The following is a 141,491-nucleotide window of genomic DNA, read 5'->3' as shown; positions in this document are numbered from 1 at the left end:
TGAAAACAGAGTGACGCTAAGTTCTCCTTGGGACACACCACAGTTCTTTGATTACTGATGAAGTCACAGGTTCCATTAAAAGATATAGTAATCATTTTAAAGTGGGCATGTGATGCTATCTGAAGCTCCTCCTAAAATCCTCTCTCTAGGAGTTCCTGTACTGACACAACAGGATTGGCGGCTGCTCTGCAGTGCCAGGATGCAGGTTTGATCCCCGGCCCAGGACATTGGGTTAAAGGATCCAGTATTGCTGCAGCTGCAGTGTAGGTTGCAACTTTGGCTTGGATCTGATCCCTGCCCTGTGAACTCCATATGCCTCAGAGTGGCCAAAAAAGAAAAGGGGGGGAAAAAACCTCTCTCCAAATGTAGGCTAGGCCAGTAAAACAAAGCTTTGTAAGTAGTGAGCTACCACTGCCACCTTGTGTTGAACAGTCTTCATCACACTCACGGTATTGCAAAAGATTACACTTGAGATTGGACAGTTACAGAATATAGCTTTATTTAATAGAATCTTAAATAAAAACATTTACAGTCCACATAACTTATTTTCTCTTCTAATTTATCCTCATAACACCTGAGTCATTTTAAAAAAATACTGTGATGGAATTACAGAACCATAGAAGGAAATTTGAATGATAAAAACCTAACCTCCCTCTTCAAAAATCAGACAACTTTTTGTTTTTTTAAGCAGACTTCCAACATATTACCATTTCCATATGACTATGTGGAAGAGGACTTAACTAAAAACATCAGAAGAGAGAAGCCTTCTTTTTTAAAACCCAGGGTGAAGGACCAGTGAAGGAAAGACCCAAGCTAACACTAGACACAAAAATACCTTTGGGGCAGGAACAACCTGCAAGCCAGGGTGAGGGTGAGAAGCAGCAGAATCCCTGCCCCTGCACCTGACACATCATTCCTCGTTATCCTTAATAGGGGCCAGGGCCAGGTCAACGTGGGCAAGAGAAGTTGAAGATGCTAATGCCGGGGGTGAAAAGGTCCCCAGAACTCGCTACTCCTCAGACTTCTCATATGTATGTACAAATGCTTAAAACAGCAAATCCAACACTTAAAAGTCAAAAAAGAAACTGCCACACTTTCAATCCATGGCCAAGGTCAGCACATAATCACCCCTCCTCAGCTCCAACTAGGACTGGCCCCTGGACCTACTGCAGTTTGAAGAGAACTTCCCTCAAGGCAGCTGTCTCTGAAAGGAAAGGGGTTAATGTAGATGGGAAAGCACCCTACTACTTCATATTTTATTTTTTAATGTGTTAAAGACTACATTTTTTAGCTCTTCGTCTAAACCTAGAACCCACTAACTCTTCCTTAGGATTCTACTCCAAGAATAACGGCATTTGGAAGGAATGACAGATCTATAGGCGATGCTAAAATTAGAAATTTAATACATCGATGTGAATGAAGGGAAGCAAAATCTTCTCAAGTCTTTATAAAACGTTATTTCCAGCTAGCTCCTGAAAGCAATTTGAAAAAAGTACAACAGAAAAGACAAAGACTCGCTTTTAACACAGTAATGATATCATAATGGTAATATAAAAAAAAAAAAAAAGTTAGGTTCCAACATTCACGGAATTGGTTCTTTGGTAAAAACTGGACCAGCATCCTACTTAGGGAGTCCGTCCTGATAGTTCATCTAGAATCTTGAGAACTGAGTTTGCCTTCATCCGCCCATTCTCAAATCTATCAAAGACATCAGGCAAGATGAGAAATACTAATAAAGCATCACTGGCAGTTTTCCCACTCATGTTCTTTTGAAGAATATTCCTGGTTTGGGGGACATTTCCCACAGGAGAGTGGGGATGGGGGTGGGGGGAGTAGATGCTGCTTTTAATTATTGTAGGGTGGAAAGTGTGCCTGGCAAGAACTGAAAAACGAATGGGTGGTGGCGACGACCCGGCCGGTCAGTCATGTGTAGGGTCAGTTTGTGAACACAGCCCCTGGGCTGCAACTGTGGGCACCACTGAGGAAGGCTTCTGGAGAGGTCGGCTCCCCAGAGTGGCCACGGAATCTCACATTATCAATATGATAATAATAAAGCAATTCACCTAGTGAACCTGGAGGTTAGCTCCCCTTGCAGCCAGAGCCCTGAGGAGAGGGCTCCACAGTGCTGGCGGCGGGCCGACCGTCTCACACACACACAAGTCTGTCGATCAGTTTTCTGAAGAGAGTTTGAGCAATTCGTATTCAACTCAATACAGGACTCACCCTTCCTTGTTTAGGGGGAGGGAGGGGGTGTCGCCTAAGGCAGTGAAGCATAACCAGTAGGGCCTCTGGTCCTTCAACACTGGGGGTGCCCCCCATCCAGGCCGAAGACTTCGAGCTCTAGGACTCACACTGCTGTGCACGGAATGAACAAATCCTACGTGTTGCTTGCACTGACTCGGTTTTTTGAAGACCCTGGTTTAGAAGAGCATCAGGCTCAGTGCAATTCTAAAGCAAGTGTCAACTCGCCACTTGGCGGCAGAAGAGTTGACGAGGGGAGGTAAATGTGTGCGGGCTCCCCTCTATCAAGAGCATCGTGACTGTGCTTTAGAATGTGCTTCCAGGGAGGCCGCAGCAAAGGCTCTCAGGAGCTGGGGGTGGGGGCCATCACAACAAAACCCACTGACTGCTCACAAGTCAGTCCTCTGTCCCCCAGCCTGTCAGGTCCACCTGAAAGAAGAACCTCCATGCCGGCTCATCTGGAGGGTCACCAAACACCAGGTAGGGTCACAGAGTCAACACCCCGCGTCCTGGTAGGGACAAGCCTTGCCTCTCCTCCGGCCATTTCCAACTTTCAGGTCTCTTCGACAGAATAGGGAACTGAGCAGACTTTGGAAAAACGAGAGATTCCTGTCTTTTCGTACCTTTTCTGTAAAAATAGGCAAATTCACTTAAAACCAGGTCATCAGGAGACCCGCGATACACATTTAGATTGATGGGCCCCAAATGATTGGTTCACCTCCTGATCTTTCTAACCTAGTTATGACCCTCGGTTATCTTTTGCATTGTGGGGCAAAGGATTCAAATGTCTCTGTGCTGGCTGGAAGAGAAAGAGGCCAGGGGGACCAGAGAAAAAAGTTAGGCTTGTCGTTGAGGCTGCATTCGGTTCCAGAATCACTCTGAGAAAGAAGAGGGAAAGGACAGAGGCACTACCTAGAGGCCGGTTACCAGGGCAGCTTACTCTTAGGAGAGAGCATTTTCAAGACAGCCGACGTTCGAATGCAGGAATACAGTCCGTGTCACAGTTTTTAAGAGAACTGCCTCTTCCGAGGTGCTTCACGGATGAGGAGTCCTCAGGCAGGGATCAGGCAGCCAAGGGCCAGACTTCCAATCCTGCCAGCTCCTGGCCGGGCCCTACCCGATCTGGATCTGTCCTGAATACATAGTGAGGACCACCATGATGGTGAAACCAGTCAAGAGGCCCAGGTTCTGGATGACAAAGGGGACCAAGATACTGCCCTTCCTTTCATCCTCTTGGCAGACCTCGTTCATCTCAGGGAACTGAGGAGAGAAAAAACACGACAGCTGCAGTTCCTTTCTTAACCTTTAAGTGCAGGTCAGTTCGGTAGTATAGGTTATCAAATAACTGTTATCATATGTATTGTTATAGTACTATCGTAATAGCAATACAACAATTAGTTATTACTACTAGTTATTATTGGTTATTGTTTCATTTATTTCATTATTTTTAACTTTATTTTTCATTATTTTATTAGTTATTGGTCATAAGTTACAACTAATATTAGTTATTAGTTTTAAGTTATTATTTTTAATACATAAGATATATATATATATATATAAAATATAGCATTGGTTTACAAAGAAAATCAACAGCAATGATCTCTACTGCTTAAATGGAGTAGTCTTTCTCCAAGGTGGTACCCTCTAGTTTACAACTAGGGAGGTAAGACCAAGTATATACGCCTGTAGCCCAGGATGTGTTTAGACGCTGGCTAAAAATAATCACTTTGATTAAAATTATTATGGTGATCTTATGTATTTATTTAGGCCAGGGCATGCAGTGGCTTGATGCAGGATCTCGGTGCCCAGACCAGGGGTTGACCTTGAGCAGCAGCAGTGAAAGCACCAGTGTCTGAACCACTAGGCCACCAGGGAACTCCCTATTGTTATATTCCCACCACCCTGCTTTTTTCTTTTTTGGCTGCCCTGCAGCATGGCACTGGCCAGGGATCAGGTCTGAGCCACATTTGCAACCAACGCTGCAGCAATTTCTGGATCCTTTAACCCACTGTGCCAGACCAAGGATCGAACCTGTGTCCCAGTGCTCCAGAGACGCTGCCTATCCTGCGGTGCCATAGCAGAAACTCCTGTGATCTTTTTTTAAGGGGTGCCACACACGTGGCATATGGAGGTTTCTGGGAGAGGGATCAAACCTGCGCCACAGCAGTGACAATGCAGGAAACTTAACCTGCTGTGCCATCAGAGAACTCCTACTGTGATCTTTGAAAACACTTGAAAGGTCTTTTTGCTACCAGAATGCTGTCACTTGTCTGGGAAAGTGAGCAAATGTGTAAGGGGCCAGACAACGGAGCTACAACACTACAATGACTCAAGGCTTCCTGCTGTTGGCTAAGAAGGCAGGTGGCAAAAAATACCCTAACCCTGGGGAGAGCCACCCATAGGAGGAAAGAATCTAAGATGTTTCTATCGGCTGAAGATAAGGCATTGTGGTCAGCACTCTTATCATCTCATCAAAAATACTACTTTCCAAAGTTGCCTTGGGGCTTGGCAAGTTAAGGAAATGGCCTTGTCACTGCTGTGGTTCTGGTTACAGCTGTGGCTTGGGTTCGATCCCTGGCCCAGGAACTTCCACAGGCTGCAGGCTTGGCAAAAACAAACAAACCCACAAAACTGCTTTCCAGGGATATGGGAAATAATACATGTAAATATGCCAAAGAACATGTCATACCAACAAACAAGGAAGGAAACCAACCTTATCCAAGTGTAACAGATCAGGTATTTCACTAACAAACTCAAAACTAATTAAATGGCTATACCAAACATTAGAGAATACAGAACAACACACCTGCTAATAATGTAAAGAGGGGAAAAAAAAAGAAAAAAAGAAAAGACGTTCCCATCATGGCTCAGCAGAAATGAATCTATCTGACTAGCATCCAAGAGGACACAGGTTCAATCCCTGGCCTTCCTCAGTGGATTAAATATCAAGTGTAGGCCAGCATCTGCAGCTCCAATTCAACCCCTAGCCTGGGAACCTCCATATGCTGCAAGTGTGGCCCTAAAAAGTAAAAAAAAAAAAAAAAGATAAGTCCTTCTAGAAAGCAATTAGGCAATACATATTAAAAATCTCAAACCAGGAGTTCCCGTCGTGGCGCAGTGGTTAACGAATCCGACTAGGAACCATGAGGTTGCGGGTTCGGTCCCTGCCCTTGCTCAGTGGGTTAATGATCCGGCGATGCCGTGAGCTGTGGTGTAGGCTGCAGATGCGGTTCGGATCTCACATTGCTGTGGCTCTGGCATAGGCCAGTAGCTACAGCTCCGATTAGACCCCTAGCCTGGGAACCTCCATATGCCGCGGGAGCGGCCCAAAGAAATAGCAAAAAGACAAATAAATAAATAAATAAATAAAATAAAAATCTCAAACCACACTCCCATCTGAGCTAGCAATTCTTGTTGTGGATAAGGTAAATCCTCTCACCAAATAATACTACCAGTCAAAGGATGCTTTTAAAGAGTATGCAACATGAAAGAAAGTAAAACGCAAAATAAAACCAAAAAATTTATATATTTCATGTGATTAGATTTAAAAACAAATACAATGTACTGAGAGGAAAAAGAACAAACCCCAGTGTTGTTGTTTTAGGGAAGAGTAATTACAGGTAATTTTCTTTCCTTCTTTCCCTCCCTGCCTCCTTCTATTCAATATTAAAGGATCCTGGAGTTAAGTTATTTTCTTTAATGACATGTGAAAACATGTGGTTTAGTGGGCTATGGATCTGGCACTGTCACTGCAGTGGCTCAGGTCACTACAGTGGCAAGGGTTTGATCCCCGACCTGAGAACTTCCCTATGCCATGGGTGTGGCCAAAAACAAACAAACAAACACCCCACTAATGTTCCCTTAAAAAGCATTGAACACTTTCAGGAGGTAAACTGTGTGGTATATAAATGGATTCCTCCATAAAGCTGGTATTTAAAGTTCTCATCATGGCTCAGTGGAAATGAATCTGACTAGCATCCATGAGGACGTAGGTTCAATCCCTAGCCTCGCTCAGTGGGTTCAGGATTCAGTGTCTCTGTGAGCTGTGGTTTAGGGCACAGACCTGGCTTAGATCTGGCGTTGCTGTGGCTCTGGCGTAGGCTGGCAGCGACAGCTCTGATTAGACCCCTAGCCTGGGAACTTCCATATGCCGTGGGTGCAGCCCTGAAAAGACATAAAATAATATAAAATAAAATAAGCTGGTATTAAAAACAAACTAATAAGCAATAAGGTCCTGCTGCACAGCACAGAGAACTATATTCAATATCCTGTAATGAATCATAAGGAAAAGAATATGAAGAATATACACATGTATAACTGAATCACTTTGCTATACAGCAGGAACTAACATAACACTGTAAATCAATCATATTTCATTCAATAAAACAAACGAAATTAACTAATGGCTCATTCTCTGTCCTACCAGCCAATGAATTCAATAACCTGATCCAGTTTTGCCGAGGCATAAACCATGGAAGACTTACCATATCAGCCAGAGAAATATACAGGAACATTCCTCCAGCCAGTGCAAAGATCCAGTTGGCAGAGAAGTGGCTGCCGGCTAAGATGCCGAAGGCCAGACCCACGTAACAGCAGCAGGCAGAGAGGAAGTTGAAGAAGAGAGCCTGCTGGATACTCATGCCAGCGTTGAGCAGGATGACAAAGTCTCCTAGGGCGGGGAGAACCAGAGGGGAGGGAGTGGATGGAAGAGTCATGCTAGGCCCCGGGACACAGAACTGGATGAGAACAGCATGCTTAAACCACGGGTGGAGACTGGATGAAAAACCCAGCCAGCCCCAGAGTGGAGGTCATAGCAACAAGACAAGGCCCCGTTTGCCTCCACCCTCAAGGCTGAAGACACCTGCAGGGGAGTCTCAGAAGAGAAAACCATACTGTGTTGGCCTCATTTCTCTTTTGACAGAAGGTGAAACAGAAAGCTTCCTTCCTTAAAACCACAATGAGTGACACTTTTAGGAAAGCTATAAATGGCAAAACCGGGACATGACCTCCCCAAACCCCTGGCTGTTGTACACTCTCCCTCTGATAAAACCAAGGACATTCCAACTCCTGGCCATTCCACATCTTCTGGCCACAAGATTTCAAACTTTGGAGGATTAATAGGATATATGAGGAATTCCCGTCGTGGCGCAGTGGTTAACAAATCTGACTAGGAACCATGAGGTTTCGGGTTCGATCCCTGGCCTTGCTCAGTGGGTTAAGAATCTGCCGTTGCCGTGAGCTGTGGTGTAGGTTGCAGACGTGTCTCGGATCCCGCGTTGCTGTGACTCTGGCGTAGGCCGGCGGCTACAGCTCCGATTCGACCCCTAGCCTGGGAACCTCCACCTTCATGACAAATCAGTGGGGTGGATACCGCTAATTAACCCCATGGTAGAGGTAAGGAAACCGAGCTACAGGATACAGGGCGCAGTGGAACAAATGGAACAAATCTCTGTAAAAACTCCGTCATTTCCAATGATCAATTGTAAATTCAATAATTATTGAACATATTAATTATAATAAGTGTGTTGCAGTTGGGGGAGGAGTCAGCCACATGAAGGGTGTCCATGCCCGTATCGGAGGCAGCACAAGAAGTGGGCTGGGCGCCGGGAGGGGGGACGGCGGGCACACACCCACTTACCTAGCTCGTGCGGGAACTCCTCGCAGAGGATGGCCACCGAGGTGCTGATGCCTTGGAAGACAGACACAGTGAAGGAGGCACCAATGGCCAGGCCGTCAATGAAGTTGTGGAGGCCGTCGCTCAGGGTGATCATCCAGGCCAGCGTGCCGATGTCAGAGTAGCGGATACCCTTCAGCCAGTAGCAGGCGCTCTGGGAAGCCTGCAGATCCTGCAAGAAAGCCCGGCCCCCGGCCTTTTTAAGTCAAAGGATGGACCTTCAGAGTATGGCCCAGAGTCATCAAGGCCAGGACCGCTGAAAGATGCCTGGCAGCCAAGCCAGAGATGGCCCACTGACCTGGACAGACAGGGAGCCCACGATGACCTTCTCGTCTAGCACAGGGGCCTTCCTGTCCAGCTCGCTGCTGCAGTGCTGAGGAATCATATGGTCCAGATCCCCGTTCTGTAGCTTCTCCGTCACCCCCTCCTCCTGGTCCTTCTGGGAAGGGAGCGTCTCAGAGGTGTAATGGCTGTGTCCATGATGGTGCTGGGGGGGCGGCAGGATGGGGCCAGGTCAGCACCATGCTCGCCCAAACCACTCACTGAACAGGAAGACCTCACTCCCACCATCACAGAAAACACAGGCAGGCACCAGGACAGAAACCCAGGCCAAGCTGTTGGAGAAAGCTAAGCCAAGGGGACTGGGGGGCGGGCGCAGCACGGATGTCAGAGCTGTGACCTCAGGGCCAACGCTCATTCCCACCAGGAGGCAGAGTGCTGAAGTTGCTCCTTGCAATGGCTAACAGCATTCCATCTAGCAATTGTTTCGGGGAAAACTACAGGGCAAGCTCCAAAGATAACTTGGAACTACACTGCGATACTCAGACCTATTTCAGGGTTCCCTGGTAGCCTAGTGGTTAAGGATCACTGCTGCAGCGTGGGTTCCACACCTGGCCTAGGAACTTACATGCCCCAGGTGCAGCCAAAAAAAAAAGAAAAGAAAAGAAGAAGAAGAAAAAAAAGAATCAGTCCTATTTCTTTGTGGTCATATATCATACCCAGTTACCCAGTGAACCCCCATCTATGAAAGGTATAAAATTCTATGAAGGGAATAACCTATACTAACACAAAAGCGGTATACTGCCTCGTAAAAGGCACAAAGGCCAGATCTAGTTTCTGGTTCGCCCTCAGCCCCTGCTAATCCCCTCCTGAGGTGAAGTGGAGTATCTCCTCAGGAAATAACCTGGGGGTGTGAATCCAGGCAGGCTCACTGGAGTGGTATTGAGGTAACACCACCACCAAGATACATCGACGTGTCTGATGTGGATGCTCACCTCATTTTTCTGCTTAAGAAGCATCTTCAAGATCTTCTCTGTGAAAAAGAAAAGATAAAAGCCCCCGAACACCACTGCAGACTTGGAGACATAATCACGTTCCGTTGGGTTGAAACCAAAAGCCTGTGGACCCGGGAAAACAAAATGAATTTAAGAATATAGAAAACCTTCACTGGTCCCTTCTCATCTCTTTAACCACTTCCTTGGATCTAGGAGAGGAAGAGGTTGGGACCACTCTGCCCAATCGCTTTCCAGCATAATCTAACTCCTGATGGTTCCCTAATGTCACATCACCAGTCCTGCTTGGTTCTCTCTAGCTCACTTTCTGATGCAGATAGACAGCTGTCTTTGGAATTTTACTCTCAGGAAGAACAGTCCCGGATTTGGTTTTCTACTTTTAACAAGGACTCTGTCTTCATTTTTCCTGGTGCTTTGTTTTGCTACAAGGGCAGACTTGGCCGGCAGATCCCATCTTTAAGGAGAAGACACGTGTGCTTATTTCCATCGTTATCTAGTATCCCTGGCTGATCTGCCTGTAAACACAGAGGGAGATGGTGTAATTACACCATCTAAAATGGGAAATCCTTTCCCCAGTTAAACAGTACAATTGCAGCATCTTCCTGACCGCAGACCTCCCAGTGACCACAAAGCCGAGAAAGCAGACAGTGTTCCTGCATGTGTCAATTTGGGGGGTTTTGTTTTGAGCTCTGGGAACTTCACTTATTAGGGAGGGAAAAAAAAAAAAAAGAAATTGGAAAGCAACAGGAGTGGAAATCAGGAGAACTCCATTCTCAGTTATGCTCCTGACTCATGGGGGAGGGGGTGCCTTGAGAGAGTGTCTGGTGATCTGCTCCTCAGCTTCCTGACAGGAAATGGGCCTCTTGAATGACCACCGGTGCTCTCATGAACGGGTCACAGATAAAAGTGACCACCAGTGCCAGGAACTCTAGGCTGCTCTGTGTTTTTCTTTTCTATTTTAAAAGGACAAAACACAATCTCGACCCTGAGTATAGTTTTCTAAGACATTAAAGGTCAAGTTCTAGAATAGAAATGACACATTCAGGCTGGCTTTCCCTGCAAGTCAAATCATGCTAGGGAAAAGTGGAGCAGGAAGAGGCAACCATCAGTTCTCCACGCAAAGCCCTGGGATATGAGCTCCTGTGCAGGTTGGATTCTGCATCCATTAAATGGGTAAAACATTCCTTTTTTCTAGACATCACAGAGTTGATCTAAGGATCAACTCAAAACCCAAAACCATATCTTGGAAAACAAACTGCTCTAAGGAGTGCTGGGCGCCATCTTTCTGCTTCACCTCCCACTAGTCTGGGCCCACCCACAGGTAGTCAGGCCACCCACAGCGAGGGTCGGAAACTCCTCCAAAGCCCTGCCAAACCTTGTGAGCACTGCTCCGCCCCCACCCTTAGGGAGGGCTTCCTGGTGAGCCCAGGAGACAGGGCAAAGGTGCTGTCAATGTGTGAGGCTGGCCTGAGAAGAAGGGATCTTTTTAATTGAGACCTATGGGCTCTGCTGATGTGGCGTTTTTTGGTGTGCCAAAAGCCCAGAACTGGGAGCCAAACCACGATCTAACTACACGACCTCTCTTCACCCAACAGTAAGCGTTTACTAGGTACCCATCTTGTTACCAACATTGACCCACGGAACCCTCAGGACATCATCTGTCCCATTTTGCGTGTGAGGGCTGGACCTCAAGCAGAGAGAATTTAGGCGACTTGCCCAAGGTCAGAGAACTTATGGCTGGTGGAGCTGGGAGGTGAACCTGCTCTCAAACCCACTCTCTGCTGCCTCTCCCAGCTCGTGCCTATGCCTTAGCCTCGCTTTCCAGGAAGGGAGGACCTCCCCCCAGGAGACGGCGTGCTCCTGTGTGAGGGCCCTGGCTCGCCATACCTCAGGGATGAGCTGGAAGAGGGCGTTGGAGTAGAGGGTTCCAATCGCCAGAGCTATGAAGTAGAGCAGCAGCCTCTTGTAAAAAGTCTTCTTCATGAAGGGCACCACGCTGGCCCCCATGAGGGAGCAGAGGGAGATGACGGTCACGCAGAGGAGACCGTACCCCCACACTGCCGTTGGGGGAGAGCCAGCCCCACCCGGGACAGGGGGAAGGGCCAATGCCCCGCGGGACAGCAGCCACCATTTAGGGAGAGGATGGGGGGGGGTGGGAAAAACGGGGAAGGTTTGGGTGGATATTAACAAAGGAGACAAAAAGGAAAAATCAGAGACAAGCAGGGAGGGAGAGAGAAACAGAACATTTGTTAGTGATTCAAGTCTGATGCAATTTCCATCAATCGGTTCAGGAGAAATGGGGAGGAACTCGAGGTGGGCGTGGAACCCTGTGTCTCCTGCCCCTGCTGCCTGGTGTGGAGTCCTCATTGCCAGCTGCTGTGACCAGCAGGGCGGTTGCTGTGGGGTGCCCGGCCAGAGGCTAGCGGACAGACTTTGGACTCGCAGGCTCTCTGGAGGAAACGAGAGTGAGGCAAGAACTGGTCTGTTGTGCCGTCCTGTCTGCACCTCCGACCTGAGCCACGCAGGCACTCGGGACACTCCCTGCACCTGGGCTGCTCTGTGCAAGACACAACAGTCACACGTGCAGGGCAGAGACAGAGGACAAGCAAGGTCTGCTGCCACAGAAGTCATTCTTTTTTTAAAGATTCATGGGTTTTTGGGTTTTCTTTTCCTATGGCATATGGAAGTTCCCAGTGCTAGGGGTAGAGTCAGCTGCAGCCTGCTGGCCTACACCACAGCCATAGCAACACAGTATCTGGGCTGCATCTGTGACCTACACCACAGTGTGTGGCAATGCCGAATCCTTAACCCACTGAGTGAGGCCAGAGATTGAACCCGCATCCTCATGGATACTAGTCAGGTTGTTAACCCGCTGAGCCACAATGGGAACTCCCCAGAATTCATTCTCTTGATGATAGCTCAGGTTTTGTTTATTTCCATTTGCTTTGAGAGGGCTCCAGTGTAGAGAACAGAGTTCCAAGACCACTCCATCAAAAAAATACGTCCTCTGCCATTTCCCAGAGTCACACACTCTAGGCAGGATCAAAGTGAGCCAGGCCTGGGCCTCTCCTGGAAGCCCGGGAGCAGAGTGGGGACTGTCATTATATTCCCATTCAACAGGCAACACAGCATTTCATTTCCATTTCTTGGGAAAAAAAAAATTAACAAATTTAATTTCTGGAGCTGAAAAAAATAGCCCAAGATGAGGTCTGCCCTGAGAAGTGCTTGCTAGATTCACACCTTACACCAGACTCATCTCTCCTTATGAAGAGGGAGCAGGCCAGGCGTGGGAAGCTGCCAACACAGGCTCTTTATGGAAGGTGGCTGCTGTCATTCCCAAAAGAGGCCCACACGTCACCCACCTGAGCTGACAGGTGGGCAGACTGTCACTTTGGGTCTTTTTTTTTTTAGCTCCTCATTGGTTACAATTAAAAAAACAAAATTAACCAACATTTCATAACAGTCAAGGAAGGGCACCAGGAAGTCAGTCTCATCAGGTCAAAGTCAAGATGCAAGGTCTTTAGAACCATGGGTCCCTTTCCTTTATTTTGCAATTTTAATTTTGCTTTTTTTGGTTCAGCAGTCTTTTTTTCTTTTTCTTTCTCTCTTTTTTTTTTTTTTGCTATTTTAGGGCCGCACCTGCAGCATATGGAAGTTCCCAGGCTAGGGGTCAAATTGGAGTTATAGCTGCCCCCCTACACCACAGCCACACAGGATTTCGAGCTGCACCTGCAACCTATTCCACAGCACACGGCAAGGCCGGATCCTTAACCCCGACTGAGGCCAGATATCGAATCCACAACCTCATGGATACTAGTCAGGTTCGTTAACTGCTGAGCTATGAAGGGAACTCCCTTGTTCAGCAGTCTTCATTCTGTGTTTGGCTCCTCCACTATGGATTATGTCCTGCTTAAAAAAAAGGAGTACGTACTTCTCAGGCCAATTCAGCTTTGCAGTTGGTAACCTCTTTCCTTTCACCTCACTGGAGGTGGACAATCTCCTGGTGGCCACACCTGAGTACTGCCACAGCGGCTTCTTAGAACAGAGAGGGGTCCATAGGACCAAGGGCAGGGACAGCCACCACCATGCAGCTTTCCCTCTGAACCCTGCCACTGGGGCTTAGAACAGGCATTGACGGAGGAAGGAGGCTGAGGTCCCCGAGACAGGGGGCAAATGCTAAGCACCTTGCACCTGACATCCCCTGAAGAGGCCAGAGGCAAACCTGGTGCCCCAGGAACAAAAGGAGCCCTTGAGATCCAGAGGCAGAAGTCATTGGCGTCCCTTGACATGAGGGAAAGGTTAATGTTTCAGGTGGCAGCTGTCAGGTGCCTTTGAGCACAGGGTGGGGGCGGGGGCGCCCCGGGGAGAGAGGACGCGCAGGGTTCTATTCTACTGCACCTCTGGGATGAGCTGGAAGAGCGCATTAGAGAGCAGCGTTCCAATGGACAGGGCGATGAAGTAAGTGAGCACACGGCTGAAAAATGCTTTCTCTGTGCACGGCAGGACGAGGACTCCCAGGAGAGAGGCCAGGTTAATCAGTGAGACACTGAGGAAACCAAAGCCCCACACTGTGGAGGAACAAGAAGAGACGAGGGCCTCCATTACTAGGGGTGAGGGTGTGCCTGCTGCCGGGGGCAGCTTACTGTGAACTCAGGGTGATCGGGGCAGACAGAGATCCGTCACCCATTGGTAAAGGTGTGTCAAGTCCGTCTCTTGCTAGGTGCTGTGAAGCCTAAAAAAACACGCCAAAGACGCCATCCAAAAGGAGCTTACCTTTTCGATGGAGAGGCAGGTGACAAGGTGAAAGGCTAAAGACCATAGGAGTTAAATAACGATAGCGGGAAATGATGAGGGGGCATGACATAGGTGCCACATGCAAGGTACCCAGTGTTGGGACAGCTCGCAGCAGCAGGACAGGATTTCACAAGGGTGATCCAGGCCCGAGGGAACCGGGTGCATGCAGATCCCAGGAGTCCACTGTGGCTGGAGCAGCAGGCAGGGGAGAAGGATGAAGTGGGCAGACTGTCAAAGGCCTTAAATGCTAAATTGAGAAGCCAAGGTGTTGGCCCCCTTGTAGATCTTTTTTTTTTAATTTTTATTTTTCTTTGCAGGCTGCATCTGTGGCATATGGAGGCTCCCAGGCTAGGGGTCCAAATCAGAGCTTCAGCTGCTGGCCTACACCACAGCCACAGCCACAGTCAAGCAGGACTGAGCCTCGAATGCAACCTACACCACAGCTCACGGCAACGCCGGATCCTTAAGCCACCGAGTGGGGCCAGGGATCAAACCTGCATCCTCATGGATGGATACTAGTTGGGTTTGAGCCACAAGGAGAACTCTGGTCCCCTTGTGTTTTAATGAAAACCCAAATGGAAGAGGGGTGAGAAAGAGCACCTCCAGGCTGTTCCAAAAGCACCAGCCACGCTGCCCAGTTTGGCAACGCGCTGACTGGTCTTGTAAGCGCGAGATACCGGCACATTCATTATTCCAACTCACCCTTCCTGATGATGATAAGACGAAGGTAACCAGTTAAACATTCAGCGGGCAGCTCTATCTGATCAGCCCAGCGGTCCTCGTGCAGATAGGCACGGACGCCAGGCCCTGCCTTCCCATCCCCGGCTCACCTTCAACTGAGCTGGGCCTCCCCTCTTCCGTCTTCTTGTTCTCCTCGTTCTCTTGGTTCTTAGAGGAGCAGGCCTGGGAATCGAGCTGCTGGAGGATGGTGGGGCAGAACTCCTGGAACTCAGGTCCTCTAATTCGAGAATGGTCGCTGAGGTTGTGGGCAGCGAAGAGGTCTCCAGAACTGAAGCACTGAAACCAATTGGGGGACAGGGGGCAAAAAGTCTCTTAGGACCCAAGTCACATGCCTGGCCCCTGACGAGCCTTCCAAGAGGGAAAACAAGACGGAACTGTCCCAATTTCATGGACTCTGCAAACTAATTTCCAAGGTTGAGAGCAAAGTGGTCCCTACCTAAACTTGAAAAACTGATAAGTAATCTTTGGGACCAGCCATCCACACATACCTTTCACACGGCCATCTGTAAATGGCTACCCAGAAGTTCTGGGAACAACTGAATTCCAATCATTATGACCAGGGTGTGGCTGCTGGAAAACATGCCTCTATTTGCATACCTGAAGATACAGCCTCATCCAGATACCAAATCTGGCTCCGCATCGCACAGCCCAGGGAGCTATTATTGTAAAATGCAGATTTCAGATACTTCTCTTTAGTAATTGAGCACAGGCGTCTAAGGGGAACAGTAGTCTCCTTGACCGACACACAGTGCTGTCCCCAGGCTGCAGAATGTGCTGGCACAGATTAGGGAAGGAAGGAGGGGAGATCGCAAGACTCAAGACCTGCCACGGAGCAAGTGTGGGCTGGCCCGCGGACGAGAGCCCTGGGTCCACTTGGGAGGCATCAGCTAAGTGGAGCTCACATACTGGTCCTGTGAAACACTGCCATTTCACTTGTAATTATATGCTTAACACATCAGTCTAGCCGAGTGAGGGTTTATGTGGGTCTGTCTCTAAGAGAGCCAGCCCTTTGGGAGTGCTGACCAGTGAGAGTTTCTGGCCCTACAAAGCTGGAGGCTGGACTCAGTGACCCCAAGATCCTGCTGCTGCACCAGGTGTCCTGAGGTCTGGCTGACCAGCCCCGCCCCCAACTCACACCCCTGTGGTTCTGTATCCATGGCACACGGTCCCTCACTCCTGGCCATTCCGAACTCTGCTCTCCTTCAAGGCGAAGCTCCAGGGCACCTCACCTGCAAAGGTTCCATGACCACCTAGAGCACACTCACCCTCTTCTCTCATTTCTGAATCCTACAATGACTGTCCAACCCACGGCAGCTAACTTTGTTTTTGGTGGTTGAGCTCCCCATCTTGATGGTCAACTCCCCAAACATGACTCATTTTTCTCTATTTCTCACAACACTCAGCCCAGGGAGCAAAGCAGAGATATATATAAAGACGTTCCTCCTGGATGACTTCTGTTTGGCTGTCACAAACAGGGCCTCTGACTCTGACTAGCCAAGGTAACTGGAATGAAGAACAAAGAACCAGATGCCAAAAGCCCCAAGTCCTTTTTTTTTTTTTTTGGGTCTTTTTAGGTCCTCACCTGCGGCATATGGAGGTTCCCAGGCTAGGGGTCCAATCAGAGCTGTTGCCACTGGCCTATACCACAGCTCACAGCAACGCCGGATCCTTAACCCGCTAAGCAAGGGTAGGGATTTAACCCGCAACCTCATGGTTCCTAGTTAGATTCGTTAACCACTGAGCCACAACAGGAACTCCTAAAAGCCCCAAGTCTTAATCCTGGGTCCCTCCAGGGCTTGCTGTGGGACACTCAGAATCTCAGTATACACAGGACATGGTGATTTTTCCATCTGCGCCTCCAGGCTCACCTGGGAGAGTAGGCAAAGGGCTTTGTAGAAACTCCCCCAGAAACACTAGCTGGCCTGGGAGCCCCTGCTGACTGGCTGTTCCAGGAGATCTCCGTATAGCTCTGAGGAAGGGTCTAGAGGGCTGAGAACCTCTACTTCGTGGCTGCCCTTTGCCAAGGACTTCAGTACACCCACGGAAGAGGCTGGAGGTGCTGGTGGAGACTCACACCAGCTGATCCAGGCAACGGGGAGAGAGTGGCCTCTCTGCTCTGTCATCAAGGCCTGCCTGTCCCCACCTAGACTGTGAACCTCAAGAATGCAGAGACAAGGCTGGGAGCCTTACCGTTGAGAGGTTCCTCTGTTCTTGCACAGACTGGGAGACGTTGGCCCGGCTCACTCCCACATTGAGGCGGTTGAGCAGGGTCTTGAGCTGCTGCAGGCTGAGGCTGTCACCTTCCCCGTAACGGTGCATGAGGTCCTGCAGGAAAGAGGCTGCGCTGATGGCAGGCATCCCGGTGGACACAGCGCGCGCCTCGGGAACAGCTATGCATATGCTGAGTAGAGTCAGCAGGAAGAGGTGAGGGAGAGCTGGGTGCAGCGGCTTCATGGTGACAGGTGAACCTGGAAGAGCAAAAAGCCAGATGAGGGCAAGGTTTAGAGACCCACCCTTGTGTCCACAGGCAACCAGGCCAGGCCCAGTCACATTCCAAACAGGAGCAGTCCCTCCTTAGACTTGGAACCCAGTCAGTATGGGAGCGGACTCTTCACCCCTTCTCTAATGCCTCTGCTTAGCTTCTGAGAAACATTCTTCGTTTGAAACAGAATTTAAAAAGATAAAAGGACAAATTTAGCAGGTTTGACTAAATTTATAAAGAAAAAAAAGCAGAAAAACCATGTGCTTACACTTTTCAAGTCCTTACTTATCTTTTTAGAGATGTTGAAATCATCATGGATGAAACAGCTTACTTGGGATTTACTTCAAAATAACAAAGGAGAGGGTATTTGCATTAGAGTACAGACGAGACAAGATTGGGCAGGAGGTGGTAACTGGTGGAACCAAGTAGATGGAAATTAATTATACTAATCTATCTACTTTCATATGTTTGAAATTCTCCAAACAAAAATTTTAAAAAATAAACCACAACTAGAAGAAGGTGGGAAAAATACATGGGAAAAATCAGACGCCGTCAAATTTGCCAAAGAGTTATTTCTATCTTGCCTAAATGGGTAGGGAAAAATACTTAGTCTCTCTGATTTGTTAAGAATGCAAATTTAGGAGTTCCTTGGTGGTACAGTGGGTTAAGGATCAGGCAATTGTCGATGCTGTGGTGCAGGTTTGATCCCTAGCCTGGGAAGCTCTGCATACAAAACACTTTTTTTTGGGCCACAGTCTCAGCATATGCAAATTCCCAAGCCAGGGATCAAATCGAGCTCCAGATGTGACAACGCCAGATCCTTAAGCCACAGCGGGAACTTACAAAAACCAAATTTTTAAAAAAGACATAAAATCAAATGTTGCTGAGATTAAACAACAGGATAAGATACTTCCATAAATAATATGACTCTTAAAAAATTATATGATAATATATTTAAATCCTTTAGTAATCCTACTTCCAGAATCTACACCAATAGCGGCAATCCAAAAATAAAAAGGCTATGTACAGGCAGAAAGATGTGTTGCAGTCAAGTGAATTCTATCAATTTGATAAATCATATGCAGATATAAAAAGGAAAACCGTGAGTTTAATGTTAAATAAAGAAGCAGAACAATTGCATAAAACAGTTAAGAACTGAGAAGGAACAGAGAAAAATGAAAGCTTATAGTAGCAGTCCTGGGTGATTTTTCTTTTGTTAATCATTTCCCTTGGTATGGTTATAATTTAATTTGTGAAATAAACAACCTGGGCGCAGCACCGATTCCCAGGTCTCCCCAGGCCCCCAGGGCTCTGGCTCAAGGCCCCGTGTGGCTCACTCCACCTTCCCACCTTTGCTGGGAACAGAGGAACCAGAGCAGAGGGGTCAGGAGTAGGCTTGTTGACATCCGGACTCTGACATTTACCAGCTGTGTGATCTTGGGCAAGTTATTTAACCAGAGTCAACATTCTAGAATCACCCAGAGCTGTGATGTAGCATACCATGGCCTTCATGTCAGAAAGACCTGGCTTGCATTTCCACACCGCTGCTTCCCAGAAGTGACCGTGGCCAACTTACGTAGTCTTCCCTCCATACCTCAGTTTTCTAATCTGTGAAACCAGTACCCACCTCACTGGACTATTGTGAATGTTTAATGACATGGGCTTTGGCAAGGGACTTAGACACAAGAAAAAACTCGAGGAGTTCCTGTTGTGGCGCAGCAGAAGTGAATCCAACTAGTAACCATGAAGATGCAGGTTCGATCCCTGGCCTTGCTCAGTGGGTTAAGGGTTCAGCACTGCCATGAGCTGTGTTGTAGATCAGCAGCTGCAGCTCCAATTAGACCCCTATTCTGGGAACCTCCATATGCTGCGGGTATAGCCCTAAAAAGACATGAGACATATTAAAAAAAAAAAAAAGTGGCTATGATTATTTTAAGACCTAATTAATTGCCAGGGCCCCTCCACTTTGACTCCCTCTCAGTCCAGATATTAAGCTGCCAGTGAAACCAGCAGGAATACCCAGTGGCCGGCTTTACTTTACTCCAGGCCTGCAGCACATACAGCACACAGGTTCCCAACCACAAGCAAACCTGGGATATCCCAGGCTTTAGGTTCCACACATGGAACACACACAGAATCCGGGGACAGGAACCAGCATTCTTCAATGAATCCACACAAATGGATGGAATAGGCATCAGCCAAAACGATAGTTTATAGAAGCGTTACTTTGAGACTATTAACTCTCAAAGCTCCACCCGGCATCAAACAAGTTAAATTACAGTGAGCAGGGTGGATCTTGGTCCACGACAACTAAACCCCACTGTACAAAGAAAGCTGTTCTTTGCCGGACCACACCGAAATGTATCTAAGGCGTGTGCTGCACTGTCAAAACGAAGGGGAGGAGGGTTGTTATCGTATGGGTTTAGAAAAGGGGAGCCAAAGAGATGATGATGATAGCAGCCAGCAGCCCGGACTTTGCTGAATGAAGCACTTGACGTTCACCGATTTCCTTTAAGAGCAGGTGGGATGCTTAGCCTTACTTAACAGATGAGGAAACCCACGGTCAGCAAGCAGAGCAGTGAAGCCAGAAATCCAGCTCTTCATGAACAGAAGCCAGGTCTGAATAAAGTCAGGGCACTCCTTTTTTTTTTTTTTTGTCTTTTTTTAGGGCTGCACCTGTGGCATATGGAGGTTCCCAGGCAAGGGGTCTAATCAGAGCTGTAGCTGCCGGCCTATGCCAGAGCCTCAGCAACACCAGATCCGAGCCGCATCTGCGACCTACACCCCAGCTCACGGCAACGCCGGATCCTTAACCCACTAAGCGAGGCCAGGAATCGAACCCACAACCCTATGGTTCCTAGTCAGATTCATTAACCACTGAGCCATGACAGGAACTCCAAAAGTCAGGGCAATCTTAACCACTGTCCCCACTGTGTGGGGAAACAAACATACACATCCTGGGTCCCTGGGAGAGGCACCTGTCTTTGGGCGGATCTTCCCCAATTTCTAGCAACCCCACAAGCACCTCAATCTGTCAAGGCTTAAGATACTCTGAGGACCTGTGCAGGGGAAAACCCAGGTCTGCCTCTACAGACTTCAACAGTTGTCCCCACTCCTTCTCATTTACACTGAGAAACAGACACACAAAAACATTTCAAGGGGGAGACACCCACGGTACCTAGAGCTTCACATGGATGGGCATTCACATCAAGATAAGTACCTACTAGTGCTGGTTCTTCTCTGATCCGGGGCGGGGGCCCCTGGCCCCTCTGCCAGGGAAGGGCCCTCCTGCCAGGCCCACCCTCCAGTCACGAACACCCCCCCACCCCCAAGACAAAGGAAAGTCTAGAAACAACTGGAAGGTGGTTTAAGTTCTGGTTCAGGGATCCTGGAGTCACTAAAGACACTTCAAATCCAAGTGACCCCGGCCTTCTGGCAGATAAGAAAGGGGAGCTTTCTGCTCCGATGGAGATTTAAGTTATTCTTAGAGGAAAAAAAGTTTCAAAGAGAGTCTTTGGAGGAAAAAAAAAAAGAGAGGAAGCAAACACATACAGCTCCTGGGTGCAGCCGGATGGTGAGGCTGGACAGGGTCCTTGCGGCAAGGCCCCAGCTGCATGGAGGAAGCCGTGGAAATGGGGCCCTGGGTGGGCTGTTCCCCTGGGGAGCTGAGCCGGTGGCCCTCAAGGCTACCTTCCTTCTAGGAGGAGTAAGAGGAGTGTGGGGCCGGGCACTAAAGACAAGCCAGAGCAAGACAAAGGCTCGAGTGTGCTGCTAGCTCCAAGGACCAGGCTCCCTCACTGAAGAGACACTGGAGTCTCTCCACCCTTTTGTTCACTTGGCTCAGGTTCAAAGAAGTAAATTATTTTAGTGCCTTAGGTCTGTCTTCCAGGCGCCAGACCCAACCCTCTCCGGGGCATGAGAGGTGGCTGGAGAGAGAGGCCTGCTCTGGTACCCTCCTGGGGCCCAGCAGACCCAGGTCCTTCCCACCCGTTGTCCCTTCGCTTGGTCCAAAAGCACCTCATCCTGCAAGTGACCCTTCTGTCCCGTGGACACACTCAGCTACTGTACTTACTGTGCCACAGTTTTTCCATGGCCACCCCCTGTCTCAGAGAGAAGCGAACATTTACTTCTTTGGGATGACAGAGCAGTGACCCTGCTGTGGTGCGGGGTCCAGAGGCTGGACGCACAGAGCAGTGACCCTGCTGTGGTGCGGGGTCCAGAGGCTGGACGCACAGAGCAGTGACCCTGCTGTGGTGCGGGGTCCAGAGGCTGGACGCCGACGTGAGCAGTATAGGCAACAGACCCGAGGGGCCTGGGAGTTGCTGCACCTCCAAACACCCACCCCTTCCCTGAGTGCAAGCTGTCCGGGGAGCCCACCTCGCTTCCTCTCAGATTCCTCTGGGCTGAGGAATGGAACACGGGAGATAAGATCAAATGCCCTAGAGTCAAACTTGGCTAAAGCACAGCCGTCTCCAAGGCCAACTGGAAGCCACAGGAAATGGGTAAAGGCTGTGCTTGTAACCAGACCTACTCCAGCCCACCCCGCGCCCCCTCGAGGCTGGGCCGTGTGGGAGCACAGTGGACTGTAAGCCTCCACCTCTTCGGGTGGGATCCTGGGTCAGCAGCAGGCCGACAGGCAGCAGTCCCTGCGAGGGCGGTCAGAACAGGGTTTCTGTAAAGCACTTTAGTTAAAACCGAGAAGGTGGTGGTGGTCCACACCAAAGAAAGACCGGGACGGGGGGCAGGAGAAAAGAGGGAGGCTACAGTGACGGGAGTGATGGCTCCCAGAGTCCCTGGCCCCACCACTGACCAGCCTTAGTAAATCATCTTAAGCTTTTCCCCTCAACCGTCTCCTCCCCACCTGAAATCCAAAGGATATAAAAACAGGCATCACAATCTTTAATATTTCTCTTGGGGACAGACAGCAGGGGGTCTCTGAGGTACCTGTGGCCTCAGGTCATCCCCTGAGATGGAGGAGCTGAGCATTAATGACCCAACTAACCTCAAGGCGGCCGCCACCCCCTGGGGGCGCTCTCGAGGTCGACAGCGCACTTTTTCTGCCCCCCCGCCCCCCCCGCCCCACCCATTCTTAGGCTGTGATCCATCAGCCTAATAATAGGAGTGTCTCCCCTATGGACACTCCCCACGGAGAGGTAACTATTGGGGGAGGGGTAAACAAACGCAGATGGTGAGCCAAGGGCGCCACATGCCTGAGCCTGCCATCAGGAGGGGCATATAAAAAGCTTAGAAACTTGCAGACCTGGGAGTTCCCGTCGTGGCGCAGTGGTTAACGAATCCGACTAGGAACCATGAGGTTGCGGGTTCGGTCCCTGCCCTTGCTCAGTGGGTTGACGATCTGGCGTTGCCGTGAGCTGTGGTGTAGGTTGCAGACGCGGCTCGGATCATGCGTTGCTGTGCCTCTGGTGTAGGCCGGTGGCTACAGCTCCTATTCAACCCCTAGCCTGGGAACCTCCATATGCCGCGGGAGCGGCCCAAGAAATAGCAACAACAACAACAACAACAAAAGACAAAAAGACAAAAAAAAAAAAAAAAAAAAAGAAAGAAACTTGCAGACCGAAGACAAAGCCAGGCCTCAGGGAGGACGTGGAGGTCCTGAGGACTCAAAAAGCCTGGCATGTCTTCCGGGACTTGGGTCTGTAACTAGGAGAAGCCTAACCGGTAGGGACACGCAGTACCTCACTGGTCTCACTTGGTCTGCTCCCTTATTTTGGAAAGAGGAAAACAAACCCACGGAGCGTTGAGCATTAAGAAAAGTATGTTGGAGTTCCCTGGCTCAGCAGAAACGAATCTGACTAGCATCCATGAGGACGCAGGTTTGATTCCTGGCCTTGCTCAGTGGATTAAGGATCTGGCATTGCTGTGAGCTGTGGTGTAGGTCAAAGACCAATGTGGGCTCGAATCCTAGGTTGCTGTGGCTGTGGTATAGGCCAGCAGCTACAGCTCTGATTTGACCCCTAGCCTGGGAACCTCCAGATGGTGTGGGTGTGGGCCTAAAAAGAAAAATAGAAAGAAAGAAAGGAAGGAAGGAAGGAAGGAAGGAAGGAAGAAAGGGAGGGAAGTATGTTGAAACATGAGATAAAAATAAAGATTTCCAAATTAAGATGGAAAACTGAAATGGCATCATGATTTTTCCCTCCCGTATTTAACTAACTTTGGAGGTTTTTTTTTTTTTTTTAAAGGGGGGGGGGCGGGAGTTCCCATCGTGGTGCAGTGGTTAGCGAACCTGACTAGGAACCATGAGGTTGCGGGTTCGATCCCTGCCCTTGCTCAGTGGGTTAAGGATCTGGCGTTGCCGTGAGTTATGGTGTAGGTTGCAGAGGCGGCTCAGATCCCGCATTGCTGTGGCTCTGGCATAGGCTGGTGGCTACAGCTCCAATTCAACCCCTAGCCTGGGAACCTCCATATGCTGCGGGAGTAGCCCTAGAAAAGGCAAAAAGACAAAAAAAAAAAGGTAAAAAGCACGCCAAAAAGTCACCAACAGCAGGCCATCAAGGCAACAGGCATAACTGGACATGCTAACTTCCAAACCAGAGCCAAGGAAGGGAATGTAGGTGGCACCACTGGTAGCTTCCCTCCCTCTCAGCCCTGGTGATGAGAACAGAACCGGGAGGGTTCTGGTTACACCCGCCCCAGGTTTGGAGAGAGGCAAACTGCCACTAAGCCTTCTTCCTCCTCAACCGGGAAGTAGTGGGAAAAGGTGCTGGAAAACAAACAGGTGGAAGGGGAACAAGAGCAATGGGCAGACTCTCTCTGAGGGAAATACGGGCTCCAAGGCCACCTATTCAGTCAGGGAAAGCTTCCAATTGCAGAGAGCTTCCCCATCTCCGACGGCATGGAGCATCTCCCCAGTCCGCAGGCTGAACCACACCACAGGGGCCGCCGCCACCGAAGTCCCAGAGCAGAGGGCAGACCCCCGTCTCACCCCTGTCTCCACATTCCCCACTCATTCAGGCTCCAGGGAACACGCCATCAATACCCAGCCCTCATCAGCTTTGCTACTGTTGGTGTGCGGACAAGAAAGCCCCAATGTGGTGGGAAGAAAGTCACTGTCTTATTTTAGAGCCAACAGGGCTGAACAGCACCAGCATGAACACGATGAGAAGAAACAGCAGGCCAACCACACGAGACACAGAGAGGTCGACCCAAAGGAATACCTCACTCCAGAGAAAGCACTTCCTCTGTGGAATAACCCAATCAGAATATTCTGGCAATAAACTCAGGGCGCAAGGATGGGACTGAAAAACCAAAGGACACTGCAAAAAAAAAAAAAAAAAAAAAAAAAAGAAAGAAAGAAAGAAAGAAAAGGAGAGAGATGCAGGGGAGTTCCCATTGTGGCGCAGCAGAAACGAATCTGTCTAGTATCCATGAGGATACGGGTTTGATCCCTGGCCTCGCTCAGTGGGTCAGGGATCCAGCGTTGCTGTGAGCTGTGGTGTAGGCTGGCAGTTGCAGCTCTGATTAGACCCCCTAGCCTGGAAACTTCCATATACTGTAGATGCAGCTCTAAAAAGAAAGAAAAAAAAAAAAAAAAAAGAGAGAGAGAGACTCACGCTTATCAGAAAAAGAACAGAACATCACTGAAGAGCCAACACATAGATTACAATGAACAGAACAAAATCTTGCCAGTAATTTCATACAGAAATACTGACAAGGGGTTCCCATGGTGGCTCAGCAGGTCAAGGACCCAACGCCATCTCTGTGAGGATGCAGGTTCTATCCCCAGCCTCACTTAGTGGCCAGGATCTGGCATTGCAGGTTGCAGCTGCAGCTGCAGCTCCAATTCAAGCCCTGACCCAGGAACTTCCATTTACCCAAGGTACAGCTGTAAAAAGAAAAGAAAAAAAGAAATACGGACAAAACAAAGTTTGAGATAACCATAGTGACTGCAGATGGAAAAGACACAATACCAACATCAGGATAATCGGTGCTGCTGCAGGAGAGAACCGAGACTAGAACAGAAGATTTGTTCCAAGATTAAAAGCACACGATTTCCCTGAAATGAAAGGAAAAACAGAACCTGATGATTGAAATAATACACTGTACTCCACAAACATTTCATGCAGAAGGCTCAATGCTGAGACATTGCCCAGTTAACTGAACTTAAGACTTTTCCAGGCATTCAGAAGAAATTTTTCCCCAAAAAATTTTTCTTAAAAAAAAAAAAAAAATTGTGAAACATACTAAAACTTCTTTCAAGTGGCAGAAAATTCATACTGCCCTCATCTTTTCCATAGTGAGATTTAGTATCAGAAGAAATGCAACAACATTTACATAATTCTGCAAGAAAGAAAACAGGAGCCAATGAATATTATTTCTGGCCATAACGTCCTATGAATGTGGTCAAAACAGGCATGAAAAAAGTCAAGACTTCAGTCCCCTTGAGGGCGGCGGGGGAATGACATGATAATAAAATGCGGCTAATGAGTAGAAAAATAAAAACGGAAGAGCTCAGGAATGCAGAAATGAGGTAAGCATTAAAATGCTTCAAATATGAAATAAAAACTATGTGGATTATGATTATAGGACAGAATCTAAATGCTATAATCATGGGCCGTTTAATAACATAATTAACACAATCAAGACAAGGGAAGAAAGGGGAAAATGTGGAAATGCTAATGGCCTCATTTTTCATAGCAGAGTCAATAAATACTGTCTAAAATGAAATAAGTAATTACAGATGTGACTCACAAGTCTTTTTTTAAGCCTTTTTGGGGTCTCTTGGGAAATCATCTCTCTTGTGAAACACACAGCTTAATAAATATTAGCCTTTACAGCTCAATAATTCCTTTACTTTTACTAGTTTCTTCTTCTCCTGTTACACCCAGGCAAGTTTTAATACCTTTTTTTTTATAGCAGTATTTATATGTATTTCTCTGTATCCATTCATCTGTGAGCATGCCTGCAAGAGTGCCTGGAATAATGCTCACCATTTCTGAATGGTGGGATTTCGAGTGTTTTGACTTTTTGTTTTAACCTTAACTCACTGATGCACACCAATGGGTGGTATAGGCATGGCAACATAAGCAAACATGGGTGGAAGTTCCCGTCGTGGCTCAGTGGAAAAGAATCTGACTAGCATCTATGAGGACGCAGGTTCCAGCCCTGGCCTCGCTCAGTGGGTTAAGGATCTGGCGTTGCTGTGAGCTGTGGTGTAGGTCACAGACAGGGCTCAGATCTGACATTGCTGTGGCTGTGGTGTAGTCCAGCAGCTATAGCTCCAGTTGACCCCTAGCCTGGGAACCTCCATGTACCATGGGTGCAGCCCTAAAAAGACACAAAACAAAAACTATGGGTGATTATTTTTATTTTTATTATTTTAATATTTATTATTATTATTTTTGTCTTTTTGCCTTGTCTAGGGCCACTCCTGCGGCATATGGAGGTTCCCAGGCTAGAGGTCGAATCGGAGCTGTAGCCGCTGGCCTACGCCAGAGCCACAGCAACGTGAGATCTGAGCTATGTCTTCGACCTACACCACAGCTCATGGCAACGCCACATCCTTAACGCACTGAGCAGGCCAGGGATCAAACCCGCAACCTCATGGTTCTTAGTAGGATTCATTAACCACTGAGCCACGACGGGAACTCCTGAGTGATTATTTTTATAATCAAGAAGTCAATACTGGAGTTCCCGTCGTGGCGCAGTGGTTAAGCATTCCGACTAGGAACCATGAGGTTGCGGGTTCAATCCCTGGCCTTGCTCAGTGGGTTAACGATCCGGCGTTGCCGTGAGCTGTGGTGTAGGTTGCAGACGCGGCTCGGATCCCGTGTTGCTGTGGCTCTGGCGTAGGCTGGTGGCTACAGCTCCGATTGGACCCCTAGCCTGGGAACCTCCATATGCCGCGGGAGCGGCCCAAGAAATAGCAACAAAGACAAAAAGACAAAAAAAAAAAAGAAGTCAATACAGCAGAAATTGGCACAACACCATAAATTAAATATACTTTTAAAAAATCTGAAAAAAAAAAAAAAAAAGTCAGAGGAGTTTAGACCCCTAGCCTGGGAATCTCCATATGCTGCAGAAGCGGCCCTAGAAATGGCAGAAAGACAAAAAAAAAAAAAAGTCAGGAAGAACTTTTTCTGCATGGAACAAAAGCTAGAACCTGTAAAATTAATAATCTGACCACAAAAACTGCCAAGTGTTCTATAAACAATTAGTGTACACCGGGTATTCATGGTGAAACTAATAACGATACAGTCCTCTGTGTAAATCCCAATAGACCCAGTTAGAAAACCAGGAGTCTCACAGCTTGGTACTCAAGTACATACTCTCTGGGGCCCAAAAGGTTCTGGAAAAAAAAAAAAACAACCCCAAACTGCCTAGCCTGTGGTCCTCGCTACCCACCGAAGGAACACCATTCAGAGGCTACTCTCCTCTCAACAAGCTGAAACCCCCTCCCAAAGAGGGTGCAAATCAGAGCTTGAAAGCCAGTCCTGGATTCAACAGGCCCATTATTCTGCCTCCCTCACATCTCTCCCCCACCCCCAACCACTCTCCTATATACCCTAAAAGGATGTGCTCTCCTTTTCCTGCTCAACTCCCAGAAACCTAGCCTCAAGCTTTGGCTCAGCCAAAGGCCCTGGGGGTGGGGAGGGGTGGGGGGCTCTGGAAACAGTGAGGAAGGACTGTGGGAGGGGCCGGGGGTACCTCGAGTTCGCGGGTTCGCAGGCCCTGTGCTGTCCCTGTGAAACCTCACGTTGCATGGTGAGATGAGAAAACTTTCAAAAAAAAAGCAGTGACCCAGAAGCAGGGAACAAAATTAGAACCAGGAGCCTGCCGCTCATCGACCAATATTTACTGAGCCCCCACTGTGCGTGTCAGTGCCCACGAAGGGAGCCAGGAAGGGCCCTGGGCGGCACTGTAGACCACAGACGACGGCAGGGGGTGGCTGATTTAGCCACACACTGAGCCCTGAATGAGGTTAAAGACAGCCAGGCCCAGAGGGCTGGACCAGCAGGGGAGAGGAGAGCATTTGTCAGGCTCCACCATGCCTGTGGAGCCTGGGCCTGACCAGGCAGAGAACAGAGAAATCTTCCAAAATCAACTGAGTTAGCACCCCTGTAAGGGGCAGCCGGCAGGACTTCCCCAGTAGAGGCCGGGACGAGTCATCCCTATTCTCATCATTCATCCATCAACATTTCCCAGACACTCCATTGCAAAATTCTGACCTATTGTCCCTCTAAGTCCACTTCTGTTTGCCAGGCCATGGGGTGCGGTGTGTGGCTTAGGAAACAAGGTCCTCACATCCACCACTGACATCATCCACTTGAAGCAAAACTCCCCAATTTGTTATGTGGGGTCAAATAAATAAGTAAAATATATGATCTAGTGGCTAAATCATAAGACAGCATGACAAGCTGGGCTGGGTTCAAATTTGGGGCCAATTACTCTATGAAATATCCAGCCTCTCAGGGGGATTCTGATAAATGAGAAAGAGCTTAAAGGTGACGGCACAGTATGTACTTAGGTCTGTTCCTTCTGTTCCCTGTCCTCCAAGCTTTCAGGCCAATACCCACAGCTAGACCTGAATCTGCCTATTCTCAGAATACTTCTTCCAGGAAGCCTTCCTGGACCACTCTGAGCACTAATCTCCAACTGCTTTGGACTCCTAATGACCTGGTCTCCGGGGAGCCTTCTCAACAGTTTTTTGTTCCTTGAAGGCAAAGAGGTCCTCCTCTTATGCTTCCCCGTAGCATAGCGCCTGGGTGGTTTCTGTCGTGGCTCAGTGGAAACGAATCTGCCTAGGATCCATGAAGAAACGGGTTCGATCCCTGGCCTCGCTCAGTGGGTTAAGGACCTGGCATTGCTGTGAGCTGTGATGTAGGTAAAAACAACAACAAAACCCCCAGTGCCTGGACCAGTGCTGGGCAGACAAGGGGGGAGAAGCAGAGAATTTTCTGCTGGAAGATGCCGAGTCCAGCCTCCCATCTAACTGATGTCTGCCCACATCACCCCTACAGCTCGATAAGGAACAGGAGCCCAGCATCTCCTTCTACAGACATCCTACTCCCACCATCTACCACCCTGGGGCCTTCAGACATCATCTGAAGTCAGATGTCCGGAACACTTATTACTCTAGACTAAACAATCCCCATTCCTTCAATTTTGTTCATATTCATTGAACAAAAGGCTAGCTACCTACCCCTGCCGGACTTTAAAAAACACAGTCCGAGAGTTCATTCATTCAACAAATATGCATTGCCGACTGGTTTCATACCAGGAATAAGGATGTGAGGGCCTAGTGCCTGCCCTCACAGAGCAGGGAAAGCAAACAATTCAACAAGCAACTTACAAGAACAGTGATGACAAGGTTGTGTACGGACAGGAACTTCATATAGGTACATGAAATGGCCTAGGGAATTGGGAGTTCCTGTTGTGGCCGAGCAGATTACACTTCAACTAGTATCCATGAGGATGTGGGTTCCATCCCTGGCCTTGCTTGGTGGGTTAAGGATCCAGCACTGCTGTGAGCTGCGGTATAGATTGCAGACACCAACATTGGATCCCATGTTGCTAGGGCTGTGGTGACCCCTAGCCTGGGAACTTCCAAATGCCAAGGGTGCCGTCCTAAAAAGCGCGCGCGCGCGCACACACGCGCACACACACACACACACGCATGCACAAAGCCTAGGTAATCATGGGAATCCCCAAGAAGCTCCCCCTACCCTTACCCCCACTATCAGGTAGCTATGGCACAGGGAAGCTGCCTGCTCCAGGATCCTGCTGGCCCTGCCATGACCCATACCAGTAAAATGCATGTCCTAGAGGGCATCCTGAGCAAGAGGGTGTCCACACGTTGAACACTGGACTGAGTGTGGCGAATTGGCAGAATGCAAGTCACACTAGGAATTCCAGGGAAAGGATGTTTGGCAAGTGTCATGTTTTTGATTCTCTACTTTCATTAGCTTAGACTCTAACTTTTTGCCCAAAGAAAAGCGCTCGATAGCGAAAGGAGGCGCTATTAGTGAACACACCAGACAAGAGGAGCAAATGACAGGACTGCCTTGGTGTGGATGCCTGGTAAACAAGCCAATCTACATCATCAGCTTGGAGAACACAGTAGGGCAGTCAGGTCTAGTGTCAGGGAACAGGGGAGACCTCCAAGCGGAGAGATTATTTTACCTGAGACCTGAAAGAGGGTGTGTAAAAGTGAGCCACGTCAAGGTGAAGGAGTGAGATGGGGTGGGGTGTTCCAGGAAGATGCAGCTTCATTTGGAATGCCTCAGCCAAGACGCCGCATCTAAGAAGGTAGATGCCAGAGTTTTCAGTATACTGGTCTGGCTACACTGTGGAGAATGGACCGGAGGTGGCCAAGAATGGTCAGGAGACCAGGTAGGAGGTCCTCTGGGTTCCAGGTGGGAGAACACAGCACCCAGTCTGGTCTGAAAAGCAAGGCTTCCTTCTCCCAGCTTCAATGCAGCCAGGGGTGCTTCCCTGCCCCTTGGGTCCATTGACCTCACAGTTTTCAATGCATTAAAATGCTGAACAGACTCCCCTTTAATGGCTACAAGGAGAGAAACACCACTGTCCTGGTAACCAACAGTACTGGAATCAGTTTGAAAAGACCAACTCTCCCCCCATCATTTCCTCAGTCAGGGTGAGACAAGCCCCCTCAACTCTCTGGCTGTAGCAGGAGGGTCCTTTATAAATGTCAACCGCAACTCCTGGGCAGCAACACCCTGCAGGCAGAATTTGCCACCGAGGGCCTCTGACAAGGAGTCTCTTAGGTTCCCTTCTTCCCAAAAATGGGTAAGAAGGGCTTCTGAGCTGCAGGCTCCCTCTGGGCAATGAGGTGGGCTCTTCCCAGACAGTGAGCCTTTACAAGACCGTGGGCTGCAGCAGGCAGAGGCACGCTTGGTTTCCCTGCTTCAGGGAACCCCAGGACGGCTCCACTGCCCTGCCTGCAGCAAAGACTGTGCTTCGGCCAGCCCGCCCGGCGTCCCTCCCTCCACATCCTGCTCACCTCTACCTCCCCCCTTTCCAACCCTCCCATCCTGCAGCCAGCGCAAGCCCCCCACTCAAAGACCCTGACCATGCCATTCTCTACAGCTGAGATGCTGAACGGGGGTGGGAGTACGTTCTCTAGGAAAGCAGTTCTCAGAGTGTGGTCCCTGGGCCAGCCGCATCCATCACCTGGGAACCTGAGCCAAGTATAAGTTCTCGGCTCCACCCAAATCTGCAGAATCAGAAACTCTGGGTGGGGCCCGGCAGTCCAGGTTTTAGGAAGCTCTCTGGGCACTTATGATGCAAAGGGAGGTTTGAGGAGGACAGCTATTTTCAGAGGATGATGGCTAGATTTCCAGATTTCTTCACCAAAAGCCGCTGCTGTCCCGTGGTGGCCCCTCCTCACAGTTACTGTTCATGAGCATTTGGCCAGGGCCCCAGAAGGAAGGCACAGGCTGCGTCTCAGGCCTTAGGTTTCTGTGACTATAAATAGTGATGAGCAGAATTGTGAATGAGCCTCACTCTCCAGAGAAAGATGTTTAGGGGGAAAAAGAGAAAAAAGCCCCTATTTCCAAATCAGAGAAAGGTGGCAAAAAGGGGAAGGAGATTGAGAAATTACATTCCTGACTCATTCCTCCCTTTTCCCTCCCATTTCCCAAACCTCCCACATGGTTCATTCCCGGCCCGAGGTCACTGAGGTCAAAGGCCTTCCCTCATCCTCTGTTTCCTCACCCTGTGCCTCACTGGGACCAGGGCACCCCTCTTCTTAGGACTCAGGAGAGAAACCACTGCCCTTACACTCTCCTGCTAAAATACCTACCTTCCGTCACTCCCCTCCACCCAACAGCAAAGTTTAGTCCCTCTGCCTGGCTGTCATGGGTCCTCCAATGAGGCTCCCATCATCCTTCATCCTTAGCTGCCCTGACTCTGGCTGAGACCCTGGGCTGCACTCAGAATGCCTGCCCCCAGCCTGGGCTGTCTCTACACCGCCCACAGGACCAAGACTGGAAAGTCTGATTAACATCTGGTAGAAACATCAGTCAGAAAGCTGAACACAGCCCACATGTGTTCCAAGCATTCTCTCCACAAGTGTGTTGTTTAAAACAAAACAAAACAGAAATCCATGAATTGAAGGAAAAAGCACCATCTCTGCTTCCCCTCAAATCCCCCCTCCCCCCCAGCCTAAGTCCCACCCTGTCAGGAAAGCCTTGGCATCCTCCCCTGAACCTACCACTCCATCTCAATGGTGCAGTGTCTCAGAGCGACTGTTCTAACACCTTCAGTTACTTTTCCTGGTTGTTTCTTAACAATCCTAGGAGGTTGGAAGGATCTAAATAAGTTCTTTCAGCACGAATGGATATGTAACCACAAATGCCTATGTAAACAGACATACCCTCACTTTCTCCAGCAATCACAGGATGGCTGGGATACAGTGCACTGAAGATGCAGTTATTTAGGGCCACAGGGTCAAGGGCAGGAGCTGACAAGTGTCTCCTCAAAGCTCTTTCTTTGTCAAAGGTGCAAAGGGGAGCATAAGGACCCCAACACTTCTGCCCTGCTGACTCCCCATCTCTAACCAGCCAGAGCCCTGGAGAGGGGCTGTCCAGAGCAAGATGGGATTCCAGAGCCAAGGCAACCTCGTTTCTGGCTCCTATCATCGTCAGATCCAGATCGGGGCCAGTAAAAGACCCAGAGAAGTTCCCCTTTCTCAGGATAACACACCCCTCAAGGCCATGGGTACGGCAGCAGTCCCCAGGTAATATGGTGCCAATAAGGGACCTCCCTGACAACACGACCCTCACACATGTATTTCCACTTGCCCTCCCCGCCGACCTCCTGCAAACTGCTTGCTTATTAAAAAGGGATTAACATTCTAACCAGACTTAAAGGCTTACCCTCTCCTGCCAACACAAACCCCAAGGAGCAACTGGACTGCCCCCTGGAAAGGGCTTCTGATTTCAGCTTGCAACTCAGACATCCTCTAGTTTAGGTGACTTTCAACCCCAAACAGAGAGGGGGAAAAAAAAGGAGTTAGAGATAAAAAATTCTTGCGGCAACACTATTCACAAAAAAACCTTGGAAGCAACCCAGAAGCCCATCAGCAGGAGAGTGCACAAATAAACTAGCCACCTCTCACAGCGGAAGAGCAAATAGAGCGAATCGACTACAGCAACATGAACACCCATGTACAGTACAAGGTTTCGGTAACAACCTCCTTTTGAATGCTAAAATTTGTCAAGACCTCACTCAAGAGCAATTCATTCTTGAAGACTTCTCCAGAAGATGCACAAGGACCGTCTGAAACTGCAGGCAGGGAATTTGAGTGAATTTGAGATGCTAGTTGAAATAATGTAAAATCTCTTAACCAATCCCTTCCAGCTTCCACTGGGCACTCACCCTAACCTACCTGAGTCCTCTCTCTCTTTCTCTCAGATCTGAGCTGCAGTTGGGACCTACACCACAGCTACAGCAATGCTGGATCCTTACTCTGCTGTGCTGGGGTAGGGATGGAACCTTCATCCCAGCACTCCAGAGATGCCAGCTGGCAAGCCCGTTGTGCCACAGCAGGAACTCTTTTTAAAGTGTAACATATACACACGTGAAGAGCCCAAGTCTTAAGCGTACAGCTCAATTAAAGGGTCACCCTTATTTTTTTTTTTTCTTTTTTCTTTCTAGGGCCACATCTGCGGCATATGGAGGTTCCCAGGCTAGGGATCTAATCAGAGCTACAGCTGCTGGCCTATGCCACAGCCACAGCCACGCCAGATCCAAGCCACGTCTGCGACCCATACCACAGCCAGATCCTTAACCCACTCAGCAAGGCCAGGAATCAAACCTGCAACCTCATGGCTCCTAGTTGGTTTTGTTTCCACTGCACCACGATGGGAATTCCTATAGTCATCCTTTTAGAGTACACAGCTGACTATAGCACTTTCTTTGGTTTGAACCCAGTACAGGTGGAATCAAATCTAAAACCCTTTCCCTGGAGTTCTCTTGTGGCACAGTGGCTTAAGGATGGTGTGGTCACTGCAGCAGCTTGGGTCATTGCTATGGCGTGTGTTCAATCCCTAACCCGGGAAATGCCACAGGTGCGGCCAAAAAATAAAAAATAAAGCCCTTTTCCTGGCATCTCAGTCACTATAACATCTGGACCTTGCTCACCCCACAGACCTCACAAGGATCCTGCCACCCGGCCTTCTTTCTGTCCCTTTAGCACATCCAGTGCCTTTGCACTGGCTGCCTCTCTGCTGAAAAAGCGCTTCCCCTACATCTTCACATCAAGTTTCACTTCCAATGTCACTTCTTCAAAGTGGAGAGCCACCTAGTTTAGGGGTTAAAAAAAAAAAAAACCTACTCCTGAGTTATTGAGAATCCCAACACTTTTATTTCTTTCTTATCATATATCATTTATATATATATGTACATATTCTTGTTTTGTTTATGTATTTACTATCTCTCTCCTCCTACTGACTATAAACTGCACAACGGTGAGACTCAGGCCTATTTTCTTCCCTGAGCCTGGAAGAGTGAGTGTCTGGCATTGATACAGCCCCCAAAGAACATCTGCTGAGTGATGTGTTCACTTCCCGCTGGCCCCTTGTGGCTGTGCCTAAGTTTAGAACCTTACTGTTCTTTGGTCTTGAACCCCAGTTGAACCATTAGCAACTTTCAGGGCGAGGACACACCCCCCCTGCAGCTCCCATAGAGCTGAAGACCCCAGAGAGCCAGAAGTTCATCTGGAGTTGGAATATAAAACATAAGGTAAAAAAATAAAGAGGACAGGCACCAGCTGACAGCCCTGCTGGAAATACCATGTTAACTGTTCCCCGTGGCAGGGAGAGAAAAGAAAAGGAAACCTCACAAGTACAGGCTGTTTCGAGAATTTCTCAGCTGCTCATGGAAACCCTGAGTCTTAGTGCTGCTGCTTACAACCTCTTTCTGTGCCAACTGCACACATCCTGAGTGCGGGGGGAGGGGCTCGTGGCCACTGCCAAGAATAGGGAGAGTTCTGAGGAGCCAAGGTCACCGGCCCAATCTGGTCAGCAGAGCCACGGTCAAGGCCTCTGCCATGGGAGGCACCTCCACGGCATCTGCTGGATGTCGGGGTGGTGGCTGAGGCAGGAGGAGCAGGAACCAAGGAAGAATCTCTGTTCCTAGGGCTGGTCAGGCTGTCCCAGACAGCACTCTGGCTAGTGGCCTGGGCTGGGGGAGCAGGTGACTTTGTACTTTTTTGTGTCTTTCTGGGAAAGGTGATGAGAACAACCCTGGCTTGCTACCCCTGGAAACTTCCCCCTGGTATCCTGAGAACTTGCCCAGCCCCTACGTCGGGAAATGGTCAGCACTGAAATCTACAGAGGCTAATCAAAGTCAGGGAGCAGAGGCCAGGAGGGAGTGGTCAGGCCCTTCTGCCTCTGGTTGGCGAAGCAGGGCCAGTTTCCCCGCAGGCCAGCATGGCTGCACCTCGCCCCAAGCCTCACGTACTCTGTGCTCTGAGAAAAGCAAGCCCTGGGGCTGGCTGGGAGCCCTCTGGTTTCCAGGAAAGGAGGACACTGGCCAGCAGTTTGGCCTGCTCCCTGTGATTTACAGGGCACTCTTGACTAGCAGGACACCCCCCCCACCTCACTTTCTCCCACACAAACCAACCTTTCAGGCTTCCCTGGGAACTTCCATTTGCCACGGGTGCAACCCTAAAAAAAAAAAAAAAGAAAAGAAAAGAAAAAACTCACTATGCAGTATGTTCAACTATCCTTCTGAAGATTTAACTAATTTAATACTCCTACTGTCTGTGGATAAGGATGCCTGCTTCATAAGATTCTCACCAACACTGAGTATTAAAACAGGATTCTATCTTTGCCAAATAGTGTTAAAAACAATTCTTACAATTTGGGGGGGGGGGGTCTTTTTAGGGCCACACCCATGACATATGGAAGTACTCAGGCTAGGGGTCGATTCAGAGCTATAGCCACTGGCCTACACCACAGCCACAGCAACACCAGATCTGAGCTACGTCTGTGACCTACACCACAGCTCAAAGCACACAGGATCCTTAACCCACTGAGAGAGGCCAGGGATCAAACCTGCGTCCTCAAGGACACTAGTCAGATTCAGTCAGATTCGTTTCTGAGCCATGATGGTTACTCCCAAACTATTTTTACAATTCTTTTAATTTGCATTTCTTTGATCATCAGTGTGGCTAAACACACTTTCAGGTTTTAACATAATTCCTTCTTTTAAAAATTGCCCATCACTCTCCTCTGCCCATTTTTGCCATTCACTTACTGATGAGTTTACAGTATGGTACAAATATTAACCTTTGTCACATATTACAAATACTCTTCCTGCTTAGTCATTCTGCCTTTTAATTCTGTTAACTGGTCCTATTGACAAAATTTTTAAGTAGAGAGCATTCCTGGAAACCCTTTCTCACCCTCAAGTTATAAAAATATAGTCGTATATGTTCTTGCATTTAAAAAATTTAAATCCCTAATTCATCTAGAATTTGACACAGTGTGAGAAAGAGGTTCTAATAACTTTTTTTTAAAAAAAGTTTTAGCCAGTTATCCCAATGCTGTTTAATGAACAGTCTCTTTTCCTTGTAAATCTCAACTATAGAGTCTATAAAAGGTAAGAAACCCAGGTGAAGACAGCTACATCCTTTGTGCTGAGGAAGGAGACAGCTGGCTACTCTACCAATGGAATGTAACTGCATGGCTGGGATCCCATCCCTCTCTTCTTCCTTCCTGCTCAGAGGTACAGGCTCCACCACCTTGAGAAGGTGTCTTAAGTGCCAAGGATGGCGGAGCAGAAATATCCCTTGAAGAGAGCCTGGGTCCCTGCAGGCACCACTGGGCAGGAACACACTGGCCTCCCACAGCTAATCGCCAGATGCTTTATATGCTATTTGCCCAAACCAGCCTTGACTGGACTCTGGCATTTGCATCTGAACATTCCTGTAACTCATCCACAATAAGCAAGGATTTTCTGTTGTCTGCCAGGTACTATGTAAGGCAGTTTGTTTTCATTATTTCATTTCATCTTCTCAACAACCTTATTAAGATGGAGTCTATAGTGCCTCCTTAATTATAAGTATCAATGACAGTTTTTCAGAGTAGAAAAAGATACTCTGTTAAATGCATGTGTCAATAAGACTCCTCCCTATTTCAGAAACATGGAAACAAAACGAGAAACCTTTTTAAAACTGAAGAAATGGCATCATTCTCATTTTACAAATGAGGATGGTGAGGCTAAGAAAACGTGTTCAAAATCACACAAGCAGTAAGAAATAATACGACTACTGTTTACTACGTGCCTACATGGGCTGAGGACTGTTTCTTTGGACATTTCTCTTCTGTTCCATTTATCTATCCTACGTCCATGTCACGTTTAAGTTTTTTTTTTAACTTTTTTTTTTTTTATTTAAGAGCCGTAACCGCAGCATATGGAGGTTACCAGGCTAGAGGTCTAATCGGAGCTGTAGCTGCCATCCTACACGACAGCCAGACAGCCACAGCAACGCCAGAGCCAAGCAGTGTCTGTGACCTACACCACAGCTCATGGCAATGCTGGATCCTTAACCCACTGAACGAGGCCAGGCAGGGATCAAACCTACCTCCTCATGGATCCTAGTCAGGTTCGTTAACCACTGAACCATGCTGGGAACTCCCCACATTTAATTTTTAATTTTTTCTGGTAAAGCAAGTCCACCTTCACTACTTTCTTTTTTTCTTTTCTTTTTTTTTTTTTTTTGGTCTTTTTGCGTTTTTCTTGAGCCACTCCTGCTGCATATGGAGGTTCCCAGGCTAGGGGTCTAATCAGAGCTGTAGCCACCAGCCTACGCCAGAGCCACAGCAACAGGGGATCCGAGCCATGTCTGCGACCCACACCACACAACGCCGGATCCTTAACCCACTGAGCAAGGCCAGGGATCGAACCTGAAACCGCATGGTTCCTAGTCGGATTCGTTAACCACCACGCCACGACGGGAACTCTACTACTTTCTCTTTAAGACTATTCTTAGCTAGTCTTAAACATTCTGTTTTGTTTTGTTTTGTTTTGTTTTTTTCAGGAAAAAAAAAACTTTAAAGTCGTCTTGTCTAGTCTCAATGCTCTACTTTGGGAACTCATGACATCTTGAATGGGGGCATTCAGCTTTAAGGAATTTCATAGAAGTATACATTCAAAAGCAAATACCCATCAAGTACCAACTGGTGTGGGCACAGTGAATATGGCAATGACCCAAAGACAAAAGTCCCTACCCTTGTGGAGCTTGAGCTTCTGCAGGGCTCGTAATAGTGAAAAACGGCAAGCAACCGAAATGTACAATAGAAGGGGGCTGCTAAAGTAAGGGAATCCAAGTAATAAACAGAGTTCAAACACAGAGATTAAGAAGAGCTTAGGCTCTGAGTGCAACAGACTTTGGTGTGGATCCTGAATCTGCACTTACTAGCTTCAAGGCTTTGAGTCAAGTCACAACTTCAAGGAGACTTATCGTCCTTATACAGGAAAACAAAGCTACTAACCGTCTCTCTCTCTCGGAGCAACTGAGAAAATTAAGTGATATATTGAGTATAAATACAGCGCCTGGTGCTCGATTCAGCAGCACACATAACTAAAATTGGAATGATACAGAGAAGATTAGCACGACCCTGAGCAAGTCTGACACGCAAATTCGTGAAGCATTCCAAAATTTAAAAACAAACAAACAAATACAGTACCTGATACATGTAATAGGTCAACAAAGGTTAGTATCTGAGGGAAGGACATGGAAAGATGTTCTTATGTGAAGTGGGCCGGGGGGGGGGGGGGGGGGGAGCCTGCAAAAGTAGGTACAGCAGACCAGTTTTGCTTAAAATGTATGCATTCAAGGGAAAAGTTTAAAAATATTTAACTGTTATTTCTTGGTGGTGGGTTTAATGATACCTTCTGTTATCTTTTCACTCATCAGTATTTCCTATAATGAATCTGCATGACTTTATGAAGTTAATTTTAGAGTTCAATTAGGAAATGAGAAAGGCTTAAAGATGACTGACCAAGTAGAAGGCTTCTCTCCCCTTTTCTCTCCCTCTTTTTTTTTTTTTTTTTTGGTCTTTTTAGGACTGCACCTGAGGAATATGGAGGTTCCCAGGCTAGGGGTCCAATCGGAGCTGTAGCTGTGGGCCTACACCACAGCCACAGCAACACTAGATCTAAGCCAAGTCTTTGACCTACACCACAGCTGACACCAACACCAGATCCTTAACCCACTGAGTGTCTCTTCTCTGGAGTCTGGAGTCTGGAGGTAGATTCCAGGCCTAATCGGTCATGGGCTGGACTACATGCGTGCCTCTCCTCAACCTGGCAGCCCCAGTGGGCAAGGCCTCACCTCATCTCTCCTCAGTCAGAGTCTCCTGGGTGAGATCCAGGTGTCTTATCTGTACAGAGAGTTCTGACACATCAACCTGGTTCTTGTCAGGGACACTGGTCTGACACTTCAGTCTGGTCAGGTTGCTGGACTAGTCACAGATCAGCTTGACATTCTGCAATGTATTTAAACTCTTCAAGTCAGTTCCGCCCTCTACCAAATGGGTCCCACAGAATCTGCCCTGCCCACCCTACAGGGAAACGAACATTCAAGGAGAACCCCACGCACAGAAACAAGCGGCTGGAATTCCAGTGTCCGGAATGTAGGGATTCTGAGGCCACCTTTATAATTTATACCCACCCAGTTCTCAGATCTGTCTCAACATGAGGGGAGCAGGCAGCCTGAGGGTGGGTCCTTGCCTCCACGGCAGCCAGGCCTACTTTCTGTCCAAGGCTTAAAAAGAAACCTCCCAGAGTTCCCATTGTGGCTCAGTGGAAATGAATTTGACTAGCATCCATGAAGACACAGGTTTGCTCCCTGGCCTCACTCAGTGGGTTAAGGATCCAGCATTGTCATTGAGTTGTGGTGTAGGTCATAGACCCAGCTCAGATCCTGCATTGCAACTGTGGTATAGGCCAGTAGCTACAGCTCTGATTCGACCTCTAACCTGGGAACCGCCATGTGCCATGGGTGGTGGCCCTAAAAAGACAATAACTACATAAAAAAATAACAAGAGACTCCCTTTTCTACTGCAGCTCTATAACCGGAGTTTACAGAGGACAACTGCCCCATTCTGAGGGTGATGGGTTGAATACCTCCCCAAATCCCTGTCTACCCCAAACCTCAGAATGTGACCTTATTGATTAATAAGGTCTTTGCAGGCATAATTATTTAAGGATCTGGAGATGAAATCATCTCGGGCTTCAGGGTGGTCCTCAAGGCTGGGTAATGTTTATGAGATAAAGAAGAGGGAGATCTGGACACAGACACACCTGGAGAAGACCATGTGGGGAGACGAGTCAGAGACAGAAGTGATGCTGCCACAAGCCAGGGACACCTGGAGCCAGAAGAGGTGGGAAGAGGCAGGAAGGACTGCATCCCCCCGCTCCAAGTCATCGGAGAGAACATGGCCGGGCTAACACCTTGATTTTGAACGTCTAGCCTCCAGAATTGAGAATAAATCCCTGCCATTTTAAGCCACAGAGTTTGCGGTAATTTTTCCAGGCAACCAGAGGAACAGTGGGTTAAGGGTTAGGAAAAGACCCTGGCTTGGATCTGACCCCTGGCCTGGGAACTCCATATGTCATGGGATGACCAAAAATGGAAGTAAAAAAAAAAAAGAATTTGAAACATGAGAAGGTTCCAGTATTTGAGTAACCAGCCATGTACTTGCTCTTCCCTCTTCCAGCTACTCTGGCCTCTAGTGACCACTCCCACCCCAGAAATATATCTCTTTGTGCCATTATTCACACAACTCTTCCATCAAAACTTGGCTCAAGGGAGTTCCTGTTGTGGCTCAGTGGTTAACGAACCACTGATATACGAGGAATTCCCGTCGTGGTGCAATGGTTAACAAATCTGACTAGGAACCATGAGGTTGTGGGTTCAATCCCTGGCCTTGCCCAGTGGATTAAGGATCCCGTATTGTGTGAGCTGTGGTGTAGGTCTCGACGAGGCTTGGATCTGGTGTTGCTGTGGCTGTGGTGGAGGCTGCAGGCTACAGCTCCAATTTGACCCCTAGTCTGGGAACCTCCATATGCCGAGGATGCGGCCCTAAAAAGGCAAAAAGACCAAAAAAAAAAAAGAGGTGGAATTGAGCTTTTTTTTTTTTTTGGTCTTTTTGCCTTTTCTAGGGCCACTCCTGCGGCATACGGAGTTTCCCAGGCTAGGGGTCTAATTGGAGCTGTAGCCACTGGCCTACACCAGAGCCACAGCAACTCAGGATCCAAGCCTCATCTGCAACCTACACCACAGGTCATGGCAATGCCAGATCCTTAATCCACTGAGCAAGGCCAGGGATTGAACCCGCAACCTCATGGTTCCTAGTCGGATTTGTTAACCACTGCGCCACAACGGGAACTCCTCAATTCCACCTCTTGGTAGCCTTTCCACACCACTCCTGCCCCCAGTCACTTGCCTTCCATTAGCCTCTTTATGGGTCTCTTATCTGTTCCACTTAGTGGAGCTTAAAGAACACCATGCCATAGCATGTAATTTCCACAAGTACTCAGCTCATCTCCACACGTATTTTACAAGCATCTCTGGAACACAGACAGTGTTTGCCTGGCTTCATGGAGTGGGAGAGTGGGAGCTCTTAGCTGAGCTCTGCTGGCTAGGCCTATCCCTTCCATTTCTCCTGTGTATCCTTGTAGCAAAGAGGCCCCCTCAGCTGGTACCAGCCCAGGATTCATTTACCAAGGGTCTGCAGTGCCTGTTCCCAAACTTCTTTATGCTAGTTCTGTCTGTTTTTAATTGGGTAGTAATTTAATTAGGTAGTAACTGAAAAATATAAACGCAGAAAAAGGTTTTATCTCTACAAAAATGAAACTAAGTGATTGACAACAGTAATTCTGAAACTGGGGTCTTAGATGACACTGGGGTCCCTGAGACTGTTTAGAGGGACTGTGAAATAAAAACAAGTTTTATTATAAAGTTAAGGTGTTAGAAGCTTTTTCACTTTCATTTCTCAGAGCCTGCGTGAAGTGGGACGAATGTGTGCCTGTGCTGTCTTAAGTTTTCTGAAAATTTCTCAGGTAGAAGTTTAAGATGTAAATGCGTGTGTTTTCAGACATTAACTCAGCTTGTTCTTGGGACTTCAGCTTGTTCTTGTTCTTGGTATTAACCAGCAAATCTATGTACACTTATTACAATCTATTCTCTCATTATTATCTAATCATTATTCTGAAATCCTGAAGATGTGCAAAAATGTAAAGATGCCACTTTTTCCCTTTGCTTTTATTAACTTTGAAAAACATAATTTTTTGCTAAAAACATGCTTTTATGTTAACACATAATGACCTCATTTTTATAATTTTAAATGAATAAGCAACTTTTTATATTTAATTTTAACATTATAAATGTCATTAGATATAGCCAATAAACAAAAGACAACATTAAGGAATCCTAGGATCAAAGTTTAAGATCCACTCATCTAGAAAGATATGCTACAAATGGGGGGAAAAAAAGATTAAATTAGGTGTGTGGATTTAAAAAGTAGGATTCTGGGGAGTTCCCTTGCAGTGCAGCAGGTTAAGGATCTAGTGTTGTCACTGCAGAGGCTTGGGTTCAATCCCTGCCCTGGGAACTTCCACAAACATGGCTGGGGGGGGGCGGTGAGGAAGATTCTCCACATGGACTGTTTTGCAAAGATCTTAAATTCTGACTCTATTATTGTTTCCCCAAGGCGGCACCTGTGGCATATGTAGGTTCCCAGGCTAGGGGTCAAATCGGAGCCGTAGCCACTGGCCTCGGATCCGAGCTGCGTCTTTAACCTACATCACAGCTCACAAAAGGCAATACCAGATCCTTAACCCACTGAGCAAGGCCAGGGATCGAACCCGCAACCTCATGGTTCCTAGTCAGGTTTGTTAACCACTGAGCCACAATTGGAACTCCTATTATTGTTGATTTATTTTTACTTTTTGCTTTTTAGGGCCAAAGGTGAGCCATATGGAAGTTCCCAGGCTACGGGTCGAATTGGAGCTACAGCTACGAGCCTATGCCACAGCCCCAGCAACGTGGAATCCAAGCCACGTCTTCGACCTATTATCTAAACCACAGCTCATGGCAACACCAGATCCCGGACTACACTGAGCAAGGCCAGGGATTGAACCGAATCCTCATGGATAGTAGTAGGATTCATTTCCGATGCACCACAATGGGAACTCTTATTTATTATTTTTTTTAATTGAAGTATAGTTGATTTATAATGTTGTTAGCTTCTGCTGTACAGTAAAGAGATTCAGTTTTAAATATATATATTTTTTCTCTTTACATTCTTTTCCATTATGGTTTATCTCAAGACATTGAATACAGTTCCCAGCACTATACAGTAGGACCTTACTGTTTATATAGTCTACATCTAATAGTTTGCATCTGCTAACCCCAATCCATCCCTCCCCAACCCCACTTGGTATTATTTTTTTCTTTCCTTTTTAACATGGTTGCACCTGCAGCATATGGAATTTCCTGGCCAGAGGTTGAATCAGAGCCACATTTGCAACTACAGTAACATGGGATCCTTAACCCACTAAGTGAGGACAGGCATCGAATCTGCATGCTCACAGAGACAATGTCAGATCCTTAACCCTGAGCCACAAGTGGAACATTTATTTTTTTATGGAGAGGAATTAATAGATGTACATATCCTGTCACCCAGCAACCCCATTTCTGAGAATTTCTTCTGTAGTTGTATTTGTACACATAATGCCATTTGTATAAAGTTATTCATTGCAGCATTGTATCTAACAAAATACTGGAAACAATGCAAGTTGGGAAGAGGGAAGAGAGGGAAGCAACATATTGGTTAAAAAATTACCTTGCTTCCCTATTCTGGGATATGCAATTAGGGTAAAATAATAAAAGTATGCCATAAGTGGATATGGAAAGATCTAGTATAGTTGCTAGGTGAAAAAAGCAAGACACTAAACAACGTCTAAAATGCTAACTTGTACACTTGTAGAAATGGGGTGGGGTGAGTAGAAGGAAGACTTTTCACTGTTTAAGAGTGTGTGGGTGTGTTGATCTTTGAACTAGGCTAGTGAAAAAACTTTTTTTCTTCCAGGTTTACTGAGATATAATTCACATACGGTGAAAATATTTTCATAAAAGATAAGAAACAAGAAAGCACAGGTGATACATGCAGGTGTGATTTTTATATACAAACAAATCCCAAGTCTATTTAGGGGACCTAGAGACCCAAAGAAAAGGCCTCAGACCCAAACCAAATTTTGGTAATAAAAATACATGCACCTGGGGGAGGGAGGGGAATTGGATGAAGGCATTCAAAAGTTACAAACATCCAGTTATAATTAAGTACTACGTAAATAAATAAATAAAATAAAGTGGAATTCCCATCGTGGCTCAGTGGTTAATGAATCCGACTAGGAACCATGAGGTTGTGGGTTCGATCCCTGGCCTTGCTCAGTGGGTTAAGGATCCAGCACTGCTGTGAGCTGTGGTGTAGGTCGCAGACATGGCTCTGATCTGGTGTTGCTGTGGCTCTGGCATAGGCTGGGCATAGGCTGCCGGCTACAGCTCCAATTAGACCGCTAGCCTGGGAACCTCCAAATGCCCTGGGGGCAGCCCTAGAAAATACATTAAAAAAAAAATTAAGTACTAAGTAAGTAATGTACAACATGATCAATATAATTAGCACTGCTATAGGTTATACATGAAAGTTAAGAATGTAAATCCTGGAGTTCCCGTCGTGGCACAGCAGAAATGAATCAGACTAGGAACCATGAGGTTGCAGGTTTGTTCTCTGCAGGGCCTTGCTCAGTGGGTTAAGGATCTGGCGTTGCCATGAGCTGTGGTCTAGGTTGCAGATGTGGCTCAGATCCTTTGCTGCTATGGTTCTGGTGTAGGCCAGCGGCAACAGCTCTGATTAGACCCCTAGCCTGGGAACCTCCATATGGCTTGGGAAGCGGCCCTAGAAAAGGCAAAAAGACCAAAAAAAAAAAAAAAAAAGAGTGTAAATCCTAACAGTTCTTATCACAAGGAAAAACTTTTTTTCTATTTCTTTAATCTCGTATCTCTGTGAGTTGATGTACCTTCATTAATCTGACTGTGGTACTCATTTCACAATTGAACACTGATACAGTGTTGTCAGTTACATCTGAATAAAACTGGAAGAAAAAAATTCATGGACATGTTTTTAAGGAAAATGAATTGTTTAAAACATGAATGTTTTTTAAAAAAAGAATTCCCAACGTTTAGCTAACCATTTTTTTATTAATTACTAATTTTGTAATAAAAGCCTCTAGGGATCCAGTGGTAACTAACAAATTTAGGACAGTCACACTCAGTTTCCTTCTACCAAACCCCAGGACTTTCCTGGGCCTGAGGCTGTTGGAAGGTTAGGAGGCCTGAGGATGCAGTCAGATCCCAGGCAGGAAATTTGGTTTCCCACAAATGGGCATGCAATGTGCTTGCTCCAGGCTGGTTCTGTGGTCACTTTCCCTCCCTCTTTGTGGGAGTCCCAGAGGGCCCACAGGGGGCTCTGTCTCCAGATCTCACCCAGGCCCAATAAGAGGGGATGGCCACAAGTACGGGTGAGAACAAGGCAGCTGGGCCTCAGAGACCTTGTGGTGAGGCCGCCCTGCTTGCCTTGGGAAGGGCAGAAGGCCCCTTGGCTGGCAGCAGACTCTGGACTCCTTATCTGCCGGCATTCTGCCAGCCCGCCAGCCTTGAGGTCAGAGTAGTCCTTCTGCAGACAGGGGTCCCAGCAGCATGACCCTTCCTCATCCACCCCCTACCCTCCTATGTCACCAGGGAGTCTGGAAAGAGAAGGCTCCTCCAGAAGGAATTTCTATCCACACAAGCAAAGAACCCCCTCTTCCTAAATAAGCACAGGGACAACTGGCTCTTTCTTCTTCATGTTTTCAAGAAAAAGTCTAAGATTATCAACAATTTTATCATCACACTTAGGAATAAAATTTGAACCTTTGGTCCTCTCTAACAAGCCTCGTGGCCTCTGGCAAGCAATGTGACTTGGGAACACCAATTAACCTGTCTAGATCCAGTTTCTTTAGTTGTAAAACAAAAGGCCTAGACTCAAGATTCCTAAAGTCCCTCCTGGTCAATGTCCTATCGTCTGTGGTTCTACAAAATGCTTAAGTTGTTACTTTCTTCAAGCCTCAAGTGCGAAAAGGCTGAATTATTTTGGAGGAGGTCCCGATTTCCAGACATATACATCTATTCATGGCACTACCACTTACATCCTAAGATCTTGTAAATACTGGACATGGACTGAGGGTCCTCCAGGAATAAACAGAGTGAAGTGTGAACAGGTAAGGAAAGTGGAAGGCTGCAGAAAGTGTTTGAGAAAAGAACCAGTCCAGTGACTTGATATGTATATATTGTGCACACGCACACATGAATACTTCCAAACATGCCCACATGCACACACAGACAGCTACACACTGTTTGTCCTTCCTACCTATTATCAGCCCAGAAAAGGGACATTTCCTTTACCTGAAGAAATCAAAGTAGCTCCCCAAACTAAAGGTGGAAGAAAAGTCTCCGTGGGACAGTGAATCTGTGGGACAGTCCCTCGCAGGCCACAGAAAAAAGGCCTACCCAGAAAGGCAGGGAAATTGCACCCATGTTCCTAAGGGGGGACTGGGCTCATACCATTCTTACAATCCAATCTACCCATCAGCCCCTGGGACCCCTAAATAAGCCAGCCTGTCCCACCGAGATGATGCTGATAACAAGACCTCAACTATGTTCCAGGCACAATCACAACATGCTGCGCCATATGAGAACATCAAGAAGTGTCTCCTGCTGCAGAGTGATGGGGCCAGGATCTGAACAGATTTACCTGGCTCAAAAGCCTGAAATTCTCCTGCTACCTTATACCATCTCTAAGGGAGTGCTGTCTTCTCTGAACTTGACCAAACACATCAATGGGAACTTTCTTGTGTTGCTACCTTATTCTCCATCTATGACCCTAATAAGGGTCTCCTGGAGCCAGGCCCCATCCTCTCTTTGCACCTTCCAGTGGCCAGTGCAGAGCCAAGCAAAGACCAGGCGCTGTGTATTTTACATACTGAAGGGATGAATTACTGAGAGTGGGGGTTTGGTAGATCAAGGTAGTATTCTCACCTAAATGATAGGGTCAATAATTCTGTTTGGTGCCCTCTAATCAAACCTGCAAATCAGGCAGAGTACCACTAGTCTGTGCAGTGGCTATCACACAATTAATGAAAACCTTACCTACTAGCCTCCAACAGAAAATGGAATATATAGTTTTTAATTCCAGCTGTTAAAAGTTACGATTCTCAACATTCTTTCTCTGGCTTCATCAAGTTTCTCTCAGTTTTTATGGCTCTGGTTTTAAGAGTTAAAGAGTAATCATAAATCATAGACGCTGTGGGTGAACCCACAGATTTAACCTGACCTTAGCACTGGTCCCCTTCTTCAGGCCATAGCACAAATTAGGGGCAAAGCTGGGACTGAGGCAAGGTGGCCAGGCCAGTACCCACTACATGTTCCCCTCACCACTTCCCACCAGCCGACCTAGGTGGCCTGGGGTTCCTACGAAAGAGTAACTCCAGTCAAATCCAAGCCTAGGAGGCTCCAGGATGAAGGGTCAGGTCAAAGCTGTTCCTGCCCCCTAACCCCTTTCTTAGGCCCCAGCAGAGTACTCAGCCCCTCACCAAATCACAATCACAGGTCCTCTTGGCCACCCAGCCCTGGTAGATTTTAGATCCTCAAAATTGAAGCCACAACTGAGAGTTGAGGAAAATTCCTTAACTCAGCTGGACCTCAGGAACATAGGGTAAAACGGCTTGGATGGCATTTTGACCCATTGCGTTAACCCACCAAGAGAGGGCAGCCTCCGCCAGACCACCTAATTCAGTCGGTAGGGACCAAAAATAGCTAAAAAAGCCGTGCCCACGGGACAAGCCGGGTCAGAGTTTAGTTAGTCCCTCCTTTGCCATTCTCCAGCTCCTGCTCCGGCCAGCCGGAAGATGCCGGGCATTTGCCTTCAGCTGGAACGTGGTCTGACCAGTGTTGGGTGGGGGACTCAGCTCCTGAAAAGCTAGGTCCAGAACCAGTGCCTCATTGGAGCTGCCCCTCAGTTGTGCCCGTCTACTCTCCGCTTTTTCTGTCTTCGACACTAAGGAAACCTCTCTCAGCCTTTCAGCGCGGCTATAGACATCCTGCTCTTGTTCCTACATCCCCCGCTCTCCAGCCAAAGGGACCGCAACTGCGCTTTCCCTCCCCTGGCCCCCAAGTAACCCCGTCGTGGCACCGCGGCCAGGTGTCGCCTCCTTCCAGCGGACGGGGCCGTGTGCCGGCCCTCCAGAGCGGCTTTCGAAACCGCGGCCAGGCTCCGGGTCCTCGGCGCAACCGTGCCCGTGCCCCCACCCCCACCCGGTGACCCGGAGCCCTGGAGGCGCACTGCTCCTCCGCGCGATGCCTCATCTCCCGGGCACCGCGCCGCCCCGCCCGCGCGCCCTCCACCCCTCACCTGAAGCTGGGCGGACACACCTGGCCCCGAGCACCCTCACAAGCCAGGCCCTCGAGCAGCCCGCAACGGCAGTGGCTGCAGCAGCGGCAGAGACAGCGTAGCTAGGTCGGCGCGCCAGCGCAGGCAGCCCGCGTGCCCTGACCCCCCCTGCCTGCGTCCGTCCCCCGCGCGGCGCGCATGCCCCGCTATATACCCTGCGCGTCACGGCCAGGCCCGCCCCCGCCCTCGCCCCGCCCCCCTGTCCCCAGGGCCTGCCACGTGGGGCCCCGGCCGGCTGTAGGGCGACGTGTGTGAGCTGCCAGCCAGCTGCCCGATAGACCCAACCAGCGCTTGGCTTGCCCAGGCTTGCGGGGCGAGCTAGGCCCATCCGCGCCTCGCGGCCTGGGCCCGAGACCCTAGATCGCCATCATCCTAGCTCACCTAGCATTATCGGCTTCATCTTCTAACCCAGCCGCGAATTCCATTCATCTTCCACTGAAGCCCCACGGGCTCCTCCTTCCGGTGGAAACCTTCCATTAAAGACCTTTCCCTCCTTACGTGAGAGGCTCAACCAACCTGGCCTCCATCCCCTCGGAGTTAACACTGCTACTCACCTGAAATGTATGTATATGTGTGTGTGTGTCCCCACACACACACACATACACATACCTCTTAACACTTCTGATTAATGTAAAAATCTCACCTTCCTCCCCAACTCAATTCTGAAATACTCCTTGGAAGAGGATGCACCCGTAAACAGTGTTTCTTCTGCATTTTTCCACCAGATGAAAGAACAAAAAATTCCCGTTCAAGTTCCAAATAAGCCCTATTATACTCGCTTTTCGAATTAGATGTTGCACCACTCCCCCAAACGATCCGACTCCCTAAGAAGCCGTATTGCTTAACCAAAAGCTGGAAGAAATGTTAATTTTTTGGGTGAGAAGTGTCTTAGGAGTCTTTTCTGATGTGGAGTGGTTCTATTGAGATGGATATCAAGTCTCGGAAATGCAAATTTCTTGAGAAAATAAGATGACCATTAAACTCCCATTGTTCTATTCTGCTGAAAGTCAAGATTATTTCCTCTGCAACTAAACCAGCTGCCACCTGGATCTAGGGGACCCCAAGGAAGGGCCTCCTGAACTGTCACCTGTTAGTACCCCCATTCCAGCTCAGTGACTGTGCTCAGCAAGAGCACTAAGTGTCTATGTGGATTTGCACAGGGCAGAGGGGCCACATCTCACTCTGCAAGTCCTGGGAAGAGGAAGGCCCGTGCATGACAGTGCTTGCAATAAAAGGAAAGCAGACAATCCCTGGAGCGGGTGACAGGAAGAATCTGGGCTCAGTGGCAGCCTGTTCCTCCTTAGGAGGAGGGGAGAGAGGGAAAGAGAGAAAGCACTGAAGCAAAGCCAGAGTAGGCCAGATTGTTTATGCCACTTTAAGAGCCTAGCTGGGCCATGGGTTTTTCTAAAATTTAATTATCCTCACCCTGCAATTACAGTGCTCCAGCTGAGTAAGGGGTGGGGTGATATCTCTCATTTTCCAAGAGATTTCAGAGTAATGGTATCTCTTGCAAAATCTCTCTCAAAGCCCCTTCGTCTCTGTAATAACCCTTTATATTTGTCTTTCTTGGTTAAACTAAGTATTTTTCAGACATTATGTCATCCATTTGGGACTCTCAACCCCATCTCCAATGGGCTGTCTAAAATGGCCCAGTCTCTACCACACCTTCCCTTTCTTGAAGTCCTGGAAAAGGAATGGGAAACTCACCCAGTGATTAAGCAAAACAAGCATGCTTTTAACACATAGAGCTCTGAAAAGTATGAAGTCCATAAATACATATTACACAGAGATATTAAACTCTTCTTAGAATTGAGGTCTAAAAGCAAGCCCAGAGGCTCTTCAGGCAATGTGTCAATACTACCAACAGGGGGAAAAGGTCCCTGTCAGAGAGGGGAGGCAGGACAAGACACCCCACCACAGGGCCTATCACAGCATTCTCACTTGTTTGCAATCGGTGAAGGGTAGAGCTGCCGAAGTCCACCAGAGCTGATAAGCTATCAGTAATCCATTAGAGAATTTAATTAATTATTAACACAGCTCAAAATCAAAAGGTCTTAACACTCCATTTCCACCCACACACAAAATTCTTCAGGTACACCCAAAGTCCTGCCTTGTCACTCAGTCTTTCTTGCCTAATGCCAGGCTTGGAGCCCCAATTCTGTTTTTCTATCTAATCTGCCCCTTTTTCCTCTTATTACTCCATTTCCACCTGTTAAAAATTCTAACTCTTCAAAGCCACCTCTCTTCAAAAAGATTCTTTATTCTTCTGAAGTTAATTTACCCTGTCAATTTTTTACTCTCACAGAAAAAAATATTTTACATTGTATCTCCAGTACAAATAACAATACAGCAAATAAAAATCTTACCAAACTGCCTTAGTGTATATGCAATCTACTATTTTATATTCTATTTCAATTTTTTAAAAACCCACTGATTTCATTACCCATGAATGAATAGGCCAGCTCACTAAAAGTTTGATGTTGGGCAATATTTAAGGTACTAAACACAGAAACAGGACATTTTTGTTACTGCTACTTCCCGTCTTATGAGATACCACAGCTGCCTGCCAAAAGACAGGCAGCCAGGAGTTCCTGTCATGGCCCAGAGGAAACTAGGAACCATGAGGTTGTGGGTTCGATCCCTGGCCTCACTCAGTGGGTTAAGGATCCAGATTTGCCACAAACTGTAGTATATGTCACAGTTTCAGCTCAGATCCAGTGTTGCCCTGGCTGTGGCATAGGCCTGTAGCTGCAGCTCTGATTCAACCCCTAGCCCAGAGAACTTCCATATGCTGCAGGAATGGCTATAAAAAGAAAAAAAAAGAAAATGTTATTTTTGTCCTCACCTTTGAATGAATGTTTAGTTGGGTACAGAATTCCAAGTTGACATTATGTTAAAGCTATTATTCCTTTTGTTTTAAGCATCTGCTGTGGCTGATGACAAATCTGCTGCCAGTCTAACTTTCTTTGCAAGCAATCTCTCTGGTTGTTTTTAAGATTCCCTGTCTTTGATGCTCTAGAGTTTCACTACAGTACATCTAGGAGTGGTTGTGCTTTTCTTTATCCTCAGTGAGTTTCTTCAGGGGGATAATTCATACTTGTCTCTAATTCTAGAAAATTCTGTCTTCATATCTTCCACATTGTGCAGCTGATTCTATTTTAACCTGCAGGAACTATGAGACCTTCCCATTCCCTCCTATGTCTTCTATAGCTCACTTTTATATCTCTTTGTGCTACAATCCAATTAACTGAAAATTTGTTTCTGCAGGGCTTGGGGCTCTCACCAGTCTGGGCCAATCTTCATGGTAAGGTGTCAGCATGGGGTCCTTCCACGTGCTAATAATAGTAATATAAATTCAGGCTGTGGCCCAGGCTTGGGGATTTGTCATGAATGACTTTTGCCCCTAAGCTTCTTGCTGCTGCCCCAGGATGGTTGGCATAGACACCCTACGCCCTTTCCAGACTCTAGCTCTCTTCACCTCAGAGAATTCACTCCAGCAATCCTGCACCTCATGAGGTCTAAGGATGCATCTTCTACCCTTACCTGGAATGAGAAACCTCATTGCTCCTGTCCCTGCATTTTGTCCAGAACCCATAATCCTGGGAGCTGTGTTAGCAACAACTGTAACCACTCTGGCTTCCATTTCTTTTTCTTTTTATGGCTGCAACCTTGGCATGCACCCAAAGGACTATGGAAGCTCCCAGGCCAGGGAATGAATCCAAATTGCAGTTGCAACCTACACTGCAGCTGGAGCACTGCCAGATCCTTTAACCCACTGTGCCAGGCTGGGGATTGAACCTGTGCCTCCACAGAGACCAGAGCCTCTGCAATCTGAATCCCCCCAACACAATTTTTTAGAGCTGCCCAAATTTAGGGCCAAATTGGAGCTGGGGCTACCGACCTGCACAACAGCCACAGCAACACCAGATCCTTAAACCTGCTGAGCAAGGCCAGGGATCAAACCCACATCCTCATGGATACTAGTCAGGTTCCTTACTGTTGAGCCACATGGGGAACCCCTCACATACTCATTCTTAAAAACAAACAAACAAACAAGCAATATATAGAGGATAGAGATTTATCGTATGCACACAGCCTCCCCCACTATCAACATCCCCCACAAGGATAGTACGTGTGTTACAATTAGTGAACCTACATCAATGTGTCACAATCACAGTCCATAGTTTACATCAGGGTTCATACTCAGTGTCTTACATTCTAAACGTCTGGACAAAAATCTAATGACGTGTATCCACCGTTACAATACAGAATAGTTTTTCTTTCATTTTTTTTTTTTTTTTATGGCCTCATCAGAAGCATATGGAAGTTGCCAGGCTAGGGGCTGAATCTGAGTTGCAGCTGCCAGCATATGCCACAGTCACAGCAAGGCCGGATCCAGGCTGCATCTGCAACCTACACCACAGCTCACACCCTATACCACATCTTGCAGCAATGCCGGATCCTTAACCTGCTGAGTGAGGCCAGGGATCAAACCTCCATCCTCATGGGCAGTAGTTGGGTTATTAACCTGCTGAGCCATAGCAGGAATTCCCGGATTAGTTTCTTTGCCCTAAAAATCTTGGGTTCTGCCTATTCCTCCCTCCCTCTTCCCTAACCACTGACCCTTTCACTGTCTATAGTTTTAGTTTTTTCCCAGAACACTACATACTATATCATATATATATCATATAGTATGTAACCTTTTCAGACTGGCTTCTTTCACTTGGCACTGTCCATTTAAGTTTCCTCTGGTCTTTTCATGGCTTATAGCTCATTTCTTTTAGCACTGAATAATATCCCATTGTCTTGTTGTACCATAGTTTATTTGTCCGTTCACCTACTGATGGATATCTTGGTTGCTTACAAGTTTTGGCAATTATGGATAAAGCTGCTATGAACATCCATGTGAGTGGTTTTCTGTCAAAATAAGTTGTAAAGTCACTTGGGCAAACATCAAGTAGAATGATTACTAGATCATATGATAATAGTATATTTTGTAAGAGAGTACCAAACTTTCTTCCAAAGTAGCTGTACTATTTCACATTTCCTCGGGCAATGATGAATCAGAGTTCCTGTTGTTCCACATCCTCACCAGCACCTGGGCTTGTCAGTGTTTTGGATTTCGGCCATTCTAATAGATGTGCAGTGGTATCTCATTTTAATTTGTAATTCTCTAATGTATGTGATGTTGAGCATATTTCCATATGCTTATTTGCCATCTGTATATCTGAAATGTCTCTTCAAATCTGTTTGTCCACCTTTTTTTTTTTTTTTTTTTTGGTCTTTTTTGCCATTTCTTGGGCCGCTCCCGCAGCATATGGAGGTTCCCAGGCTAGGGGTCGAATCGCAGCTGTAGCCACTGACCTACGCCAGAGCCACAGCAATTCGGGATCTGAGCCACGTCTGCAACCTACACCACAGCTCACGGCAATGCCAGATCCTTAACCACTGAGCAAGGCCAGGGAATCGAACCCCCAACCTCATGGTTCCTAGTCGGATTCATTAACCACTGTGCCACGCCAGGAACTCCTGTCCAATTTTTAATAAAGTTTTTTTTTTCTTTTTCTTTTTTGGCTTCCCCACAGCATATGGGACTCCCAGGCCAAGGGATCAGATCTGAGCCACAGTTGCCAACCTATGCTGCACCTGCAACAATGCCAGATCCTTAACCCACTGTGCCAGGCTGGGGATAGAACCTGTGTCCCATCAGTCCAGACACACCACTGATCCTGTTGCATCACTGGTAACTCCAGGTTGTTTTTCTTCTTGTTGAGTTTTAAGACTTCTTTGTATATTTTGGATAACAGCCCTTTATTGGATGTATCTTCTGCAAATATTCTCTCCCAATCTATGGCTTTTTTCTCTCATTCTCCTGATTTTCCCTTTTTTTTTTGGTCTTTTTGTCTTTTGAGGGAAGCACCCATGGAATATGGAGGTTCCCAGGCCAGGGGATCCAGTTGGAGCTGCATCTGCGACCTACACCACAGCCCACGACAACGCTGGATTCTCAACTCACTGAGGAGGCAAGCGATCGAACCCGAAACCTCATGGTTCCTAGTTGGATTCGTTTCTGCTGCACCATGATGAGAACTCCTTTCCTCATTTTTTAAAGAAAGAAAATAGGTCAAAACAGGAAAAGTTACTAAGAAAGACAGAAAAAGCTAAGTATATAACCACAAAGAGAAAGCAGTGTTTTCTCCAATAATCCCAAATCACTGAGAAATTTCAGGCACAAATTTTAACATTTTAAACATAAAAAGCTTGTTGGAGTTCCTGTGTGGCTCAGCAGTAACGAACCTGACTAGTATCCATGGGGATGCAGGATGCAGGTCCAATCCCTGGCCCTGCTCAGTGGGTTAAAGACCCAGTGTTGCTATGAGCTGTGGTGTAGGTTGAAGACCTGGCTCGGATCTTGCATGGCTGTGGCTGTGGCTGTGGCTCAGGCCAGCAGCTGCAGCTCCAATTCAACCCCTAGCCTGGGAGCTTCCATATGCCACAGGTGTGGTCCTAAAAAAAAAAAAAGAAAAAAAACCATAAAGAGATTGTCATTTATAAAACCACTCCCTTTTTCACACAATTCAATAAAATGCTGCCCAAATAAAAAGGGCTCTATAATGCTGTATAGAAATTAGGTTCTTTCTAGAATGAGTTCATGAAGCACTGCATCATTTAAGATGGAGTTCCTAGATAAACAGAAAAGGTTGTAGTGGTGAAGGAGGAAGCCAGGGTGCTTTGGAAAGGTATTTTTAAAGGGTACAGACACCCCATGAAGTGTATGCAAAGAAGTGCAAGCACTAGAAAAAGGTGGAGAGAGGAGAGGGCCACTCTTAGGAGCTGGCTCTCATTTAGGCTGACAGAAATTTTCTGATGGGGAAAGAGGTTTTTAAAAACAAGACAAAACACACATCCTTGTGCCTCATTTGTCCCTGTTAGTATCTTTTCCAAGAAATCTTACTGCCCAGCTCACAGTAAAATTGCCTGGATAGTAATTCTGGAGCTGAACCAAGCATGCCCAGTAACAAATTATTAATTCTAACAAGTACTACAGCTCTGTGAAGGGAAAGAACTGTATCAATATGTCAATGATATTGTTTCAAACACAACTACACATTTATACAAATTTGTTTTATTTCCTACCCCATGACCCAGTCATTTCACGTTAAGACTGAAAAAACAAGCCAAGAAAACTAGGAATAAAAGAGAAGAAATGTTTATATTATATTCAAGTATTTGTCTTTTCTAATTAATATAACAGAAAACGAGTATTAGGAAATCTAACTTCAAAGGAGAAATTCAAAACACTTCCAAAGAAAACCAGAAAACTCTTAAGCTAAACCCCAGTGATCTGATGCGGTGTTGAAATCCCAGGTCTCAGCCTTCCCCGTCCCGCACTGTGAGTGGCTTCGGGAGTGCACTATGCTAACTCTGCTTCCTTCTTAAAAGGAGTTTTTAGCTAAAGTTTCTCTTCTCACATACTGTCATATAAAATGGGGATTTCTGCCTCATTCCCTCCCTGCTATCACACCAAAAAATAAATACAAATTTGAAAAGGTTAAATAAAACTGGTTTTTAAAACTTGGGTAAAGCACGATAAGACTGAATTAGCCCTGAAGGGACTGGAAGATTTTAAAATGGGGAAAAATAAACACACAAAAAAATAGTTCTTCCCCAAAGTACTGAAATCCACAGGCATAGTGACAACTTTCTAAATTGAAATGTCTGGTCTTTAGCATGTGTGTCATATTTTCCAAAGCCAACTTCTGGAAACCTTAATGTGTATTCATAAAATTTTCTTTTTTTTTTTTTCTCTTTTTTCAGGGCCGCACCCGAGGTATACGGAAGTTCCCAGGCTAGGGGTTGAATCAGAGCTACAGCTGCCGGCCTACACCACAGCCACAGCAATGATGGATCTGAGCCTCGTCTTTTGATCTACACTACAGCTCACAGCAACACCAGATCCTTAACCCACTGAGCAAGGCCCAGGATCAAACCCGCACCCTCATGGTTACTAGTCGGATTCGTTTCTGCTGTACCACAAGAACTCCCAGAAAAATTATAATAAAAAGAGCCAACAGCTGGGAAGAGAATATTGAGCAAGGGAAATGAGTGATTCTATTTGGAAACATATCAACAGAAAAAGTGACACACTGGGAAGAAGGGGTCAGGAATAGCTCACACCCCATCATGAACTTTCCTAGCTGTTGAATTTCACATGTTCTGATTCTTAATTTGTGTGTGTGTGTGTGTGTGTGTGTGTGTGTGTGTGTGTGTGTCTTTTTGCCTTTTCTAGGGCCGCTCCTGCAGCATATGGAGGTTCCCAGGCTTGGGTTGAATCGGAGCTGCAGCCGCCAGCCTACGCCAGAGACGCAGCAAAGCGGGATCTGAGCCGCAAATGCGACCTACACCACAACTCATGGCAGTGCCAGATCCTTGACCCACTGAGCAAGGCCAGGGATCGAACCTGCAACCTCATGGTTCCTAGTCAGATTCATTAACCACTGAGCCACGACGGGAACTCCTCTGATTCTTAATTTAAAAAAAATGAAACTTACTAAAGATCAGTAACAAGGAGCAAAGCTATGTGTGTGTATGTGCCTGGCAGGGATAGGGGCTGTGGAGGTAGGAAAAAAATCAACATGGCATACTATAGGAGTTCCCTGGTGGCTCAGTGGGTTAAGGATCCAGCATTGCCACTGCCATGGCTATGGGAACTTGCACATACCATGGGCATAGCCAAAACAGAACAAAACAAGACATACTATAAAGCAACTGAAATATGCAGAAAAAACTGCATCTGGCCTCTCTCAAGAGGCCAAGGAATAGCTAAACATCCTCTTTCAAAGCTAGCTCAAGTCATAGGTATCATCAGTTCTATCCCTAGAGAAGATGAAGTCAGTGAGGCACTGACTCCCCACCAGGTGGTTTTACGACATGCCTTACACACTTGCCAGCGAGAGCTGTATCTTAAACTTTGCCTTTTTATTACCTTTCCCAGTTGCCTAAATAAAGTAGCTCTGTACTTTAAGATACTTGCAGTGACTTCATTCATCACCACCTTTGGCACCAGAAATGGGAACGGCTTAGTAAGCAGAGTTTAATAGGTGTAATTGCTGCTTCTGCAGGTTTCTATAGCTCATGTTGGCTTTGGAGGCTCTTAAATGGTCCCATCTTCACCCACCCCATCTATGCAGTTGGAGCACTATCCCCATTTGCTCTACAAAGGTAACAGGAAGATTTCTAGCTGATACTTAGAATGGAACTTGCTTCTTGGTGATATCAGGTTTAAAAGAGAAAGAAAAAGAAAAAGGTATCTTATTCTACTGTGTTGGTAAAAGGGAAATCACCAATACAAAACCCCTTTCGGTCGCTGTTGATCCTACACAGCTGAGTTCAGAAGTCTGACTGCTCTGACCAGCCCATGTACTGACTGTCCAGTCACAGAAAGAACAGGTTCTCACACAGCTGGATGGCTGGTTCACGATGCAAGATTTGTCCTGACAGGAAGGCCAGTTTGTGGGCGTACTTGCAAGGAGCTGGAACTCTGATGGTACCAGGCCAATTCCAGTACATGTGGCACAGTTTGAAAGTCAACCTGTAAGGCCAAGAAGAAAACATAATCCTTATGATTCTCCAACTTCCGTTTGGGGCACAATCATGTACTTACGGGTGCAGGACACAGAGCATAATTACCAGCAAATTGGGGAGCTAAGGAATGTAAGATAAAATTTTGGGGAATCATTATTTTTAAGTGGAATTGTTTCTATTTCCAATGTTTGTAAGAGGACATGGAGGAATTCCCTCATTTTAGGTGCTCCTGTTTTTATATCGAAACAAGGAAAATAACAAGGAGAGCACTGTTTTGGTTTTTTTGCCTCAAGAAAAAGCTGCAGAAAGGTAAGTACACCAGCAAAGTTTTGAAATAACTTGAGCTCAAGAGCAACAGGGGAATTCCCATTGTGGCGCAGCAGATACAAATCCGACTAGTATCCACGAGGATGTGGGTTCAATCCCTGGCCTCTCCCTGTGGGTTGGGGAGCCAGCGCTGCTGTGAGCTATGGTGTAGGTCACAGATACAGCTCAGATCCCACGCTGCTGTTGCTGTGGCTGTGGTGTAGGCTGGCAGCCGTAGCTCCAATTCGACCCTAGCCTGGGAACTTAACATGTGCCATGGGTGTGGCCCTAAAAAGCAAAAAAAAAAAAAAAAAAAAAAAAAAAAAATTGGGTATCAAACTTGGCTGTGTCATACTCACTGAAACACTTTCTAAAAATACAAATGCCTCAGTATGCTTGGAGGAGAAGCCTGGGTGTTAGTATTCCTGAATGCTCTCCAAAGTAATTTTAGGGTACAACAAGGATTATCAATCACTCCTCAAAAAGATACCAAAATCATGAATGACATGAAGAAACTCAAGGAACACATATTCTTGGGCAGTATCTGTCTTTTCTGATTATGTAAGAGAAAATAAATATTAGGAAATCCAACTTCAAAAGATAAATTCAAAATGCTTATGAAAAGAAACAGAAACCTATATGAAGCCAAAACCAGTGATCCACTTTGTTTGATTTAGTGGTTTTAAAATTTTAGGTCTTAGCCTTAGCTCATTGGCCAGAATTATTTACAAGTGAGGATTAAGTTACTGGTCAGCTCACCTCTGCATATGATCAGGGCTCAGGTTTGCAGTGTTGAGAACGCAAACATAATGGGTAGGAATGCCACACCCCTGCCGTACATGATGGGCAAGAAGGTAGAAGTCCACCCTGGGAAGAAAAAAGTACAAAGTAATGATATGGTTGGATTTGGCCAAAGAGAGCTGGAAAAGATCTTAGAGATCATTCTAGCTCCTTCATCTAGGGCTCAGAGAGGTCAAATGACTGGGTCAAGGATATACAAGGACCAAACCAGGATGAGAATTCAGGTCTCCTTACTCAACAGGCTATTTAAGAATGGTGTTAGGCTCAGTGGTTAATGAACCCAACTGGTATCCATGGGGATTTGGGTTCGATCCCTGGCCTTGCTCAGTGGGCTGGGATCCAGCACTGCCATGAGCTGTGGTGAGGGTCACAAATGTGGCTCAGATCTGGCATTGTTGTGGCTCTGGCATAGGTCAGCAGGTACAGCTCCTCAGATTCGACACCTAGTCTGGGAACCTCCATATGCTTCGGGTGCGGCCCTAAATAAGACAAAAGACCAAAAGACCAAAAAAAAAAAAAAAAAAAAAAAAAAAAAGAATGGTATCAGAGGAGTTGCTGCTATGTTGCAATAGGTTAAAAATCCAACTGCAGTGGCTTGGCTGTCTGCAGAGGTTCGCTCCCCAGTCCAGCACAGTAGGTTAAAGGATCTGGCATTGCTGCACCTGCAGCTGGGACTCAATTCCTGGCCCCGGAATTTCCACACACCGAGGATAAGGCCAAAAAAAAAAAAAAGAATAGTGGTAGAAACAACCATATCTGTGTGCAGAGGGCTAGGAGTGCATGTTCTTAGGAAAAGAATATATGTTCAATATTTTACATTTAAGAGATAAAAGCTTTATTGTTGGTTAGCTTTTATTTATTTATTTTTGGCCACACTCACAGCATATGGAAGTTCCTGGGCCAGGGATTGAACCCAAGCTATACCAGCAACCTGAGCCACAGCAGTGATAATGCCAGATCCTTAACTGCTAGGACACCAGGGAACTCCACATTTTTTTTTTTTTTTTTTGGTCTTTTTGCCATTTCTTGGGCCACTCCTGTGGCATATGGAGGTTCCCGGGCTAGGGGTCCAATCGTAGCTGTTGATGCCAGCCTACGCCAGAGCCACAGCAATGAGGGATCTGAGCCGCATCTGCAACCTACACCACAGCTCACGGCAACGCCGGATCCTTTAACCCACTGAGCAAGGCCAGGGATAGAACCCTGAAACCTCATGGTTCCTAGTTGGATTCATTAACCACTGAGCCATGATGGGAACTCCCACAACTTTAATTTTTAACAGTAAAATCCCTGAGGCTTCCATTCCACATCTCTGCAGGCAACCTCCCCATGCCAGTACCCAAGGGACAGATAATTTCTCCAACCTTTTCTTGCTGAAATATCACAACTCACCCACTTACCACTCACAGCTTGTTATTGTATGATCTACCACAGTCCCAGGGGAGGGAGTCACAAAGTGCTGGGCAGCAGCCAGGTACAGATTGGTGCTGATCTTCTTCTGAACTACAAATACCACCATCTTGGGCTGATAATTCTGAAAAGCTTCAAAACACTGCTGGAGCTGAGGAATCTCAAAGCCGGCTACTGTCTTTAGTTGGCCATCAGACACTCCGTCACGGTACACCACAATCTTCTCTGGGAGACAGTGGTTCACCTGAAACGACACCTTACTGAGGTGAACTGTGTGGCCCTGGGGCTACTGACCATAGGCAGAGGAAGGCTCATTCAGCCAACAACCTGGAATCGCAGCAACAGTTCCCTTTGATAGGTGGGCCCAAAGCCATCGTATCAGAAGGGCAGAGAGAAGTAGCTTCTAGTAATTTCTGGACTTTCTCAGGGTAGTAAGACAGATCTAGCACAACAAAGGTATTATAAAATATGAGACCAAAAACCCTATAAAATATGAAACCAAATAACCAAGGTATTATAAAAATGAAACCAAAACAGGTTTAACACAACAAAGGTATTATAAAATATGAAACCAAATAAGTATTTATATAATACTGTACACTACATCAACTGTATAAACACTTGTTTATACTGAAACAGGGTGAACAAAGTTAAAAGGAAGGAAAATTATATATGCTGAATCAATCTTCCTTCTACTTGGATTTAACAGTAATCACTGTCTAAGCAAAGAACAAGGTGAACTGTTAGAAATTTTAACATATGACCACACATTCCACAGATCCACCATCATCACATTTTTGTGTACTAGCAACATCCAAAGTTGCTAAGAAATGAAAGAGTCCCTTACTAAATACTATCCTACCATCAGGTATAGTGTGAAAGTCTTTTTATAACCAAGTAAACAGCAGTTGTGGTAAATTGTCCATGGATCAAAATCAAATTAAATGCCAGCCTAAATCAGTCTGAAGAGTAATTTTTCCCCAATTAAAGAATTAAATTACATTTTAGTTGTTTTTGACATCAATATTTCAAAAAAAATTAAGCTGTTTCATTTTAAACTAGCCATTTCTTTTAAAGTGTGTTGGTTTAATTCAGTTGGTTAAGTGACAGTTTGTTTCTAATTGAGTGTGGGTCATTGTAGGTTTTTGTTCACAATCTCCCTCAAACACCTAAATTATCACTGAATCAGACAGACTTATACTGTGTATTCTTGATAGATTATTCTACAAGACAATTTATGTTTCACTTCAAAGAACCCTTTTAAAAAAATAAATAATCTGGAGGTCCTGTCATGGCTCAGTGGTTAACAAACTCTACTAGTATCCATGAGGACACGAATTCGATCCCTGGCCTTGCTCATTGGGTTAAGCATCTGACATTGCTGTGAGCTGTGGTGTAGGTTGCAGATGAGGCTGGGATCCCATGGTGCTGGGGCTGTGGCATAGGCCTTTGGCCGCAGCTCCAATTCAACCCCTAGCCTGGGAACTTCCATATGCTGCAGGTGTGGCCCTAAAAAGACAAAATAATAATAATAATAATAATAATAATTGCTTAGAATCTTTCTGGAGTTTAAGCTCAAAATTCAAATTTTAAAAAAACGTATGTTATTTTTATGGCCACACCTATGGAATATGGAAGTTCCCATGTGAGAGGTCGAATCAGCCCTGCAACTGCTGGCTACAGCCACAGCAACGAGGGATCCAAGCTGCATCTGTGACCTATGCCGCAGCTTGAGGCAATGCCAGATCCTTAACCCACTGAGCGAGGCCAGGGATTGAACCTGCTTCTTCAGAGACACTATGTGGGTTCTTAACCCACTGAGTCACAGTGGGAACGCCTCAAATATTTGATAATCATTCCTTTTTTCTGAGATCCCTTTGGTACTATATTTACAAACATGCAATTCATCTCCACATTTCAAGACTGGAATTATTGCCCCAGTTTGTAGTACTTTTTTGTTTTTATGTTGGTTTTAGCTGTCTAGCATCTATTTCTCTATTTATGCTAAGAGTATTTTAGTGTCCAACATGATATGGTCTGATGGGATTGTTAATTGAGGTGCCTTCCCCTAAGCCAGGGTTTCTCGATTCCAACACTACTGACATGGGGCCAGTTAATTCTTTGCTATTGGGGGCTGACATGAGAAGATGTTTGGCAGCATCCTGGTCTCTATTCACTAGATGCCAGTAGCAATCTCTCCCAGTTATACCCAAAATGTCTCTAGGATGCCCACAGGGAAGATAAAACTGCCCCCAACTGAGAACCACTGCAGTAACCAAAGGACACAGACATGACACCAGCAGAATATTCCTCCCTCACTTGGACACTTTGGCAGAGGATGAGAAACACTTGGACTCAGGCGCCTTTGTGGTGGTGCTTCTTCCAGTCCCTGCTCCTGGAACTCCTGTCCATTTCCCAGCTTAATGCTCAACCTTCTCACCAATCCTCTGAGACTCTCCATGATCTTCCCAATTAATCTCCATTTTGCTAAAGACAGCACATTTTAGTGACTTCCTGATATTCTGCATTAAAGGGTAGATCATACAGGCACTGAAATCTGAAAAAAACCCTTTATTTCACAGATGAGACAACAAGGAATTACACTGGATCTGGGGTCATTAGACCTGGGACTGAGTCTGAATGTTCTGCTCCTCAGCTATGATCCTCACGACTTGGTTTCCTTACTTAAAAAATGGAGGTAAATGATGACCTTAACTTCTTCTTAAGGTTAACAGGGATAAAGTGTGTATATATGTATATAATTTTTCTTTGGCTGCATCTGTGGCATGAGGAAGTTCCTAGGACAGGGAATGAACCCACACCACAGCAATGACCTGAGCCAATGCAGTGACAATGCCCAATCCTTAACCTACTGAGCCATGAGGGAATTCCTATATGTAATTTTTTCAAGCTACACAGAGAAGTTGAGAATGAACTAGATCAAGGAAATACAGTATTCTGAAGCAATAGGGAAGGGATCTAACAAGATCAATGGAGTGAAAAATAGAATTGAATTTGTCTCAAGTCTTCACTGAAATTACTTTAAAATTGGCCGTACCACTGACTGTGAGACAGTATACCTGACCCTATGTAAGCTTCCAGTAGAAGGGAAAGGCATGATTCCTGCTATTAAGGAGCTTTAAAATCCAATAATATAATTGTAGTCAACAACGGTAACTTTTCCAGATCACCTAGTCGATTCTCATTTCATAAATGATAAAGATTATGATCTAGGGCGAGATCAAAATAGGAGATAAATCACAATACTGAAACATAAATGTTAAATATACATTATTAAATCACTTCAGTATTAGGTAAATACATGAAACAATAAATTATTGAGTACTAGAAGCAGGACTGCGCTCACTGGCTTGTATCCCTGGCACTAGTACAAAGGTGAGGGTTAAGTAGAAAATAAATATCTGCTGAGAGTTTGAGATGTTCGTTTATGTGTGATTCTGCTCATTCACTGAATACCTAATGCTCCCTAGATATGAGCCACTGTGCCAGTCTCAGAAATATAAAAAATTGCTCTCTTCCAAATGTTAGCGCAACTCAAAACTAGGGAGACAGACACATAACCAAATGCTCTCAATACATAAATAACATAATAAAGGTATGAGTAAAATACTATGAGAACAGAGACAAATACAACATATGTTCTCTGGAGGAAGAAATCAGCATTATGCCTCAGTGAAAAAATTGGCAGGCAATTCAGTCAGCAAAGACGGATAAAAGGATTCCAGGTAGAACGTGAGCAAAGTCTAGATCATAGCTGGACAAAGGGCAAGTAAACAACTGGAGACCTACCCATATGAGGAAAGTAATATAAATGTCCATCAACACATGAATGGATAAGCAAAATGCAGTATCACATTCAAGAGAATATTAGCTTTACAAAGGAAGGAAATTCTGCAATATACTTTAGACATGGACGAACCTTGAAGACACTATGCTAAGTGAAATAAGCCAGTCACAAGAAGACAAATACAGTATGATCCACTTACATGAGGTACTTAGAGCAGTCAAAATCAGAGACAAAAAGTAGAATGGTGGTGGCAAGGAGCTGGGGGGAGGGGAGCATGGGAATTACTGTTTAATGGGTATAAAGTTTCAGTTTTTTTCTCTGTCTTTTTAGGGCACCCACAGCATGTGGAGGTTCTCAGGCTAGGGGTTTATTGGAGCTGCAGCTTCCAGCCTATGACCCACTGATAGTCTAGGGATAGAACCCTCAACCTCATGGATACTAGTCAGATTTGTTTCTGCTATGCCACAACAGGAACTCCCTATTTTAAGTAATTTAAAAATATTAACAATGTTTTCAGTTGTAACTTCTCATATGGTAACTATTGACAGATAATACCCATTAATTACTGACAGAATATACCCATACAAACAAAAGACTGTGTAATATTCAAGAAGGTAAAGAGTTCCTTAGACCATAAAACTTGGTAACTGCTAGACTAGAAATACAAGTACAGATATTAAATGAAACCATAGATGAGATTAAGCTTGCCATCAAGGCTTCTATTAACCCCAAGCTCCCCAACCCCCCCACCCCCGCCCCTCCCCCTTGGCAACCACAAGTCAGTTCTCCAAGTCTGTGATTTTCTTTTCTGTGGAGAGGTTCATTTGTGCTGTATATTAGATTACAGATATAAGTGATATCATATGGTATTTGCCTTTCTCTTTCTGACTTACTTCACTCAGTATGAGAGTCTCTAGTTCCATCCATGTTGCTGCAAATGGCATTATTTTGTTCCTTTTTATGGCTGAGTAGTATTCCATTGTGTATATATACCACACCTTCCTAATCCAGTTGTCTGTTGATGGACATTTGGGTTGTTTCCATGTCAACTTCCCTCTTCTTATAATCATTGGCTTAGGGTCCATTCCTATTCAGTCTCACTTCATCTTTACCTGATTAAATCTGCAAAGACCCTATTTCCAAATGAGGTTACATTCACAGGTTCCAAGAGGACATGAATTTAAAGCAGCAATATTCAATTCAATACAGTCCAGTGTATAATTCATTTTATTCACTGTTAGATTTGCCTTGCTAATATTTTGTTAAGAATTTTTACATCAATAATCATGAGAAATATTGGTCTGTAGCTTCCTTTATTATAATGCCTTGACCTGGATTTGGAGTGAAGTGGTATCTCATTGTGATTTTGATTTACACTTCCCTAATGACTAATGATATTAAGTTCTTGTGGGTTTTTTTTTTGTTTTGTTTTGTTTTTTTGCTTTTTAGGGCCCCGCCCACAGCACATGGACCTTCCCAGGCTAAGGGTCAAATTGGAGCTGTAGCTGCTGACCTATGCCACAGCCACAGCAATGCCAGATCCAAGCCGCATCTGCGACCTACACTGCAGCTCAAGGCAACGCCAGATCCTTAACCCACTAAGTGAGGCCAGGGACTGAACCTGAGTCCTCGCGGATGCCAGTCAGATTCGTTTCTGCTGAGCCAATCAGGAACTCCCCACCTGATTTTTGTATACTGCATGAGGCAAAGAACCAACTTAATTCTTTGGCATGTGGATATCCAGTAGGCCCTACACCATTTCTTGAAGACTATGCTTTCCCACTGCTGAATGTCACCCTAGTAGAAAATCAGTTTACCACACACAGGTTTACTTTTGGACTCTAAGTAGATCTCTACCTCCATTTCCATTTGAGAACCAGATCATCTTGCTTCTTCTTTTTTCAGGTTGCTCTGTGACATATGCAAGTTCCTGGGCCAGGAATGGAATCCAAGCTATGCCACTACTACGGCAATGCCGGATCCTTAACCTACTGCCAGAGACCAAAGCCACACCACCTCGGAAACATGCCAGATCTTTAACCTGCTGTACCACGGCAGGAACTCCCAGACTGTTTTGCTTATTCTGGCTTCGTTGGTAAGTTCGGTATTCAGAAAGTGTTTCTTTCCATCTTTTTTCAAAATTGTTTTGCCAATTCTGGAATTTTTTACATTTCCATATGAATCTGAAAATCAACTTGTCCATTGCTACAAAAAAAATTAGACTTCTAATATTTATTTCCCTGAATCTCTAAATTTATTTGAGGAGTATTACCATTTTAACATTATTAAGTATTGAACATATATGTCTTTCCTTTTATCTAGGTCTTCTTCAATTTTATTCAACGATGTTCTACAGTATTCAGTACATGGCATTTCTCTTAGAAATCTCCTACATAGTTGTTTTTATGCTGATATAAATGGAATTGTTTTAAGTTCATTTTTGGACTGATCATTGCTAGTGTACAGAAATAGTTGCTTATTGTATACCAATCTTGTATTCTCAATCTTACTGAACTCTTTTTACTTGCTACCATGGGGTGTGTGTGTCTGTGTGTGTGTGTATTCTTTAGGGTTTCCTATATACAGGATAATGCCAAATAGAAATAGGTATAGTTTAATTCTTCCTTTCCAGTCTTGATGTCTCCTGAAGTTTTCTTGTGATATTTCCATTTAGCTTTAGTATGAGGTAACTGGCCTTATGGTATGAACTGGGAAGTGTTCCCTCCCTTCCTATTTTTGGGAATTATTTGTGAATGATTATCAATTCTTTAAATGTTTGTTGTAACTAAGAAGTTTTGGTAGTTTGTGTCTTTCTTGGAGTTTGTCCATTTCATTTAGGTAATCTAATTCCTTGACATAGAAATATTCAAAGTATTTTCTTTCTTTCTTTCCTTTTTTTTTTTTTTTTTTTTTGTCTTTTTGCCATTTCTTGGGCCGCTCCCGTGCATATGGAGGTTCCCAGGCTAGGGGTCGAATCGGAGCTGTAGCCACCGGCCTACGCCAGAGCCACAGCAACTCGGGATCCGAGCCGCGTCTGCAACCTACACCACAGCTCACGGCAACGCCGGATCGTTAACCCACTGAGCAAGGGCAGGGACCGAACCCGCAACCTCATGGTTCCTAGTTGGATTCGTTAACCACTGCGCCACGACGGGAACTCCCCAAAGTATTTTCTTATAATTGTTTTCATTTCTGTGAAGTCATCAGTGACTTTTTTTCATCTCGAATTTTAGTAATCTGATTCTCCTCTTTTTTGCGGATAGTCTAGCTAAAGGCTTATCAAATTTGTTGATCTTTCCAAATAATTTCTGGTTTCACTGATCTTCTCTATTGTTTTTCCTTTCTTTACTTCTTTCTCCTCCTTCCTCCTTCTCCCCCTTCTTTCTTCCTTTCCTTTTTCCTTTCCTTCCTTCATTCTTGCCATACCACAGCATGTGGAAGTTCCTGGGCCAGGGACTAAATCTGTGCTGCAGTTGCAATCTGTGCCACAACTGTGGCAACACAGGATCCTTAACTCACTGTGATTCCAGGGAACTTCCTCTCAATTGTGTTTAATTCTCCATTTCATTTACCTATGCTCTAATCTCTATCAATCCCTTCCTTTTTGCTTTAAGTTTGCTCATCTTTTTCTACTTTCTTAAAGTGCAACTTGGAAATTTTTCCTCTTTTTTAAATAGGTATTTATAGGTATTTCCCTCTGAGCACTGCTTTGCATACATCCACAAATTTTGGTATGTTTTGTTTTGTCTTTATTTTCATTTATCTCAAAGCATTTTCTAATTTCCCTTTTGATTTCTTCTTTGACCCCCTGGTAACTTGAAAGTATTGTTTAACTTCCATATAGTTGTATAGGTATTAATTTAAGTTTATCCCCATATTTCCTCTTTTATTCCTTATTTATTCCTTTAACGATTTCTAAGTTTCTTTCTGGGATATTTTTCCTTCTAGGTGAAAAACATTCTTTAGTATTTTCCTTCAGTGCAAATGAGTTTCTCAATTTTTTATTTGCCATGGAATGTCTTTGTTAATCTTATTAAAAGTTATTTTTAGTTCCCATTGTGGCTCAGAGGAAAAGAATCTGACTAGTTTCCATGAGGACATAGGTTCAATCCCTGGCCTCATTCAGTGGGCTAGGGATCCGGCGTTGCCATGAACCGTGCTGTAGGTTGCAGAGGCAGTTCGGATCCTGAGTTGCTGTGGCTGTAGCGTAGGCCAGCAGCTGTAGCTCCAATTTGACCCCTAGCCTGGTAACTACCATATGCCGTGAGTGCAGCACTTAAAAAAAAAAATTGTAAGAAAGAACAAAATCAGAAAGTATAAGTGAAATAAAAAATTCACTATAAGGGGCTTAAGAGCAGATTTAGTCAGGCAGAAGAAATAATAAGTGAACCAAGAGATACATCAATCAAGACTATCCAGTGTGAGAAAAGGAAAGAAAAAAAAAAAAAAAAAAAGATAAATGAATGCTGCCTCTGAGACCTGCAAGATACCATCGAGCATAACATACTAATAACTGGGGTCTCAGTAGGCAAGGAAAGAGGCAAAAAGTGTGTTTGAAGAAACAGGGGACCCCAAATCCCCAAATGCAATGCAAAAGTTAACCGACAGGAGCTCCCATCATGGCTCAGTGGTTAACAAATTCAACTAGGAACCATGAGGTTGAGGGTTCAATCCCTGGCCTTGCTTAGTGGGTTAAGGATCCAGTGTTGCTGTGGGCTAAGGTGTAGGTCGCAGACGCGGCTCGGATCCCGAGTTGCTGTGGCTCTGGCATAGGCCGGAGGCTACAGCTCCAATTCAACCCCTAGCCTGGGAACCTCCATATGCTGCAGGAGCAGCCCAAGAAAAGGCAAAAAGACCAACAACAACAATAAAAAAAAGTTATCTGACACATGCAAGAATAGTAAGAAATACCAATTAGGATAAACTTAAACTTGATCTGCAACATTAGCTCTTTCCTGGGTCTCCAGCCTGCTGGCCAACCCTGCAGATTTTGGACTTGCCAGCCTCCATAAATCACATGAGCCAATTCCTCAAAATACACATGTACACACACACCCTATTGATTCTGTCTCTCTGGAAATGCTCACACAAAATTAGCACAAAGAAAGAGGGACACCATAGAATTACACAGGAACAAACTTTTAATGTACTACTGAAATTAATTTGGTATTAATATGAATGAGACCGTTATAAATAACATGCAGAAGCAGTTGATAAAATACAACACACTTTCACTGTAAAAACACTCTGCAAATTAGAAACTTCCTTAATATAATAAAACAAGTCTATGAAAAACCCACAGCTAACGTCACACTCAATGGTGAAAAGACTTAAAACCATCCTCCTAAGATCAGGAAAAAGACAAAGATGCCTGTTTTCACCACTGCTATTAAATATTGTACTGGAAGTTCCAGTCAGAGTAACTAAGCAGGAAAAATAGATAAAAGGCATCCAAAGTGGAAAGAAAGAAGCATGACTATTTCTATTTGCAGACAACATGATTCAATATATAGAAAATCCCTAAGAAATAGAGGGAAAAACCGACTAAAGCTAATAAATTCAGAAAAGTTGCAGGGTTAAGAGACAAAATAGTTATGTTTCTCTACACCAGCAATGAATTCAAAACAGAAATTAGAACTATTCCATTTACAGTAGCATCCAAAAGAATAAAATACCCGGGAATAAATTTAAATGAGGAGGTGAAATGCTTGTCCATGAAAAGTAGAAAACATTGCTGAAAGAAATTAAAGACAATCTAAATAAATGGAAAGACATCCTGTGTCCACATATTACAAGACTGACTATTATTTTTTATTTTTTGTCTTTTTAAGGGTACATCCATAGCATATGGAGGTTCCCAGGCTAGGTGTTGAATTGGAGCTGCAGCTGCTGGCCTATGCCATAGCCACAGCAATTCGGGATCCGAGCTGCATCTGCGACCTACACCACAGCTCATGGCAACGCCAGATGCTTAACCCACTGAGTGAGGCCAGGGATTAAACCCGCATCCTCAAGGATACTAGTGAGGTCGTTAACCACTGAGCCACGATGGGAACTCTAAGACTGACTGACTATTATTAAGATGACAATACTTGCAAAGTGCTCTATAAATTCAATGTAATTCCTATCAAAATTCCAATGGCTTTTTTTTTTTTTTTTTTTTTTTTACAGAAATGGAAATGCCTACACTCAAACTGACTGGGATCCCAATGGGCCCTCTGTAGCAAAAACAATTAAAAAAAAAAAACAAAACCTCAGACTTCCTCATTTCAAAACTAACTAAAAAGAGACAAAAATCAACACAAGTGTTATACTGACATAAGGATGGCATACAGCCCAATGGAGTAGTATTCAGAGTTCAAAAATAAAAACCAAACATCTAAGGCTAACTGATTTCTTAACAAGTGTGCCAAGAAGTTTCCATTGTGGTGCAGCAGAAACCAATCTGACTAGTAACCATGAGGTTTCGGGTTTGATCCCTGGCCTTGCTCAGTGGGTTAAGGATCCGGCGTTGCTGTGAGCTGTGGTATAGGTAGCAGATGCGGCTCGGATCCCGCACTGCTGTGGCATAGGCTGGAGGCTGTAGCTCCGACTGGACCCCTAGCCTGGGAACCTCCATGTGCCACAGGTGCAGCTCTCAAAAACAAAAAACAAACAAAGAACAAAACCCCAAGTGTGCCAATATTACTTAAAGAATACAGTGTCTCCAACAAGTTGTTTTGGAACAAGCAAAAGAATAGAGTTGGGGAGTTCTTTTTTGGTACAGTGGGCTAAGGATCCTGCACTGTCGATGCAGTGGCTTGGGTCACTGCCATGGTGTGGGTTCCATCCCTGACTCAGGAACTTCCACATGCTAAAGGTGCAGCCAAAATAACCTAAAAACTAAAACTAAAACAAACAAAGAGTAGATTTGGACTCCTACCTCACACTATATACATAAACATAACTCAAAAATGGATTGATGGGAGTTCCCGTCGTGGCGCAGTGGTTAACGACCTGACTGGGGACCATGAGGTCGTGGGTCCGATCCCTGGCCTTGCTCAGTGGATTAAGGATCCGGCATTGCTGTGAGCTGTGGTGCAGGTTGAAGATGAGGCTCGGATCTGGCATTGCTGTGGCTCTGGAGTAGGCTGGCAGCTACAGCTCCGAATGGACCCCTAGCCTGGGAACCACCATATGCCGTGGGAGCAGCCCAAGAAATGGCAAAGAAAAAAAAAGGATTGATGACCTAAACATAAAAGCTAAAGCTATATAAAACTGTTAGAAGAAAACAGAAGCACAAATTTTCAAGACCTAAAATTTAGCTACAGAACTGACATACAAGCACATGGAACAAAAGAAATAAATAAATGAGACTTTATCAAAATTTAAAACTACTGTGCATCAAATAACATTATCAAGAAAAGTGAAGACACCTATAGGTGGGAGAAAATACTTGCAAATAGTACATCAGACAAGAGATGTGATATCCAGAACATGTTTAAAAAATCCCTATAACACTTACAACTCAAAAACAAAAAGACAACTAAAATAACCGAAAAAGACAAAGGACTTGAAAGTACTTCTTTAAAGAAGATACACGAATGGACAATAAACACATGAAAAGATGTTCAACATCATCAGTCATCAAGGAAATGCATATTAAAACCACAATGAAAAACTACTTCACAATAGCTACAATTTAAAAAATGACAAATAAAAAATGTTGGCAAGGAGGTGGAGTAGCTAGGACCCTTCTACACTGCTAGTAGGAATGGAAAATGGTGCATCTACTGTGGAAAACAGTTTGAGGGTTCCTCAAAAAGTTATGATCCAGCAATTTCACTACTAGGTTTATACCCAAAAGTGCTGAAAAAGGTACTCAAACTAATCCATATACAGGCCTGTTTACAGCAACATCATTCCAATAGTCAAAAGGTGGGAACAGTCCAAATGTCCATCAATGATGAATGAATAAACATATGATGGAATATTATTCATCTACTAAAAAAAGATCAAAGTAGTGATATATTCTACAATTTGGATGAATTTTTTTTTTTTTCTTTTTAGGGCCACACCTGAAGCATATGGAAGGTCCCAGGCTACGGGCTGAATTGGAGCTACCAGCCTATGCCACAACTACAGCAATGCCAGATCCAAGCCTCATCTGTGACCTACGCTGCAGTTCACAGCAATGCTGGATCCTTAACCCACTGATCGAGGCCAGGGATTAAACCTGAATCCTCATGGATACAAGTCGGGTTTGTTACCACTGATCCACAACAGGAACTCCCTGGATGAATCTTATAAGCATGATTAACAAAAGAAGCCAGACACAAAAGATAACATATTTTATGATTATCTCTATTTAATATGTCCAAAATACACAAATCCATATAGACAGAAAGTAGATCAGACATTACCAGGAAGTAGGTGGAAGGGTGATTAGGAAATAACTACCCCCTTCCAGGAGCCAGGAGTAGAAAATAGTTGGAACCAGCAAGCAGATTATCTTGGTGTGTAGTACCTGGGCCCAGAAATGAGTGGACACTGGGGGCTGCAGCAGTACAGAAATTGGCTACATGTAGACATATTTTTCTTGCACCTTAAGAAGTGCAAAATGCTGATAAGAACTGTTCTGTTTAGCAAGAGGACAGAGAATGCAGAAGGCCCTGGGGCAGATTCCCTGAGGAGAAGGACCTGCGCACAGTGGCAAGTTAGACTGATCCTGCAGCTCCAGAAGGGTCAAATAGTTTCTGCTAGAAACAGACACCTCTTTTGGACTGGGGGTGCATACCTGCTGGCAGATGCAAATGCTCAAAATACTATAAAAAGACTAAAACAGAAGACACTAAACTAGTTTGCCAAGTCACATTTCCTCAGACCAAGGAACACACTTTCATCTTCAGAGTAACTATTTGACAGAAAATTAGAAAGAGCAACTGAAACATTTTTTTTTTGGCTAAAATAAAGAGAATAAAGGTGCGAAGGGTTAGCTTTTACTTAATTAATTTATTAGTTAATCTTTTTAGGGCGTACCCACAGCATACAGAGATTTCCAGGCTAGGGGTTGAATCTGAGCTGTAGCCACCAGCCTACACCACAGTCACAGCCACGCCAGATCCAAGCTGTGCTGGCAACCTATACCATAGCTGAGGGCAACGGCGGATCCTTAACCCACTGAGTGAGGCTAGGGATCAAACCTGCAACCTAATAGTTACTAGTCAGATTGGTTACTAGTCAGATTGGTTTCCGCTGAGCCACGACAACAACTCCAAGGACCATAAAGAACTAAGTCTAGCTAAGAAATGGAGCAGAGGGAGAAAAATGAGAAAGGTTTTACAGAAGTAATCTTTGCCTAGGACCTAAAAGACAGATAGAACTTTGCCAATCTACAACAGCAACAACAAGAAGGAGAGTGTAATAGAATTTGGTAACCAAGTAGCATATCACATGGACCTCCTTAGAGGCAAAAACTTAACTTCTGGTTTATATAATCTGTAATAATGAAACAGTAGCAAACTATTTGAAGGACACTGTAGGAAACATTATTCTAAAAAGAATCAAGGTGGAGTTCAAAAGAGTGACCTTAATCATGCAAAATCTAAACTTCTTCTCTATGCCAAGGGCTAATTCTGACCCTAAGAAATGAAAGCCACTTATCAGCGCTTCCTTTGATGTACTGGCCAAGGCAAAAACTAGTCCCTTGCTTGCTCATTGTTCCAGACCCAGTATCAGATTAATGACAGCAATTCTCAATGGTTAGCATTCTTTGGAGTTCTAGGGCTAATTTTCAGGGAGACATTTGTCTTGAACCTAAATGAAATGAGCCAGTACCTAATGATAGCCATAAAAAGCTGGGAAAATTAATAAGCTGCTTTAATTACTGAAATTTACCCCGACTTCCCAGATAAGGGTCTAAAGATTGTATCTACAGGCAGGAGGCTCACAATGTAGGAAATAAGCATTACTTACCAAACCAAATAAAAACAATGAACTCTTAAGCTGCTCTGTATAAGCAGAAATCTGAAAACAGTCCTTTTGAGCTGCTTGTGTCGGCTGGATTAGGAAACTCACCTTCAATTTGGGATCCCTTCCACTAAATCAGACTTCCTCTTAAAGGGGTCAGGAAGGCAATACTTTAAAACCTTGATAGATAGTTTTAGAACTGCTTTTCTCCTCACCTGATAAAACTTTTTTAAGGAGCCCACCAGGCACAACTTCAGGCTATCCACAATCTCCTGATGAGGCATCTGGAATACCACTTGTGAATGCCACTTTGTGAGAGTGCTGGGGCAAAGGCAGTAAAAAGAGAGAGAGAAGAGAAAGATGAACACACACTGAGGAAGGCCCCCATATGAATGTCAGCACACACAGGCTTCTCCATGCACCACTCACACAAGTACCCAGCAAATGTGTTTTACATGGAAAAACACATGCTGATACAGGGAAAAGATACATATAAGCCAGCAACAGCATATAAAAACATAGGCATAATTGTGGATATCCACTAAAAAATTGCTTCCAACTGAAAAGATTTAACTGAGATATATACCAACAGAAGACCAGTTAAATAAACAGTGCTCTAGCATATAATAAATTCCACGTAGCAATTGGAAAGAATTAGTTGATATTTATTTGTATTGATATGGGAAATACACAGGGTTTTTTGTTTGTTTTTGGTTTTTTTTGCTTTTTAGGGCCTCACCAGCAACATATGGAAGTTCCCAGGCTAGGGACTGAATCAGAGCTGTAGCTACTTGCCTACATCACAGCCACAGTAACATGGGATCCGAGCCTCATCTGCGACCTACACCACAGCTCACGGCAACACCGGATCCTTAAACTACTGAGTGAGGCCAGGGATCAAACCCTCATCGTCATGGGTACTAGTTGGATTCATTTCCACTGAGCCATGATGGGAACTCCCCAAAATATACAGTTTAATTTCATAAAAGAAAATGAGGAATAGTATACACAGTAATACGTGTGTGTGTATGTATGTGTACCAGCTACATATGTGTTAATATATGCATACAAGAGTAACTAAAAGTATATATACATCAAACCTTTGGTGGTGGTTAATAAAAGATGGATCATGAGGAATTTTCACTTTCTCAATTTCTGGAAATATTTGCCTAAACATGCTTTACTTTTATAATCCAAAAGAACAAATTTTTAAAAACCCTCATTTCTGGGGGGAAAAACCCACCACAACTAAGACACAGACCCCATTCTGAAAGAGATTACACTGCAGCCTGGGAACAAACTTACACATGTGATGAGAGATTGCACAAACTAATATCATAGGAAAATAGAGAAGGAATGAGTTCAGATGTTTTTACTGTATATTAAACACTCAAAAAACTTTCTGGCTTTACAGTATTAGCATTAAGATAAAAGTAACCAAATGTAATGGAGCCAGGAGTGGCACTTACAGATTGATGCTCGCAACAAAGCCAACCACTGAGCGCATGCCTCTGCTGGGGTCATGGTAAACATCTATCCCAATCACCATTAATTGTTTCTGGGTCAGAAAATAAAAAACAAACCAAAACATCCAAGCAATCCATCACTCCATTTTTAATTGTTATCCTAATGCCATAGCTACATATGAAAGTAAGTTTGGGGAAAGGAAAAGAGTATAATCAGCTTGACTTTTCTGGGGGGGCTTTTTAGTGCTGCACCTGTGGCGCATGGAAGTTCCCAGGCTAAGGGTCGAATCAGTTGCAGCTGCTGACCTACACCATGGCAACTGCAATGCCAGATCCTTAACCCACTGATGGAGGCCAGGGATTGAATCTGCATCCTCATAGGTACTAGTCAGGTTCATAACCCACTGAGCCACAAAGAGAACTCCAACTTTACATTTTTAAAACACTATGAACAGGCAGGACCTCCTTGCCTACCTGCTTGCATCTCTCACTAGCATCCTATCTTAATAAATCTATTTCTTGCCTACCAAAAAAAAAAAAAAAAAAAAAAGAAAAGAAAAAACTATGATCAAACAGGTTGAGACCAGAGATTGAAAACTTTCTGTAAAAGACAGAGTAAATATCTTGAGCTTTGTGAACCACACAGTCTCTGCAGGAACTGTTCAATTCTGCCATTCCAGCACACAAGCAGCCAGGTAGTACATAAAGGAGCATGGCTAGGTTTCCCTTTTTTTTTTTTTTTTTTTTTTGTCTTTTTTTTTAGGGCCATGCCCACAGCATATGGAGGTTCCCAGGCTAGGGATTGAATCCAAGCTGTAGCCACCAGCCTACACCACAGCCACAGCAACACCAGATTCAAGCCACGTCTGCAACCTGCACCACAGCTCATGGCAATGCCAGATCCTTGACCCACTGAGCGAGGCCAGGGATCAAGCCAGCAACCTCATGGTTCCTAGTCAGATTTGTTTCTGCTGGGCCACAACAGGAACTCCCAGGTATGGCTATGTTTCAATAAAACTGCATTTAAGGATACTGAAAACTGAATTTCACATAATTTTCATGTGTCTGAAGCTATTACTCTTGTTTTTATTTTTTTCAACTATTTTTTAAAAATGTGAAAACCATTCTTACCTTGTGGGCTATACAAAAACAAGCAATGAACCACTCAGACTATTTATAAGCACTGAGAATAAGGATGGAGTTCCCGTCGTGGCGCAGTGGTTAACGAATCCGACGAGGAACCATGAGGTTGCGGGTTCGGTCCCTGCCCTTGCTCAGTGGGTTAACCATCCAGTGTTGCCGTGAGCTGTGGTGTAGGTTGCAGACGCGGCTTGGGTCCGGTGTTACTGTGGCTCTGGTGTAGGCTGGTGGCTACAGCTGCTATTAGACCCCTAGCCCTAGCCTGGGAACCTCCATATGCGCGGGATCGGCCCAAGAAATGGCAAAAAGACAGAAAAAAAAAAAAAAAAGAGAGAGAGAATAAGGAAAACTCTATGAGGACGATTAGAAAGATATCTAAGTAGGACTCTATGGAGAGCTGAACTGAAGACATATCTCAGTATCACTCACCAGAGGAATATCCACTCCCCAGAGTTCACCACCCAATTTACAGTTAATCTGAAGTAAAATTTTCTGCGCCACACTCCGAAGCTTGGTGGGCTGACTAATGGTTCGGACATTGATGACCTATAACGGAGGGAACAAAAGTTTGGGCAAAGATGACATTACCAACCTTTCAGACAATGTAAACATTGCTAAAGCAAACACCACATTTAAGAAACTGCAGATTACAGATAAGACATTTTGTACTAACAGTTCTAACTCTAGGGTCTCTAGTCAGGCATGAGTATGCACGCATGTTCACATGCACATACACACACCAAATCCAAAAAACAGCCAGCCAAAAAAAACTTTCAAAAAGGTCTCATGCAGATTTAAAAAAAAAAATTAACCTCCATACAAAAAACAGCTTTCCCCTTTCAAAGTCAAGTCTATGCTGTCAGAACCTAATCATGTGAAACCACCTGATGAATAACCTCTGAACAAGCAAAGGTGCTCATTTGGGAACATGAAAGCATTCACAAAGAGCATCTGCTATTCACCAGGTTACTCTAACATGGAAGGTTTCACCAGCCGGGTCTATCTACGCTAGCTTCTAATAGTTACTTGAGTCTTTTTGAACACATGTATCCCTCTTTTCCAAGCCTCAAGGGAGGCTAGAGTTTCCACCTGTGCCTCCCGCCCAGCTCCCACTCACCTGCGAGGGCACAGGAGTCTGCACACAGCACAGCTTTTTAATGGCCCCATAGAGATCATCACGTGTGCCCATGATTATGCAAACAACCATCTGTATCTTCCCCTTGAGGAGGTAAAGTATACATAAGTCAGGCTTTGGAACTCCAAGAACCTTGACACGGCTTCAGCTGGGGCAGTTGAAGAGTCTGCAAAGCCGCAGGACCTTTAGGGGAATGAGGGGACTGAAGCAAAAATGGTGGACATTCCAACACAGAAAAATGTCCTTGAAGATGAATGAGCATTTGTTGAGTTCCAAGCTTCTTTGCATAACTACATATTAAGTTATCTAGGGGAGTTCCCGTCATGGCGCAGTGGTTAACGAATCCGACTAGGAACCACGAGGTTGCGGGTTCGGTCTCTGCCCTTGCTCAGTGGGTTAATGATCCGGCGTTGCCGTGAGCTGTGGTGTAGGTCGCAGACGCAGCTCGGATCCCGCGTTGCTGTGGCTCTGGCGTAGGCCGGTGGCTACAGCTCCGATTCAACCCCTAGCCTGGGAACCTCCATATGCCGCGGGAGCGGCCCAAAGAAATAGCAAAAAGACAAAAAAAAAAAAAAAAAAAGTTATCTAGGGCTGATCCTGACTACCTGATTTATTTACCATAAGATTCAACATGCCTGGAAAAGAACAAGACTTTAAAATATTCAAGAATTTCTTACTACATGATGCTTTCAGTTCCCTATAATTTTGTTTTTTGTTCTTTGTTTTTTGTTTTTTGTCTTTTTGCCTTTCCTAGGGCCGCTTCCCACGGCATATGGAGTTCCCAGGCTAGGGGTCGAATCGGAGCTGTAGCCGCCGGCCTACACCAGAGCCACAGCAACGTGGGATCCGAGCTGCTTTTGAGACCTACACCACAGCTCACAGCAACGCCAGATCGTTCACCCACTGAGCAAGGGCAGAGATCGAACCTGCAACCTCATGGTTCCTAGTTGGATTTGTTAACCACTGCACCAGGATGGGAACTCCTAATTTTTTTAATACTCTTAGTAAACTAAGCGCCTTTTTACATTCATGCCTTTTGACATTCATTCAGAACTTTAGCTGAGGAAAGTGGGATACAATACCATAAGAAAGGATTCAGAAGCAAATGCAGAGGAAATGAAGCTATTGCCAAATCCACAGGGAGCTCTCCTAACTCTCTGACTATAGAGAATACTGCCAGTAGTATACCTTTTTTTTTTTTTTTTTTTAATGGCCACACCCAAGCTATATGGAAGGTCCGGAGAAAGGGCTTGAGTCTAAGCCTCAGCTGTGACAATGCCAGATCTTTTAACCCACTGTGCTAAAGCTGGAGATCAAACCTGCATCTCTGAAGTCAGGTTCTTAACCCACTTTGCCACAGCAAGAACTCCAACCAGCAGTGTTGGAGTTTATCTCTGCATCTTCTACCTCTCACTGCTTAAGAGATTTGATATTGAAAACAGAAAATCTTTCGAAATCTGAATAAAGAAAAGCAGCACACAAGTGAAACAGAGTTGCCAACCCTTTATCCCAGAAATGGGTATCAACAGTATACTATTCCAAATCAAGATTAGTTTTTGATTAAGACTTCTCAATGGACACACGTTCCAGCAATCACATCAAAGAACTTTCCAAGTCACTCAGAACTCCAACTGCATGCTGGGCGCCTGTGGGCTGGATCTAGGAAACAGATGTGGTTTTTTTACCCCATAATGATTTGTAAGTCTTTTTAAAATTAACCCTCAAACATAGGGAGGTATACAAATATGCAAATCTAGATTTTTAGCTTCTACTGAAAAACAAACAAATTAAAAATCAATTTGACAACACTGGGCTATTATCTGCAGTCACAGGATTTACTCTCTTTAGTTCACACCAAGGTCCCCTCCCAGCCCACTTCATTGGTTTCTGTGACTCATCTGGCTCCCAGAGACGTCTGAGTTTATGACCCTTAAACAAAGAGAATAATAAAACAGAATGCCCTAAAGATGAGAGGGAGACAGCAAGACCAATATGAATAAACATTATGAATGAAAATCATATCCATGCTGCATGAAGACTGTTGGCAGTGCACTCCCATAAAGACAACATGCCAAGTTGTGTGACTGGGGAGCTGATGTACTAAGCTGGCTTTTTCTTTTGAAAGCAGGACAGAATTTATCAATGATCAGGCCCACAGGGAGGCCATTAACAGAGTAAGAAGGCCTGGGAAGTCAGGAAGACAATATGAGAAAAGAGAAAACCTGAGTGTGCTGTTACAGATGACACACCTAGAGGGGTGGATCAAAAGAGAAAATCATGATGCCAAAATAATCTAATTCTAGTATTGACCTCACAAGAACTGACTCTTCAATTCAAAGACTAATTATTTCCAAAAACTTTGTCCGTTTCCTCCTTAATCTTTCCCCTCTGTTTTATGTACAAACAGCTAAGAACTGCAGGCCTGAACTACTGAGCTGTGAATACTATGACCTGCTCAGCTCCAGTAGTCCCTCCCATTTATCTATCAGGACCAAGACGATGGCCCCCTGCCAAGTTTATCACCAGAGCAATTTGAATCTTGAGCCAGACCAGACTGTGACAGCTCAGTAGTGAATCGTGCAAGATGGCACCTGGCCCAGGAAGTTGCCTTCTGAGCACAGCATGTTCTATGTAGATAAGGAACTGAAATCAGCTATTTTCTCAGCCCATTACGTGAGGAACAGAATGCTAGAGTAAGCAAGAGTGCCAACACAGAATGAAAGAAGCAAGACCAACCAAAGGACATGAGAACGACCCTACTGGTTCAGTACTTCATGTGTACATGAGTAAATACATGTTCCTAGACATCATCAACAGCAGACCAATAACCAAGACAATTTAAAATCAAGTATTCAAGTACTGCAAAATGGGAATTCTAAAAATTTACTCAAATAAAATTATTACCTCAACTCCCAGGATGGACTGAATGGTTCTGACGTAGGTCTCTATGCGATCATCCTTCAGCTCCACACAGGCCGGCGGGCTCATGCGCATGCCCATGGGACCAGCTACCTTCTCTAACATGTTCACCAGTTCTCGGGCCTGATCCACTGCTCTCTTTGGGTAAAAGAGCGCCCAGAAATGCATGGGGACCTAGGAACAACCACAAACTATTTTTAGTACTTCCCACAACTTGAACACCCCAATTCCACATTCAGGAGATGTTATTCTAGAGAACAAATTGCTTTTCACTCTCTCTGCTTGAGCCCTGTCTTACCTAACGCCTACTACTAATATGGATGTATGTGATAAGTAAACTGTGGCACAGTCTCAAAATGGAATACTACACAGCAATGAGAATCAAAGACCTACCACTATCCTTAACAATATGAAGAAACTCACCAAACAAGGTTGAAGAAATGAAGCCAGACATGAAAGAATATATACACCATATGATTTCACATATATATCAAGTATGAAAAAAAATCAATGCTATTAGGAGTTCCCGTCGTGGTGCAGCAGAAACAAACCCAATTAGGACCCATGAGGATGCAGGTTTGATCCCTGGCCTTGCTCAGTGGGTTAAGGACCTGGCATTGCCATGACCTGTGGTGTAGGTTGCAGACACAGCTTGGATCTGACGTTGCTGTGGCTGTGGCTGTGGCATAGGCCGCTGGCTATAGCTCCAATTAGACCCCTAGCCTGGGACCCTCCATGAGCTGCAGGTGCGGCCCTAAAAAGACAAAAAAAAAAAAAAAATGCTGTTAGAGGTCAGAATACTGGCTTTTTTTGAATTGCGTAAGGGTGACAGGCAGGTAGTAACTAGGAGCAAGGAGCAGAACTCCTGGGGCACTGGTAAAGTTCTAATTTTTTTTTTCTTTTTAGGGCCACAGCCGAAGCATATGGAAGTTCCCAGGCTAGGGGTTGAACTGGAGCTGCAGCTGCTGGCCACAGCCACATGTACAGCCACACCAGATCTGAGCCTCACCAGCAACCTACACTGCAGCTCACGGCAGCACCAGATCTTTAACACACTAAGCAGGGCCAGGGATCAAACCTGCATCCTCATGGATATTAGTCGGGTTCATTACCGCTGAGCAGAAACAGGAACTCCAAAGTTATGTTTCTTAACCCTCAGTGTTAATTACACAACTCTATTTAACTGTGAAAATTTATCAAGCTATATATACTTATGAGTGTACTTTTTCCTTTAAATATATTTTGATGAAAAGTTTTAGAAACTGGAGTTCCTGTCGTGGCTCAGTGGTTAACGAATCCGACTAGGAACCATGAGGTTGCTGGTTCGATCCCTGGCCTTGCTCAGTGAGTTAAAGGATTCGGCATTGCCGTGAGCTGTGGTGTAGGTTGCAGACACGGCTTGGATCCCGCGTCGCTGTGGCTCTGGTGTAGGCCGTCATCTACAGCTCTGATTCGACCCCTAGCCTGGGAATCTCCATATGCCATGGGAGCGGCCCAAGAAATGGCAAAAAGACAAAAAAAAAAAAAAAAAAGTTTTAGAAACAAAGGTACTTTATTCATGGCCATAGAGAGCAGATTAGCCAAAAACATTAAAAATAATTCTCTATCATTTTGTTCCTTGGTCGCCTTTGTAGGAAACTGCTTTAATTTTAATTCTTTCATAGAAATCCTATGGGAAAAGAGGAAGGAAAGAGAAAGGAAGAAGGACAAACAAAGGGAGAGTGGATACTAGGCTGGCACCACATGAATTACCACAGGAATTTATTTCCTTGTCTTAAGTCTAAGGTCAGGCAAAAGGCTTACCTCTAACAACTCATCAACTTGCTCTTACTTGAAGGACCCCTGTTTAGTAAATAACTCAGGATGGGAATTCAGTTGGTACTTCCTCTCATAAAGAGGACACTAAATAATTCATGCTTCCTGATCTCCACACTTTCAAGGAAATTGGACCTCTCTTTGCCACTTCACAAGATACTTACAGTCAAGATGGAAAGATCTCTGGTTATTTCCTTCATCCAGTTTAGCTCCTGAGATGGGATAAATGATGTACTTCTTAGGTTAATTCTTTCCATTGGCAGAACACGTCCTTCAACCTAAATAGAAAATAAAGTGTCTAAGACATGAACCATCTGCAAACACTATTTAGAAAAACACTGATTCTGTTCTGCAGTCTGGTCAGCTCCACTATATACACCTATACAACTGCTAGCAGTGAGAATTTATGTCAATAAAACCCTGGACACACATAGATGAATTTTGATAGACATTGCTCTTTAATAATTTTTCATTTTAGGGCCACACCTGTGGCATATGAAAGTTCTCAGGCTAGGGGTCCCACTGGAGCTGCAGCTGCTGGTGGCCTATACCACAGTCACAGCAACACTGATCAGAGCGACATCTGCCACCTAGGCCACAGGTCACAGCAACACCAGATCTTTATTGTTTTTTTTTTTTTTTATTGTTTGTTTGTTTTGTTTTTTGCTTTTTAGGGCCGCACCAGGGGCATATGGAGGTTCCCAGCTAGGGGTCCAATCGGAGCTACAGCTGCTGGCCTATGCCAGAGCCACAGCAACGTGGGATCTGAGCCACATCTGTGACCTACACCACAGCTCACAGCAATGCCAGATCCTTAACCTGCTGAGTGAGGCCAGGGATTGAACCCACATCGTCATGGATGCTAGTCAGTTTCGTTAACCACTGAGCCATGAAGAGAACTCCCAGATCTTTAACCCACTGAGTGAAGCTAGGGAATCAAACCCCTATCCTCATGGCCACCATGTTAGGTTCTCAACCCACTGAGTCACAATGGGAACTTCCTCTTTAATTATTGAAGCTTCTAACATAGTCCCCAAGAAAGATATCAGTAAACACTGTCTCTTTAGAATCAGGGAATGTATGTAAAGTGTCTACAATTTCAAGATGAACAAAAAAATAATCTTAGAATATTTTAAGGGAAAAACTAAAAGTAGAAAATTAAAGATAAAATTTTTTTTCAAAAAATTTTTTTTTTTTATCTTTTTAGGGCCACACCCATGGCATGTGGAGGTTCTCAGGCTAGGGGTCCAATCAGAATTGTAGCCACCAGCCTACGCCACAGCCACAGCGAATCCGAGCCACATCTGCGACCTATGGTACAGCTCATGGCAATGCCGGATCCTTTAACCTACTGAGTGAGGCCAGGAATCAAACCCGTGTCCTCATGGATACCAGTCGGGTTCACTAACCACTGAGCCATGACGGGAACCCCAAAGATAAAATTTCTTAATGAATCTAAACATAAACTATTGTTACATTTTATACAAAAGCAGGGGAAAAAGTACAAGTATAATAAAAAACCAAATTGAAGTTAAGAATAGTAAATCAGGAGTTCCCGTCGTGGCGCAGTGGTTAACGAATCCGACTAGGAACCATGAGGTTGAGGGTTCGATCCCTGCCCTTGCTCAGTGGGTTAATGATCCGGTGTTGCCGTGAGCTGTGGTGTAGGTTGCAGACGCGGCTCGGATCCCGCGTTGCTGTGGCTCTGGCGTAGGCTGGCCGCTACAGCTCTGCTTCGACCCCTAGCCTGGGAACCTCCATATGCCGCAGGAGCGGCCCAAGAAATAGCAAAATGACAAAAAAAAAAAAAAAAAAAAAGTGACAAAAAAGAATAGTAAATCAATTAGATCTAAATATCCAAAAATAGGAAGATAACTAAGTTGATGACACATCAATACCAAGAATATTTTGCAACCATTAAAATCACTAACTGCATTTAATATAATCCTGTTTTTGCAAAAAATACATACCAATGTATTGATTGTAAGTGTACATGAGTATGTATATAACTGAAACACTTTGCTGTACAGCAAAAATTAACACAACATTGTAAATAAACTCAATAAAACAAAAAAATAAAATAACGCCAGGAAGGCTACTGTAAAGTAAAATCAGGAGGGGCAATGAGGAGTTCCCATTGTGGCTCAGCAGGTTAAAAATCCAACTTGTATCCATGAGGATGGGAGTCTGATCCCTGACCTCGTTCAGTGGATTAAGGATCTGGTGTTGCAATAAGCTGTGGCATAGGTTGCAGATGCAGCTCGGATCTTGAGTTGCTATGGCTGTGGTGTAGGCTGGTAGCTGCAGCTCCTATTCAACCCCTAGCCCGGGAACTTCTATATCCTGAAGGTGCAGTCCTAAAAAGAAAAGGAAAAAGTAAGGAGGAGTAATGAGATAAAGCTGGAAATGTAGGAGAAGGTTAGACAGCTAGATAATTCAGAGCTATGCAGACCAATATGGGAAGCCATTAAAAGCTTTCAAGTAGGAGTTCCCATTATGGCTCAGTAGAAATGAGCCTGACTAGTACCCGTGAGGATGCAGATTCGATCCCTGGCCTTGCTCAGTGGGTTAGGGAACCGGCACTGCCAAGAGCTGTAGGTCGCAGACTCAGCTCAGATGTGGCAGTAGTGCAGGGCAGCAGCTGCAGCTCCAATTCAACCCCTAGCCTGGGAACTTTCGTACACTGCAGGTGCAGCCCTAAAAAGCAAAAAAACAAACAAAAAGCTTTCAAATAGAGGAGTAACATGGTTGGTTCAAACATGTATGTATATAAGTAAATATAAGTATATATACACATTGTGCACATATACTTTTTAATCTTAATATCATGTATATCTCTAAAATTATATGTGACTTATAAGTTCGAAATAATGACAATAAAATGAATAATGAGTACTCTGAACCTACTATCCAATTTTGGATGCAGAGGATGACAAATACCTTTATTTTTCTTTTTTGGCCGCACCTGTAGCATATGAAAGTTCCCTGGGCCAAGAATTGAATCCAAAATGCGGCTTTGACCTGCAACTCAAAAGCTGTGGCAATGCTGGATCCTTAACCCATTTCACCATGCCAGGGATCAAACCCACGCTGCCCCAGAGACAATGCCGGATCCTTAACTCGCTGTGCCACAGCAGGAACTCCATATCTTTTTTTTTTTTAATTTATAGCCACACCTGAGGCATATGGAGGTTTCTGGCCAGGGGTTGAATCCGAGCTACAACTGCGAACTATGCTGCAGCTCTGGCAGCACCGAATCCTTTAACCCACTGTGCTGGGCTAGGGGTGATCAAATCTGAACCTCCGCAGAGAACTGAGCTGCTTCAATTGGATCCTTTTTCTTCTTCTTTCTTTCTTTTTTTTTTGCTTTTTAGGGCCATACTCCCAGCACATGGAGGTTCCCAGGCTAGGGGTTGAATCGGAGCTATAGCTGCCAGTCTACACCACAGCCACAGCAACTCAAGATCCAATCTACATCTACGACCTACACCACAGCTTACAGCAACACTAGATCCTTAACCCACTGAGTGAGGCGAGGGATCAAACCTGCAACCTCATAGGTACATCAGATTGTTTCTGCTGTGCCACAATGGGAACCCCTGCAGTTGGATTCTTAACACACTGTGCCACAGCAGGAACTCCAAGAAACAACTTTTACAAGAAGTCAGAGTGCAAGAAAACTAGAGAAAAGGTAACATTAGTTATTTTGGCATACCCTAGAAAGAAAAGTAAAAAGTAATAAAACCTAATATTTACTGAGCACGTGCTATGTGTCAGATAATATGCTAAAGATTTTACCATTTAATTCCTTTAACTCAATCACTATCTTTATTCTAGTGATAAACTAAGAGATGCTAGGGGGTCCCGTCGTGGTGCAATGGTTAACAAATCTGACTAGGAACCATGAGGTTGCGGGTTTGATCCCTGCCTTGCTCAGTGGGTTAAGGATCCGGTGTTGCCATGAGCTGTGGTGTAGGTGCAGACGTGGCTCGGATCTCGCACTGCTGTGGCTGTGGTCTAGGCTGGCAACTATAGCTCTGATTCGAGCCCTAGCCTGGGAACTCTCATATGCCGCATGTGCAGCCTAAAAAGCAAAAACAAAAGAAAATTAAAATGTACAAGTCTGAGTCTTTACATCTACAGAAACAATGACAGTAGTATACTCAAAGAAACACAATTATTGGGAAAGAAAACCTTAAGGGAAATAAAGGAAAAACATATAGAACTTCAAGAATAATATGGGTTGGAAAACTTAAAAAGAGATAAATTTTAAGTCAATATTTCCTTTGCTATCTATTTGGAAATTAACAGCTCAGATCCTGGGAGCTACCAAAGAAAACTTATAAGAGATACTAGCAAATTAAGTCAAGGAAGTTCAAGCACTATAACTAGGATGTTAAAAAAAGAAAGGCACCATAATAGAGCAAAAACTTCAAAATAAAAACAAGATAGGAAGTTATCACCTAGAACCAGAAAGCTCTAAAATGCTGTTTCCTATCCATCTGTTTTCTGGTTTACCTTATGTACATCCTTCTGCAGGCAGAGTCCCCAACGTGTCAGTTCATTGTTGGCTATCTCATTTTTTGAAATTCTCTGTAGCAAGCATTCCAGAGCATCATGGTGCTGCTTGGGGCTCAGGTTGATCTGCTGGGTCAAATCCTAAATAGAATCAAAATGGAAATACTAAGTTATCACTTTCTCTGGTATGAGGTTAAATAAACTCCAATGTGTAAAACATTTCCATAATAACCTCCTTCCAATTGAATTTTGCAGAAAAATTTAAACATCTCCAGGGATATTAATAAATATCTCATGAATGTGAAGGAGGTATAAGGTTAAAAATTTAATTATAAAAATAAGAATTTTAAATGTCATTGTTCTAAAGACTCAACCCCAAAACTACTTGAACTGATCAATAAATTCAGCAAACTAGCAGGATATAAGATTAACATTCAAAAATAAATAAATAAATAAATGGAGTTCCCGTCGTGGCGCAGTGGTTAACGAATCCGACTAGGAACCATGAGGTTGCGGGTTCGGTCCCTGCCCTTGCTCAGTGGGTTGACGATCCGGCATTGCCATGAGCTGTGGTGTAGGTTGCAGACACCACTCGGATCCCGCATTGCTGTGGCTCTGGCGTAGGCCGGTGGCTACAGCTCCGATTCGACCCCTAGCCTGGGAACCTCCATAGCCACAGGAGTGGCCCAAGAAGTAGCTAAAAAGACAAAAAAAAAAAAAAAAAAAAAAAAAAAAAGATTAACATTCAGAAACCAGTTGCATTTCTGTATACTAACAATGAAACTAATATTTAGTTTAAAGGAATACAAAAATACCTTTTAAAGCTGCATCCCCAAAAATCAAATACCTGGGAATAAACCTGACCAAGGAGGCGAAAGACTTATATGCTGAGAACTATAAAACATTAATCAAGGAAATTAAAGAGGATGCAAAGAAATGGAAAGATATTCCATGCTCCTGGGTTGGAAAAATTAATATTGTAAAAACGGCCATACTACCCAAAGCAACCTACAGATTCAATCCAATCCCTATCAAATTACCCACGACATTTTTCACAGACCTAGAACAAACAATCCAAAAATTTATATGGATACAGCTACAGATGTGATAAATTCATTTGAGTAATAAAAAAATTTTATATGGAACCACAAAAGACCCAGAATTACCAAAAGCAATCCTGAGGAACAAAAACCAAGCAGGAGGCATAACTCTTCCAGACTTCAGGCAATATTACAGAGCCACAGTCATCAAGACAGTGTGGTACTGGTACCAAAACAGACATAACAGACCAATGGAACAGAACAGAGAACACAGAAATAAACCCAGACACCTATGGTCAATTAGTCTTCAACAAAGGAGCCAAGAATAAAATGGGAAAAAGACAGTCTTTTCAGCAAATGGTGCTGGGAAAACTGGAAAGCTGCATGTAAATCAATGAAACTAGAACACACTCTCATGCCATGCACAAAAATAAATTCAAAATGGCTTAAAGACTTAAATTTAAAACAAGACACATCAAACTCCTAGAAGAGAATGTAAGCAAAACCTGCTATCAACCTAACAAATGTTTTCTCAGGCCAGTCTCCCAAAGCATCAGAAATAAAAGCAAAAATAAACCAATGGGACCTAATCAAACTGACAAGCTTTTGCACAGCAAAGGAAACCATAAAAAACCCAAAAAGACAACTTACAGAATGGGAGAAAATAGTTTCAAACAATGCAACTGACAAGAGCTTAATCTCTAAAATATACAAACAACTTACACAGCTCAACAGCAAAAAAGCCAACAACGTGATAGAAAAATGGGCAAAAGACCTGAATAGACAGTTCTCCAAGGAAGATATACAGATAGCCAACAAGCACATGAAAAAATGCTCAACATCACTGACCATTAGAGAAATGCAAATCAAAACTACTACGCGGTACCACTTCACATCAGTCAGAATGGCCATCATTAATAAGTCCACAGATAACAAACGCTGGAGAGGGTGTGGAGAAAAGGCAACCCTCCTGCACTGTTGGTGGGAATGTAAACTGGTACAACCGCTATGGAAAACAGTATGGAGGTACCTTAGAAAACTATACATAGAACTACCATATGACTCAGCAATCCCACTCTTGGGCATATACCTGGACAAAACTTTCCTTGAAAAAGACACATGCACCCACATGTTCGTTGCAGCACCATTCACAATAGACAAGACATGGAAACAACCCAAATGTCCATTGACAGAAGATTGCATTAAGAAGATGTGGTATATATACACAATGGAATACTACTCAGCTATAAAAAAGATCAAAATAATGCCATTTGCAGCAACATGGATGGAACTAGAGATTCTCATACTAAGTGAAGTAAGTCAGAAAGAGAAAGACAAACACCATATGATTTCATTTATATCTGGAATCCAATATAGGGCACAAATGAACCTTTCCACAGAAAAGCAAATCATGGACATGGAGAACAGATTGTGGTTGCCAAGAGGGAGCGGGAGGAAGTGGAAAGTATTGGGAATTTGGGGTTAATAGATGCAGACTATTGCCTTTGGAACGGATAAGCATTGAGATCCTGCTGTATAGCACTGACAACTATGTCTGGTCACTTGAGATGGAGCATGATAAAGTGAGAAAAAAGAATATATACATGTATGTGTGACTGGGTCACCTTGCTGTGCCGCAGAATATTGACAGAACACTGTAAATCAGCTATAATGGAAAAAATAAAAATCATTATAAAAAAATTAAATGTCATTGTTTCTTTCTCCCTCATGACACCTAAATCTTATTATTCTCTTGCAGTTTTCTTAAGACACAGCAGTGTAAGGATCTGGTGTTGTCACTGCAGCAGCTTGGGTTGTTACAGCACAGGGTCAATCCCTGGCCTGGGAGCTTCCATATGCTGTAGGTGTGGGCAAAAAATAAAGTAAAATAAAATTTAAAAATAAATAAATCTTACTCTCTTTCTCAAAGCCATGTAAGGGTGCTTGATTAGACCTATTTCATACTTGGTGGGGGATGGAGGGTTGGAGAAAATTCCCTGTGCCATGCAAACGACAGAATGGAAAAACACATCTAGTCTCATACTTTATGTCATAGGACCCTAGCCATTTAATTTCACCATAAGACACTCCTTTGGTCCAGTGTGTGGCCCATAATAGGTATTTTCTAAATATTTATTGTTTTTTTTTGTTTGTTTTTGTTTTTTGCTTTTTAGGGCCACACCCAGGGCACACGGAGGTTCCCAGGCTAGCGATCCAATCAGAGCTACAGCTGCCAACCTATGCCACAGTCATTGCAACATGGGATCCGAGCTGCATCTGTGAACTACACCACAGCTCACAGCAATGCCAGAACCTTAACCCACTGAGGGAGGCCAGGGATGGAACTGCAACCTCATGGTTCCTAGTCGGATTCATTTCTGCTATGCCATGACAGGAACTACTAAATATTTATTGTTGAATGAATATATATTAGGTGTTTATGAAGATTCTGCATCACATAAGTGAGTTCCTTCTTTACTCTTCTGGGACTAATGAACTGTGAACCTGCTGCTCCCTGCATGGCAGTCGTTAGAGTCAATGAGTCTGGGAGCTACAGAGATAGCCCTGTGACCATTAAGTCATTAGGCAACTGGGAGTTATAAGGAAGAAGCCTTGACCTACATATTAAAGGCAGAAGTACAGAAGGTAAAGATGAAAGAAACCTTTTACAGGAATTCTGAGCTTCACTTCAGCTCTTTATAATGTTACCAAAAATAGTACATGGCATCTGAGGCAAGCCCAGGGGTCCAAAACTAGGACAGACAAGCACTGCAAAAGGCAGCAGTACAGCAAGAGGGTGGAAAGCCCCTAGCAGACAGTGTGGAGGTGGAGCCCTTGGGGTCTGGACCCACACTACTACACACATTTCCTATGAGAATGTGCCCAACACAGAACTTCCACGACCCTCTAAGCCCCGTAACATAAACTCCTATCCTTTACCCTCATCCTCTTACTTGCTGACTCCTTGCTACGTTATCTCCTTCATTCCTTCAAATACACTGAATGCCTACAGAAATGTAAGGAAAATTCAGTGCTCTCAAAGAGCCTCATTTATGGTCATATGACCAGTTTACAGTCATCCTTCTAATTGGTGAGGGTAGCGACATAATTGCTTGTTTCCTTTTACCTTATAATCCAGTCACTTACTGTTCTAACAACCTTCCAAAGGAAGGTCCCAAGAAAGGTTTTTTCACAGTGTCTGGGAAAGGCCACGCATCATATTTACCAAGAGGAAAAATATGACCTGCCCAGGGGTGATGCAAGCCTGGTCTGGTCTTGCTTGTATCTGCTATCAAAATAAGGTCATCAGTTCAAACCAAGCACTTCTCACCTTCATGGCTCTAAAGTCCTTCTTCATCTTCTCAGGGATTCCAGTCATGAAGGAAAGCTCAGGCAGCAGCAGGATTTCACCTTTTAGCAGCTTTGAGGAAAGAACAGAGAGGGAAAGTGAGGCAGTAATAGAGGGTCTTGTTCCTTCACCAGTACAAGGTCTGCCAGGCCCAGAGCTGGTCCTTCAGGGGTGTAGCTGGCACACTAAGGAACACAAAACCCCAGAGAAAAAGGCAGGGAACACTACAAGCATTTTACCCCTTCTCCCCTAAAGCCACGATAGCCTGCTGTATGAGGTGAAGAGAAAAATATTCACATTGTTGAAAGCAAAGGAAAAGCTAGAAAACTAAAACAGTTCTTCCCACTTGGGCCTCTCAATAAGCTGTGACACTGAAACCTATCAGGCTGGTGCCTCCGTCTCATCTTTAGCCTACTGATCTTCAGTCTCCTTACGACAGAGGAGTCAGGTGTTGAGGTACTCCCCACCCCCAGGGCTCCCTGCCCTGTTAAACTGCCTGTAACTTCCATAACAGACCCGATGTTTTAATCTTTAGCAGCAAATTCTCCTTGGTTCTTACCTAAATTGCTCCTGTGGATGTTTAGTTTCTCACTAAGGGGACTCCAGAAGCATCTCTGTCTAGAGGAGACAGACAAAACTCTGCACAGCTTTGCCCATCTACACTGTAACCATAGCTCCATGGTCCCCAGAGCCATGAGGAAGCTGATGAACAGCTGATGGGGGAAGAATTTAGCTGGGGGAGTTCCTTTTGTGGCGTGGTGGAAACTAGGAACCGTGAGGTTGAGGGCTCAATCCCTGGCCTTGATGAGTTGGTTAAGGATCCAGTGTTGCTGTGAGCTGTGGTGTAGGCCGGCAGCTACAGCTCTGATTTGACCCGTAGCCTGGGAACCTCCACATGCCTTGAGAGCGGCCCTAAAAAGCAAAAAAAAAAAAAAAAGAATTTAGCTGAAAGCAAAGGGCTGACAAGCCCCTACTCACCATCCCCTGGTTATTCTGTCGCTCACTGGGCCTGTGGATGAGCAGTGGCTGGTCCTCTTCCCTTACTGTGATCCCATAGTTTTTGCTAGAGCAGAACAGAGGCAAGAAAAAATGGCAGAAGCAGCATCACCACTCAGATAGCAACATACTGAGTCTCTTAACCAGCACTGAGATACACAATTTGCAAAACAGCCTTGTCAAGGATCCATGAGAAACTCACCACAACATTATTTATAACTGAAAAAAGCAGGTTCAAGTTAACGTTGCAGTAAATAGAGGGGAAATAGGCTAACAGCCCAGGAAAGAATTTGTTTAAAATTGCATCAGGCTAAAGAGCTTAGGTAACAAGAAAGGCAAAATAATAGCCAAATGATTAACGACTTGAATTTAATCTCTCCAACCAGACTTCTAACCAAAACGGCAAAGGAAACACAATTCAAAGTCCTGAGGTTAATTTATGAAGTAACGTCCAAAAAGTACTAAAAGAAATAAAACTGTAAGAATAGCAGAGTCTGACCAAATTCCACAAACAGGCCCGTCAATCTTAGATGCATTACCAACCCAATTATTTTTGAAGTGTCTTGCTATGTGCCCAATGGAGCTCAACATCCCGCAGGGAAGAACAGGTTATATCCCCTACCTGCAAAGCCCAAGGCCTGTCTATTCCTTCTACCTGTAGTATTCCAAGAAGGTAATCTCCTTCCCATCAGACATGGTGAAGCTGTCTTTTGGAGTCTTGTTCCAATCCACATCATCAATACGATAGGTACGATTATTATATCGGGTTATAACAATACTGCCAACCAGAAGCTTAGTGCACTCATCCTTGAAGTTTTCTTTGTTCTGTTGGTACATGGCATGCCTTTGGGAAGAGACAAGAGACTTTTGGATCATATGTAGTATACACAGAGCAATACGAAAGGGACAGGGGATGCAAGTGAGAACTTTAGGCTTATGATTGCAGCTACATAGCACCAGAAGGCTCCAGTCGTCTCTTTTAAGATGCTCATTTCTTCTCTTTTTAACATTACCCCCCCCAAAAAAAAAGGAGTGAAAAGATAAAAATAAAATTAGAAACAGCAACTACACATTCATAAAATAAGCTATACCAATCATCAAATAATTTGTATCATCAATATTAGGAGACAATCTAGAGAGGAATTACAAAACATTCTTAACTGCATCTGCCCTTTCTAGCTGGAGAAATTGTAACTACCTATTAGAAGACAGCACTGGTGAAGGCACTAAATATGAAGATACAAAAAGTCTCACCACAGACAAATGTACCCTTCAAGGTAACCTCTATAATGGTGCCATGAACAAGATCACACAGGAAATTCACAGAAAGCATGTCTGAGCATGCTCAGGGAGTCAAGGAAAGTTGACAGAGGCAGGTACTTGAAGGAGTAACCTACCAGACAGAAATGCCAGGGCAGGGGAATGAGTTAATCCCAGGCAGAGGCAGAGGTATGCAGGGGACAATTAGGGATCTGGGAGTGGGGAGAGCAAGGAGGTGAAAGAGGGTCAGAAGATGGTCAGTGTAGGCTGAAGAAAGCCAGGGACCAGATATAAATTCCACTGAGGGTCAAGGAATAGAGGTTGGGATTTTTTCAGTGGGCCAATGTTACCCAGAGAACATTTCTCAGAAACAATTATCTTTTGAGAAGTCATGACCGGGTGAAAAAATTTCTACAATAAAAAAAGCTGGGGAGTTCCCTTCACAGCTCAGTGGTTAATGAATCTGCCTAGTATCCATGAGGACACAGAATCGATCCCTGGCCTTGCTCAGTGGGTTAAGGATCTGGCATTGCCATGAGCTATGGTGTAGGTTGCAGATGCAGCTCGGATCCTGTGTTGCAGTGACTGTGGCCCAGGCCGGCAGCTGTAGCTCTGATTCAGTCCCTAGCCTGGGAACTTCAATACGCCGTGGGTACAGCCCTAAAAAGAAAAAAAAGTAATAATTAAAAATTAGAGAAGCTGGAGTTCCCGTCGTGGCTCAGTGGTTAAGGAATCTGACTAGGAACCATGATGATGTGGGTTCCATCCCTGGCCCCACTCAATGGGTTAAGGATTCGGCGTTGCCGTGAACTGTGGTGTACGGCACAGGTGCGGCTTGGATCCTGCCAACTTGCTGTGGCTGTGGCGTAGGCTGGCGGCTATAGCTCTGATTCTATCCCTAGCCTGGGAACCTCCATATGCTGCAGGTGCAGCCTTAAAAAACACCAAAAAAAAGAAAAAAAAATTAAGAGAAGTTGAGTCCAGGACTTCCCTGGTGTCTCAGTGACTGATCTCTAGTGACAGCAGATTAGTACTTGCTGCCCACAGGGGCATAAAAAGAGCAGAAGTAGGAAGAAGTTTCAAAGAAACACGAGTAAATTTTGAGAGGACAATTGGATATGTTTTCTTCATTACGATGTTTCATAGACACATAAATATGTCACAACATCAAATTTTATACTTTATCTTTTTTTAAAAAAACAACATTTATAGGAGTTCCCATCGTGGCTCAGTGGTTAACGAATCCAAGTAGGGACCATGAGGTTGTGGGTTCGATCCCTGCCCTTGCTCAGGGGGCTAATGATCCGGCGTTGCCGTGAGCTGTGGTGTAGGTTGCAGACATGGCTCGGATCCTGCGTTGCTGTGGCTCTGGCGTAGGCTGGCGGCTACAGCTCTGATTTGACCCCTAGCCTGGGAACCCACATATGCCGTGGGAGCGGCCCAAGAAATGGCAAAAAGACAAAAAATAAATAAATAAATGTTTAAAATAAATAAATAAATAAATAAAAATAGCAAAGGAAAAATGATAGAATAACTTCCTAACCATTTAAAAAATAAAATTCTTCATGAGTAAGATTAATGTGATAAACAATAAATCTGAATGAAAACAGATATTCAGATACTCTTGGAAATTAAAAAAAATCTCCACAAACTGTAGAAAAAATGGATTGTTTTGTAGCCATTGTAACAAGTAACCATAAGAGTCATTTTAAAACCTGTTTAATTATATATCAACTCATATTAGCAAACATACTTTTGCAAACCAACCCAACCGGTGTCATTTCCTTTTTCTGGAAATCCTAGAATGATAACCCCATAAGCATCCCACCAAGTGCTAATCAATCAATGACAGAAGAAAAATGCTTCTACAAATGATGTCGATCTACTTGGCTTCAAGTCTGTAGTCCTGAACTAAACAATTCTCCAATACAGTACTCTATATAAGATCATACATCTCTTACTGTAGTGAGCAGTAAATCAGCTTTCTCTAAAAGGTCTCAACATCCTCTGAGAATTCTGGAGATCTTACCAGGATGACTGTGAAAACTCTTCCTGGGCAACATTACAGGGAGTCTCAAACCAAGAGATGCACTCGTTAGGCCCCTTATACTTAACTCCATTTGTCCTTCAGATTTGCTGCCAAGTTTGTCAATATCAACAACAATCTGAGGTCTGACTGGTTTCACCAGGCTCTTGTTTCTTGTATAACACTGCTCTTTTAGAAGTGCATTATTGGGTATATAATTAGACCTAGGAACAAAGTCTTTAAACTTTCTGTTTTGAAGATATACTATTTGAAACTATTTTTGCTATTGACTTGATTATTCTTCATTTGCTTATTTTGCTTTTGCTGTTATTTGTCTATATGTATAAATACTTCTTTCATTAGTTTTTATCCTGGATTTCCTCGTCTCCGTTAAATGTACAAAGCAGTGTTCTAAAAGGAATGGACAGAGGCATAAGCCAGGTAAGTCTCAAAACCAAGCCAACCCACTCCTGAGAGATTATGGTTGGAGGTCCATTAGATCAGCAACCAATCTGTAAAATAGCAATTAGTCAAATGTCATGAAGGCATTCCTTGTCTTGTCACTTTTTGAAGGAAGATCACTTCTGTCTATTTAGTTCAAATTCCAGGGTCAGTGATAGTTGGGTCACTGATCTCATGGACCCTTCCTATCTGTGCTTAGAACCTGAGACACAGTTCACAAACACACATCCTTAGACAACCTTAGTGCTCCTCCTTCTTGTTTGTCATGGGTCTGCGGGTGTCAAAATCTCTATATCTCCCTGGAAGAATTTTTGCATCCAACTTATAAAGACAGACTAAAATCCTAACTCTTGCATTTTCCTTGGTAAGTGGAAAAAAATTTTTTGAACTAAAGTTTAAATGCCCAAAGTGCACATGGGATATCATCCAGTATAGATCACATATGAGACCATAAAACAAATCTCAATAGAGGGATATACCTATACAAAGTGAGTCCTCTGACCACCACAGAATGAAATTAGAAATAAATATAAGGAAGATACTTGGGAAATACATAAGTATGTGAGAATTAAACAACATATTCCCATAAATAAACAGTGGGTCAAACAAGACATCACAAGAGAAATTAGAAAATACTTTAAATTAGGGAGTTCCCATCATAGCGAAGTAGAAATGAATCCGACTAGGAACCATGAGGTTGCAGGTTTGATCCCTGGCCTCACTCAGGGGGTTAAGGATCTGACATTGCCGTCAGCTGTGGTATAGGTGGCAGACGTGGCTGGGATCTGGAGTTGCTGTGGCTGTGGTGTAGGACAGCAGCTACAGCTCTGACTCGGAACTGAGAACCTCCATGTGCCCTAGGTGCAGCCCTAATAAGCAATTAAAGAAAAAAGAAAATACTTTGAATTAGAAAATGAAGACACAGGAGGAGTTCCTGGCATGGCTCAGTGGAAATGAATCCAACTAGTAACTATGAGAAAGTGGGTTTGATCCCTGGCTTCGTTCAGTGGGTTAAAGACCGGTGTTGCCATGAGCTGTGGTGTAGGTCTCAAAAGCAGCTCAGATCCCATGTTGCTGTGGCTGTGGTGTAAGCCAGCAGCCGTAGCTCTGATTTGACTCCCAGCCTGGGAACTTCCATATGCCGCAGGTGTGGCCCTAAAAGACAAAACAAAACAAAAAAAGTAAAAGAAAAAAGAAAATGAAAACACAGAATAACCAAATTTATGGGATATAAATAAAGCAATAATTAGACAGGAATTTATAGCTATAAATTCCTATATTAAAAAAAGATCTCCGGGAGTTCCCATCGTGGCTCAGTGGTTAACAAATTTGACTAGCATCCATGAGGGGGCAGGTTTGATCCCTGGCCTTGCCCAGTGGGTTAAGGATCCTGCATGGCTGTGGCTGTGGTGTAGGCCAGCAGCAACAGCTCCAATTCAACCCCTAGCCTTGGAAAAACTCCATATGCCTCGAGTGCGGCCCCAAAAGCAAAAAAAAAACAACAAAAAAAAAAACCAACTCAGGAGTTCCCATTGCGGCTCAGTGGAAATAAATTCGACTAGTATCCACGAGGAAACAGGTTCGATACCTGGCCTTGATCAGTGGGTTAAGGATCTGGCATTGCCATAAACTGTGGTGTAGTCGCAGATGTGGCTCAGCTCAGGCATTGCTGTGGCGGGGGCACAGGCTGGAAGCTGCAGCTCCAATTTGACCCCTAACCCAGGAATTTCCATATGCTGCGGGTGCGGCCCTAAAAATAAAAAAAATATTAAAAAAGATCTCAAATAACCTAATCTTTACCTTGAGACACTGGAAAAAAAAACAACAACCTAAACAGCAGAAGATGAAATGAGAGGGGGCTGGGAGGCCATGAGTAGCTTCAGGATTAGGGCTGGTCCCCAGAAAGAACAACGCATGACTAGAGGGTTGGAACTTTCACCCCCAATCCCTGGCCTTGCTCAGTGGGTTATGAATCCAGTGCTGCCGTGAGCTGTGATGTAGATCGCAGACACGGCTCAGATCCTGCATTATCACGGCTGTGGCACGGGCTGGCAGCTGTAGCTCCGTTTCAATTCCTAGCCTGGGAACTTCCATGTGTCGCAGGTGCGACCCTAAAAAAGAAAAACATAACAACAACAACAAAAAGACAAGTGACTCAATTTAGAAAAACACCAAAGGATCTGAATAGACATTTCCTCAAAGAACATATACAAACAGCTGATAAGCACACAAACAGATTTTCAATAGCACTAATCATCAGGGAAATACAAATCAAAACCATGCCACTTCCCATCTACCTGGATAATCAGAATCATAAACACACATAAATGCTGACAAGGAAATGGACACATCAGAACTCCTCACACACAGCTGATGGGAACGTAAAATGGTAGAGCCATTCTGAAAACAGTCTGGCAGTTCCTCAATGGTTAAACACATAAAGCTAACACAGGATCCAGCAATTCCATTCATAGGTATTCACAGATGAGAAATGAAAACATATGTCCACATGAAACACTTGTGCATGAATGTTCACATCAAGATTATTTGTTGGAGTTCCCGTCGTGGCGCAGTGGTTAACAAATCCGACTAAGAACCATGAGGTTGCAGATTCGATCCCTGCCCTTGCTCAGTGGGTTAAGGATCTGGCGTTGCCGTGAACTGTGGTGTAGGTTGCAGACGCGGCTCAGATCCTGTGTTGCTGTGGCTCTGGCATAGGCCGGTGGCTACAGCTCCGATTTGACCCCTAGCCTGGGATCCTCCATATGCCGCAGGAGCAGCCCAAGAAATGGCAAAAAAAAAAAAAAAAGATTATTTGTAAGAGCCCCAAACGTGAAAACAACCCAAACGTCCGTCTACTGATGAATGCATAAAACAAAATAAGATATAACCATTTGATCGAATTATTATCAAGCCATTAAAAATCACTGAAGTACTGGGAGTTCTTCACAAACTCATGGATAATAGTCGGGCTCATTACCGCTGAGCCACAATAGTAACTTCCCTGTCTTTTTATTATTGAGTTGTAGAATTTTTAATACATTCAAGATACAAGTCTCCTATCAAGATAAATGATTTGGAAATTTTTTCCTATTCTGTAGATTTTCTTCGCTTTCTTGATTACCATTTGAAGCACAAAAGTTTTCAATTTGATGAAGTCCAATTTATCTATTTCTTTTGTTGCTTGTGCTCCTAGTATCATGTAAAAATCACTGCAAAACTTGAAGTCATAAAGATTTACACCTGTGTTTTCTCCTAGGAGTTTTATAGTTTTATCTCTTACATTCAAGTCTTTAACCTATTTTGAACAAGTTTTTTTTCTTTGGCTGTGCCCGCTGAATGTGGACGTCCCTGTGATGCAGGGATTGAACCTGCATCACAACAGCAACTCCTGAGCTGCTGACTGACAATGCCGAATCCTTAACCCACTGCAGTACAAAGGAACTCCCTATTTTATTTTATTTATTTATTTATTTATTTTTTGCTATTTCTTTTGGCTGCTTCTGCGGCATATGGAGGTTCCCAGGCTAGGGGTCGAATCGGAGCTGTAGCCGCTGGCCTACGCCACAGCCACAGCAACTCGTGATCCGAGCCGCGTCTGCAACCTACACCACAGCTCACAGCAACGCCGGATCGTTAACCCACTGAGCAAGGGCAGGGATCGAACCTGCAACCTCATGGTTCCTAGTTGGATTTGTTAACCACTGCACCACAACGGGAACTCCGGAACTCCCTATTTTGAATAAATTTTTGTATGTGATGTAAAGTATGGGTACAACTTCATTCTTTTGCATGTAGATACATCCAGTTATCTCAGAAACATTTATCAAAAAGATTATTCTTAACTTCGCTGAATGTTCTTGTCACCCTTGTTGAAAATCGCTTCAAAAAATAAAGAAAAAAACTTTGTTCTTGCTGTGACGCAACAGGATTGGCGGTGTCTCTGTACTGCCGGGATGCAGGTTCAATCCCTGGCCGGTGTAGGTCACAACTGCGGCTGAGATCTGATCCCTAGCCAGAACTCCATATGCCGCAGGGCGGTCAAAAAGAATGAAAAAACAAAAACAAAAAAACATAGAGAGGGAGAGAAAAAAAAAATCAGTCCAACACAGGGTTATCTGTGGACTTTTCAGTTCTGTTCCATTGGTCTACATGACTCTTTTATCCAGTGTCACATTGTCTCATTACTGTTACTGTAAGCTTTGTGGTTTTTTTTTAAGGCCTCACCAGAGGCATATGGAAGTTCCCAGGCTAGGGGTCGAACTGGAGCTACAGCTGCAAGCCTATGCCACAGCCATAGCAATGCCAGATCCGAGTTGCATCCACAACCTACACCACAGGTCACGGCCACACAGGATCCTTCAGCCACTGAGGGAGGCCAGGGGTTGAACCCACATCCTCATGGATCCTAGTCAGGTTAGTTATCACTAAGCCACAACAAGAACTCCCTGTATTGTTTTGAAACTGGAAAATATGTCTTTTTTTTTTTTTTTTTTTTTTTTTTAACTGCACCCATGGCATATGGAAGTTCCCAGGCTAGGGGTCAAATCAGCTACAGCTACCACCCACAGCCACAGCCACAGCAATGCAGGATCCAAGCCCCATCTGTGACCTACACCACATCTTGCAGCAACAATGGATCAATGACCCACTGAGCAAGGCCAAGGATCGAACCCATATCCTCATGGATACCAGTCAGATTCATTGCCGCTGTGCCACAACAGGAATTCCCACAACCTTTCCTTTTTCAAGATTGCTTTTTGATTTCTTTTTTTTAATTTTTTTTTATTTTTTTTGATTTTTTTAATTTTTTTTTTTTATTTTCAAGATTACTTTTTGATTTCTTGCAACTCACTTTTTTTTTCTTTTTAGGGCCGCACCCTTGGCACATGGTAGGTTCCCAGGCTAGGGATAGTCCAATCAGAGACTATGCCACAGCCAAAGCAACACCAGATCCAAGCCACATCTGTGACCTACACCACAGATCATGGCAACGCCAGATCCCCAAACCAATGAGCGAGGCCAGGGATAAAACCCGAAACCTCACGGTTCCTGGTTTTGGATTCATTTCCTCTGAGCCATGATGGGAGCTCCCTCACTTTGATTTTTAGAATCAGCTTGTCAAACTACCAGTATGTCAACTGGAATCCTGATAGGAATGTGCTGAATCTCCAGCTTAATTTGAAGAGTTACCTTAACAATTTTAAGTCTCCTGATCTATGAGCACAAGTTTTCCCATTTACTTAAATCCTCTTTAATTCATTCAACAATGTAGTTTCAGAGTATGTGTTTCACATTTATCCTAAGTATTTTACACTTTCTGATGACTTTGTAAATTGAATTTTAAAATTTCATTTTTGAATTGTTCATTGCAAGGGTATAGAAATACAATTGATTTTTGTGTATTGGTCTTATATCCTGCAACATCTCTGAACTCATTTGCTCTGATAGTTTTGTCATGGATACCTTGCAATTTTCTGTATAAGAGATCATATCATTTGAAAATAAGAGATTTTTCTACTTTTCAATTGGGTGGGGTTTTTTTGCTTTTTAGGACCGCACCTAGGGCATATGGAGGTTCCCAGGCTATGGGTCAAATCAGAGCTACAGCTGCCGGCCTATGCCACAGCAACGTGGGATCCGAGCTATGTGTGCGACCTACACCACAGCTCACAGCAATGCCAGATCCTTAACCCACTGAGCAAGGCCAGGGATCAAACGCACAATCTCATGGTTCCTAGTCAGGTTCATTTGCACTGCACCCCAACGGGAACTCCTCAACTGGGTATTTTTTTTTTTTGTCTTTTTGCTATTTCTTTGGGCCGCTCCCGCGGCATATGGAAGTTTCCAGGCTAGGGGTCGAATCGGAGCTGTAGCTGCCAGTCTACACCAGAGCCACAGCAATGCAGGATCCGAGCCGCGTCTGCGACCTACACCACAGCTCACGGCAACGCCGGATCGTTAACCCACTGAGCAAGGGCAGGGACCGAACCCGCAACCTCACGGTTCCTAGTCGGATTCGTTAACCACTGTGCCACGACGGGAACTCCTCAACTGGGTATTTTTTATTTTTCTTCTTGCTGCTAGAACCTCTAGGTTCAATGCTGAATAGAAGTTGTGAGAGTAGACATCCTTTTCCCTGTTCTGGTCTTTCATCTTTAAGTATGATGTTGGTTATGGGTTTCTGAAGGTGCCGTTTATCAAGCTGAGGAATATCCTTTTATTCTTAGTTTGTTGGGTGTTATTTATCATGAAAGTCTACTGGATTTTGTTGAATCCTGAGTCTATAAAGATGTCACATTAAAAAACTGATCTGATTTTTTAAAAGATTTTTATTATAGTTGATTTACAACGTTCTGTCAATTTCTGCTGTTCAGCAAAGTAACCCAGTCATACACACACATATACTTTTTCTCACATTATTCTCGATCATGTTTCATCGCAAGTGACTAGATACAGTTCCCTGTGCTATAAGCAAGACCTCATTGCTTATCCACTCCAAATATAATACTATGCACCTACTAACCCCAAATTCCCAGTCCCTTCTACTCCCTCCCTCTTGGCAACCACAACCACAAGTCTGTTCTCCAAGTCCATGAGTTTCTTTTCTGTAGATAGGTTGATTTGTGCCATATATTAGATTCCAAATATAAGTGATGTCATATGGTATTTGTCTTTCTGGCTTACTTCACTTAGTATGAGAGTTTCTAGTTATATCCATGTTGGTGCATATGGCATTATTTTGTTCTTTTCTATGGCTGAGTAACATGCTATTTTGTATATATACCACATCTTCTTAACCTGTTCATCTGTCTGGTCATTTCGGTGGTTTACATGTCTTGGCTGTTGTAAATAGTGCTGCATGATCTGATTTATAAATTGATTTTTGGATGTTAAATCAACCTTGCATTTCTGGGTAAATCTCACTTGCTCTTGTTGTATAATTATTTTCTTATGTTGCTGGATCTGGTTTGCTTTACTTTGGTTTTTGTTTTTTTTTTGTTTTTTGCTTTTTAGGGCTGCACTTGCAGCATGTAGAGGTTCCCAGGCTAGGGGTTGAATCAGAGCTACAGCTGCTGGCCTATACCACAGTCACAGCCACGTGGGATCTGAGCTGTGCCTGTGACCTACACCACAGCTCACAGCAATGCTGGATCCTTAACCCACTGAGCGAGGCCAAGGATTGAACTGGCAACCTCGTGGTTCCTAGTTGGATTCGTTTCCACTGTGCCATGACGGGGAGGTTTGCTTGTACTTTGATGAGAATTTTTGTGTTTCTATTCATAAAAAATATTGGTTTGTACTTTTCTTGAGATGCCTTTGTCTGGTTTTGATATCTGGGTGATATTGAACATATTCCCTCCCTATTCCGTTTTTTGGAAGAGTTGTGAAGGATTGATAATCATTTTTGTTGAATGAATGGTAGAAATTCAACAGCAAAGCCATCTGGGGTTGGGATTTTCTTTGTAGTTTATAAATTACTAATTCAGTATCTTTACTTGTTAGGGGTTTATTCAGGTTTTTTATTTATTTTTGAGTCAGTTTTTATAATTTGTATCTTTATAGGAATTAATTCATTTCACTTAAGGGGAATAATTTGTTGGCATACTGTTGTTTAAAGTGTTCTCTTATAATCCTTTTCATTTCTATGAGGCCAGTAGCACATCCTCTCTTTCATTCCTGATTTTAGCAATTTAAGTCTCCTTTTTTCATAGGTAGTCTAGCTAAAGGTTTGTCAGCGTTGTTAATCTCTTAAAAAACCCAACACTGGACTTCCCATCATGGCCCAGTGGTAACAAATCTGTCTAGCATTCATAAGGAGGCAGGTTTGATCCCTGGCCTTACTCAGTGGGTTAAGGATACAGCACTGCTGGTGTAGGCCAGTAGTTATAGCTCCGATTTGACCCCTAGCCAGGGAACCTTCATATGTACAGGTACAGCCCTAAAAAGACAGGGAAAAAAAAAAAAATCAATGAAGTACTGATGCATGCTACTTCATGGATGAACCCTGAAAACCTGCCAAGTGAAAGATTATCACACATACATTATATGATTATATTTATTTGTAAATTCCAGAAGAGGCCAATCTATAGACAGTATATTAAGTGTTTGCCTACAGAACTGGGAAGTGAGGGCTAAAGGGTGCAGGATTTTTTTTTAAGACTGTGAATATGTTCTAAAATTGATTGAATTTACAGATATACAACTATGTGAAGAATATTAAGCCATAATTGAAATGGGTGAATTATATGGTGTATGAATTGTGTCCTAATAAAGCTGTTAAAAAAGATCACACGTACTCATCTTCTCATCAGTATTTTGGGTGTAGCTTGGTTGAAAGCCTCTGTTTCAGGGTCTTTCACAAGGCCTCAAGCAAGGAGTCAACCAAGCTGCAGATATCTCAAGGCTCAAATGAAGGAGGATCTGATTCTAAGCTCACTTTAGTAGGCTGTTTCCCTAGGATGATGGATCTGAGACAGCAACAGAGCAAGCACCCAAGACAGAGGCCACAGTCTTTTTATAATCTCAACTCACAAGTGACATCCATTGATACCAAAAGCAAAGGCAAAAAAAGCAAAATTATACAAGTAGGACTACATCAAACCAAAAAGCTTTGGCATAGCAAGGGAAACCAAAAAAATGAAAAGATAACCTACAGAGTGGAAGAAAACGGTTGCAAATCACATATCTGACAAATGGTTAATATCCAAAATATATAATAAACTCATGCAACTCAACAGCAAAAAAACTCCAGAAAACCTGATTAAAGAATGGGTAAAGGGGGAGCTTCCATCATGGCTCAGCAGTAAAGAACCTAACTAGTATCCATGAGGATGCAGGTTTGATACCCAGCCTCGCTGAGTGGGTTAAGGATCTGGTGTGGCAAGCTGTGGCAGAGGTCGAAGATGTGGCTCAGATTTTGGATGCTGTGGTTTATGGCATAGGCTGGCAGCTATGGCTCCAAATCATCCCCTAGCCTGGGAACTCCCATATGCCATGTGTGTGGCCCTAAAAAAGACAAAAAAAAAAAAAAAAAAAAACCACCAAAAACACTTCATTGTTAAAAATGATAAACACAAAAAATTATAACCACCATCTGAGCCTTCAGCAAGCTGTAATATTTTTACAATAATAACATCAAAGATCACTGACCACAGATCAGCATAAGAAATATAATAATAATGAAAAACTGAGCTGTGGCAAGAATTATCACAACATGATATAGGAGCTCCCTTGTGGTAAAATGAGTTAAGGATTTGGCACTGTCCCCGAAGCAGCTTAGTCACTGCTGTGGCATGGGTTTGACCCCTGGCCCAGCACAGTGGGGTTAGGAATCTGGCATAACAGCTGTAGCATGTATTGCAGCTGCAGCTCGGATCTGATCCCTGACCCTGGAACTCGATATGCCGCAGGATGGCCAAAAAGGAGGAAAAAAGAATAGAGAGCCTAGAAAAGTCATGCACTTATGGCCAATCTATAACAAAGGAGGGACAAATATACAATGGGAAAAAGACAGTTTTATTAAAAAGTGATTCAAGGAAAACTGGCAGCTACACACAAAAAAATAAAATTAGAGCACTTCTCCAACACATATACAATAGATAAACTCAGAATAAATTAAAGATCTAAATGTAAGACTATAAACCATAAAATTCCTAGAAGAAAAAAACCAGTCTTTGACATAAATCATACCAATATTTTTTGGATCTGTCTCCTAAAGCAAGGAAACAAAAGCAAAAATAAACAAATAAGACCTAATTAAACTTAAAAGCTTTTGTACAACCAAGGAAACCACAGACAAAACCAAAAGACAGGAGAAAATATTTGCAAATGATATGACTGATAAGGGATTAATATCCAAAATATATAAACAGCTCATACAGCTCAATATCAAAAACAAGCAACCCAATTAAAAAATGGGCAGAAGACATAGATACATATTTTTCCAAAGAAGACATGCAAATGGCTAATAGGCACATGCAATGATGCTCAACATCACTGAGATCAGAGAAATGCAAATCACAACCACAGTGAGATAGCATCTCACACCTGCTGGAATGGCTATCACTAAAAAGACCAAAAATAACAAGTGTTGGCAAGGATGTGAAGAAAAGGGAACATTTACACACTGCTGGTGAGAATGTAAGTTGATGTAGCCTCTAAAGAAAACAGTACTGAGGTACCTCAGAAAACTAAAATCGAAACATGATCCAGCAATTCCACTCCTGGGTATATATCTAACAGAAAGAACAATTTGTAAAGACACACGCACTCCATAGTTCACGGCAGCAATATTTACAATAGCCAAGATATGGAAGTACCTAAGTGCCTAAGTGTCCATGAACAGATGAAAGGATAAAGAAATGAGATACACACATACACAAACACACTGGACTACCACTTAACCATAAAAAAAGAAGGAAATTTTGCCATTTGCTACAATAAGGATGGATCTGGAGAGTACTATGCTTAGTGAAATAAATCAGAGAAAGACAAATACTATATGCTATTGCTTATATGTGGAATCTAAAATTTAAAACTAGTGAATACAGCAAAAAAGAAACAAACACATAGATACAAAGAACCAGTGCTTACCAGTGGGTAGAGGGAAGTGGGGAGGAGCAAGATAGGGGTATGGGACAAAGAGGTCCAAACTACTCTGTATAAAACAAGTAAGCTACAAAGATATACTGTACAACATAGGGAATATATCCAATATTTTATAGTAACTTTAAATGAAGTATAATCTATAAAAATTTTGAATCGCTTTGCTGTATACCTGAAACTAATAATGTAAATCAACTATACCTCAACAAAAATAAATTTAATTTAAAAAAAAGAAATCTGAATAACTTTAGATTTTCTCAACAGCAAATCTGAAAGCAAAAACAAAATGGAGCAAAACTTCAGTGACATTTTTTGGGGAACTCAAAAAAAATATTCTGAAATTAATCTTGGAAAATAAATGGGAAAAGTAGTTAAAGCAAAGACAAAGATAGTAGCGATAAAGGCAAGGAAGAAGGATTTGTCTTGGAGTTCCCATCATGGCTCAGTGGTTAACGAATCCGACTAGAAACCATGAGGTTGTGGGTTCGATCCCTGGCCTTGCTCAGTGGGTTAAGGATCTGGCCAACGTTGCTGTGAGCCGTGGTGTGGGTCGCAGACGCGGCTCAGATCTGGCATTACTGTGGCTCTAGCATAGGCCAGCAGCTACAGCTCCAACTGGACCCCTAGCCTGGGAATCACCATGTGCTGCAGGTGGGGCCATAGAAAAGACAAAAAAAAAAAAGAAAGATTTGTCTTACCAATACAAAAATATACTACTAAGCCATAAAATTTTTTACTTTTTAATTTATTTTATGATTTTTTTCCATAAATTTTTTAAAAGTATAGTACTTCTATAGAATTTAACAGATCAAAGCTGAAAATAAAACATGAAAAAAAAAAGGATGAAGCAATATTAAAAGCAAGATCTGGGCCTGCCTAAAAGGTACAAATGAAGTAAAAAAGACATAATGATGGTGTAGGAGGTAGCTGTTTACTCACAGAATGAAAAAGTGGAAAAATTTAGAAATAAGGTATTCATGAGTTCCCATGGTGGCTTAGTGGTTAACGAACCTGACTAGCATCCATGAGGATGTGGGTTTGATCCCTGGCCTTGCTCAGTGGGTTAAGGATCCAGAGTTGCTGTGAGCTGTGGTGTAGGTCTCAGATTCAGCTCAGATCTGGCGTGGCTGGGCTGTGGTGTAGGCCGGCAGCTGTAGCTCCAATTAGATCCCTAGCCAGGGAATGTCCATATGCTGTGGGTGCGGCCCTAAGAAAAGCAAAAAAAAAAAAAAAAAAAAAAAAAAAAAAGACAATGTAAATATGATTTTCAAATTCTGAGGGAGCATTTTCTCAAACCTTGAATTTGATGCCCAATCAAACTAAGATAAAGACATTTCAAACTTGTAAGGTCTCAGAAACACTTCCTGCAAGGACTCTTCCTCTCAAAAATACTAGAAGATATTATTCTACACCAAAACAAGAAAGTAAACCACAGAAGAAGTTTGGGATGGAGCTATAGGAGACTTGTGGTAGAGGGAAGTGGAATCCCCTGCACAGTGCAGGGGAACCCCAGACAATAACTGTCAGCCTGCCTGACAGCAACCACTCCACAAACCACTCCACTCCAGCAGGTGTTCACAGAGATTCAGATGATATAGAATTCTGTGGGAATGGGCTGCTAAAACCCTTATTGAGAAGTTAACAGCAACATATGAAATCTAACTTTATTTGGCAAACAGTTATTTCATGACCCTTTAAGAAGTAAGCCAACCAAGTGTGTAATAGCTACAAAGCTGTGAGGGAGGATAAGAAGTACAGAGCTCCACACCTGACAGCCACAGTCATATTCTCCAACGAGAGTGCTGGGCCCCCTGCAGTTGGACTAGAACATATGTCCATGTGTGTGACATAATGGGGTGATACCTGACCTAGGGCTCCTTACTATCTTGGAGAACAGGAGCTCAAAGCTCGATCTAACTTGATTTAAATAATTCGATAAATAAGATTTTTCGGAGGGAGAGGGGTTGGTGGGGAGGGAAGGTGAAATTGACAAAATACCTAGGGTCTGAGTGTATAGTGAGATTACACAAGTGGGTATGAATCTGAAAGTGAATTAATGGGAAATACATATAGAATAACATACACAACATTTTTTAAAAGATAATTTTTATGAGAAAAGGATTAAGATGGCGGAATAGAAGGACTGGAACTCAACTTCTCTCCTAAAAACAACAAAATTCACATCTAAAGACTGAGCAATTTCCACCCAAATGGACTGGAAACCTTAAAAAAGATACCCTACTCCAGCAGAAAAAGAAGAAGACACATCAAGACGTAGGAGGGTTGATTTCGTGATATAAACAACCCCATACCTCCCGGGTGGGAATCCCCACAGACTGGAAACTAACTGGTTCAGAGAGACTCACCTACAGAAGTGAGAGTTCTGAGCCCCACATCAAACCCTTATGTGCAGGGATCTGGCACTGGAAGAAAACACCCCTGGAGCATCTGGCATTGAAGGCCAGTGGGGCTTGTGTGCAGGAGCTCCACAGGACTGGGGGAAATGGAGACCCCATTCTTAAAAGGCGCACACAGACTTTCACAAGCACTGGGTCCCAGGGCACAGCGAGGTCTCCAAAGGAATTTGGGTCAAACCTTTCCACAGTTCTTGGAGGACATCCTGGGAAAACAGGGGTGAATGTGGCTTGTTGTGAGGGAGGGACATTGAAGGCAAAGCTCTCGGGAATATTCAGCAGCTGCCTTTCTCTGGAGGTGGCCATTTTGGGAAAATCTGGCCTGATAAGTTTATCGGCAGGTTTTTCAGCAGAAACTCTGCAGGCCAGAAGGGAGGGGCATGATAGACTTAACCTGATGAAAGGAAAAAACCTCCAACCAAGATGACTCTACCCAGCAAGGCTCTCATTCAGATTTGAAAGAGAAAGCAAAACCTTCACAGATAAAGCAAAAGTGGAGAGAATTCAGCAACACTAAACCGGCCTCACAGCAAATACTAAAGGAACTTCTCTAGGCAGAAAAGAAAAGACATCAACAGGAAACAAAAATACCACAAATGACAAGGCTCACCGGTCAAGGCATATATATACAGTAAAGATATGAAATCATCCATGCACAGTTATACCACCAAAATCAGAAATCAGGAGAAGAGGTGGGTACAAATGCAGGACACTGGAGATGAACTTGCAATGAAGAGAACAACAACTTAAAACAACCTCATATACATATAGACTCATACCAAAACTTGAGAATACCTGCAAACCAAACATCTACAATTGAGACACAAACAAGGAATCTCTGGAGAAGAAATATATCTCATAGTAAATAAGTGCATAATCCACCATGAAGGGGGTCATTTGACATCATTCTTGGAATGTTGTAGTCTTCTTAGATCTGATTTTGATTTCCTCTCCATCAAAGAATTTATGATAATTATAATTAAATAATGCAACTGTACAATTCAATAATACAGTTCTACAATTGTATTATTAATAACCATTTCTCTCCATGGTACAATGTAAGGTCTATAATGTCTTGTTTATCACATCACCTAGAACGGTGTAATGCCTATATTGAAGAATCAATAAGATGTAACAAATTGTGAGGACGTATTTTTATAGTTACACTGTTTTTTAACCAATTTATGCGTTTTATATTTTACTTATTTTCAGAGGGTGTATTATTTTCATTATTCTTACCAGTGAAGTTATTCTTTTTATTATGCTATATAAAACATTTAATGGTATTAAGGCTTTCTTCTTTATAAATTTTAGTCGGATAATATACACAATTTTAATATAATGCTAATTTTTAAAGAAAAATTGAAATGTAATAGATAATACTAAATAGTAAAGGTGAAAGCCATATGAAATGGAATAAAGTATAGAATAAACTTCCTATTTGTCTCAGCATATTTTCTATTCCACTTCTCCAGAAGGAATCACTTAATCTGTTTCTTCAGATCCATGATATAATTATCTGTGTGAATGTAATTGTGTTTAAATATATGTATTTTATTCTGTAAAAAAAAATAAAAATCAAATTACAAAAAAAACCAAAACACCTCGGTTGATGTATATATATCTATTTTCTCTTACATGTTTTGATGACATCACAGGTATGTTCATATGTCCAAACTCATTAAACTGTATATACCAAAAAAAAAAAAAAAAAGATAACTTTTATATCTAAGATAAGCAACTGGGCAAAAAACAAAAATAATCACAGTACATACCACACAGCTAATCTATATATAGCTTTTGTGTAGTCATAATATGACTACAACTTTAATAAAAGTGGAACTTCAATGAAAATAAATTTCAGGAGTTCCCACCGTGGCTCAGCAGAAACGAATCTGACTAGGATCCATGAGGACACAGATTCAATCCCTGGCCTTGCTCAGTGGGTTAAGCATCCAGCATTGCTGTGAGCTGTGATGTAGGTTGCAGACTCAGCTCGGACCTCACGTTGCTGTGGCTGTGGCACAAGTCAGCAGCTGTAGCTCGGATTCGACCCCTAGCCTGGGAACCTCCATAGGCCACGGATGCTGCCCTAAAAAGACAAAAATAAAAATAAATAAAATCTAATAAATAAAAACACATGCCATTTAATAGAAACCTCAGAGTTCCCGTTTTGGCTCAGTGGTTAAGAACCCGACAAGTATCCACGAAGATGCAGGTTTGATCCCTGGCTTCGCTCAGTAGGTTAAGGATCTGGCCTTGCTCCAAGCTGCACTATAGGTCAGATACAGCTTGCATCCCACGTTGCTGTGGCTGTGGCCTAGGCTGGCAGCTTCAGCTCTGATTTGACCCCTAGTCTGTGAACTTACCATATGCCACAGGTGTGGCCATAAAAAAGTGAACATACCATATGCCACAGGTGTGGCTGTAAAAAGACAAAATTTTTCTTTTCTTTTTTGCTTTTTAGGGCCACACTTGAGGCACATCGAGGTTCCCAGGCTAGGCGTCCAATCGGAGCTACAGCTGCTGGCCTATGCCACAGCAACGTGGGATCTGAGCTGTGTCTTCGGCCTACACCACAGCTCACGGCAATACCAGATCCTTAACCCACTGAGCAAGGCCAGGGATTGAACCCGCAACCTCATGGTTCCTAGTCAGATTCATTTTCGATGCACCACAATGGGAACTCCAAAACAATTTTTTTAATTAAAAAAAAACATAAAGAACAGAAGCCTCACTTAACACTCTCCCCAGTGCCAACAAAATGCCAACTGATTATTTGCTTTGTTTTAATTAAATTATTTAAAGTTTCAGAATTCCCGTTGTGGCTGAGTGGTTAATGAATCCGACTAGCAGCCATGAGGAGGCAGGTTCCATCCCTGGCCTTGCTCAGTGGGTTAAGGATCCGGCAGTGCCATGTGGTGTAGGTCGCAGACACGACTCAGATTTAGCATTGCTGTCGGTGGTTACAGCTCCAATCGAACCTCTAGCCTGGGAACCTCCATATGCCATGGGAGTGGCCCTAGAAAAGGCAAAAAGTTTCACATGAAAGAATAAGTAGGTGAAATTCAGTATAAAAATTCTAGGAGTTCCTGTTGTGGTGCAGTGGAAACAAATCTGACTAGTATCCATGAGGATGTGGGTTTGATCCCTGGCCTCGCTCAGTGGGTTAAGGATCTGGCATTGTTGTGAGCTGTGATGTAGGTCACAATCACGGCTCAGATCCCACATTGCTGTAGCTGTAGCTGTGACCAGCAGCTGCAGCTCCAATTCAACCCCTAGCCTCGGAACGTCCAGTCCATATAACACAGGTGTAACCCTAAAAAAAAGCAAAAAAAAAAAAAAAAAAAAAAAAACCTAAAAACAATTTCTCGACAAATATTAAAAACGAATAAAACTGCAATAATTTTTTTTTTTTTTTTTGGTCTTTTCTAGAGCTGCACCCACAGCATACAGAGGTTCCCAGGCTAGGAGTCTAATTGGAGCTGTAGCAGCCGGCCTATGCCAGAGTCACAGTAACGCAGGATCCGAGCTGCTTCTGTGACCTATACCACAGCTCCTAGCAACGCTGGATCCTTAACCCACTGAGTGAGGCCAGGGATCAAACCCAAAACCTCATGGTTCCTAGTCGGATATCCTTCCTCATTAACCACTGTGCCATGACGGGAACTCCATAAATTGCAATAATTAAAACAGTATCAAATTGGTTTTTCTTTTTTGGCTGCACCTGAGGCAGATGGAAGTTCCTGGGCCTGGGATCTAATCCGAGCTGCAACTGCAATTTATGCTACAGCTGGGGCAATGCTGGATTCTTAACCCACTGTGCTAGGCCAGGATTAAACCTGTGCCACTGCAGACAACCCTAAATTCTTAACCTGCTGCACCACGGTGGGAATTCCTGCATCACATTGGTTTTAACCAATGGTTCAAAATGAAATATTCAGAAATAAAACCAAGTATTTTAACATACAATAGTGATTTAAATCTAAATAATTGATTTAGTGTTTTTCAATAAAATTTTTAACAGTACAAAAACAATCATGATGATCCCAAAATCATACCAAGATAAAGTCGGGATAGTTTGAAACGTTGGAAATAAAGATAAAACAAGTAGACCTTTCTAAACAGAAAAAGACAGAAACCATAAAGAAAGAAAGAGTGAATCTAAAGATATCTAATTTTTTGGCTGTGCCCAGAGCATGCAGAAGTTCCTGCACCAGGGATCAAACCAGTGCCACAGCAGTGACAACACGAGCTCCTTAACTGGCTGAGCCACCAGGGAACTCCCTGAAGAATCTATTCTTATTTAATAAACATTCTTTTTGGTTTTTTGTCTTTAGTATTTTTAGGTCTGCACCTGAAGCATATGGAGGTTCCCAGGCAACAGGTCCAATCGGAGCTGTAGCCACTGGCCTACACCACAGCCACAGCAATGCCAGATCCAAGCCATGCCTGCGACCTACACCACAGCTCATGGCAACGCCGGATCCTTAACCCACTGAGCAAGGCCAGGGATCGAACCCACAATCTCATGGTTCCTAGTCGGATTCGCTTCCACTGCGCCACGACGGGAACTCCTTAATAAACAGTCTTAAACACCCATTACAAAGCTAGGCATAAACTAGGTCTTGGATGTATCATATGAGAGAAAGAGACAGGGTCCTAGTCATCAAAGAGAGACAGTCTAGGACAGACAGAATAAATTCACTCAATTTATTTACTCAATTACAAATTCACTCAAAAAAGTCCAAGTCATCCTCAACCTCTCTCCTTCTCAACCCCACATCCAGTCAGGAAATCAACTGAACACTACTTTCAGCATAGATCCAGAACCCAACCATTCCCACCTCCACTGTTGCCACCCCCATTTCTCTCTGGATCACTACAAAGGCCTCCTGGCTGGTCTCTCCAGTTCTACTCCTTTCTCACCAAGTCTGTTCTCTGCACAGTAATAAGAGGGATCCTTTCATAACTCAGTCACATTGTGTCACTCCCTGGCCACAGCCTTATGTTTCACCAACAGTGAAAACTGAAATATTTTTTGTTTGTCCTTTTTAAGGGCCGTGGCATATAGAAGTTCCCAGGCTAGAGGTCGAATGGGAACTGCAGTTGCTGGCCTATACCACTGCCACAGCAATGTGGGATCTGCACCACATCTGTGACCTATACCACAGCTCACAGCAACACCAGATTCTTAATCTTAATCCACTGACGAGGGCAGAGATCGAACCCACGTCCTCATGGAGGCTAGTCAGATTCGTTTCCACTGATCCACAAAGGGAACTCCCTTTTTTTTGTCTTTTTAGGGCCACATCCATGGCATAGGGAGGTTCCTAGGCTAGGGGTCAAATTGGAGCTACAGCTGCCAGCCTACACCATGACCAGAGCAACATGGGACCTGAGCCGTGTCTGCAACCTACACCACAGCTCACGGCAATGCCAAATCCTTAAGCCACTGAGTGAGGCCAGGGATTGTACCTGCAACCTCATGGATAGTCAGGTTTGATAACTGCTGGGCCATGATGGAGCTCCCTGTTTGGCCTTTTCATTAAGTAATTCCACTTCTAAGTACACAGCCTAAAATAAAAAATCATATAAGCACACAGATTTATGCATAAGATAGGATTTCATGTAGCCACTACAAATTACACACATCTATATTTACTAGAATAAATATTTAGTATATTAATACATTTAAACAAAAATTCAAGGTGTGTGTATATAAACCAAATCTTTTTTTTTTTTTTTTTTTTTTTGCTTTTTAGGGCCGCATCCATGTCATATGGAGGTTCCCAGGCTGGGGGTCAAATCAGAGCTACAGTTGCTGGCATACACCACAGCCACAACAATGTAGGATCCGAGCCTCGTCTGCGACCTACACCACAGCTGACAGCAACATCAGATCCTTAACCCACTGAGGGAGGCCACGGATCAAACCCGCAACCTCATGGTTCCTAGTTGGATTCATTTCCGCTGAGCCACAACAGGAACTCCTAAACCAAATCTTTTTTTGATTTCTTTGGTTATGCCCACAGCATACAGAAGTTCCCAGGTCAGGGACTGAACCCAAGCCACATCAGCAATCAAATCATAGCAGTGAAAACACTGGATCCTTAATCTGCTGAGCCACCACAGAACTCCTGAACCAAATCACCGATACTATACAATTTACTTATCATGTTTATTATTTACTGTTTAGCTCACCTGACTGCAATGCAAACTCTGTGAAGAGAGGTCTAAGCGCAGAGGTCTCCATTCAGAGGCCTATCTTTGTAGGACTCACGGAATAGAGAACATATATTCAGCATTCTCAATCTATTCTACAATTTAAAACCCAAACAGAACAATGGCTAATCTGTATTTATTACCTGCTATTACTGAAATTCTTAAAAAAATTGTTAGCTTGTTCAAGGTAGATCCCACCATTCACTCACATGATGTCCAGCACAGAATCATTCCGAATGACCTTGTGGGAGACATCGGCTAGCAGGAAAAGGCCTCCATCTGTCCTTCGGATGCTAGCTGCATAGCCTGGCCAGATCTGCAATCTGAAGAGACAGGTGGGCTTTACCCTGGGGTCCTAAAAGAACCACAGATATTCCCATGTCCCCATCTGAAGCAACCACAGATAGTCCCATGCCCACATTTGAAGCAATACAGTTACTGCCCCTCCCTAATAAGAAACAAATTAAATTAAATTAAATCAACACCATTGTGATCTTACTAAAAACTAAATAATGGAAGATAATTCATAAATTACACTCACTAACATAAATAGTGCTAAAATTTCTGTCCTAAATATGGTGATTACAATGATAAATTTCTTTCCGGAACATTCACAAGTGAGGAAGAGGAAAACACCACCAACCTGTGTTGCTGTAGTACCATAACACGTATAGGGTCATAGAAGTTTCTCCCCACAAGTGTCATATCTAGAAGTTTCATTACCCTGAAATAAAGAGCAAGAATGGGTTTTCTAGAAGAATAAAAAAATTAAGCTCTACTGCTATTAGCTACATTTTCCCTTGGAAGCCTGAAAGAGCAGAAATGTTGATGCTCTTTGCAGAATACAGCTTTTATGCTGAGAACACTCTTGCCAAAAGAAAAATAAAAATCACGAAAGCATTCATCTTGGGGTATATGCAACTACTGTAGCTTTTTCTATTAACTAGGTAGCCAAAAATCAAGTTGACTTTGCAAGCTCAATTTACATTACTTTTTCCCATGAAATAAACAGAGCACAATAGAGTCCATTTCTAAATTTGTAAATATCAGTTTGGCATAGGAAGTTATGTTTGTTCCTGGCAGTTCAGCTTATTAGTAGAAATCAGGTTGTTTCGTTTATTTTTTTATTTTTGGTCTTTTTATGGCTGCACCAGCAGCATAAGGAAATTCCCAGGCAAGAGGTCTCCAATGGGAGCTACAGTTGCCAGTCTACTCCACAGCCACAGCAACTTGGGATCCAAGCCAGATCCTTAACTCACTGAGTGAGGCCAAGGATCAAACCTGCACCCTCATGGATACTAGTCAAGATTCGTTTCTGCTAAGCTATGATGGGAACTCCTGTGTTTCATTTCAAAAGAGGTGGTTTGGGGAGTTCCAATTGTGGCTTAGTGGTAATAAACCTGACTAGTATCCACAAAGACGTGGGTTCGATCCCTGGCCTCACTCTGAGTTAAAGATCCAGTGCTGCCATGAGCTGTGGTATGGGTCGCAGACTTGGCTCGGATCTTTTGTGGCTGTGGCTATGGTAGAGGATGGCAGCTGCAGCTCCTATTCGACCCCTAGCCTGGGAACTTCCATATGCTGCACATGCAGCCCTAAAAATAATAAATAATTAATTAATTTTCGGGAATAACAGTTTTATGAAAATTTGAGAGTCTTCAGAAAAGTTAAAAATTTATGAGCTGCCTATATCCAAAAATTTAAAGGACTGGTGAAAATTCTTGAAATAAATTCTTAATAACTCAGCCTTAATGTCATCCATTTATTTATTAAATGTTTGCAAAGTTATCTATATATGCAATATAGTGTAATACCATCCATGCTTCTTGAAGAGCTTTGTTACAAACACAAGACTGAGGTAAAAAAAAAATAAAACATGGAGTTCCCATCGTGGCTCAGCGGAAATGAATCTGACTAATAACCATGAGGACACACACAGGTTTGATTCCTGGCTTCCCTCAGTGGGGTAAGGATCCGGTGTTGCCATGAGTTGTGTAGGTCACAGACACAGCTCAGATCCGGCGTTGCTGTGGCTGTGGCATAGGCTGGCAGCTACAGCTCTGACTGGACTCCTACTTTGGGAACCTCCATATGCCATGGGTGTGGCCCTAAAAAGACAAAAAAATAAAAATAAGACTTCAGCTGTTTCTCACCGACGGAAAACAACATTGTAGAAGGGAATGCACAAGTCAGAACAGGGCTCCAGGATCTTTGTCAACTGAATCTTAATGGTGATCTCGGCACTGTCAGTTTTCCTTTGACTTTTTAACTCAAGAACCTAACAGATAAATACATGCAAGTAAAAAGAAATGACAACACTACCAAACCCCAATCTGTGTTCAAGAACACTAGATATCTTAAACATGTTTTATTCTTGTCTGTTACTTTGCTGTGCATACTGGACAAAAATCACAGCAGGACAACTAGGACCTGGTAAGAGAAACCCAATGGAGAACCAGCAAAAAAGATCCTTTTGAATTTGAAATCTTTACTCTTTTATCATGAAGGTCAAGGGCTTCCAACCACTTCTTTTTGGGGGGGAGAGGTGAAGGAGAGAAAATAGCTTTATTGCTTTGCCAGGCAAAAGAGGCTCACAGTAGGCTAATGCCTTAAAGACTGTGCCCCCTCCAACCACTCCTCTTATGTGAGAAGGGACTTCCTGAAAGAACTCGAGTGTAAAAAAGAATAGATATATGCACAAGTGATTCACTTTGCTGTACACCTGATATTAACACAACATTATAAGTCAACTATACTCTAATAAAAATTTTGTTAAACAAGAATTCAAATGTAAAAGTTCCTCAGTTTGCAATTTCTTTGTTATGGAGAAATCTGCCTACCTTCTCAGAATAGGAAAGTACAATTCAAACTCTCAGGCACACTATGATTTCCCACTACTCAAGCAAAGCACCAGAATACTTATGTTTCATCCCAAAATGCATCTCCTTTTTGGTCTCACTTGTTGAAGCTTAACAGGCAGATAAAGAATGGATCCATCAAAAGCAGTGGTGTTTCCGGTGACAGCTTGATGGTCCCTCAACATGCCAAACCTCATTCTTTTGCACTCCACATTGGGGCTAAAAAATAATAAAGAGGACTTCAATTTGAATACGCAGCTAGCTACGCAGATTTGTTAGAAACACAGTCACTTGTAACTACTACTCCATCTAGTGGTCATATTAAAAATTTTAAATACATCTGACCCAAGGATATTGGCATACAGAAAATAAAAACCACTCATAATTCCACAACCCTAACACAATTACTCTCATTCTTTGAGAGTTTAGACTAGAAGGTCAGAAGACGTTTTTAGAAACAGCCTAATAGTAAATATTTTTACTATTTTATAGGCCATACAATGTCTACGGCAACTGCTTAACTCTGTTCACATAGCACGAAAGCACCACAGCCGAAAAAAACCAATGAGCATGGCTATGTTCCAGCAAAATTTCACCACAAAAACAGAAGATGGGGATTTCCTGCTGTGGTGCAATGGGATCTATGGCATCTCTGCAGTGCAGGGATGCATGTCACAACTGGGGCTTGGATGAGATCCCTGGCTGGGGAACTCCATATTCTGAGGGGTAGCCAAAAAAAAAAAACCAGGGAGTTCCATCACGGCACAGCAAAAACGAATCTGACTAGTATCCATGAGGATGTGGGTTCCATCCCTGGCCTCACTCAGTGGGTCGGGGATCTGTTGTTGTCGTGAGCTGTGGTGTAGGTCGCAGACGCAACTTGGATCAGCTGTGGCACGGGGTCCACTTCGACCCCTAGCCTGGGAACTTCCTTATGTCGCAGGTGCAGCCCTGAAAAGCAAACATAAAAACAAAAAACACATTTTGCTAATCCCTGCTCTAGAAAAGCACATTTTAAAAATATACAGGGAGTTCTGTTATGGCTCAGTGGAAACAAACCTGACTAGTATCCATGAGGATGTGAGTTCAATCCCTGGCCTCCCTCAGTGGGCTAAAGGATCTGGCGTTGCCTTGAGCTGTGGTGTAGGTTGCAAGTGTGACTAGGATCCTGCGTTGCTGTCGCTTTGGTGTAGGCTGGCAGCTATAGCTCCAACTGGACCCGTAGCCTGGGAATTTCCATATGCTGCAGGTGCACCCTAAAAAGAAAAAAAAAAAAAGGTACTTATGTTGAAATCTAAATCGCTAATATAGCTAAATACAAAAAAATGATAACTGTAAATTTATTGGAAGCATTTGTGTATATGAATTATTGCAGGGAGAGATTCATCTGGAATTATATAGAAGAACAATTCAGTTATATTCCTATGGAACTATTTTATCACTGCTCTCTAGAAAGTGAACAATAACAGGAGAAAAAAGCTGTGAATACCTGAAAGTCACATGATATTGATAAACTGCTTCATTTTGACACTGTATTTTGATAAGGTTTAATCCCAAATATTGAGGTGTTCCTTTTGATCCTTGCTTCACAAGAATCTCTCTAGAAAATAAAAAAATAAAAACAAAAGTACCCACATACACGAAAAACAAAGAAAAAACGCTGTACCACAAAAATACAAGCGAAAAGAAAGGAAAGGGGAGGGGGAAAGGAGGGGAGAAAGAAAGATAGATTGGAGGAAGTAGTATCTCACATTTCGCCTACAGGTACACAGACCAGGAACCCAGACATACAAAAAGAAGCTTTGAAAGCAAGAAGGTAAATTCTTAGCAATCTCTAATTAGAGAAGCAAAGTCATCCTATGAGGCTGGCTCTCTAAGAACGATAAGAACTAGTTCTGTGGACGAACTGCTGGAATATTTGTCTTAGATCCTTTCTTTATCTTCAACATGACAACGAAGTATCTATGTCTGAGCTGAGAAGGGGATGTTTATTCTCTGATACACACTGTCACCATAAACTCCATTTCAGGAGTTCCCATGGTGGCTCAGTGGAAATGAGCCCAACAAGCATCCATGAGGATGCAGGTTCGTTCCCTGGCCTTGCTCAGTGGATTAAGGATCTGGCGTTGCCGTGAGCTGTGGTGTAGGTTGCAGACGCGGCTCAGATCCCATGTTGCTGTTGCTGTGGCTGTGGCATAGGCTAGCAGCTACAGCTTTGATTTGACCCCTAGCCGGGGAACCCCCATACGCTATGGGTGTGGCCCTAAAAAGTAAATAAACAAACAAATAAACAAACCCCACTTCACTTCATTAGGAATTGTCCCACCTCCCTGTTGTTCTCCCCACTTCCAAAAAAAGAAAAAAAAAAAAGAAAAAAACCCAACCCTGCAGTACCTACCATCCAGGGAGGACTTTAGACACAACAGAACAGAGTTGACAATACTATGAGAAAGCCTCTTCCACGTCAACATCAAGCAGGGAAGGCAGCACTCCTGACTTACTTTTCCTTGTGTTCTGCAGTCCCAAGTGGAGGGTGATCCAGAGAGTGCAGTGGTGCTGGAGGCAGGGGTGACGGAGATGACAGCTGGGCGGGATCCGGAGAAGTCAGGCCTGGAGCCTTGTACACTCCTCTACCAATAACACCTGTCAGGCTGGCAGCACTCAGAGGCTTGTATACTCCTCTGCCAATACCACGACCTGCTCTTCCCACAGGTAATAAAGATGCATCCAAATTCCCTCTTCCAAGCATTCTGAAATGTTGCAGAGGCAAGTCAGGACTTTCTTGATCACATTTCTATCTATGGCCCATCTAAATGAGTCCCCCAAATCTACATTCTCTCCCTGGAGGAGTCAGCAAAAAAGGGATTCTCTCCAAATCCGCTATGTCACATGACTCATTTATCAACTACTATCAATCTATCAATACTGACTTTCACAGCCAACTTCCACAGCAGAAACTGAGGTGGAAGTTTGACCCACCTGGCTTTAAAAAAAATACCATCAGGCTTTTTTTTGGGGGGAGGGGGGAGGCAAGCCCATGGCATGTGGAAGTTCCCAGGCCGGGGACTGAACCTGCACCACCACGGCTACCAGAGCCACAGCAGAGACAACACTAGATCCTTAACTAGCCAAGCCACCAGGGAACTCCAGGCTGACTTCTTAAAGAGGGCAAATGGAGTATGAACTATTCAGTAGAGAACTGTTGACCCTTGTCCAAAGACTAACTGGATTGGTACCTGCTGAATAGTCTTGAAACCCATTCTTTTCTTTTTTTTTTTGTCTTTTGCCTTTTCTTGAACTGCTCCCACGGCATATGGAGGTTCCCGGGTTAGGGGTCCAGTTGGAGCTGTAGCTGCTGGCCTACGCTAGAGCCACAGTAACGCCAGATCTGAGCCGCGTCTGCGACCCACACCACAGCTCACGGCAACGTTGGCCAGATCCTTAACCCACTGAGCAAGGGCAGGGATCGAACCCGCAACCTCATGGTTCCTAGTCAACGTTGGCCAGATCCTTAACCCACTGAGCAAGGGCAGGGATCAAACCCGCAACCTCATGGTTCCTAGTCGGATTTGTTAACCACTGCGCCACGACGGGAACTCCCTCTTGGAACCCGTTCTTAACATAAAACCATGCATCGTTTGTCTGTGAAGTAACATAATCCTCTTTAGAGTTTCTCTTTGGACTCAGATTTTTCACCCGAATTTGATGGCTATTCAAGAAGGCAACTTTACCCACCTATTCCAACCAAAAGAGGCCTCTGCCATCTTGCTATCCCCAGCTGCCAACACTGAAGGATCCAGAAGAGTGGGATGGGGTTCTTCTTTGTCCTTGCGTGCCACCCTGGTAGACAAGCCTCGACCTAAAATGCCTCTACCTAAACAAAAGCATCAAACCCTAGCTGTAACTATAAGCCGGACATTTTGCAAAGTATGTAATTTTTCTGAAGACATACTATATGAATTTAAGAACAAAGGCATCATACATACAACACATTTTCTTGAGATAGCTTTCTACATACCTAAAGGAGGCATTTCCTGTTTCAGAGAGGTCTGGGATGCTGTTTCAAGGCCCAGTCCTTGGAACATGGGGACCAAACCCACAGATTCCTACGGAAAATCAAAGAATAAAGTTACTGTAAGATGTAGTTTAAAAACTCCAGAAATACTGTTGGTTTTCTTAAAGTCTTGGTAAATAATAAAAATCATCCATCCACTTCAAATTCTATAAATGCTATGAGAACAAAGAATAAAAATATCTCATAAAAACTGTTTAAAATACTTAGAGTCTTTTAAAAAAACTTATAATTGGAGTTCCCACTGTGGTGCAACAGGTTAATGATCTGGCGTTGTCTCTGTGGCAGTGCGGGTTCAATCCTCAGCCTGGTACAGAGGGTTAAGGATCTGGTGCTGCCACAACCATGGCTCAGGTTTGATCCCTTGCCCAGTAATTTCCATAAGGCATAGGTGTAGCCAAAAAAGGAAAAATACAAAACATTTATAACTATGTCATATTAGGTTTTTAAGCATAAATATAGTCTATGATTCGATGTATAACAAAAGTCACAGAATCACCTTTTCAATTTTTCTAGTTAATTTCGTGTACACCTAAGGAAGTGGAACAAGCATACTGACTAACAAATCTCTCCAAAAAACAAATCATTTGCGTTTTTTTCAAACAACCTAAACAAAACTTGCTACTGTTTGCCTGCAGCAGCCTTGAAAGTTTACTATCATTACACCAATCACAGCTGCTACATATGGACTCAATCCATGTGAGTAAAAATACTAGAATACTGTCACCAATGTTTTTTACATAACATTACATTTATTTGACACTGTCAACATTACTAAAAATTGTCGTAACTGCATTATTAGGTCCTTTCTGTATTTGCTCTTTTTTCTTTGAGGTTTATTAATTATTGACAAATATCATTCTTAAAATTACTATATAATTAAGAGACTAAAAATGCACATCCATGCAAGTATAAATACAGCTGAAGCAATAGCTGAAGATCCTTTTGATTTGGGCAAAGAGGAGTTCCCGTTGTAACTCAGCAAGTTATAAACCCAACGAGTATCCATGAGGATGCAGATTTGATCCTTGACCTCCCTCAGTGGGTTAAAGATCCAGTGTTGCAGTGAGCTGTAGTGTAGGTGGCATAGGAGGCTCGGATCCTGCGTTGCTATGGCTGTGGTGTAGACTGGCAACTGCAGTTCCAATTCCACTCCTAGCCTGGGAAACACCATATGCCACAAGTGCAGCCTTAAAAAGACGGAGGAAAAAAATCTGAGCAAAGAACATCTGAAAGGAACCATTCTTAACTATGACCTCAGAGGTTAGAGTGGGTTGATAACACCTTAGAGTCAAGCCCAGAGTGGAAATCTAAACACACAATAAAAAGGAAAAGGTTGTATCTTTAAATCTATCATTTATTTATATATGTACTTACAATTATAGAAGCTGGAGGACTAAGGCATTTACCCAAGTCCATCTAGCATTCATTATGAGCAATTTTTCTAGACTTGCAACTCTAGAATTTGAAATATATGCCCAGAAGATGCACCTACGTGTTAAGGGGAAAAAAATAACCCTTGTTTTTGCATAGAGCTTCACAGTTTTCTAAGTACCTTGAAACCCACTATTTAACAATAAGCCATATGCTACTACTATCCATGCAGTCATGGTGTTACCCTTTGTGTTGGCCCACTCTGTGGGCTTGGCTCTTCTCCCATTCCAAATACATGGCCTCTGCCTGAAGGTCCTGCCCTACCCAGAGCTGAGTCCAAAGGTTTTGAAGCTTGTGGCCGAGAGCCTGGCATCCGCACAGAGCGAGATGGGTGCACAGGAGACAGGACCCTGGAGGGTGGTCGAACAGGATCCATTGAAAGGCTGCAGAGAACACAGGCATTAATCTGTTCTGGTTAATTACCAGCTAGCTGTTTGTAAAGTTTTAAAGATGGAGTTCCCATCGTGGTGCAGTGGTTAACAAATCCAACTAGGAACCATGAAGTTGTGGGTTCGATCCCTGGCCTTGCTCAGTCGGTTTAAGGATCGGCGTTGCCGTGAGCTGTGGTGTAGGTCACAGACAAGGCTCGGATCCCGCATTGCTGTGGCTCTGGTGTAGGCCAGCGGCTACAGCTCCGATTTGACCCCTAGCATGGAAACCTCCATATGCTGTGGGAAGCAGCCCTAGAAAAGGCAAAAAGACAAAAAATAAATAAACAAAGTTTTAAAGAGCCCTATGTTTCCTTCTCCTTCAACACAGACTCACAAAGCATTTAAAAAAAAAAAAAAAGGCGTTCACATTGTGGCTCAGTGGATTAAGAACCCAACACAGTGTCTGAGAGATGAGTTTGATCTCTGGCCTTGCTCAGTGTGTTAAAGATCCTGCACTGCTGCAAGCTGCAGCGTAGATTGAAGATGTGGCTTGGATCTTGTATTGCTGTGGCTGTGCTGCAGGCCGGCAGGTAAAGCTCCAATTTGACCCCTTGCCCAGGAAATTCTATATACCATGGGTGTGGCCCTAAAAAAAAAAAAAAAAAGCTACTTTGGATCAGATCAGTGATACAACCAGCCTCTTACATCATATTCACTTCGAAACCTTCTATTTAACCCAGATTATTCTATTCTAAACACTCTTCACCCACCAACAATCTCTTAAATTTACTTATATTTTTTTACCCAAACAGCCTCTCAGAGAACTCAGTCCTGTAAGTTAACCACCAGTTACAGAAGGGCATATATGGGCATGATTTTGCTTTATAAGCAAGTTTATCGGTAACATAACCATATCATAAAATTTTTCTGTCCATAAATATTTATGGGTTTTGCTTTGGTTTGGGCCTCTCTTCTACCAGAGTCTGAATTTTTCTTCCAGTCTATTTTTACATTAAACTACTCCATCTCCTCGATTCCTTAGTTGTTTCTCTAAAACTTTATCCAATTCCTTTCTATAAAACTCTTCTTTAAAACTCTACCAGGAGTTCCCGTCGTGGCGCAGTGGTTAACGAATCCGACTAGGAACCATGAGGTTGTGGGTTCGGTCCCTGCCCTTGCTCAGTGGGTTAACGATCCGGCGTTGCTGTGAACTGTGGTGTAGGTTGCAGACGCAGCTGGGATCCCGCGTTGCTGTGGCTCTGGTGTAGACCGGTGGCTACAGCTCCGATTGGACCCCTAGCCTGGGAACCTCCATATGCCGCGGGAGCGGCCCAAGAAATAGCAACAACAACAACAAAAGACAAAAGACAAAAGACAAAAAAACAAAACAAAAAAAAAAAACTCTACCAAAACTGAGGTCTCCAGGGTACAAAGCCTTTTTGGTTTGAGCCTATGATTCCTGGTGAGTCTGACAGGTGACATTTAACACCTTTCCCCCCCAAGGTAACCAGGGATGCTGCTCTTCCCACCCCTCAAATCTCAGATCCACCAAGCCTCTTCAAAACCACTTTCTATGAGTTCCTGTCATGGCTCAGCGGAAACAAATCCGACTAGGAACCATGAGTTGCAGGTTCGATCCCTGGGCTCACTCAGTGGGTTAATGGATCCAGTGTTGCCGTGAGCTGTGGTGGAGGATGCAGACACGGCTTGGACCTGATGTTGCTGTGGCTGTGGCCTAGGTGAGCCACTGTAGCTCCGTATGGACCCCTAGCCTTGGAACCTCCATATGCTGTGGGTACGGCCCTAAAAAGCAAAACAAACAAACAACCCACACTTTATAATCTATAGACTTTAGCACTCCTTCTTTCAGGGACGCCCTTCATTGCCCCCACTCACCCCCGATCCCTGAAGAATCTTTAACTGACAAGCCTCTTCACAGCTTTTGTAAGCCTGTCTTAAACACTAGCTTCAGAGAAATCAGGCCATGCAGGGGAAAAAAAACAAAAAAACAAAAAAACAAAAAAAAAAAAAAACTGACATAAAATTCCTAAATCTATACTACAGGCAGAGTTCAGGATCTGGCAAAAACTTTTTAAATAAACTACTGTCTTTTACGCTAAAACAGGAAGACGTGCCTCCCTTCCTCAAAGACAATTCTCCCCTTTAATTGCTTAAATCTCCTTTTCAGTTAGCCTAGACTTTTCGTTCACACCTTCCCAACACCACTGGAAGAGCCTAACTGGTACAAACTGAGAAGCACTATAACACCTACTAATTACAAGATTTCTGGAACCTTCTTTCTCCACCCCTCTGGCACCTCCACCATCCCTTCTAGAGATTCAGGCACCTCTTCCAGAAGGTTCTCCCTTAACGTGGATTTTTCTCCTTGCATCAGTTAGCAGATAGTTAGCGACTACACAAGCCAACCAAGAAGAGTCTCAGGACCAGTGCGGCCTACTCTTCTCCCTCCTCCAGGTGTGAGCTGCGGGCCTGAGCCTGTGGGGCTCAAGCACATCCTCTGCTCCTTTGACTCCGGACCAAGTGCATGCCCTGAACCAGACTCCGCCCACCATTTCTATCCAATGGTCCTGCCCACCTGTCTGTCCAAGTAACGCTCACGCTCACGCCCACTCTCCCCCAAACCTACGAGCAGCCTCCCTCCTTCAGCCACCACCATTCCACCTTCTGGAGGTTCGATGTTCCTCCTACACACCTGGCCTCGTAGAACGACTTCCCGCCCTCAGCCCAGGCCCCATCCCGGGACCTACAGTCCTCGCGCTTCCCAGGAGAGAGGGGAGAGGTCAGGGGAGGGTTCCAGCAGGCGCGAGGGACTCCGGCTCACGAGCATGAGCTGGAACAATTGCGCACCTGGCCTGTGGCCTCCCTGGCCTTCCACACCCGCACCCTTTTCCTCACCAGCACTCCAAAGCTCGCGCAGCTCCGCGGAGGGCTCAAGAAAACGCTGCGCTCAAGGGTCGCACCACACCACGCGCCCACAGACTCAGACTCCCAAGTTCCGGTCCTCTCGCGGGGCCTCAGGGAGTAAACCCATTGGCCAAACGATATGTCACTCACAAGAGTCAGCCGTCTCATTGGCTCTTCTGCACAGAGCACCTCCTTCTCCCTCTCTAGCGGATTCATCCTCGACGTTCCCTACAAAGGGGTGCTGATAGTTGGAGCCCGGAAGTAAAAAGCGTTAAAATCGTTAAAATCCGTTACATTCTGGACTCCCCATCATGCCTCAGTACTAATGAGCCCAAACCAACCAGGAACCATGAGAATGCGGGTTCGATCCCTGGCCTCGCTCAGTGGGTTAAGGATCCAGTGTTGCCACACGCAGTAGTGTAGGTGGCAGATATGGCTGGAATCTGGCTTTACTGGGGCTGTGGAGTTGGCTGGCAGCTGCAGCTCTGATTTGATCCCTAGCCAGGGAACTTCCAAATACCAGAACTTGTGCCATAAAAATAAACGGAAAAATTTTTTTTTTTTTTTTAACATTTGTTATATTTTGGAATTCCCCTCGTGGAGCAGTGGTTAACGAATCTGACTAGGGGCCATGAGGTTGCAGATTCGATCCCTGGCCTTGCTCAGTGGGTTAGGGATCTGCCCGTTGCTGTGAACTGTGGTGTAGGTTGCAGATGCGGCTCAGATCCCATGTTGCTGTTGCTGTGGCTCTGGCATAGGCCGGCGGCTACAGCTCTGATTAGACCCCTAGCTTGGGAACCTCCATATGCCAAGGGAGCATCCCTAGAAAAGGCAACAAGACAAACAAAAAAAACCTGCATTCGTTACATTTTGAAGATCCCAACTCCCTTGCTGTGAGCAACTCCTGTAAACAGATTTAGCTTCCATGCTCATGTTGAAATTGACTTGACCCATCCTTCCCAGTTAAAGGAATAAGAATATGGGTGGTGAAGAGGAAAGAGTAAGCTTGAGTTAACATTTGAACATATGATTATGTGATCTCTGCACCTCACTGTCTTTACATATAAATTTGGAATAAAATCGTCCATTCATAGGGTTGTACAGAAACATACATACATTAATGAGATGATAAGTGTAAATACTTCACACAAGGAGAAGACTGCCTGCAATAAATGTTGCCTATCATTATTTCTTGATACTTGAATCTGTGAACCAAGAGCTTTCTTCGAACTATGTAAAAGCATACTGCAATTACAGTATATTTTCCAAGGAAATAAAGATTTCTCTCCCTCCAATCAGTTTGGCGAATAACCACACCCTTCTCCAATCTCATGTCTTCTGAGATGGTTGGGGTGAGGCTTCCAGAGACCACAGCTGATGCTGTGGTGACATGCAAATGCTCTGTATGGAATAGCGCTAGCTATTTCCAAGCCTCACCTATCTCATACCTTGTTTCAATCCATACATTCAAGGACTCTGTTAGGTTTGCTGAGGGAAGAACATACAAGGCCAAGCTGGTAAAGTAAGAGAGATTTATTAAGGTATCAGGGGTGGGGGCATGGGCTGAGCTCAAGATGGTGGCAGCCCTGACTGTGACGAAGTGCCAGGCTTATAAAGGATCTGTAGCGGGAATCTGTGGCTGGAGTTCTTGGCAGGAATTTGTGGCCAGAACAATGAAGGGGGGGGGAGGTCTAGGGAGGGGTAGGCCTCAAGTCCCACAGCAGAGGGCAGTTAACCCTTGTAGATGGTTAATCTATGCAGGTAGTTGTTTTCCACAGGCCATAGTTTCTTGACAGGTAGAAAATCTGCCTCTCAAAGGCACAGGCAAATTCCTCCTGGAATGACTTCCTTTAAGGCCATCAAAAAATTTCCCTCACGGAGTTCCCATCGTGGCGCAGTGGTTAACGAATCCGACTAGGAACCATGAGGTTGCGGGTTCGGTCCCTGCCCTTGCTCAGTGGGTTAACGATCCGGCGTTGCCGTGAGCTGTGGTGTAGGTTGCAGACATGGCTCGGATCCTGCGTTGCTGTGGCTCTGGTGTAGGCCAGTGGCTACGGCTCCAATTCGACCCCTAGCCTGGGAACCTCCATGTGCCACGGGAGCGGCCCAAAGAAATAGCAAAAAGACAAAAAAAAAAAAAAAAAAAAAAAATTCCCTCAATACTTACAAGCCTCTTCCCTGAGACCTTAGAGGCCATGCATGTCATGTAAGACTGGAATGGAGTTTGTGGGCCCTGTTTTTTTGTCTGTCAGGGGAAGCCTGGCTTATAAAATGACTGCAAGAATGGCACGTCCTTTCCTGGTCTCAGGTCTAGATTAGTGTATAGAGTAGACATGGGAAGGGGACATGGACCCTCACTGTGCTCAAGACTCCATTAGCAACTTCCCTCAGGGGCATGTATTGGGGTTGACAGGGGCATGTGGACAAGTCTTTTAACTCAAATTGAGTGGGAGCATGATGTTGAGCTATGGAATGGATGGAGGTATCCCATCCCCTGAGTGAAACAATGGAGGCTGCTGAGCAAGGAGGTGGGAGGGCTCAGATATAGAAGAGAGAAGCATAAAGGAGGCTGTGGATTTAGATAAAATGTCTCTGCCGAATTGGGGTTGGGTACTGAGGTAGTATCAGGAAAGAATGGCTGAAGGGTGTTCCTGAAGAGAGTGGGTGTTGTTAAGGGTTTGGAGATTAGGCCATCGCCCCCCATAATAGACACTTGAAAGGAGTGCATGGGGCCTATAAATTCAGGTAGTGTTGAGTAAGTGGCCCCTGTGTCAATAAGAAAAGAGATCAGTTTACCTGCAACTAGAAAAATTACCCAAGGCTCTGATGGAGTGATAGGCCTGGGGTGGGGGGCAGGGGCGGGCACCCTCAGTCATCTGTGGACAGGCAGGCCAAGGTGGCTTGGCAGGTTGAAGTTCTATGAATCAGGTCTCTCCACAGGGAGGATGTGGCCCTTCCCTGAGGGGGGATGGTCACAGTCGACCTTTCAGTGCCCTCTCTTGCCACATTTGAAATATAGGCCTGGGAGTTCCTATTGTGGCTTATCAGTTAACGAACTGGATTAGCATCCATGAGAATGCAGGTTTGATCCCTGGCCTCGATCAGTGGGTTAAGGATCCAGCGTTGCTGTCAGCTGTGGCAAAGGCTGGCAGCTATAGCTCCAATTCGACCCCTAGCCTGGGAACCTCCATATGCCGCAGGTGCAGCCCTAAAAACAAAAAAAGACTTCCTTCTGAGGAAGGGTCTAAATTTGTATATTTTTGGAGAGCCTCTGTTAAGTGGGGCAGGGTTTTCATCTGGGCCTTGGCTAATTTCTTTTAGTTTTTCATAGTTAACAGCTCTGTATGCCACCTTCTAGAGTCCTGCTATGAGGCAAGTTACCATGTGTCTGTGGCCTGGGGAATCTACCTGATAGTCCCCGTCTGGATCCTGCCTGGGGATTGCTGCTGCCCCTACTGGTGGTGGTTATCTTGGCGGTGGAGGTTGTCAGTGTGGACTTGAGCTGCTAACCAGATCCTCTGCTTTCCCTCGGGGGAGACGGTGGAGGATAAGATGATATAGACATCGCGTCACCTAAGGTTATGGGACTGATTGAGACATTCGAATTCCTTAATGTAGGTGAAAGGGTCAGAAGAGAAGGAGCCTAACCTTTTTTCAATTTGAGGGAGGCTGGACATAGGGACAGGGACATGGACCAAGACAATCCCTTCAGCTCCTGCAAGTTTCCCTAAAGGGAGTAAAGGAGCTGGTTGGGAGGAGGTGTCTTTGGAGGAAGGAGGTTGGGTCCAGCACCATGTCTGAGGAGGGGAGAAAAGGGGTTGGGATCTGGATTAGGATCAGGCGGAGCTGAGGAAGCTGAGGTGAGGAGAGGAGGATGAGTGCTGGTGGAAGAGCTGGCAGCACGGAGAAGGTTACGTGGGGAGGACGATGATCTGCAGGATCAAAGGACGAGATAACCAGAATCAGAGGGAGGTGGCTGTGAATGAAGGAGAAAAATTTGAAAGGTGGAGCAAGAAGAACAGAGGGAGGGTCAGGAGTGGAGGGTAAAGAAAGCCCAAACATAGGGAACTTCAAACCACCTGCCATTACGGCAACAAAAGTTATCAAGGTCATGCAAGATTTTAAAATCCAAAGTGCAATTTTGGGGCCATTGAGATCCATTATCCAATCTGCATTGTGCCCAAGCGGGATTATAAATTTAAAATAGTTGGACCTGGTGTCTCCTCTTAGTTGGAGCGCATCTAAATTTTGTAAGAGGCAGCCAAGAGGCATGTTCCCGGAGCAGTGGAGGAGGTGTTCCCCAAGATGAGAAGGAAAGAGAGGACTGAGAGGGGACGGAGGGTAAGTAAGGGAGTGCCACTCCTCAGGCTGGGCATCCCCAAGGTCTGAGTAGTGGCCCCAAGAAGAGAGAGAGGTTGTGCTCTGATGCGGGCGTTCCCAGGTCAGAGGAACCAGGGCCCAGTGGCCGTGGAGTCTTCTGACCTAGCGCTAGGATTTGTCTGAGAGGGTTGCACTCTGATGCATCAGAGGAACCAGGGCCCAATGGCTGTGCCGACAGAAGAACCAGAGAGGTGGCAATCACTCACCCAAGAATTAGGAGGCTGGTGTTGGCACTTTTCCATTGCGGAGTCCAAAATGGAAAAGTGCAACTCCCGGTTGGGCGTTGCTCCCTGGCTGGGCTCGAGAGGATTGGTGGGGAGGTGCCTAGATCAGGGACCCAGAGCTGGATGGGATCTGGAGGTTTGCCCAGGAAGAGCTGTCCCTGCCTGCTGAGCTCCGGGGTGCAAAACCAGAAGTTTTGGGCACCGCCGACCAGGTACCCATTCCCTCGCCATTCCCTCCCAGGTTTCAGCACCAAATGCTAGGTTTGCCAAGGGAGGAATGTGCAAGGCCAAGTTAGTAAAGCAAGAGAGATTTATTGAGGCATCTGAGGGGACGGGCTGAGCTCAGGATGGCACCAGCCCTGACTGTGAGGAGGTGCCAGGCTTATAAAGGATCTGTGGCTGGAAGGAGTTCATGGCGGGAACTTGTGGCAGGAATGATGATGGAGGAGGAGGGGAAGGTCAAGGGAGGGTAGGGGGTCCGAGTCCCATGGCAGAGGATAGTTAATCCTTGTAGGTGGTTAATCTATGCAGACAATTGTTTTCCACAGGCTATTTTCTCTCCCTGCCCAACTTGAGCATCCACATTCCCGGAAAGGGCAAAGATCTTATGCCAGGCTGTACCCATGTCCGAGGCGGGTCTCCAAGGTGAACAGCCACATTTGGGGCCGGGGGGCAAGGGGGTCTCCATTCTCCTGGGAACCTATCAGACTCTCTTCTCCTTTCCAAATTAGAACAGAATTTAAACATTATTGGAGCAGGAAAATTTCCAAAGCAGGAATCTAATTGGCAGGCTACCCCTTTGTTCTTTGTAGATGTTATTTTGTTTAACATTATATATAAATTCTTCTACCTTACAATCTACTTACAATGTTATGTCATAATAACACATATACTCAATTCTGTTGCCCATGCAAACATTTAATAGCAAGTGCACTTATTTTAGGGGAAGGATTCAGCAGATCTTCACAATAGCAATTCTCAGAAGAATTTCTGAAACTGTCAGTTTTGGAATCAAAACCAAGAGCATCATTATAGGAGTTCCCTTCATGGCACAATGGAAATTAATCCAACTAGGAAGCATGAGGTTGCGGGTTCGCTCCCTGGCCTCACTCAGTGGGTTAAGGATCCGCGTTGCCAAGAGCTGTGGTGTGGGTCACAGACATGGCTCAGGTCTGGTGTTCCTGTGGCTGTGGTGTAGGCTGGCGGCTACACCTCCGATTAGACCTGGGAACGTCCATATGCCCAGGTGTGGCCCTAATAAGACAAAAAGACAAAAAGACGAAAAAAAAAGCATCATTACAAAGGGCATACACATTGGGTTCCCTAGATTTTTATATCCTGTCACACAAGAGAAAGTGGCCTTGGTATAATATTTCTAGCCAATCCACATATAATGAATACCAGTTATTTCACTAAAGGAAAACCCACACGGTCTTGGTGTTGACTGAAGTTAACGGTGGTATAGGCTCTCTGAAGTATGGACACCTGCTTAAAATCTTTCAAATGCTAATCAACCTCTCCTGGAGTTTATATTCCCCAACAGGGCACTTCAATCAATAATTAACCATCCCTAGAATATGGGTTTAAAATAGCACACACATATTGTCCTGTTTAAAGTATTTGAAATTAGGAGTTCCCATTGTGGCGCAGTGGTTAATGAATTCGACTAGGAACCATGAGGTTGCCGGTTCGATCCCTGGTCTTGCTCAGTGGGTTAAGGATCCGGCATTGCTGTGAGCTGTGGTGTAGGTCGCAGACACGGCTTGGATCCCATGTTGCTGTGGCTCTGGTGTAGAGGGGTGGCTACAGCTCCGATTAGACCCCTAGCCTGGGAACTCGATATGCTGTGGAAGCGGCCCTAGAAAAGGTAAAAATAAAATAAAGTATTTGAAATTAAATTACATATGTTATCTCTATAACACCCAATTCTCTCCACTTGGCCTTGCCAGGCTCTAAAATTGAGGGTGAGAATGGCCTTGTAACTAAATACAATCTGGATTTTCCCAAGCAGTTGTGACATCAAATAGTCTGGCCTTTTTTGTTGTTGTTGTTCTTTTCTATTAGGTTACAGTTGCTTTATTTATTTATTTTTTTTCCACTGTACGGCATGGGGACCAAGTTACACGTACACGTATACATACTATTTCCTCCCATTGTTAGTCTGGCCTTTTGTCCCCAGTAAGTACTTCCATTCTGACCATATACTTTGATTTGCTGTTGCTATTATTGAGAAAATAGTCACTAGAGCCACAGCAAGATTAAGGGCAAAAAATGACATCTCTTTGGCCTAGAAACTATGGGCAGGATAGAATTGAAAATGAACCTATATCTATAGTACCTCTGGGTTCCAGGCAGAGGTAAATACAGACCTGTCCTGGAGAACTACACCCTCAACCTGGCCCTCAAACTTCCCAAACAAGAACTCACCAAAAAAAAAAAAAAAAAAAAGATAAAACACTTTAGGGTCATTATGTGTGGACTGTTTCGTTTGTTCGTTTTTGTTTTTTTTTTTTAGCTTAAATTAAAAAAACACAAATTAGGCTCAAGAAGAAGACAAACAAGAGTTCCCACTGTGGCACAATGGGATTGGTGGTGCCTCTTCAATGTCAGGACAAAGGTTCAATGCCAGGCGGGCCCAGCACAGTGGGTTAAAGGATCAGGTGTTGCTGCAGCTGTGGCTGGAATCTGACCCCCCGCCCTGGCCCATATGCCTTGGGGCATCAAAAAAGAGAAGAAGAAAAAAAAAGAAGACGAACAACCCAATTTTAACAACAGGCAAAAGATGTGAACTGATCTTTCACCACAGAGGATACAGATGGCTAAAAATCACATGAAAATGTGCTCTTCACCATTAGTCATCAGGGAAATGCAAACTAAAACCACAAAGAGCTGTTTCACACCCACTAGAATGGCTGTAATAAGTTAAGACAGATAATAACTGTGAGGGTATTTTATGTATCAATTTGACTGAGCCACAGGTACCAAGATATCTGGTCAAACATTATTCTAAGTGTTTCTGGGAGGGTGTTTTGGATGAAATTAACATTTGAATTGGGAGACTGGGCGAAAGAGACAGCCTCTCTAAGGTAGGTGGCCTCACTTGACCAGTTGAAGGCCTAAGACCAGAAAGCTCACACTCTCTGGAATCAGAGAAAAATTTTCTTAGCTGACTGCTGTGATGTGAAAAATGTTCTTTTCCTGCCTCTGGACTCAAGCGAAAACACTGGTTCTTGGAGTTCCCTGGTGGCCTAGCTATTAAGGCTCTGGCATTGTCATTGCTATGGCTCAGGTCACTGCTGTGGCATGAGTTTGATCCCTGGCCCAGGAACTTCTACATGCCACAGATGGAGCCAAAACAAAACAAAACACTAGTTCTTGGAGTTCCCGTCGTGGCTCAGTGGTTAACGAAGTCGACTAAGAACATGAGGTTTAATCCCTGGCCTTGCTCAGTGGGTTAAGAATCCAGTGTTGCCATGAGCTGTGGTGTAGGTCATAGATGCGGCTCGGATCCCGTGTTGCTGTGGCTCTGGTGTAGGCCAGCAGCTACAGCTCCAATTAGACCCCTAGCCTGGGAACCTCCATATGCCCCAGGAGCGGCCCTAGAAAAAGGAAAAAGACAAAAACCAAAAACAAAAACAAACACTAGTTCTTTCTGGGTCTTAAGCCTGCTAACCTTCAGACTAGAACACCACCATTGGCTCTCTTGCAACTCCAGTTCCCAACTCATTCTGAAGATCTTGAGATTTGTCAACCTCCCTAATACATACCACAATCCTTTATTATATATGTATTTTATATATGCATATATAAAATATATACATGGCTTTATATATCTCTATCTATCCTAGTGGTTCTGTTTCACTGGAGAACCCTACTAATATAGATTTTGGTACCATAAAGTAAGGTAAAAATGTGGAATTCATAAAAATGTGGAAGTGGCTTTGGAACTGGGGGATGGGTACAAGTGGAAGGTTTTGAGGTATGCGCTACAAAATGCCTAGTTTCCCTTAAAGGAACTATTTGGAAAAGGATGGATGTTAAAGTTGTTTTTTTTTTTTTTTTTTTTTTTTTTGTCTTTTTGCCTTTTTCTAGGGTCGCTCCACAGCATACGGAGGTTCCTAGGCTAGGGGTCTAATCAGAGCTGTAGCACTGGCCTACGTCAGAGCCACTGCAACGCCAGATCTGAGCCGAGTCTGTGACCTACACCACAGCTCGCGGCAACGCTGGATTCTTGACCTACTGAGCAAGCCAGAGATCAACCTGCAACCTCATGGTTCCTAGTCAGATTCGTTAACCACTGAGCCACGACGGGAACTCCTAAAGGTGCTTTTGATGAGGTGGTTGACTTAAAAAAAATGCACAGCCTGAAAGTTGAGAGTTAGGTTTTATTTGGGCTGAAATTAGGACTTAAGCCCAGGAGACAGCATCTCAGGTAACCCTGAGAAACTGCTCCCAGAGGCAAGGGGGGAAGCTAGGATATATGGGTTTTGCAACAAAGGGAAGGTAGTTGTAGGAATAAAAGGTTTACAGATAACTAGATTTACAGAGAACCTGTTTCTATAGGAAGATGTAAAGGTCTGGGCTTACTGGAATCACTCCTTTGGTGTTCTCCTCAGCTGTGGGCCAGTCTTTGTTTCTTTTCTTTTTTTTTTTTTTTTTTTTTTTTGTCTTTTTGCTATTTCTTTGGGCCGCTCCTGCGCATATGGAGGTTCCCAGGGTAGGGGTTGAATCGGAGCTATAGCCACTGGCCTATACCAGAGCCACAGCAACTCGGGATCCGAGCCTCGTCTGCAACCTACACCACAGCTCACGGCAATGCCAGATCCTTAACCCACTGAGCAAGGGCAGGGACCGAACCCGCAACCTCATGGTTCCTAGTCGGATTCGTTAACCACTGCGCCACGACGGGAACTCCCAGTCTTTGTTTCTTTCCTGAGTTCCCTCAGGACTCACTGGCCACCCTTGAGAGTGGCTGTTCTCACAGATGACCACGACATCTTTTGTTCTGTCCACTAACTACAGCCCAGGAGGCAGTATTTCAGACAGAGGAAAGAGGAAAGGGCGAGTATCAAGCTCTAAGTCCTAAAGGTGAAGGGGGAGGTGCACGCAGCCAGAAACGCGTTTTACAGGAGGAGTCTGCTGCTGGTCTCGGGAAGGTTACTTCTAGTCGCGGACACCAGTCATCATTGAAGGATTTTAGTGTTTTTCTAGCTATGAGGAGGTGCAAGAACTGGGCTCATCATATCTCCTAAAAATCTGAAGACTTGTTCTTCCCGTTTTCCCTGAGCACAGAGTGCCTCACTCCTGGTCTCCACGCTGAGCTCTGCTCAGGGGGTGCAGCTGCAATTTTTCATGCTTTGCTCCATGTAGAGGCTGATGCAAGTGCCAAACTCCAGTTCATAAGGTCTCAGTCTGAAATGAGGAAGGTATTATTGGAAACTGGAGAAGAGGTGATCCTTGTTATAAAGGAGCAAAGAACTTGGCTGAATTATAGTCTAGTGCTTTGTGGAAGGTAGAACTCACTTGGATTTTTTTTTTTTCTCCCTGTTTTTTTATGGCCACACCCAAGGCATATGTAAGTTCCCAGGTTAGGGGTTGAACTGGAGCTACAGCTGCTAGCCTAGCCACAGCCACAGCAACACAGGATCCAAGCCGAGGCTGAAACCTACACCATAGCTCACAGCAATGCTGGATCCTTAACCTACTGAGGGAGGACAGAGATCCCAGTCAGGTTCGTTACCGCTGAGCCACAACGGAACTCTGAACTTGGATATTTAGCTGAAGAGATATCTAAGCAAACTTTTGAGGTGTAACCTGGCCTCTCCCTTCTCCTAATAGTGAAACCAAGCAGGGCCCTGTGGGGCTCCTGGGCACAAGCCTTTCTGTGTCCTCCATTTCTTGTTTTTAGGGAATAAGCTTCAGCCCCCATAGCTTGCCTGAGTTCCAAAGGGCAGTTGCTAGTCAGGGAAGGGAGGGGATGCAGAGACAAGGGAGGAGCAGTCAAGAAACAACAGTGCAGTAAATAACCAGCCCCAGGAGCTGGTTCCTCCTCAAGGAATATACATAACAGTATTTTTGAGCTCTTCTGCAGAACTAAGACTCCAACAATTGAAAATAAGAGGTGGACCACCAGAACCAGTCCTGGGGCCATTAAACACTAATTCTGAAGATGCAAGCTTGCATCTATCCTGATCCTTTTTTTTTTTTTTTTTTTTTTTTGGTCTTTTGGCCATTTCTTGGACTGCTCCTGTGGCATATGGAGGTTCCCAGGCTAGGGGTCGAATTGGATCTGTAGCACTGGCCTACGCCAGAGCCACAGCAATGCAGGGATCCAAGCCACGTCTGCAACCTACACCACAGCTCACGGCAACGCCGGACCCCTAACCCACTGAACAAGGCCAGGGATCGAACCCAAAACCTCATGGTTCCTAGTCGGATTCGTTAACCACTGAGCCACGACAGGAACTCCTCTACCCTGATCCTTATCTGTGGCCCTATTTTCTACTCCCAAACTATAAAATCACTTCCTATTCTCTCCCAAAGGAGGGCACAGTCTTTAGGGCATTAGCCTGTTGTGACCTCCTTTGCCTGGCAAAGTAATAAAACTATTTTTTTCTCCTTCACCCAAAATTCTGTCTCCGAGTTTTTATTCAGCACTGGTGGACCAAGGCCGAGTATTTGCAAAAACAGTGAAATGCAAGAGGAGAAAGACAAATTGAAAGATGAAGCAAAAAAAAAAAAAAAAAAAAAAACCAGAATTTTTAAAGATTTGGGAAATTCTCAGGCTATTTCTATTGCAAAAGTGAGAAAATTTGTTCTGGAGAGAACACCCAAGGGTGTGGCTAGACAGTCACTCCATTTCGAGATTAATCATGATTAACTATGGAGTTAATCCGCCATCTCAGCAGAAGTAAGGAGCAAAAATGAGATTATACTGCCAGTGTGCACCAAAGGGAGCAGAGGCTGGATGAAATAAAGGAAGGTTTTCTAAAGGATGGCTTTTGGACTTCTGGGATTCTATAGGACAGGATAATAGAGCTTGATCCTTTAAGAAAAGGGAAGAATAACCCTAAAGATGATTCAGCCATCCCTAGGGCTTCCACTGCCACCACAAGGCTCCAAGGCAGAGTTACTTCCTCTTCTCAGCTTCACAGAATGTTGCCTCAGGATGAATCATATCTCCAGGCTTACTCATACCTGATTCAGATGAGGTCTAGATGAAACTCTGGCCTTAAAATGGGTTAAAAGTTGGGGGAGCTATGGGGATGGGGTGAATCATTTTTTGGTGAGAAGACAGGATGTTATGAACTGAATTCCCCCCCCCCCCCAAGATTCATATGATGAAAGCCAACCCCCGTCACGGTTTGGAGACAGGGCCTAGAGGGAGGCAACTAAGGTTAAATGAGGTCATAAGGGTAGGACCCTACTCTGAGAGTATTGGTGTCCTTATAAGAAGAGGACACCAGAGATCTCTCTTTCTTTCCCAGTGAATAAAGAGGAAAGGCGGTGTCAAAATACAACAAAGAAGGTGGCTGTCTACAAGCCAGGCAGAGAGCCCTCACCAGAAACCAAATTTGCCAGCACCTTGACCATGGACTTCTAGCCTCCAGAACTGTGGGAAAATAAATGTTTGTTGTTTAAATCACCCTTTTTGCAGCATTTTGTAATGGCAGCCCTAGCTGATTCATACAAAATAAATGTCAGCAAGGATGCCGTACTGTAAATGCCTGACATTAAGCTTTTGGGATTGTAATTCAAGTGCCTGATTTAAGCTTTTGATTGCCAAGACACCCATTTCAAAGACATCCCTCTCAAACATATTGCCAGCTAAATGACTAGATAAGGAACCAGGCCGCCTCCACTCATGAACTCCCCTTTTAGAGAGCCCGGGGTGACCCTGACCTCCTGAGTGCTCCTGCTCTTTCCTCCCCTGCCCTAATTCCTGCTCTTAAGATTCATTCATTAACCTATTCATTTTGAGGTAGTGGGGCCTGGAGGCTTTTCTTTTTTCCTGTCTGTCTGTCTGTCTTTTTAGGGCTGTACCTGCAGCATATGGAGATTCCCAGGCTAGGGGTCAAATCAGAGATGTAGCTGCCAGCCTACACCACAGCCATGAGGCTTTTATTTCTTGACTGGTTCACAGCATGGTAGGCAGGCCCACTATGGGGCCACCTCGGAGGCCACTTCATTGTGCCCCTGGCCTGTGGCCATGAATACCTCCCTCTGCTCCCATTGGACGGAGTAGCTGCCACTCTGGCTCAAACTCCTTCACGCACTACCTGTGGTTCACATGCTGGCAGTAGTCCCATTGGGCTGCTGTGCTTGCAGGCTAGAAAGTCAGGGACGATGATAGGTTCCACCTGAGAAGTCCAATGAGCACAGTAATCTCTCTGCTGGAGCATCAACTGCACCTTGTTCATCTGCTGCTGAGTGGGCACCAACTCATGCTCCCTGCGCCAGGGGAAATCATAGTTGAGCAGGAAGATGGGCATCCATCCACAGTGGGCCAGCGGTCTCCACTGTTGCATCACCCAGGTAGCACCCAGTCAGGTGCACCCTGTGGCTGCTGTTACTGCAGGTTCCTGCAGCAGCCCGTGCTCTTAGGTTTTAAATTCACCAATGAAAATAAACGTGTAAAACCCTAGGCACCCCACTTTCAACCTTAATAAAGGCAGACATGTAGCTTCTCTCTTTCTCTGTTAGTTCGTTCTATCTATCTATCTATCTATCTATCTATCTATCTATCTATCTATCTCTCCATGATCTTACTGTGTGGCCATCACGCATTTCATGTACCCTCCAAGACTCACTTTTGCAAAATTCCCTAATGCTTCTTGCTGGAATGTGTCATGTAATCATAATAAGAACCACAAGAGTCAATCCAGTCACAACACTGGCTCAACACTGGCTCTGGCCATGTAAGCAGAGAGGTGAGGGTGTCCCCAGGGAAAGAGAACCAGGCATGGCTTTCTTGACATGAGAGAGGCCATTTTGGCCTAAGCCCCCCCCCCTTTTGTCTTTTTAGGGCCACACCTGCAGCATATGGAAGTTCCCAGGCTAGAGGTCAAATCGGAACTACACCTGCTGGCCACAGCCACAGCAATGGCAGGATTGGAGCCATGTCTGTGACCTACCCCACAGCTCATGGCAATGCTGGATCCTTATCCTACTGAGCAAGGCCAGGGATCGAACCTGAGTCCTCATGGATATTAGTCGGGTTCATTACCACTG

General features: G+C 44.4%; 2 protein-coding genes across 5 annotated transcripts; both read right to left on the bottom strand.

Annotated features, from left to right (window-relative positions):
• On the bottom strand, positions 475-48,919 carry SLC39A14 (solute carrier family 39 member 14). 3 transcript variants are annotated; one of them, XM_005657235.3, is made up of 9 exons: positions 48,727-48,919; positions 16,933-17,210; positions 14,832-15,018; positions 13,606-13,775; positions 9,190-9,312; positions 8,214-8,402; positions 7,880-8,087; positions 6,726-6,910; positions 475-3,501 (listed from the first exon to the last, which is right to left on the bottom strand). In XM_005657235.3, exons 2-9 carry the CDS (start codon positions 17,194-17,196, stop codon positions 3,355-3,357), a joined length of 1,473 nt encoding a protein of 490 aa, XP_005657292.1. In that variant the 5' UTR covers positions 17,197-17,210; positions 48,727-48,919; the 3' UTR covers positions 475-3,354. The 3 variants fall into 3 exon arrangements, with proteins under 3 accessions (XP_005657292.1, XP_020928658.1, XP_001925732.2); XM_021072999.1 differs by having other exon boundaries at positions 11,095-13,775; positions 48,727-48,902; XM_001925697.5 differs by lacking the exon at positions 13,606-13,775 and adding an exon at positions 11,095-11,264 and having other exon boundaries at positions 48,727-48,902.
• Positions 55,880-128,002, bottom strand: PIWIL2 (piwi like RNA-mediated gene silencing 2). 2 transcript variants are annotated; one of them, XM_005657209.3, is made up of 23 exons: positions 127,648-128,002; positions 124,545-124,743; positions 122,873-122,960; positions 122,590-122,728; positions 121,356-121,604; positions 120,344-120,454; positions 118,956-119,073; positions 118,150-118,274; positions 116,640-116,720; positions 116,206-116,319; positions 93,657-93,845; positions 92,984-93,068; positions 91,988-92,077; positions 87,617-87,757; positions 83,263-83,376; positions 81,269-81,457; positions 78,347-78,448; positions 77,659-77,775; positions 76,093-76,181; positions 74,839-74,944; positions 60,858-61,111; positions 59,416-59,523; positions 55,880-58,357 (listed from the first exon to the last, which is right to left on the bottom strand). In XM_005657209.3, exons 2-23 carry the CDS (start codon positions 124,734-124,736, stop codon positions 58,201-58,203), a joined length of 2,958 nt encoding a protein of 985 aa, XP_005657266.1. In that variant the 5' UTR covers positions 124,737-124,743; positions 127,648-128,002; the 3' UTR covers positions 55,880-58,200.

The sequence above is a fragment of the Sus scrofa genome, chromosome 14, assembly GCF_000003025.6.
Source record: "Sus scrofa isolate TJ Tabasco breed Duroc chromosome 14, Sscrofa11.1, whole genome shotgun sequence".
Classification (NCBI taxonomy): domain Eukaryota; kingdom Metazoa; phylum Chordata; class Mammalia; order Artiodactyla; family Suidae; genus Sus; species Sus scrofa.
The sequence above is the reverse complement of the archived record's forward strand: the minus strand, read 5'-3'. Positions and strand labels throughout refer to the sequence as shown.

Excerpts from the sequence above, each read along its gene's own strand:
- SLC39A14 (XM_021072999.1), bottom strand. The coding sequence starts at position 11,838 with ATGACTTCTGTGGCAGCAGACCTTGCTTGTCCTCTGTCTCTGCCCTGC. Across the intron at positions 8,088-8,213 it reads TGGGCTCCCTGTCTGTCCAG|GATCTGCAGGCTTCCCAGAG; the intron begins GTCAGTGGGCCA and ends GCTTTCTTGCAG. Across the intron at positions 6,911-7,879 it reads GGAGTTCCCGCACGAGCTAG|GAGACTTTGTCATCCTGCTC; the intron begins GTAAGTGGGTGT and ends TCCCCGCCCTAG.
- PIWIL2 (XM_005657209.3), bottom strand. The coding sequence starts at position 124,736 with ATGGATCCTGTTCGACCACCCTCCAGGGTCCTGTCTCCTGTGCACCCA. Across the intron at positions 122,961-124,544 it reads AGAGTGGGCCAACACAAAGG|GAATCTGTGGGTTTGGTCCC; the intron begins GTAACACCATGA and ends GATTTTCCGTAG. Across the intron at positions 116,721-118,149 it reads TACAATGTTGTTTTCCGTCG|GGTAATGAAACTTCTAGATA; the intron begins GTGAGAAACAGC and ends TCTTTATTTCAG.